At 35.7% G+C, this 109,977-nt stretch overlaps 5 protein-coding genes and 1 non-coding gene across 7 annotated transcripts; 4 read left to right on the top strand and 2 right to left on the bottom strand.

Moving 5' to 3' along the window:
- Positions 1–8,636: 8,636 nt before the first annotated feature.
- On the top strand, positions 8,637–48,767 carry LOC141400716 (solute carrier family 22 member 13-like). The gene is made up of 5 exons (XM_073980160.1): positions 8,637–8,720; positions 8,876–9,317; positions 32,469–32,914; positions 46,631–46,823; positions 46,888–48,767. Exons 2-5 carry the CDS (start codon positions 8,950–8,952, stop codon positions 47,822–47,824), a joined length of 1,944 nt encoding a protein of 647 aa, XP_073836261.1. The 5' UTR covers positions 8,637–8,720; positions 8,876–8,949; the 3' UTR covers positions 47,825–48,767.
- Positions 48,768–57,070: 8,303 nt separating this feature from the next.
- On the top strand, positions 57,071–65,055 carry QC (Glutaminyl cyclase). The gene is made up of 6 exons (XM_073981730.1): positions 57,071–57,585; positions 57,665–57,771; positions 63,679–63,964; positions 64,031–64,162; positions 64,225–64,432; positions 64,494–65,055. The coding sequence occupies exons 1-6, from the start codon at positions 57,508–57,510 to the stop codon at positions 64,667–64,669; spliced, it is 987 nt and encodes a 328-aa protein (XP_073837831.1). The 5' UTR covers positions 57,071–57,507; the 3' UTR covers positions 64,670–65,055.
- Positions 65,056–71,346: 6,291 nt separating this feature from the next.
- LOC141404276 (ribosome biogenesis regulatory protein homolog) lies at positions 71,347–72,861 on the bottom strand. Its single transcript, XM_073987708.1, has 4 exons — positions 72,595–72,861; positions 72,275–72,527; positions 71,724–72,217; positions 71,347–71,656 (listed from the first exon to the last, which is right to left on the bottom strand). The coding sequence occupies exons 1-4, from the start codon at positions 72,741–72,743 to the stop codon at positions 71,512–71,514; spliced, it is 1,041 nt and encodes a 346-aa protein (XP_073843809.1). The 5' UTR covers positions 72,744–72,861; the 3' UTR covers positions 71,347–71,511.
- Positions 72,862–79,850: 6,989 nt separating this feature from the next.
- Positions 79,851–81,157, top strand: RpL28 (ribosomal protein L28). 2 transcript variants are annotated; one of them, XM_073979865.1, is made up of 4 exons: positions 79,851–79,904; positions 80,275–80,374; positions 80,593–80,835; positions 81,023–81,157. In XM_073979865.1, exons 2-4 carry the CDS (start codon positions 80,282–80,284, stop codon positions 81,098–81,100), a joined length of 414 nt encoding a protein of 137 aa, XP_073835966.1. In that variant the 5' UTR covers positions 79,851–79,904; positions 80,275–80,281; the 3' UTR covers positions 81,101–81,157. The 2 variants fall into 2 exon arrangements, with proteins under 2 accessions (XP_073835966.1, XP_073835967.1); XM_073979866.1 differs by having other exon boundaries at positions 79,875–80,053.
- LOC141404437 (small nucleolar RNA CD11) lies at positions 80,120–80,195 on the top strand. The gene has a single exon (XR_012413036.1). It is a non-coding gene; the product is annotated as a small nucleolar RNA CD11 (small nucleolar RNA).
- Positions 81,158–104,107: 22,950 nt separating the features above from the next.
- FoxL1 (Forkhead box L1) lies at positions 104,108–109,743 on the bottom strand. The gene is made up of 3 exons (XM_073983071.1): positions 109,259–109,743; positions 104,762–105,017; positions 104,108–104,668 (listed from the first exon to the last, which is right to left on the bottom strand). Exons 1-3 carry the CDS (start codon positions 109,609–109,611, stop codon positions 104,135–104,137), a joined length of 1,143 nt encoding a protein of 380 aa, XP_073839172.1. The 5' UTR covers positions 109,612–109,743; the 3' UTR covers positions 104,108–104,134.
- Between the last annotated feature and the right edge of the window lie 234 nt (positions 109,744–109,977).

The following is a 109,977-nucleotide window of genomic DNA, read 5'->3' as shown; positions in this document are numbered from 1 at the left end:
TTGACCATGTCCGTCTGTCCGTCCGTCCGTCCGTCTGTCTGTCTGTTGAAATCAAGATACAGCTCGCAATTTAAAAGATAGAGAGTCAAAATTTGGTACAGAAGTTTTTATTACTTGCAGGATGGTTGGTATTGAAAATGGGATATATCGGTCCACGTTTTGATATAGCCCCCATAGAACGGTACCTCCCGATTTTCGGTATTTTTAAGGTTTTAGCTTCATTATCCTACCAAAATGGCTGAAATTTGGTACGTAGTCTTCTTTAGGGGTATAAAACTTTCCCCCAGAATTTTGTCGGTATCGGTCCGCACCTTCATATAGCCCCCATAGAACGGTACCTCCCGATTTTCGGTATTTTTAAGGTTTTAGCTTCATTATCCTACCAAAATGGCTGAAATTTGGTACGTAGGCTTCTTTACGGGTATAAAACTTTCCCCCAGAATTTTGTCGGAATCGGTCCACACCTTCATATAGCCCCCATAGAACGGTACCTCCCGATTTTCGGTATTTTTAAGGTTTTAGCTTCATTATCCTACCAAAATGGCTGAAATTTGGTACGTAGTCTTCTTTAGGGGTATAAAACTTTCCCTTAGAATTTTGTCGGTATCGGTCCACACCTTCATATAGCCACCATAGAACGGTACCTCCCGATTTTCGGTATTTTTAAGGTTTTAGCTTAATTATCCTACCAAAATGGCTGAAATTTGGTACGCAGTCTTCTTTAGGTGTACAAAACTATTCCCCAGAATTTCGTCGGTATCTATCCACACCTACATATAGCTCCCATAGAACGGTACCTCCCGATTTTCGGTATTTTGAAGGTTTTAGCTACATTATCACACCGAAATGGCTGAAATTTGGTACTTAGTCTACGTTGGTGGTATAAAACTTTCCCCCGGAACTTTGTCGGTATCGGTCCATGCCTTCATATAGCCTCCATAGAACGGTACCTCCCGATTTTCGGTATTTTGAACGTTGTGACCTGAATATTCCACCGAAATGTCTGAAACTTGGTATTTAGACTTCGTTGGGGGTACTCAAACTTCCCCTTTACATTTGTCGGTATCGGTACACGCCTATATATAGCCCCCATGGAAAGGTATCTCCCGATTTTTCGTATTTTGAAGGTTGTGTCTTTAATATTCCACATAAAATGGCTGAAATTTGGTATTTAGTCTTCAATGTGAGATAAAACTGTTCACCAGAAATATGTCTGCCAGGTCCACGCTTTCATATTGCCCCATTTCTGACTACAATTCGTCGGTATAGGTCCACGTTTCGATATAGCCCCCATATAACGGTACATCCCGATTTTCGTAACACTGAAGAGTGTGACGTCAATATCCAACCGAAATGGCTGAAATTCGTTATTTCGTCTTCCAAGAGTTATAAAATATTCCAGAAGAGTATTATCAGTATAGGTCCATGTCTTCCTATATCCATATAGAAGCGTACTTCTCGATTCTCTTACCGAAATATAGGAAATTTGGTATTTAGTGTTCTTTGAGCCTAAAAACTTTCCGTCAGAAATTTGTCGGTATAGATCGACGTTTTTAAATAGCCCCCATAGAATGGTGCCTCACATTGTTTTACCGGAATTGCTGAAATTTAGTATTAAGTCTTCTTCATACACGAAAGGAAACTAATTATTCCATTTTACTTCAATACAACTTGTGGTGGAGGGTATAACAAGTTCGGCCGGGCCGAACTTAACGCCATTCTTACATGTTTTTATTTGGGATGTTGACTTCCATTTATTTTTTCAAACTTAATCCCATAGTCGTTTTAATTTTTTATTAAAACAACTTTAATTTATTAGTGGGAAAAATTTTGCGCTGTTTACCTACCCCTTGGTAGGCAGGAAAGACTATAGTTTCGGATCTCGCCACAGATCCTCATCACCAATTTTTTCCCACTAATAAAGTTGTTTTAATATATATATATATATATATATATATATACCCAGCGAAAAGTTTGCCTCCAAAGAGGCAGTTAAATGATATGTACAAGTGATTTGGAAGTGCATCAAATTATGCATTTTCACTCATGATTTTTACAAGGGAGTGACCCCGGAAAGAGGCACTCCATTGCACCGCATTTTAACTGACCCTTTGGCATTGCATTTTAACTGAACCTATGGCACCGCATTTTAACTGAACCTTTGGCACCGCATTTTAACTGACCCTTTGGCATTGCATTTTAACTGACCCTTTGGAGTAGAATAGGAGGCAGTCCAGAGCACGTGGTTTGAATAACAAAATAAAATGCATTCATTCATTCAAAAATATTAATAACTTTATTAAATTAACACAAATTATGAAAATTCTCTATCGAATTCAATCGCAAACATGTGTGTTTCCTCCGCTTTTCATTTAATCCAAACTTAAGTGCTTTTGCTTCATCTGCTAAATGGGTTTGATATTGTCTTCCCATCACCAGTTAAGATTTTGATATGTACTCCAACAGCACTCCATTGGGAAATTTTCTTCTCGTGAGATACCGGAAAAATGTTCACAAATTAAATATTATTTAGTTTGTATTAACAAATGTTTGGAAACGTTAACACGATTATCTCTTTTTGGAAATGTATTCCGCTGCCTGTAGAGATGAACAAACTGATTTATGTACATGTAGGGATCTCTAACAACTGCTAATAAAATGTAGTGAACGGAGTGCCTTTTTCACGAATCCGTTTGCACGGCATCCGGATGCTGTTAAATTGTGAGGAATTGGAGTGCCTTTTTCACGACTCCGTTGAACTGCCTCCGGATGTTGTTAAAATGTGACAAATGGATGTGATTGTTTGGATTGCATCCAAATGCGGTTAAAATGTGAGGAATGGAGTGCCTTTTTCACGACTCCGTTTGAACTGCATAAAAACATGCCGTGAAAGAACTAGTCTACATTGCACTACTTCCAATTTATTTTGCTGGGTATATATATATATATTTTTTTTTTTTTCAAAATAGTCTTGCTTAATCCCATTGTTGTTGTTGGAAAAAGTTTGGCATTGTTCGACAAGGGGTAAGGCAGGGAAGATTTTAAAATAAAAGACGAACTTTTTCGATTAACTAAACATAGGTTTCCAGTCCAAATAATGATACTGCAAGTGCTATCATAGGTCGTGGATTCAAAACTCCGACAGCTAATTAATTTTCCTTAGAGGCAGTTTACACTATCTATCAATGTCATATGACACGAAATAAAAACATTCCATATCTACCCATGGAGACAATGTGGAGACGTAATTTTATTATATTTTTGTTGGGGTGGATGCACAGAATAAATGGCGTAAGCAAAATCTCCAATATTCCACATATTAGTGAATATTTAAAGATGGAAAATTTCATGTCATATGACATTTACATATAGTGTAGACTACCCCTTAGTTAAGTACCTTTCCTCACTCTTCTCTGCCAAAAGCAATATTTTATTTGAAGTCAGTTTGTCTGGGCGTTGGTTTCCTCCATTTGTCTCCAGTCAACACTCATTCATTTAATAATTTCATTGTACCATGTTGACTTGTATTTCGTTTTTAATTGTAATGTTTTAAAACATTTTCTTGTAAATGTAGAAAACGATAAGTGTAACAAATAGATAAATATTTTTACACACATTTTTTTATAAACACATATGAATATGACTGCGCCAAAGTAGAAATAAATATATTTACGAAATTTAGAAATTTTCTATTTCAGTTTTGAAACTAAGGTTGCTAAACAATTAAGTGGAAATAAGTCTAAAATGTTAAGAGAAAAGTTTTCAGTGAGAAGTTCTAATGAAGATTTTAAGAACGAGTATTATCTTCAAATTATGAAATATTACATGAAAGATTCACTATTGCTGATTTAATGTTTAATATTTTGGTATCTGTAAGATTTTTTCTTTCCAGTGACGTCAAAGAATAGCACACACCCCTTTTTTGTAATTCAGTATTGAATTGTAGTCATGATTTTATTTAATGAAGATGTTTTTTCAATTTAACAACAGTTAATAAATACACATAACCATACATACATCAAAACAAAAGCTAACACTAGGTTACAGCAAAAAAAATTTGGAACCCTATACTTTGGAAAGATGTTTTATATTCAAAGATTTGTTAAAAGGAAACATATTCATTCATATAACTGTATTTATTCAGTGTATTGAATGTGTTTTTATTTATTACTGACGTTTTTAATTAAATTCATTTGTGCATTATTAACCTCCTTAAGCAAATTTATTTTTATTTTTTTTTTCGACAATATATTTGAATTAAAATGTAATTCAAAAAGTAGATGAATTCTGTAACTCGTTTTCGTCAAAATTAAAATTCAATTTGTAATTAATTGTTTCGTAAATTACTGATTAGAATTAAGTAGACACTTTTAACTCCTATGAGAAGCATAGGGCCACAACAAAGTTATTAAATCTATTTCTATCTAATGCTATTCTTTTGATTTCATTCCATGTAATACCGCTTCTTTCAACATCTTTTTCAATTTGTCGCCTCCAGGTGTGTGCTGGGCGTCCTCTTCTTCTGCTTCCCCGCGGATTCCATTCAATGGCTTGTTTCGTTATATCACTGGGATCCTTCCGCAGTGTATGCCCTATCCGCTTCCGTTCCATGATATTCATATAGATTGGTGTTTGATTCGTCAGCTCCCATAGCCTGTTATTTGATATTGTGTTGGGACAGTAAATTCTTAACAAGCGTCGTAGGCAGCGATTGCTGAAGCTTTGTAGTCGCTGTATGAGTGATATTGTGTTGGGACAGTAAATTCTTAACAAGCGTCGTAGGCAGCGATTGCTGAAGCTTTGTAGTCGCTGTATGAGATGAGCGTCCGCGTTCCATGTTTCGCATCCATATAGAAGGACTGAGGTTACGTTTGAGTTAAAAATGCGTACCTTGGTTCGAATTGAAATAGATGAAGATGTCCAAATGTTTATTTGACCAAAAGCTTGCTGTGCCTTCTTTATACGGCTCTTGATATCGTTGGGTTTACGCTCCATATCATCGTACGTGTGAGCGAGTAGACAGATGTCGTCAGCATAGTCAAGGTCTTGCAGAAATCCATGCAGGCCCCACGTAATTCCCCTTTGGTTTTGGATTGCTTCTTTCATGACAACATGTTGAATAGCATTGGGGATAATATGCAGCCTTGTCTTACTCCTACTTTGATAAAGACGTCATCACTAAGAACTCCCTCGTGCAGTATACAACAGCATGCTTGGTGTTATAGGCATTTGATAAGCTCAATTATTTTCTCGGGGAACCCTTTGCACCGCATTGCAGTCCATATTGCGTCATGCCGTAATTTATCAAAAGCTTTCTGAAAGTCGATAAATATAATATATAGTGGAGAACGATATTCGACGCTTTGTTCGACTATTACGCGAAGGCTGTTGATGTGATCCACACATGATTTGTGGGGACGAAATCCAGCTTGCTCTGCTCGACACAGCTCAGGGTATGCTTTGTTGATCCTATGGTTTATAATGCAGCTTATAACCTTATTGATGGTGCACAATATAGTTATGCCTCGCCAATTTGTGCATCTAGACAAATCTCCCTTTTTGGGAGCTTTATTATAACGCTTTCTTTTATTTCCCCGTCTAGAGTACCGTTTTCCCAGAAGTTTGCGATGATAGGGTACAGGAGATTTGCGCTGACTAGAGGGTCAACGTTCATCAGATCTGCAGCTATATTATCAACTCCAGCAGCTTTGTTGTTTTTTAATGCATTTATAGCGTGAACTACCTCGTTTATGGAGGGGATGTCGGTTTCCATGTTTTGGTTCTCACTGTGTGATTCGCAGTTACATTGGAGTTCGGTATCATTGGCCGTATCGTTTGATAACAGTTCACTGTAGAAGCTTTTCCAGACAGCGATTTGTTTGTTTTTTGCCGTGATCAGGGTACCATCATTATCCCTGATAGGTTTGACAGCTGTGAAAGGTCGGTTTGATAAAAGCTTTGTGGCTTTGTATAAGTCACGTTTGCGATTTGTTTCACTTGCTCGCTGGGCTTCCGTTGCAATAGAATCGATGCGTTTCTGTTTATCTGTTGTATTCATTTTGTTTTCTCAATCTTTGCATTCCTCGTTTTTGCAACATTTATCGATTCTTTAGCAAGTATTCTGTCTTCTATTCTAGTCCAAGTTTCATCTGAAATCCAGGGCTTCCTTTTACGGTTGGCATATCCCATGTTGTTCTTGGCTGATGTTAGATATAGATCTCTGATGTTGTTGAGGGCATCTCTTAATGGGTTTGCAAATGCGGTTGCAACTTCCCTGATTTTTAGACGTTCAATATCGAATTTCCGTGAATGCTTGTCGTCGTTCTTTATTGAAGCTATTTCTAAACGGACGGTTGCAATAAGAAGATGATGATCAATTTCTACATCCGCTCCCCTTTTGTTTCTTACGTCGAGTAAAGATCCTCTCCATTTCCTGCTTATCAAAATATGATCGATTTTGTTTTCCGTGTGGTAGTCCGGTAATATCCAAGTTAATTTATGTATTATTTTATGCGGAAAGAGCGTACCTCCAATCAGAAGATTGTGCGTAGAACCTGTTTCTGCAAGAAGTTTACCATTCTCAGTTAAACGTCCGACTCCATGGGTACCCATTACATTTTGGAGATTGGTGTTGTCTCCGCCAACTTGGGCATTGAAATCTCCCATAAGCATAACTATATCGCTACGCCGTATATTTGTCAGTACTGAATTTAAGCTGTTATAAAATTCTTCTTTTGCGCATAGCGCATAGCATTGTATTATAGTCATGTTTGTGGCCTTCGTCCTGAACCGAGCTTCAATAATGCGATCTGTATGAGGCTTCCAATCTAACATCGCTTTTTGTGCATACCTGGATAATAGGAGGCCAACAACTTGGCCTTTCGGTCTTCCCGAGAATAAAAGTGTGAAGTTATTGTTTGTTGGGAATTCACCTTGCTCTGGCCAACGTGTTTCTGCTAGGCCCAAAATTTCTATTTTGTATAATGAACATTCTTTACACACCTGATTTAGCCTTGATGATTCCAATAGCGTCCTGATATTCCATGTTCCAATTCGTATCATTGATTTCATGCCAAAAGTCGTCATCTGATTGATCAATTGATTTCTGTTTCTTGTTGTGGTTTCATTAATCATAGTGGTTTAAGATGAGCAGCAGATTAGGCTGCCGCATCCGATTCTGTTGCCAGGGCTGCTGATTAAAGCATACAGACATGCTGTGTATGCAGTGACTTACTACCGTAAGTCATGATGCACGCCGTTGACCAATATTGATTCCTCCGCCGTCTGCAACTTACATTAACCTTTATACCACTGATTATGATGTGATAAGCCTAATGAAGTGGTTTGTTACGAAGTATTCTCTCCGGGCTGTTTGGTCCGCGGAAGGTATTTGATTTCCCTCCTACCACCCATGACTGGGAAGCGTTCGCCATCCGCCAACTGCGACGCGTTCTCTAGGGGTTACAGCCTCCCCCGAGAATGAAAAAAAATGTGTATATGGAACTTATTTTCGTCAATTTGCTCGTTTGACGCTTTTATCATTAAAATGTACTGGAACTTACATATATGTATTTTCTTTGAAACAACTAATAATAAGCTATGTTCTTGAATTTGAGGATTTAAATACACAATGGTACAATTCCGCCGATTCCAGCCCGAATTAATAATAATGGAATCACTATTAATTCTCAATTATTATTGATAAATTGTATTGACTTCAAAATAGAAGATAAATATCCGTAGGAAAGAAAGATTGCAAACATATAAATTATTGTTTATACGACTCGTTGTTTATTGCAGAAAATAGTTTTGTGGATCAGTAGTGGAATTCTGTAACTCAGTTTTTGAGTTACCGACAAAAATCGGAAAATTTAAAATGCTTATAATTTCGATAATTAACGAACATTTTCGCAAACTTAACAACCGAAATAAAGTTGCCGTTAACCCCTACAGATAGCAACAGTGTTTTCAGTTTTTATTGATACTTTTCATTCATAATTTTGCATTTTAATTTTACCGATATTTGTCTGTAACTCTAAAAATGAGTTACAGAATTCCATTACATATGTTATATAAAAGTAAGTAAAAATAAATTAATTACTGCCTAAAAGGTATTTGAACTTAACGACCATGAAATGAAACATCTATAACGGTCCCTAACGAAGGCTTAACAATAAAAAGACTTTGTGAAATTAAATGCAAAGTTATATTTATCTTAATTGTTTGTTGATAATTCTTTTTCAAAACAAAAGACAAATACCATGCAGTTTTAATTTCTTTGGAGATTGCCGAGTAGCCGTGCATAATTGTCCACGCCTTAAAAGCTATTTCAGTTTTTTCTTTCATATGTCAAAATTAGACTAGATATTGAGCTGTAAACTAGCAATAATTATGTATGACTAACCGGTTATTTCTTGCTTTAACTTGTTGTACTCCTAAGAAGAAAGAAAAAAACGACGACGTTTGCTTCAAAGTAAATGTTCTTAACCAAGTCTTGGTTTGGAAATGCATCATTGATCGGTTGAGCATTTGGCAGGCGACAGACGTTTTTTGTATACTTCGGCTCTAAATTCAAAAAGTCTTGAAACACGAAGAAAAACTATAAAATCGTTCGTCGGACTGTGTGCCTGTTCAGTCTAATGTGTTTTTGAACGGTGTAAAGAGCCAGTACCTGAGCTCTTAACGTACTGGTGTTTGTGTCGCGTATTTTATTAGTCAGTGTTAGTGCTAAGATTTTCTTTAACGAATATTCGAATGCATATTTAAACCACATTAAACCGCAATTACAAACATAAGAACATAAATTAAAGTGGAAACTCAAAAAAAGAAAAACAAATAGTTAATTAACGTTGCAATTATTATTGTCAATTTTTAGTATTAGTTGTTACGAAAAAAAAAAAACAAAAAAGAAACACACACAAACAAATATTAAAACAAATAGTGGAAAACATGACTGTTAACAATAATGAGGGTCGTCGTGCATCGGCGAAGGATGATACAAATGGGTTTGTTAATGTTTCATTTACTCACGACGAAAGACCGGGTGAAACTGTGATTCGACGAAAAAGTGGCAACTCCAATTCCTTACAATTGGACAATGGAACAACAAATACAACCATTGCTGCTCCAATTGATTTTGATGATATTTTACCAATGATTGGTGAATTTGGTAAATATCAGAAAATCCTCTTCATTTGCATGATACCATTTGCCTTCTTTGTGGCCTTTATATATTTTTCGCAAATATTTTTAACCCTGATACCGGAACAACATTGGTGTAGTGTACCTGAATTGGAGAGCATACCATTGGAAGAAAGGTAAATTTAAAAACGTTTTTGTTTCAAGTTTTATGGAGTACAAAAAATAAAAATGTTATGTGTATTGAGGTGTGCGAATAAGATTTAAAGTTCCATTAAGTTTAAATGATTAATAGTGCTTTAATACAATAAAACATTTGACAACAACAAATTACATTACTATATACAAATGTATGTATGTACTATGTATATCGAATTTTAAAAATGAAAGGCAACCAAAATTGAATAGGGAGTTATGTTTCCGTAACAGAATGCATATTAAATCAATATACCGCCACTAATATAATGTTGTTATGTATGAAACCTCCAGACCGTTACAAAATGTACTATGTCAATTAATGTGCGTATGTGACTGTAACAAATATTATGTAAAATTTCTATGCCAATTTTATATTAGGAGATGCCAGGATAGGTTTTGATATATAAAATATAATTTAAAAAAAATTAAGTTTCAGTGTTTTATTTAGAAATGCACTTAAAACTAGGAAATAATTTGTCGCTAAGCCTCAATAAATATATTCTTTCTCATGATGGAATCTCTCAAATAAAACGCTTGCCGTTTAATTTTGGCACCTTTTTTAATTTAAATGCATGGGTTTTATTTGAGAGATTCCATCATGAGTTATATAAAGGCTATACCAAAACCTGGACCTATGTCAACAATTTTTGGTGGAGAAGTTTCTGTACCATTGGGGACTGTAAATGCCAAGTTACAACCAATTCGACCTCAAAATAAAGATAAAATCCTCATAATACTTGAAATCGGGTGGTACCGCTATAAGGGGGCTATACCAAAACCTGGAAATATGTCCACAATTTTTGGTGGGGGAATGTCTGTATCATTGGAAATGTTAAATGACAGTTAATTCGGGCAAAAATGAAAATAAAATCCTCAAAATACCTGAAATCGGGTGGTACCGCTATATGGGGGCTGTATGAAAATTTGGGCCCATATTCATGTATTGTCATCCAAATCTGAAAAGTGTGCAAAGTTTCAGTTCGATTGGTCAACTGCAACTGTGTTAAAAATGAGTTACCAGATTTGAACTAAACGGACCAAAGTAAGTTAAATAAAACACTGTAAAAAGAAAACACAAATTACGACCAAAACAGACTTATATTTTTGTAATCTGAAGAATATTGCAGAATCGTATATATTTGTATACCCTCCTAGAGGGTATAACAAACTATGTCAGACCCTATGAAGTATATAACTATGTCCATCCGTTTGTTGAAATCATGATAAATCTCGCAATATTTAAGATAGAGCTTTTTAATTTGGAACAGAAGTTTTAATTAATCTTAGGACGCTTGGTATTGAAAAAGGGCTCTATCGGTCCACGTTCTGATATACATAGTCCTCATACAACGGTACCTCCAGATTATCGGTATTTTGAAGTTTTGATTCATATCATCATACCACACTTGTTGAAATTTGATATTTAATCTTCGTTGGGGCTACAAAACTCTCCTCCAGATATTTGTCAGTGCTGGTCATAGAACGATAGCACCCGATTTTGAAAAGACTGAAATTAGGTATTTTTATTCGATATGGTATAAAACATTCCTATAGCCTAGAGTTGACAAACTATCGATAGTCCGACTATCGTTTTGAACGCTGTCGTAAAGCTTTGTCTACAATGAACTCTAAACTATTTTTTTAAAATTTTTAACAAATTTTAATTATTCGCGACAGATGTGTTTTTGTGGCCGATGTAAACTTTGTTTTACGTCAGTAATCAAAACGACAGCCGGACTATCGATAGTTTGCCAGCATTCATATAGCCCCCATAAAAGAGGTATTTCAGGTTCTCGTGTTGGGATGTACTACGAAAGTGGGATTTTTTTTAGTTTCACATACAATTTTTCAACGTGTGTACGTGAAATGGTACTGAATTGGCAGCGGGGGTACTTCGGTACTTTTTATAGTGAAATGGTACTGAAAAAAGTACTATTGTACTGAATTTTCCTGAACTCAACTATCAAAACACAAAGAAGAATGAGTAAGAAGAAACAAATAACAACAAGAATCACATGGTGTACATCAGTGGTGCTCAGAATAGTAGAATGGTGAACATCATTGGTGATCACTTCCTTACCAATGGTGTACATCATTGGTGATCACTTCCTTACGGTAGCGTAAAAACAAACCAAACGTATTCTCTCTTTATTTCTCATTTGCCATTGCTTACTAATGGGGAGAGTGTCTTACCACTACTAATACACGAACTATTCTGAGCACCCCTGGTGTACATATACAAAAAAATATCAAAGAATAGAGGAACTCTGACAAACAAAACTCACCAAAATTGTTTATTTTCACCGAACACCGAGAGAAGAGAATAAAATTTTCGAAAAAAAGAGAATAATATTGTCAAGCAGACAAAAACTATTGTTGGATATGACAAAAACAATTGTTGTAATTAACAAAAACGATTGTTGGAGTCACAATACTACATACGGAATCTAACAATATCTTTACGAGTACAATACACATTTTGCTATTCGAATATTGTTGGATCAATCATATTTTTTCTCTGCGTACATTGAATAAATTGTGCCCAATTAGGTCCAAATTGTGCGTACCGTTATATCTTTTCCAAACTTAGATTATGTTTGATGACAGTACATCATCGGTTCATCATTGGCCTTATAGTACGTTTAGATTTACGGAACCCACTGGATTTCAAATGCCATGAGGTGAATGTGGTTCTTAAGATGCATTGATACAAATGCTATGTAAATGATATTACTATTGGCATATAAAAAAATCTTGACAAAAATATGTTTTTAAACAATCGTCACATTATTCGAATGATTTATAGCACTTTATTTCTGTGAGAAAAAAACTGTTTTTATTTGTAGAATTGACATTTTTGGAAACTAGTAAACAAGCATCAGTCGGCTTTGTACTACAATATACCCTCCACCTGTGTTCTTCTTTCCCAAAAAAAATGTATGTATTTAGGGGGGTTTCAAAATTTTGGGCGTATGTATTAACTTGCCTACAAAAATATGGATTTGGATTAAAGCTCCAAAGTTTTGCGAGGGAGGTACCTAAAGGAATGGACCGACATAGTCCATTTTGGAAATGGGTCTTATTTTGGTAGACCATCCTCTCGATAGATATCGCGCCTACCATTTATTTCAGCTGGTTACCATATAATTTAGACTTTTGGACCAATATATCAGGAAACATGGACTTGCCCATGTTAAACATATTATCGGTGTAACCAGGGACGCTACGAGTACGATCTGTAAAAATTTCCAAAGGATCCTCGAACAGACCCTTAACCGCACATAAACAAAAATGTTGAACTTGATGATCACTCTCACCAAATGTGAAACATTAAGTGTAGTAGTTTGTGATGACAATTTCTCTGATATTCTTTTTCATTTACATAAGAAAAATAACACAAAATGTTGAACATTTGTGTGGGTGCTACTTCAAGCAGTGCATCGATAGGGCCCATTTTTGAACATAAACTAAGTTTGGACACAATATTTCAAGATCCAATGTTTGGATCAAATCGGTTGATCCGTTCATGAGATATCGAGCGTACCATTTTGGGGAATATTTTCGAACTTTTGTTGTGGAGGTATCGGAAGAAGAGGACCTATAAGCACCACCTTCGAATTTTATCTAATATTCGAAGAAATATTACAATATACAAAGTCTGGACCAACACAGTGTTTGGTTGGAGTTTTGTCGTGCGCACCAGCCACTACAATTGCTGGCCATAGGGGTTTGTTACAACTTTTATTTTCTCACTAACTATGGACTTGCCACTCAAAAAACTTGTACCATCGTAATAGGGGCATTGAGTGCAACCTGTTGCAAGAAAAATCAAAACTATTCGAGAGGAGGTCCTAAACAGAATTTCTCCGAAATTTTGTGTGGGAGGTACTCGAAGTAGTTGACATATTTAGTCCACACGCAGAGAAAAAAATATGATTGATCCAACAATATTCGAAGAGCAAAATATGTATTGTAAAGATATTGTTAGATTCCGCATGTAGTATTGTGAGTCAAAAATCGTTTTTGTTAATTACAACAATTGTTTTTGTCATATCCAACAATAGTTGTTGTCATATCCAACAATAGTTTTTGTCTGCTTGACAATAATATTCTCTTTTCTTCGACAATTTTATTCTCTCCTCTCGGTATTCGATGTCGTGGCGAAAAAAAAAACAGTTTTGGTGAGTTTTGTTTGTATGAGTTTCTCTTATCTTTGTTCTTTTTTTGTGTATGTACAATGCTCATAATATTATACGTGACCTGGGTTTTTTTTTTTTTTTGACCTTTATACCAAAGTTATGTGGAAAGTGTATACGAGAATTATATACGATCAAATCAAAAATGTCAGTAACAGGTTTTCTGTTCTGACAATAGTTTTTGTAAAAATTCTAGATTATGATAGTTCCTATCATAGGTATTGTCAATGATTATTACAATATTGAGGAATTTCGAAAGCTTTTTTTGTTTTGAATGTTTGGAGCAAACGATGGTATTTTTGGATTTGCAATTGCAATGCTTGAACAAAACAAATTAATTGTTGGAACAAAAATAGAGATTGTTCTCCCAACAAAAGCGAAAAATATTTTATTTCTGCGTGCATATGAACCAAATCGGTTACTGCCTTCGAGAGTTGTGGGGGAGGTACCCAAGATAGTGGACCGACTTGGCTCATCTTAGAACTTGAGTTAAGTTAGCCCAAAATATTACGACTACCAAATTTTGGAACGAATTGGTTTATGCATTGGAGAGTTATCGTGCGCTGCACCCACTACACGTGGTTATTTAATGGGTTTTACAACGGTTTTCGGGCCACTTTCTCAGACTTCCCTCTGAAAAAAAATCAGGGCAGCGAATACAAGTTGTTACAACAAAAATCAAAACTATTCAAGAGGAGGTTTTAAATTGCACTTTTCCAAAATTTCCAAATTGTGGGAGGTACCCGAAGAAGTAGACCAATATCCATATTCGAACACGATCTATGTCTGGTAAAAATATTATGATGTGCATAGTATGGAACAAATCGGTTAATTTTTGCGAAAACAATTGAACCTTTTTTGGGGAAGCCACCAGAGGAAATGGAGAATATGGCCCATTTTCGAACTTGAACTAAGTTTGGACAAAATGTTACGAAAGCCAAATATAGAACCAAATAGGTTAATCCATCCGAGAGTTATCGTGCTCTCCAGCCAGCCAGACGGACAGGCAGACATTGCTAAATCGACTCCAAGTTGTTTGAAACGGATTTCGTCCAGTGTATATATACACCCTCGTTAGCATAAATGCTGAGGGTATAAAAATGTATTAATAGCATCTGCCATAGTCTTTTTGGCATTGCCGCTGCGATTTTCATCTGGATCGTTGTCTACAAATATGTAGATCGATTGCTTTGGTTATAAGTTGCATAGCTTCTGATATTTGAGTGACCTTTAAACCTCTTTTTTCTACGGTAGTATTATTAGACTCAGGTGACATGACATGTTTTTTAAAACGCAACTCGAAACAAAATCTATTATTTTGTGTAAAGTTTTTGTTACCAAAAATGAGTTCACATATACATACATACATATAACCATACGACGATACAACAAAGCCATACAACTATAAACAAGTCCACTAAAATTTGCTTGCCAACATTAGGTGGTACCAAATTTTAATGTATTATGATTTTTTAGATTGAGGAAAAACATACTCATGTCCTTTTTATTATAATAATAACCACAAACATCCCATACGGGACAAGGGAGACTTCTCTCATATCAATGACTGCACCCCGATTCATATTTAGCTCAATGATATGGGACCTACTGTTTACCGTCGAGTCCGAACGGCGTGTCTTAAGACACCACTTTGGATAGAAGTTTTACATGGCTGAAATACTCAGTAAATGTCGCCAAAATTTTGATGTTGACTGACTGGGGAATCGAACCTACGACCTTCAGCATGCAAGGCGGGTGTGCATACCATTGCACTGCCACCCAATCCTTTTTATTAGATTTTCTTTTTAATGCGGCCCATACACTGTGGGCATGCAGGACAGCATTTGTGATAGTATTAGTAAATTTTGAAGTTTTTGTCAATGTATGTGTGAGTATTTTTAGCAGAATTGAAATCAAAATAAAAACAGTTTTTGAAAATAACAAATATTGTTTGTGACGAAATTAAATTTTTTTAAATACTTCAACTAAAAGTCGTGTTTTGGAGGAAAATTGATCATTTTTGGAATATGGATTGAAGGAATGCTACACAATATTCAATCACACACGTACACAAGGGGTTCATCGGCAGCAGCAGTTTGGCAGTAAATGTATGGGCCGCATAAGACCTTTTTCTGTATACTGGAAATTTACTACGTGTAAACTAATATCAAAAATGAAAGTTAATTTCCAATTTCGAAAATAAGATTTACGGCGGTGATTGATTCAACAAGATTGACATATTATCTGATTCACATTTGATTTCTGTAATATAATGCAGACATTGTTGTCATTAATTAAACAATTGAATGCAAACAAGAGTGACAGATTCTAATTTAAAAAAGACTTATTATTTTACTTTCATTGTTGCTATTAATTTGTAATTCAATTTACTTTTAATACAAGCAATTACTGCTTAATTACTTTTTAAAAAAATCAATAAAATGTGATTTTATTGTTGTGTATTTTGTATTAATCCATAATACATACATATGTATATGGTGGAGTTCTATACATTTAAACAATCGCAATTTCTTTAAAAACACTGGCAAAAAGTAGCATCAAAATTGACATATAATTTGCTTGTTCCTTTACTTTTGACGAGTGACAAAAGTAGTGAAGGTTGTGAACGTGTAAAACTTGAAGATTCTTTTATCTAAAGGAACAGTGTCAATATCTAACAAAACTAGAAAAACAAAATGTTGCCAAAGCTAAGTATTCCTTATTGTATAGAATTTTTATTTATTAAAAATGCCACTTCGATTACCAATTAACCATTAACTTATTTCAATAATTATACGCTTACTATTATAATTATTAATGATTCGCGAAGATTAAACCAACACCATCTAAAATTATTATTAATTTGTCGTCAATTGAAATTCCATCAGAGACTTGTACAAATTCAGATGAAAGTTCAACAATAAACAATTAATTTTTTGTAGTATATGTAATACAAATTAAATTTGTATTATGGGATTCTCCTATTTTTTTTTAGATTATTACAGGTTCTGGAAAATAAAACTCGTTGGTAATTACACATGTAGGAGTTCGGATTTGATCATTTAAATTTAATTAAAGGTTAGTTTGTATTTTAAATCACATTGGAGCGATAAGAGACAAAACAAGTAAAAAATATCAGTCGGCTTTGCCGACAGAGGTGTATCCTCAGCCTGTGTGAATTGAAACACATTTTTCCCAAAAACGTTTGTATTTAGGGGATCTTCAGAATTTTGGGCGCATGAACTTGCCGGCAATGATATGGATTAGGATAAAATCTCAAAAGTTTTGCGCGGGAGATCTAAAGGAAGGTGCCGACATAGTCCATTTTGGAAGTGTGTCTTATTTTGAGAGTCATTCCTCTCGATAGGACCATTGTTGCAAGAAAAATCAAAACGATTCGAGAGGAGGTCCTCACCTGCACTTTTCCGAAATTTGGTGTGGGAGGTATCCGATGAACTTGACATATATAGCCGATATTCTAACCTGATTTATGTCTCGAAGAAATATTACGATGTGCAAAGTATGGACCAAATCCTTTAGCCCCTTCGGGAGTTATCGTGTGCATAATTTTTGCGAAAAAAATTGAACTTTTGTGGGGGAGGTACACGAGGGAGTGGGCCGATATGGCCTGGAATACCTTTGAACGCAGCGGGCTGTCGAAGGCTGCTTTATAATCGACAAAAAGGTGGTAGGTGTCGATCTGCATCTCTTAGGTTTTCTCCAGGATTTGCCGCAGAGTAAATATCTGGTCAATGGTGGACTTGCCAGGTCTAAAGCCGCATTGGTATGGTCCAATTATCTCGTTTTAGTCGTTCGCACAATATCCCTGACACGATCTTGTAGGCAATAGGGAGTAGACTTATGCCCCTATAGTTATAACATACAGTCTTATCTCCTTATTTGTGGACGGGGCACAGGATACTCAGGTTCCAATCGTCGGGTACTCGTTCTTCCAGCCAGATGGTGCTAACTAGCTTATGAATACACCTTATCAGCGTGTCGCCTCCGGTTTTGAACAGCTCGGCTGGAAGGCCATCGGCTCCTGCTGCCTTATTATTCTTCAGCCGATTTATTGCTGACTTTACCTCATCTTGGCTGGGCGGTATACATTCAATACCATCTTCTGGGATTGGGTCAGTGGTATCTTCGTCGTCTTCGCTGCTATGGGATACCAACAGTTTTGACAAATGTTCTTTCCATATCCTGAGCACACTATCTGTATCAGTTATCAAATTATCCTGCTCTACAGGAGGATATGCCTGTACCAAAGCCATCAGTTTGATGCTTGACTCTTTGATAGAATTTTCGCACTTCATTCAGGTTCCTGTACATCTCGATTTTTCACACTCCCACTTTTCCATCTCCCTTTTTTCCTACGGAAAAGACGTTTCTCCTCTCTCCTTTTCTCCCGATATCTCTCTCGTGCGCTACGCATGGTGTAGGCCATATTCTGCCATTTCGTTATCGGGATGAGGAATGCTTTGATTAAGCAATTGGGCTAGTTGAGTGGAATATGCCGTGGCTATCTGTTGTGATTGCAGCTTACCGATGTCTAACTTTCGTGTTGTGTCTGTTCGTACATTGTTTGCTACGTTTAACCGGGTGCGTACCTTTGCTGCAACAAGGTAGTGGTCCGAGTCTATGTTTGCTCCTCGGAACGAACGCACATCCAACACGCTCGATGAATGTCTTCCATCTATCACAACGTGATCAATTTGATTCCTTGTTTTCTGATCTGGAGACAGCCAGGTGGTCTTATGGATGTCGAGATGTTGAAATCTGGTGCTGCTAACTACCATGTTTTTTGCCGCTGCGAAGTCTATCAGCCTCATAGCATTGTCAGATGTTTCACTGTGGAGACTGAATTTCCAACTGTTGGGCCAAAGATATTTTCCTTTACAATTTTTGGCATTAAATTCGCCTAGAATAATTTTAATGTCATGGGCAGGACAATGGTCATATGTTTCTTCTAAGCGCTCATAAAATATATCTTTGGTCTGTTCGTCCTTGTCTTCAGTGGGAGCATGAGCGCAAATATTTTGCTTTAATTCGAATTATAGCAAGTCTTTCATTCACTGGTGTGAAGCAGAGACCAGGTGTTTTAACCTCCGACCAACTACAAATCCGCAACCAAATTCATGCTTTATGTCATGGCAGCTATAATACAGCGTGTCACCTTTAGGTGTTGTTGTGACGCCTTTCCCATTCCATCGTATTTCCTGTATGGCAGTAATGTCGGCCTTGTACTTTTTAAGTACATCTGCCAATGCGTAATCTACGCCTTCTCTATAAAGAGTGCGAATATTCCAGGTGCAGATTCGCAGATCATGGTCCTTAAAACGTTTGCAGGGGTCGTTAACTTTTGAGGGATTTGTTTTTCTTCTCTTTTGTTTTTTCATAGTAGGCTTCTTTTTCTAGGGGAAGGCTACTAAAACTGGGCCCAATCCCGTTCATAAGGGTGAACGCGCGTCACATTTTAGCTCACTACCTTTAACGGGTGTTAAAGGCAGCAACGAAGAAATAGAACAGTTCTACAACGACTTGGAAAAATTGTTGAAAATGACAAAACCGCACGACATCACAATAACCCAAGGGGATTTTAATGCCAAAGTCGGGCAAGAAGTAACAGCTGAAGTTACAGGCAAATTCGGACTGGGAAAACGGAATGAAAGAGGAGAAAAATTGATTCAGTTTTGCCAAGAATATAAATACAAAATCACCAACACATTATTTTGTCTTCACCCTAGGCGACTTTATACGTGGAAATCACCTCAGGATAATAATGGCAACATAGTAAGAAACCAAATAGACTACATTTTTATAAATAAGAGGTACTGTGTCAAAATGTTCTACCTACCCTGGTGCTGATGTCCCCTCAGACCATAACCTTTTAATGTGCAATTTAAGAATTAAACTTGCTACCACTCGCAAGAAAAAGCCGGAACCAAGAATCAATATTGAAAAACTGAATGACCCATTAACGAAACAAACGATAAAGGAACAATTAAATGCCGATCTCATTGAAAAAAATGCAACAATATGTAATGTTGAAAACCTATGGAACCAAGTGAAAAAATCCATAAAAGATGTCACAAAAAATATAATTGGAACCAACATGCGCAAAAAAGAAGATCCATGAATAACGGATGAAATTCGAGCACTTCGGAAAGAAAGAAGTAAACACAAAAATGTAAACTATGAAAGATATTGGGAGATAAACCAAGAAATTAAAATCGCAACACGTGCTGCAAAAAATGAGCAAATAAATAAGCAATGTCAGGAAATTGAACGACTGAAAATACTTCATGACGACTTCAATCTCCACAAAAAATTAAAAGCTACATCTGGTATTTATCCAAGAGATCGTCAACATTTATCTACAATGATAATAAAGTTGCAATTTATGAAACTGCAGAAAAGAAAAAAACTATGGGAAGAATATGTTAAGCAATTATTTATCGATCACCAACGAACATCCTTATCCAACTCAGGGGATGAAATTAATTTTACAGGGACACCCATTACTGAGAATGAATTACAACTAGCTATTATGTCAATGAAAGATAAAAAGGCAATGAGTCCAGACGAAATACCTGCCGAGGTACTTAAGTTAATAGACAGAAATAACACCAAGCTTCTTTTAAAACTATTCAACAATATATATAAAACAGGACAATATCCCCAAGATTGGCTCAAATCAACATTTATCACAATACCCAAGAAAAATAATGCGAAGACCTGCAGCGAATATAGACTAATAAGTCTAATGAGCCACGCTCTTAAAATATTTTTGAAAAAAATACATAGACGAATCTATCCGATCTGCGAAGCACACATGGGACAAACACAATTTGGATTCAAGGAAGGCATGGGGACACGAGAATCGTTACTAGCTGTACAAGTATTAATACAAAATTGTCGAGAGGTACAAAAAGATGTATTTTTATGTTTCGTAGACTACGAAAAAGCGTTCGATACGGTAAATCATGATAAATTGATAGAGATCCTACTTTCAATCGGATGGAAGACAGTGACATAAACTGCATTAAAAACCTATACTGGAAACAGATAGCAAACATTCCAGTAGATAATGAATTAACTGAAGATGTTCCAATTTCAAGAGGCGTAAGACAAGGCTGCATATTGTCCCCTCTTTTATTTAACATATATTCCGAGAAAATATTCGAAGAATCTATACGTTGAAAGAATATTGGTATCCAACTAAACAACACCTTAATAAATAACATACGCTATGTCGATGACACCGTATTAGTAGCAAGCAGCATAGCTGGACTACAAAAATTAATAGACGCAGTAACACAAAATAGCGAAATATACGGATTAAAAATCAACGTTAAGAAAACAAAATATATGGTAGTAAGCAGGAATCATGCCGACAATAATACGCCACTAAAGATAAATAACGATGAAATAGAGCGAGTGACAACCTACAAATACCTCGGAATTCAAATCTACGATAAATGGGACATATCCAGAGAAATTAAATGCCGAATAGAAATGGCAAGAAGCAATTTTTTCAAACATAACAAAGTTTTACTTAGCCACGGCATAAGTCTTACTACAAAAATACGATTTGTAAAATGTTACATATGGTCCGTTTTATTGTACTCTGCGGAAACATGGACTTTGAAAGCTGTAGATGAAAAAAAGACTGAACTCGTTTGAAATATGGATATATCGTCGAACCGAGCGCATTACAAACGACGAAGTGTTAGAACGCATGCAAGTCGAACGCCAATTAATAAAAATTATAAAAACACAAACAACCGCATACCTTGGTCACATTATGAGGCATGAAAAATATAAGCTTCTGCAAACAATTATCCAAACAAAAATCGATGGGAGAAGACCGAGAGGGCGACGGGAAACATCATGGCTCAAAAACATTCAAGACTGGACTGGACACCATAATGAAAGAACTCTTCTGAATGCCGCCAAAAACAGAAACTTATATATAAATTAATAAACTGACTTGTTAAATATACCAAATTATCATTATGTAATTGTATGATCGCTAAAACCCAAATACGGAATGGCAAATAAAGAAGAAGAAGAAAAGGCAGCTACCCCAAGTGACACCACGGGGAGGTCAGTGTCCACTTGAGATGAAAGAGGGACCAAGATAAATCCTATACTTTGCCATGTAAAAGCCGGTCAGGACTGTTCCTTGGTATCTTTCATCTCCTTAAACTAAGTTTGACAAAATATTACGAAAGCCAAATTTTGGAACAAATCGGTTAATCCGTTAGGGCGTTATCGTGCCCTACAGCCAGACAGACGGACGGACATTGCTAAATCGACTCCAAATTGTCTGAAACGGATTTCGTCCAAATATACTTGGGGTCTTAATCCATTATTACGATGAGGCATATATTGCCCGTAAGAAAGTGTATATACCCTAGTTAACATAAATGCTGAGGGTATAAAAGCCGAACTCGTTCATAGAAGAGAAAGTATTTTCCGAAAGAAATAGCCCCAGAAATAATTATATGGTATACCCAGGATTATCTTAAAACTTATATTTAAAGACTACTACCCACATGTTATTAATTTACGGTGGTAGTGGTTATTGTGCTTGTTCATATCTATGACTGCCGACTTTGCGTGTCTTATATACAAATTAATTTTTCTTTGGAAATAATTACATGGTACAGGGGAAACTTTTAAAGTCATAACAAAGCGCCTGGACAGAATTATTGACATAAAGTGTATTTAGGATTAAGTACAATAATGAAACATGCAATTTAGGAACAATTGGAATAGTTCCCATTGTTACCTTCTTACAATTTTAAATCAGATCTATCCAGCAGAACCAAATACTTTCAATATAAATGATAAAACACATCCCCCAAAAGGAGATTGTAAACTATGTACCTAACGACTACAATTTGGGTCTGGACCAAATTAGTGATCAAAAGAAAAAACCTTATGTATTCAAACAATATACTCTTTTTACTGTTGAAAAAAAGAAACGACAAAAAAAATTAAAAATGGTAAACAATACGAAAACTTGCAATGCTTGCGTTTTTTTTTTTTAAATTGTCTGTTAGTTATCTATAATTTAAGGCTGAAAAGTCTGCATATTGTCCGATTACACAACCGTTTTTATGTTACTTATTTGGCCCTGACCCAAATTATAGCCATCAGACAGATTATAAATTTCTTATTTGGATGTATTACACAATTTATATTGAACGTATTTATTTCTGTTAATTAGTTTCAATTAAAATTTTTGTAATTTACAAAAGTCTTTGTCAAACCTTGCTGTTTAACAAAATTTTCGGCCTATATGCCAATTGTCATCATGCAATGGTATGTATGCACACCCGCATTAAACGCAGAAGGTCTTCGGTTCGTTTCCCAGGCCAAGCAACATCAATTATCACGGAGTGCCTTAACCAAATTTAAATGGAAGGTGCTTACACCTGGAAAGTTTTTGCAGATTCTGAAAATACAATGCTCATAGATGAGAAATATCAAGAAACAAAAAAAAAATCGCCGGTGGGATTTTCAAATAAATCGCGATTAAGTTCACATTTTTAGGGGTTCTTTAGGTTTTCACGAATTTGCTTGGAAACCGCGAGGCCTATGTAAATGGGCTTAAAAATAATGTTGTAGCTGTGAGAATTCTCCACAAGATTGACCTTTATTATATTTTCTTACGTTTTACCGTTTTTGAGATACAGAAGTTCAAATTGAGATAATGCACTGACTGTATCGCCTCCAATATCATGTTCAGTGCGCCTTAACTAACTTTTGATGAAAACCGCTTACACATGGAAAGATTTCGCGGATTCTAAAACAGCATTGTTCATAGATGAGAAAAATAAAAGAAACAGAAAAAATCGCTGGAGGGATTTTTTAATAAATCTCGATCAAATTTCACAATTTTAGGGATTTTTTAGATTTTCACGATTTTGCTTGGAAACCGCAAGTCGTATCGAAATGAGTCTAAAGAAAATGTTGTAGCTGTGAAAATTCTCTAGAAGACTGACCTTTTGGTTTTTTTTGTAGGTTTTACCATTTTTGAGATATAGAGGTTCAGTTCAAATTTTTAGGTTTTTATCTTAAGTCTTCAAGATTTTGCTTGGAAGCCGCAAGTCATACCAAAATGGGACTAAAAAAATGCTGATGCTGTGAAAATTATCTACAAGTCTGGATGATTTATATTTTCCTAGGTTGTACTATTTTCAAGATATATAAGTTTAATTTGGGAATTTGCAGTAATGACATTGTTTTATAAGGAGACTATACAGTCAGTGTATTGTCTCAATTTGAACTTCTATATCTCAAAAACGATAAACTCTACGAAAATGTCATAAAAGTCAATCTTGTGGAAAATTTTCACAACATTCTCTTTAAGCCCATTTACATAGGACTCGCGGTTTCCAAGCAAAATAGTGAAACCCTAAAGAACCCCTAAAATGAGAACTTAAATCTCAATTCAGCCATGCAAAACTTCTCTACAAGTGATGTCTTAGGACATGCCGTTCGGACTCGGCGATAAACTGTAGGTCCCATATCATTGAGCTAAAATGAATCGGGGTGAACTCATTGATATGAGAGAAGTCTCCCTTGTCCCATCTGGGATGTTTGTGGAACATTTATAGGTTCATATCTTCATATAGCCCCCATATAACGGTAACTCACGATATGGCCTCAATATCCCACCAAAATGGCTGAAATTTTGTCCTTAGTTCTCTTTGGGAACAAAAATTGTTACCCCAGAAATTTAACAGTATAGGTTCACGTTTTGATATAGCCCCCTTAGAACATTTTCGGTATTTTTAATGTTTAATGTAATTGTTCCCAAACATCCCAAATGGGACAAGGAAGACTTCTCTCATTTAATTTTGAATGTTTAAGCGACACTATTTTACCGAAATACCTGAAATTTGTTATATGGTCTTCGTTGGGACCAATAAACTTTCCCCTAGAAATAGGTTCACGTTTTGATATAGCCCCCTTACAACAGTGCATTCCGATTTTCGGTATTTTGAATGTTTAAGCCAAATTTTCTCACCGAAATGGGTGAACTTTGGTCTTCTTTGGGGCTGAACAAACTGTCCACCGGAAGTGTATCAGTATAGATTCACGTATTGATATAGCCCACATATAACAGTACCTTCCGATTTAAGATATTTTTAAATTTGCTATTTAGTCTTCTTTTAATCTTCTCGCGGAAATTTGTCCGTATAGGTCACGATTTGAAATTGGTCCACAGAACGGTAGCTCCCGATGTTCGGTATTTTTGAAGGTTTTTTATATAAAATTCTGTCTGTTGTCTTTGTTGGGTATATTAAGCATTCCTGCAAAGAATTAGGTCTACATTTTGATGTAACCTCATAGAATTATCTACCGTTATATTGATGATTAAAATTATTGAAATTTACCATATAGTATTCGTTATCCATGCCTACAGAGAATTGTGGATATAGACGAACGTTTTAATAAAACTTTCATTAATGAGGTGGTGTGGGTTCACAGAAATAGATAGAAAACGTCCGTCATCAATATAGGTTAATATTTTGGTATATACCCAGGTACCTATTGATTTAAAATATTTTTAGTTTGTGCACGCATTGTCCAAATGGAATGACTGTTATATAGTATTTCCGATTCAGAATGGGTAGAAAACATCGATGTCTCATTGGTATTAATCCTTGTTTAAAAGAAAGTGATATACTCCAGTTAGCATATTCCACTTCCCCTAGGATAAAGCCTTGACGTGGCAGAATTTAATACTTTCATAAACGAAAGGAAACTATTTGTTCCATTTTACTTCAATACAACTCATCGTGGAGGGTAGAAACAGTTTAAGTTTAACATCGTTCTTACTTGTTTTAGAATGTAATTGATCGGGCGTTTTTTGAACGGAGTTGTTATAACCGAAACTTTTATAATAACTGTAAATAACTCCACATTGAGCCCGTTTAGTATGCCAAGGAATATTGAAACATATATTCTTGTTCAGTAAATTTTACAGATCACATTTTGCAATACTTAATAAACCAATAATAAATTAATAATTAAATTCTTATATCGGAAGTTCACACTAAAGCTATTTATAGAGAAACAGTTTCTCTCACAATTAAAAAACGAAACCTATTAATTTTTATATAAATAGGCACTACATACTATCTGTTGTAAATATGAACATACACTTTACAATAAGAATTCCGAATGTATAATCACCACGTTTGCGTACTTTTTTCATTGTTTTATTGATGGCCACATTGGCGGCGGTGATTTTGTTCAGTTTAACTTTTTTCGAAAACGAATGTTTTTGTAATAACCTTGATTAATGGCTAAAAGCAATGCCCACAATATGCTATTGTTTAGATCGTGGCTAGATTTTAATTTTATGATGAAGAATAACAACAACAACAATATACCACAAAATTAAACTTAACAAAATGTTAACAACATGTATTGTTTAAACATAACATAATTGTATTATTATGGTACGGTTAGAATTATATACAGAAGAATTATTATTGTTGTTAATCTAAAATGTTTTGCTTCCACCTGGCGTTTTCTGAATGCCTATTAAATAATACATATTTTGTTCTGAATTTTAATCTGCAAAGCTAAAGATCGCATTTGAGCTCCTTAAAAAATAAGGAAATATTGAAAGCCTACATCGCTATATTTGTTTGATTTGGCCTTGCAATTTGTATCGCCTCAGCGCCTTGACATTTCAAATCCAAGTTTATAACCTCCACCTACTTATTTTTTAATATCCTATCTAAGAACAAAGTTACTTGTCTCCGTTGTTAAAAAATTACAACTTGTCCGTTATGCTTCAACTGCAGACTGTGGCTTAACACGCTTACATCACATGCATACAGTTTCTACAGTGACAGTTTGGAATTTTTATAGGCGATTATAATTTATTTATTGTTGTTTAATTAAACCCAAACTAACCAAAAAAATTAAACTGCATTAAATCAATGTTTTAGATTTAACCAGTATTAGCAACAATTATTACATTTAAACCACCGTCCACAGTGGCAACTAGTTAATGCCTTAAAATAGTAAATCAAATCTTCAACGATATCAGCAAGACCTTGCCAAGAAATGTGTTTGACAGAGAACTTCATGCAATAATGCCAATAGTTTAGTCGTCATGCATACAATGCATACATAGATATATACACACATCCGAGTATAAATACAATTTAAAATTTTATAAGTAGAAATAATAAAACCGATGATAATATGAACCGGTTCAACAGATCTATTTTTTAGTTCGGATGTAGTGTGGGGCAGATAGAAATTATGTTGTTGTAACAGTGTTTGTTATTATGTTTGTATGTTCGTTCTTCTGTTCAATCTGGCTCTGGGTCTATCTCCAGTTCCAGGAAAGTGGCTGCTTCGATGGGATGTAACCACAGATCACTGGAGTTAGATGAGTAGGTTTGGCTGGGCAGTTGAAAAGGTGTTTTGTGTCGTGCGGGCCCATGCCAAATACTGGGCAGATGTCTTGCACGGCGCGGTCGATATCCGCCCAATAAGAATTTATGCGACTGCAATATCCCGAGCGTAGTTGAGCCAAAACTACTCTAGTTTGTTGTGGCAGCTGACGCTCCTTGGCTGCAATAGATGGGGGATGTATTTCGAGGACTTTATTCACACTATAATTGCTTAAGGCCTTGACAACTGCATCCGTGTGAATACTATTTAAACCTGCTTGATATGCTTGTTGATCTAGGGGTTCTCTCCTGTATCGTTGGACCTCTCCCTCTAGAGCATGGATATCCTTCCTGATCTGCCTTAGTGCAATGGTGGGCAAATTGCGAGAGACTCATGTATTTTTTACACTTTTGTGTATGAGGCCGTGCATTTCTGCCCAACAGTGTTAGTGTGTCAGGCCTACCCACTAGATGGTGATTGGGATGGCTCACACGGTAACATCCAAGCAGGTACTGCAACGAAAGCATCTCATTGCGTTGCTTTACTGGAAGAATCTTTGCCTCCTCATGTAGATGGTCCACTGAAGATTTGGTCCACTGTTGCTGTTCTCAGGGCGGCATTCTGGCAAGTTTGAATCTTTTTCCAATTCGTATCACATAATCTGGGGGACCAGACTGGCGCCACATAGCTTACCACAGACCGAACTTGCACCCCAAGTGCTGCCGGCTAGGGAATTGAGGACCTTGTTCCTACTTTTCAGTTTGTCGCAGATAGATGTGGCGTGCGCGCACGACGTGAAAGTAGTGCCGAATGTGACCCCTAAAATTTTGGGGCAGTTTGTGGTCGGAATTCTGCTACCGTTGACCACGACATTCAATTCTCTTCCAAACTGCGCTGTCCATGTGGTGAACAGAGTGGCTGTTGATTTTGTGGCAGAAATCTGCATATTCCTCGAATGGAAAAAGGTGGTAAGATCGGTTAAATAGTTGTTCAGTCTCTCACAGATGTCATCAGGATAGGTACCCGACGCCAGGATCGTGCAATCATCCGCATACGTTACGATCCCGATGCCGTCTGGAGGGGGCGGAATACAGGAGAGGTAGAGGTTAAACAGTTCCGGAGATATCACCAGAACTTGGGGAACTCCCTGTTTCACTCTACAGGGTTTGGACTTCTTGTTTAAACATATAATTGACTATCCAACGTTTCAAGCTTGGCCGGAGGGTTGTCTGCTCAATGTCCTCAAACAGCGTGGAATGCCTGACTGTATCAAAGGCTTTTGATAAGTCAAGCGCCACCATCACTGTTCTATCGCACGGCCGTCTCTGGTTGAGTCCTTGACAAATATGTGTGGTAGTGGCGTGCAACGCAGTTGTCGTGCTGTGCTGCTTACGGAATCCATGCTGATGATCGTCAACTTGATAGCTATTTCTAATACTGGGGAGGACTAAGCCCTCAAGGGTCTTTGCTACGGGCGACAAAAGCGAAATCGGTCTATACGATTCACTTTTGCTGGCATCCTTGCCGGGCTTCCGTAGTGGGACCACCTTGCCCATTTTCTAGACTTCGGGAACAATGAGGGTGGATAGCGACAAGTTGAGAACTTTTGTGAGATACTCCACTCCCGGCTCATCCAGCTGCTTCAGCATTACCATGGAGATTTCATCAGGGCCCAACGCTTTGGATGATTTAGCGTTCCTGATGGCATTGGCAACATCATCCATTGTAAACTGTGGTGGTTCCTCCTCTGCAGGAAGAGATCTGATGCGACGTAAAACTCTTCTCTTCGCCCTTTCACTCTCGGGGTTCTCGACAAACTGTCGAATAAAATAACTTGCGCACCTCTTCGGGTCAGTCAATGTAACGTCGCCAAACGTGACTGAGGTCCTATCTTCCCTTCTTCCACGGTTCGAGAGTGACTTAACCGTTGCCCACAATTCACCTATACCGGCTCCAATGTTGCAACTCTTCAGATGATTTAACCACTTGTTCCGCTTATGCTCGCAGACCAGCCTGTTAACTTCCAGTGTCAGCTCCCTGACTCTGGGGTCATTGGGATTGGTTTGGCGAAGCTCATCACGCTCATTTGCTAATCCCGTCGCCTCTGCTGGGAAGTTTGGTCTTACTTCGGGTATTCGACCAGCAGGGATATGGCGAGCGGCTGCAGCAGTGATGAACGGAACGTCATTTCCGCTACCCGAACATCAGAAGGATTGGGCAGTTCTCTGAAGTAGTTATTGGTGAACTCTCCGAAACCCGGCCAATCAGCTTTCTTATTATTGACGAATGTGCGGCGTTCAGAGGTAATGAAATCGGGTGGTCTGCTAATGGAGACAAATATGGAGAGATGGTCTGGTCCAAGGGAAATGACGGGTTGCCAAGTAACGTCATTTGTCAGACCAGTTGACTCGATGGTTAAGTCTGGCGAGCTGTGACACTCTCCTCTAATTCTGGTAGGGGCGTCCTCATTGACCGTGCAAAACGTAGAGCTGTCAATCTGCTCAGCCAGCGCTGTACCTCTCTGGTCGTTCCGAGGGCCGAATGCCACATCTCATGATGCGCATTAAAGTACCCCAGGACCAGACGATTATGACCTTCCAAAAGCGGGCTAATGTTAGGCACGTAACCTGAGATACAGTTATTTCTCGGCGGGATGTAAACGTTCAGCAACTCTATCTCGGCAGTTCCACACCTGACTGCTAAACCCATACATTCCATGTACGCAAATATACTTTTTAAGGACATGTATGCGACCATTGAGATTGTTTGCGGTAGGTTGTGTTCGAGATTCCTATTACAACAATGCATTTTTGACACCAAATCCATATTTCCTGAGATAATGGGATATAAGCACAAAAATCTTGCCTCCAACTTAAAATGACTGAAGATTAAAATGACGAATTGAGTATCCAATTTGACCGAAACTTTGCACATCGAGTCAATGTTAAACATTTTCGCAAAACTTCAGTTTAATGTGTTCGACTACCGTATTGAATTTTTTTTAACGAAAGTACTCCTGTTTACAGCGTTATAATGTTCGTGGGCAAGTCCATGTTTACCGGCATAATGGGCCATAGCTTCAAAAATTCTACAATTATCAAAATGACTAGTTAACAAAAATGAATAGTAGGCGCTATAAGGAGTGACTGGCATTGGTTCAACATTTTGCAGTATACACACAATGCAATGGTGTGACCTCCTTTTTAGCATCCCAACGATTTGGATCTGCACCTCGATCCAATAGGAATTTAGCAATAGACTTCTCCCAAGTTTAAATTAAATTAGCAGAGAGACTATATCGGACAGCTACTTCCGGAACATTCCGCTTTTGTGTAGTTTATCAGACATTCGAGAATTGTTTTGAAATCTTTATCGAATCTTGAACAGGGACTATCCTGTTCTTCGTGGACAAGTCCATATTTCTTGACGTAATGACCCAAGAGCTCAAAAAACCTACAGTAGTCAACTAAAAGGAATGATTGATAGTCATTATATATAATTATTTATATCCGCTTCCCAAATGGACTAAGTTGGTCCGTTCCTTGAGGTACATGTTCCGCAAATTATCTACACTAGGGTTATGGTTTTTTTACAAACTCGTATCCCTGTATCATATTTTGATGAGTTTTTACGTAAGATTAGATAAAATCTCAATTATAAGGTGATTCTATAAAAAAGCTCACGCACAAAGTCACTTCAAATTTTTGTATGTCCCGGTCTACATTCAGGCGTTCTTAGATCGAGTTCCGCAATACAGCAATTTCATAAAATTACTTTAGTATGGAACTCGATCTAAGAACGCCTAATTTCATTAAATTATATCATTGAAATCGCTTTAGTGTGGACCGGGACTATGCTACCTGTCTATAAATAAAAGTCTCAATTTACACAGGTTGAGGGTATGTATATCTCTGTCGTCAAATCCGAGTGATTTTTTTGCTTGTTTTGATGAGACGCAGCAACCAAAACCTATAGCTTACAAAATTATGCGGAACGAACGACAAAAACGGGGATGAGGGATTTTACTTTCAACTCTGTACAGTACAGATCTACCTCGCTTAAGATAATCTCTAGTGACCAATAAATGAAATTTATGTGGGTAGCAGTGAAATGTGTAACAGTCGGATTAAAGTTGATTATTGGGTACCTAACACCTATGAATAGCTATACCTTCTATTACATGCCACGAACAGTTCTCTCTTGGGAATAAATAAAGTCTGGCGCTAGGAGACGCTACGCTTTGACAGAGCATAAAGATTGTAATGTTGATATCGTATAATTGATGACGTGGGGAGAGGTCAGGCATCTACATATCTAAGTTAGTCCAGTTATATTACTAGAAGAACAAGAAAATATACACAGTTTAATCTACAATTATACTCACCAAATATGCATTTTTGGAATCAAAATCTTAAAAACATGTATGAAAGTGTTTTAATTCGGTTTATTCGATGGACTGCTGAAACGAAATTTTCCCTGAACAAAAATATCGTTTGAAACGTTCAACGGATTATTTATGTATCTGCGCAAGTCACTGCTATTTGCGATAAGACCATAAGGTCCTCAAGTCGCAGTGGGCAGTGGACGCAGACAAAGAAACTGACATTGACATGTTACTAATCCATGATTCTTAAAGCTTGTTACGAGATTTTATAGCGACGTCTTCTTTCTTTTCAATCTAAGCATAGCCAAATATACTCCTCTAATCAAATGTTAAATATCCGTCCGGGAACTGGTGAATGAAATCAAATTGTGTACAAAGCATAAACTTAAATACCACTTATCCTAGCATAGCAACAAAAAGTTTTTTACTGACCACAACTTTCATAACCATTTGTGCTAAACTCATAATCCGGATTATAAGAATAAATTGATTTTTTTATATATCTAATAAAAATGCTTAAAATAATGTTTTAAACATTAGTGTTACAACTCTAATTCTATCTAAGATTATTTATTGTCTTGGCAGAATGCTGCTGCTGTGCCAACAGACAGACACACAGGTAAGGTGCACAAATGTGGATTGTTGAGTTAATGAATGATTGTCGGTATGGAGAGTTGAGTTGGTGATTGTTTCAAAAGTAGTATGTACACCATATATATATACACGTACATAGAACTGAAAATACAATTAAATATTTGTACATTCATACATATAGATTATTATTATTAACTAAACTCTTTTATATCAAGGACATGTTATTGACCGAAGCTAATTATTTTGAGAAATCAAATCTTTGAAATTGAAGTTGTTTGTCTATTATCTATCAAATATGAATGTGAACAAGAGTCTTGGGTGGCAAATTAAAAATTAAAATAATTGCGACTTTACGTTCAACCAACACCAACGACTTTCTTGGTGTGTATTAATGGATTTTTGAATTTTTATGGGAACAAATGGCATTTCCTATTTGTAAAGAATTCAATTTGAACATAAAACATACATATGAACATTTATTTTTCATGCAATTTTAATAAAGATTTTTTTGTATTTTTTAGATTGGCTCTTTCCATACCGCGCATGGACAATGGAGATTACCACAATTGTTTTATGTATAATGTCAACTATACGGATCTACTAGCTAAGGGTATTCGAAAAGCTGATCCAACATGGCCAAGGGTTGCTTGTATGCATGGTTGGTCCTACAACTTTACCGAAATTCCCTATACAACAGTGGCCACTGAAGAGAATTGGGTGTGCGAAAATGACACCTTACCCACATATGCTCAGTCGATTTTCTTTCTTGGTGCCATCGTTGGCGGTCTCTTGTTTGGTTGGATTGCTGATAAATTTGGACGAATTCCATCATTGATTGGCTGTAATCTGGTTGGATTTGCAGCAGGCATAGCAACGGCATTCGTTTCTAATTTTTGGCAATTTGCCGTTATGCGATTTTTTGTGGGATTTGCCTTCGACAACTGTTTTACCATGATTTATATTTTAGGTAAGAACAACAAATACATTTTGTACTGTAATTTGAATACGATTCGATTTCAAATTCGTTCGAAGTACTACAAAACTTCTGTTTTTACAGTGTTTTATTTAACTTGCTTCGGTGTGTGTTTAGTTCAAATCTGGTAACTCATTTTTAACACGGTTGCAGTGGACCAATCGAACTAAAACTTTGCACACTTTTCAGATTTGGATGACAATACACGAATATGAAATCAAAACCAATATTGGTCCAATTTAACACTGTTTTACAGTGTTTTATCTAATTTGCTTTTCAAATCTGGTAACTAATTTTTGACACAGTTGCAGTTGACCTATCGAACTTAAAATTTGCACACATTTCAGATTTGGATGACAATACATGAATATGAAATCAAAACCGATATTGGTCCATTCTTACAGTGTTTTTACGGTGTCTAACTTAACCCCCTTTTCAAATATGGTAACTGATTTTTAAGACGGTTGCAGTTGACCAATCGAAGTAAAACTTTGCACACTTTTTAGATTTAGATGACAATACGTGAATATGAAACCGAAATCAATATGGGTCCGTTTTTCCTATAGCCCCCATATAACGGTACCACCCGATTTCCGGTATTTTGCTTTTCAAATCTGGTAACTCATTTTTCACACAGTTGCAGTTGACCAGTCGAACTAAAACTTTGCAAACTTTTCAGATTTGGATGACAATACATGAATATGAAATCAAAACTAATATTGGTCCATTTTTACAGTGTTGCACAGTGCTGAATTTTACATGCTTTTCAAATCTGGTAACTCAATTTTAACACAGTTGCAGTTGACCAATCGAATTAAATTTTGCACACATTTCAGATTTGAATGACAATACATGAATATGAAATCAAAACCAATATTGGTCCATTTTAGTCCGGTCAAAATAGACATGCGTATAAGGGGGAAATAGCAAAAATTCCCACAAAGCTGAATTTTGGTGGAGAGCTAGGGTTGGTCATTAGAAGCAACGTCCTAGAAGTCCCCATCGATCCCATGTGTGCAAAACAAGTTATTAGGGGTCAAAGGTCATTTTTGGAGGCATTATTCAGTTTTTTTAGTTTTTCTCAAAAACGGTAATACTTAGCAAAAGCCCGCTAAAGTAAAAGTTGTAGATTCAATAATTGTCTACAAGATTGGTCTTTACGATTCTTAAAAAAGACTTACCATTTTCGAGATATCTCGATCTAAAGGTCAAATAAAAAATTAGCCGCGTAAGTACATTATGAGGCGAACCGGTTAAAGTAACGACACTATGTGTTAGATACTTCCGTAAGCTTTCAAACGATATCCACTTTGCAGTAATCGGTTCAGTAGAACCGGTTCTAACCCGGTTTTTAAATTTGGCCCTTCGGGTCTAATAACCGGCGAACCGGATCCGCAACCGTTGAAAATTATACATTTCCGTAATCAGCGCAACAAACCCTACCTTCGGACAAAACTTGAAAAAAAATCGGAGAGTTTTCGTTGCGGTCGTTCCCGTTGAGCTTTCGATTATACATGTGGGTTAAATGGGCTATTTTTGCATAAAATTACTCTAACATTGAATAACTCTACTAAACACACTCCGATTTTGTTGGAATTTTTTTTAGAAGATAGCTATAATTTCGCTCTTCAAGAAAATATATTTTTTTTGGCGGGACAGACCCGATTACTTCGCTTATTTTAGCCGGTTCGTCTGAATATGTGCACATTTCCCTCATAAGTGCATAAAAATCATGTGTTTTTTAGAACAGCTATATCTCAAGAATGGTTCCTTCTAAGAAAAAATTTATAAGGGTCAAACTTGTAGATAATTTTTCTGTCTACAATATTTACTTTAGTCACTTTCTGATTCGATCAACCGTTTTCAAAAAATAAATCCGAAAACCTAAAAACCCTTAAATTTTGACCTTTGACCCCGAATAATTTTTTTTGCACACATGGGATCGATGGGGACTTTTAGGACGTTGCTTCTAATGGCAAACCCTAGCTCTCCACCAAAATTCAGCTTTGTGGGAATTTTTGCTATTTCAATGTCTATTTTGACCGGACTATTTTTACAGTGTTTTATTTAAATTGCATTTCAAATCTGTTAACTCAATTTTGACACGGTTGCAGTTGACCAATCGGACTAAAACTGTGCACACTTTTCAGATTTGGATGACAATACATGAATATAAAATTAAAACAAAGATTGGTCCATTTTACAGTGTTTTAACGGTGTTTTATTTAACTTGCATTTCAAATCTGGTAACTCAATTTTGACACAGTTGCAGTTGAGCAATAGAACTGAAACGTTGCACACTTTTCAGATTTTGAGGACAATACATGAATGTGAAACTAAATCCAATATGTGTCGATGTTTTCCTATAGCCCCCATATAGCGGTACCACCCGATTTAGTTCAAATTTAGTAACTCATTTTTAACGCAGTTGCAGTTGACCAATCGAACTGAAACTTTGCACACTTTTCAGATTTGGAAGACAATACATAAATATGGGCCCAATTTTTCCTACAGCCTCCATATAGCGGTACCACCCGATTTCAGATATTTTGAGGATTTTATCTTCATTTTTGCCCGAATTAGCTGTCATTTGGCATTTGGGATTTCCAATGATACAGGCATTTCCCCACCAAAAATTGTGAACATGGGTCCAGGTTATGGTATAGCCCCCATATAGCGGTATTGTCTGATTTCAAGTGTTTTAAGGATTTTATCTTCATTTTTAGGCCGAATTGACTGTAACTTGGCATTTGGAGTTCCCAATGGTACAGAAACTTCCCCATAAAAAATTATGGACATAAGTCCTGGTTTTGGTATAGCCTTTATATAAAGGTACTACACGATTTCAGGCATTTTAAAGTTTTTATCTAAATTTACGGCCAAAATTGACTACAATTTTGTTCTCAGTGGTCAAAAAATGTATTTACTAAAAAGTTAAAAATAAAAAATAGTTTAAAAAAAATAAGTTTCAGTGTTTTATTTAGAAATGCACTTAAAACTAGAAAATAATTTGTCGCTTAGCCTCAATAAATATATTCTTTCTCATGATGGAATCTCTCAAATAAAACGCTTGCCGTTCAATATTGTCACAATTTTTAATTCAAATGCAAGCGTTTTATTTGAGAGATTCCATCATGAGAAAGAATATATTTATTGAGGCTAAGCGACAAATTATTTTCTAGTTTTAAGTGCATTTCTAAATAAAACACTGAAACTTATTTTTTTAAATTATTTTTTATTTAAAAATATTTGATTAATTTTTGTTTTCAATTAAACAAAAATGTTCTACAGTAATAGGTAGTAGTTCGAACGAATTTGAAAAACATTCCAATAGTTGTGCATTAAGATTTTATGACAGCGTTAAAGTTCTGCTTTTAAATAACAAATTTAAACCCTCTACTATCACCCATCCGAACTACATTTCTGTATGGTATATGTCTTACTTTCGGCCAGTAGGGGACATCATTACGATCTGACCTTTAATTCGTTTTAGTTTTGAACGTAAAGCTTTAGCTAGCAGAAGGACTGGTCTTAGTAGAGGTAATCCCCTTACACACTCATCTCTACTTAGAGGTTTAAAAGTGTGGGATCCCTGTATATACTAGGCTGTAACTATCTTACCTGATCACGTACATTAGCATAATTAGAATCAACGGAAAGTTCAAGAGTTACTCTTCTAAATAAAGGGTGACCCATTTAGAGGTTCCTACTTTCTTTAAAGAAAAACAAGTGAGAAAAGGCTATAGTCGGTACGGGGCCGACTATGTGATACCCTACACCACTACCTCTGTGCATAATCTTTTCACTCGAAAACATTTCTTTTAGGGAGATACGAAAGTTTTCTCCTATCTAACTTTTATACTAAATGCCTTAAGGCGAACTGAACCAAAATAATTAATATTTAATTTTATATTTGACTACTATCGACATCACCAACATCAATAGGCTTCTATCTCTGTGAGAAAATTTCGTGATGATCCGATCAAAATTCCGACCTGTAGTGTGTTTGCAGAAAAAGTAGAAAAAGGGATGTATTACCGACTATTGCGATATCTCTATTATTTGACCACCTACGCCAACCTACTTTGCATAATTTTAAAGATGCGTTTTTCTACTTTCTTATTCAGACTTTGCTTTTAGAAGGTCCCCAACCAAAGGTGTGATATTCGTCATTATTATTAAAATCGCAAAAATGAAAAGTTGGGTTCTATTAGCGTCTATTGCGATGTCTTCGTTATTTGACCACCTACGAAAACCTACGTTACATCGTTGTAAAGGTGATATTTTCTACTTTCCTTGCCAAGTTTTGCCTTTTTTACACCCCTTATAGACGCTGAGATATTTGCTTTGGAATAAAATGTAGACTTTTACTCCAAATAAATTTTTTGCTCATTCCGACGACTAAATATTATCCGATCATCACCAAAATCAATAGGCTTCTTGTGAGACCCCCATTAACCCTCAAAATTTGCGACCTGTAGCGTGATTTCCAAAAAAAAATGGCAAAATGGGTTGTATTACCGACTATTGCGATACCTCCGTTAGTGGTCACCTACGCCGACCTAGTTCGCATCATTATAAAGATGAGATCTTCTACTTTTATTGTAAGGATTTGCTTTTGGAAAGTCTCCAACCAAAACTGTGATATTCGTCATTATAATTAAAATCGCAAAAATGGAAAGTTGGGTTTTATTTGCGACTATTGTGATATCATCGTTGTTTGATCACCTACGAGAACCTACTTCACATCATTAGAAGGGTGATATTTTCTTCTTTCATTGTCAGGTTTTGCTTTTGGTATTCCCCTTATGGATGCTGAGATATTTGCTTTGGAAAAAAACTTTGACATTTTCTCCAAATAAGTTTTTTGCCCATTCCGACCCCTAAATATTATCCGACCATCACCAAAATCAATAGGCTTCTTCCCCTCCGGGACCCCCATCAACATCCAAAATTTCGATCCGATCCGACCTGTAGCGTGATTACAAGGTTTAGATGGACAGACGGGCGGACACACATAGCCAGATCGACTCAGCTCGTCGAGACATTCATTTTGGTATATATAAGTATGGGTCTACGACCAGTGATGCCAGATTTGCCGATTTATCGGCATTTTGCCGATTTTTAGTCCAAAAAAATAGAAATGCCGATTTGCCGATTTTTACCCCTAAAATGCCGATTTTTAGTTAAGGCAACTTGTTCACATAAAATTTCCATTTTGTATGAAAATTGTGCTTGCTAGAACTAATTTGGTACAATAACGAAGGCAACTATATCGTCAAAAGTAGTTTGATTAATAATAATAATAATAATAATAATTGTTTAACATTTTATAAAAACAGTTTGAATTTTCTTGATTACCATAACGTGTACTTCAGTATATACGTCAAGGAAATTGTTCAAAAAACCAAATTGTCGAAAAGTGGGTTAGTGGAAATAATTAAAAACTGCACAAACTTTTACATTGAACTTTGTGGTCAGATTTTGAAGCGGTTTAATTTTGAAAATAAATTTAAGTGCCTAGCTTCAATAAATCAAAGTTTTATATTAAATGGCACACAAGATTCATTTTTCGACATTATAAAGGAATACGAATGCTTTATAAACATAAACGAAAAGCAAGAATCACGCGAACTTTCACGTTTAAATTTCAAAAATTTGTTTAAAGATAAAAACGTAGAGTTGCTAGAATTTTGGAAAAAAATGTGTGAATTAGAATTTTGGAAAAAAATGTGTGAATTCTGAATCATTATTTCCTATTTTGTCCAAATTTATTAAACATGTTTTAGTCTTGCCACATTCTTCAGCAAATGTGGAAAGAGCTTCTAGTCAAGTACATTTAAATAAAAACATGTGCCGAGATCGATAAGTTAGGGACTCGATGGAAGGAATTCTCTTTACTAAAGACTACTTAAAATTAAATAAGTCTAACCCCCATTATTACAAGTCTTCTTTTGTTATAGTTTGGATTTACCGAAAAGATTTATAACGTTCCGGTTAACTTAAAGTTAAAAGTGATGATGGAATTTCAGGGAGGAGCTTCTTGTCATTAACTTTCAATGTGAAAATTATATGTTTAATGCCTCCAAGTTAGTTTATTTTGCATTTTCAAATCCATCAGATAGTAAAAGAACACATGTAATAATGGCCCTAATTGTTATAATGTTGTCATTAAAAAATGATTTGTTACAAAACTTTAATTCAAATATTTATTACATAAATTTAATTTAATTGTAAACCAACATTTCAAAATTCCAATACAACTAGTAAGAAAATGTCAGTCGGCTTTGCTGACAGAGGTATACACTCAGCCTATGTGAATTGAAACTTTCTTCTACGGACAGATCGAATGTTTTTAAGGTCTTTTCAGAATTATGTGGCCATTTTTAGACATTTTAACTTGCCGAAAAATGTGGATTAAAATTTAAATTCAAAAGTGTTGTGGAGGTGTTACTTAAAGGAATGGACCTACATAGTCCATTAGGGAAGTGGATTTTATTTTGAGAGTTATATCTTTTCGATAGATATCGCGCCCACTAGTCATTTCAGTGGGTCATCGTTTAACTTTTGGAATCGGTTGATCAGTTCGAGAATTATCGTGCTCTACAGCCACTACATTTGGTGCCATAGGGGTGTTTACACCTCTCGGGCTATATTCTCAAGAAGTATGGACATGCCCCTGAAAAAGCTTTTACCGTCGTAATGGAGGCAGCGTATTCAATTTGTTTCAACCAAAATCGAAGTGATTCGAGAGCAGGGGCTAGATTCTTGTTCTATGAAAAATTGAAATGAAAAATATTTCCTTTATAATTTTTGCATTTGACAGTTTTCTCCTTTGTAAAAGTTTTCATTTTACATTTTCATAGAAACGGAATTGGGCCTCAGGTCTTAAAGAAAACTTGACGAAATTTAGTGTGGGAGGTACCCGAAGGAATAGACAAATAGAGTCCATATTCGTACCTAATCTATATCTTGTAGACATATTAGGATGTGTAAAGTACTAAATCGACTAAATCAGTCACTCCTTTCAAGAGTTATCGCGCGTACAATTTTTCCGAACATTTTTGGACTTTTGTGTGGGAGGTTCCCGAAGAAGTGGACCGATTGAGTACGTATTGGAACCACATCTAAGTCTGGTAGACATTTCACGATGTGTAAAGTATGGACCAAATAGGTTACTCCCTTCAAGAGTGATCGTACGCACAAATTTTCCGAACATTTTCGAACTTTTGTGGGAGAGTCAGCCAGACAGACAGACGGGCGGACATTGCTAAATCGACACAAATTGTCTGAAACACATTTCGTCCAAACATACTTGGGGTCCAAAACCATTATTTCGATGAGGTACCTTTTGCCCGTATGAAAGTTTATATACCCTCGTTAGCATAAATGCTGAGACAATATTTTTATACGTTTTGTTTAGCTTGACTGAATTGAAAATATATTGATTTCATATATACATACACGTACTTATAAATATATACTACATATACATATGGTAAAACCATTTATATTCATACATATTTTGAATTATTGCCTTGGGTTATGAATTGTTAATTGTTTTGTTGCACTTAAAATGTTATTTTTTTACTTATGCTTATTAAATATAGCAATAATTTGAGCTGAAAAAACGTTATTTAATTTGCCGATTTTTTGCCGATTTTGAAAAATTTCTGCCGATTTTGCCGATTTTGGTACCCGAAAAGTGCCGATTTTCGACCAAACTTATCTGGCATCCCTGTCTACGACCATTATTTCGATGCGTTACAAACTTTTTGGCCAAAACCAACTTATAATACCCTCCCCACATATGTAGTGGTGTAGGGTATAAAAAAACATAAAAATCGAATTGACTGGGGAATGTTTATTATCATTTGAAAGAACATTCGATGACATTGATTTTTTGCAGATTATGTCTAACAAATATTGGCCGAGGCAACGTTTCAGAAGGTCCATCCGTTGAGTCCAATTTTCAATGACTCGTTCAAGCTTTTCTACTGGTAACTGGCAAATGGCACGTCTGATGTTTTCCCCCAAGACCGACCGGATTCGAGGCGGCTTTATCCGTATACAATTTTGACTTTACATATTCTCTCTGGAAAAAGTCTAACAGTCTATGAGACGATCTTAGTGGCCAATCGACTGGTTCTCACTGAAGTGTTCTTTTAATAAACACATTGATTGATGCGATGTCTGGGAAGTGGCGCCGTTTTGTTGAAACCAAATGTCGCCGAGATTACGAGCTTCAATTTCAGACATCAAATAGTCGGTTATCACGGCGCAATAACGGTCGCCATTGACAATGTAGTCCTAACCGGCATCATTTTGAAGAAATCGGGTCCGACGATTCTAGCGACCCACAAACCGTTATTTTTTCTGGATGAAATGGCAGCTCCTGAATCTCTTTAACCCTTTCGGTGCTTCTGTTTTGTTTTTGATGTGAAAAATATATTTTTCCAATGCAGCACGTATGCATATAAAAGGCCAGGATGTCTTCTTATAGAAGGGCAGGAGGTCTTCTTATACAAGAGCAGGAGGTCGACTCATGGAAGAGCAGAACGTCTTCTTATAGAAGAGTAGCACGTTTGCATATATCAAGACACGAGGTCTTCTTATACAAGAGCAGGACGTCTTCTCATAGAATAGCAGGACGTTTGCATATAGAAGAGCAGGAGGTCGTCTCATAGAAGAGCAGGACGACTTCTCATAGAAGATCAGGAAGTCTTCTCATAGAGGAGCATAGTGTCGTCTAATAGAAAAGCAGGAGTTCATCTCATAGAAGAGCAGGAGACCTTCTTATGAAAAACAGATGGTCTTCTCATAGAAGAGCTGGAGCCCTTCTTATAAAAAAGCGTAAGGTCTTCTCATTGAAAACCAGGAGGTCTACTTATAGAAGACATGAAGGTTTTTTTTGTAGAAGATCTGGAGGTCTACTTTTAGAACAATATCTGGAGGTCTTCTTTTAGAACATTGAAAGCTTCTTATAGAAGACCAGGGTCTTCTTATAGAATACCTAGGGTCTTCTTATGGAAGATTTGAGGCCTTCTTATGGAAGATCTGATGCCTTCTTTTAGAAAAACTGGAGGACTTCTTATACAAGATCTGGATGTCTTCTTATAGCAGATCTGAAGGACTTCTTATAGAACACCTGAATGTCTTCCTATAGAAGGACTTGTGGAAGACCTGGTGGTCATCTAATAGAAGATCTGGAGGACTTATTTTAGAAAATCTGCAGGAAGACCAGGAGTCCTTATAGCAGGACGTCTTCTCATAGAATAGCAGAAGGTCCTCTCATATAAAGGCAGCACGTTTGCATATAAAAGGCCAGGATGTCTTCTTATAGAAGGGCAGGAGGTCTTCTTATACAAGAGCAGGAGGTCGACTCATGGAAGAACAGAACGTCTTCTTATAGAATACCAGGACGTTTGCATATAGAAGAGCAGGAGGTCGTCTCATAGAAGAGCAGGACGTCTTCTGATAGAAGATCAGGACGTCTTCTCATAGATAGAGATGGACAGTGGGTAAATACCCAATGGGTAAATACCCGGTAAATTGGGTAAATACCCATTTGTGGGTATTTATTTGGGTACTTACTATATTGAATCGCTAATACAACATCTTAGACCCTAATTCTGGGTTTAGGCTATGAAATCGATTCAAAATGGATAGTTTTACAATACTTTAAACAAGTGGGTAAATACTTGATTAAATACCCGAGTATTTACCCAAGTGTTGGGTAAAAACTCATTAACTGCCGAACCACTTGACGTAGGCTGACAAAATTTGGCTCAAATCTTACTTATGTCAAGAGAACTTCTGGTACTGAACATGGGGTCTCTGGGTCCATGTTTTGATATAGCCCCCATATAACCGTACCTCCCGATTTAAGGTATTTTTCATCTATTAGCCACATTTTACAACCAAATTGGCTGTAATTTGGCACAGTGAGACCTCACGGAGTAGAAAATATCCTTGCAGAAATTTGTCAACATAGGTCCACGTTTTCTAATAGCCCCCATATAAGGGTACCCCGATTTCGAGTATTTACCCAAATTTTGGGTAAAAACTCTTTAACTGCCGAACCACTTGACGTAGGCTGACAAAACTTGGCATACATCTTTCTTGTGTCAAAATAACTTCTGGTACTGAACATGGGGTCTCTAGGACCATGTTTTGATATAGCCCCCATATAACCGTACCTCCCGATTTAAGGTATTTTTCATCTATTAGCCACATTTTACAACCAAATTGGCTGTAATTTGGCACTGTGAGTCCTCAATGAGTATAAAATATCCTTGCAAACATTTGTCAACGTAGGTCCACGCTTTCTTATAGCCCCCATATATGGGTACCCCGATTTCAAGTATTTACCCAAATATTGGGTAAAAACTCTTTATCTGCCGAACCATTGGCGTAGGCTCACAAAATTTGGCTAAAAACTTTCTTATATCAATAGTATTAAAGGTATTGAAAATGGAGTCCCTGGGTCCACTTTTTGATATAACCGTACCTCCCGATTTCAGAAACCCATATTGGGGCTGCAAGAAAACGTGGACCTACGTCGACAATTTTTTGCAAGGATATTTTATACATATTGGGAACTCACTGTACCAAATTACAGTCAGTATGATTGTAAAATGTGGCTAATAGTTAAAAATACCTTAAATCGGGAGGTACGGCTATATGGGGGCTATATCAAAACATGGACCCAGGGACTCCATTTTCAATACCTTTATTACTATTGATATAAGAAAGTTTTGAGCCAAATTTTGTCAGCCAACGTCAACTGGTTCGACAGTTAATGCGTTTTTACCCACTTTTGGGTAAATACCCGAAATCGGGGTACCCTTATATTGGGGCTACAGGAAAAAGTGGACCTACGTTGACAAATATGTGCAAGGATATATTATACTCCTTGAGGACTCACTGTGCCAAATTACAGCCAATTTGGTTGTAAAATGTGGCTAATAGATGAAAAAACCTTAAATCGGGAGGTACGGCTATATGGGGGCTATATCAAAACATGGACCCAGGGACTCCATTTTCAATACCTTTATTACTATTGATATAAGAAAGTTTTGAGCCAAATTTTGTCAGCCAACGTCAAGGAGTTCGACAGTTAATGAGTTTTTACCCACTTTTGGGTAAATACTCGAAATCGGGGTACCCTTATATGGGGCCTATTAGAAAACGTGGACCTATATTGACAAATTTTTACAAGGATATTTTCTACTCCTTGAGGACTCACTGTGCCAAATTAGGCCAATTTAGTTGTAAAATGTGGCTAGTAGATGAAAAATACCTTAAATCGGGAGGTACGGCTATATGGGGGCTATATCAAAACATGGACCCAGAGACCCCATGTTCAGTACCAGAAGTTCTGTTGACATAAGAAAGATTTAAGCCAAATTTTGTCAGCCTACGTCAAGTGTTTCGGCAGTTAATGAGTTTTTACCCAACACTTGGGTAAATACTCGGGTATTTACCCAAGTATTTACCCACTAGTTTAAAGTATTGTAAAACTATCCATTTTGAAACGAATTTACACCCTAAACCCAGGAATAGGGTGTAAAATGTTGTATTTGCCATTCAATATAGTAAATACCCAAATAAATACCCACAAATGGGTATTTACCCGGTATTTACCCACCGTGTGGGTATTTACCGGGTAAATACGCAGTAAATACCATCTCTACTCATAGAGGAGCATAGTGTCCTCTCATAGAAGGGCAGGTGGCCTTCTTATAGAAGAGCTGGGGGATCTTTTTATAGAAAAGCAGGAGCTCATCTCATAGAAGAGCAGGAGACCTTCTTTAAAAAAAAAACAGATGGTCTTCTCATAGAAGAGCTGGAGCCCTTCTTATAAAAAAGCATAAGGTCTTCTCATTGGAAACCAGGAGGTCTACTTATAGAAGACATGAAGATTTTTTTTATAGAAGATCTGGAGATCTACTTTTAGAAGAATATCTGGAGGTCTTCTTTTAGATCATTGAAAGCTTCTTATAGAAGACCAGGGTCTTCTTATAGAATACCTAGAGTCTTCTTATGAAAGATTTGAGGCCTTCTTATGAAAGATCTGAGGCCTTCTTTTAGAAAAACTGGAGGACTTCTTGTACAAGATCTGGATGTCTTCTTATAGCAGATCTGAAGGACTTCTTATAGAACACCTGAATGTCTTCCTATAGAAGGGCTGGATGGCATCTTGTAGAAGACCTGGTGGTCATCTACTAGAATATCTGGAGGACTTATTTTAGAAAATCTGCAGGAATTGTTATACATGATCTGGAGTTTTCTTATGGTAGATCTAGAGGTCTTCTTATGGTAGATCTGACGGTCTTCGTATAGAAGACCTGGAAGTTAACTTATACAAGATCTAGAGGTCTTCTTATAGAAAATCTAGGGGTTTTACTATAGAAGATTTCGGAGTCAAACAAAGTGAAACATTTCCGTTGGGAAAAATCTATGCCATATGGCATAGTATGAAATATAAAAAATCTGGCAGGTCTATTGAACTATTTTTCGGATCATTTTTTCGTTTTAATTATTAAGGCAATGATCACTACTAAATTAATTACAAAAAGTTAACAAAAAAGTAATTTTTGTTAATAAAATATATAAAATTATAAGATGGTATTTGCATGCAAATTTTAAATCGAACGAGGAGCGCTCGCTCTTTGAGACATAACAATGTACAGGGTCCACCAATCAAAATTTTTTGTCCATTTATTTTTAGATAACACTTCAGGGAAAATTACAAAATTATTAAAAAATGGTAACCATAGGTATTTTGCCTTAAAACGGGCATAGAATCACCCAAAGGGTTAAGGTGCTCTTCTTCCCAAATGTGGCAGTTTTGCTTCATTACATACATACCTATAAATCCAGAAATGTGTCTCATCACTGAACAAAATTAGGATCAAAACACACTCCCCACATAACTCGAATTTTCGTAATAAAGTTGAACGATTTGTTAACGTTGTAGAGGTGTAAGTTTTTCCATGATAAAATGTCAAACAGTATTAAACAAAAATAACATGAACACGTGACACGACTCAAGCGTCATCTGTCAAAAAAAAGCTGTTGAAAAAAGTACCTCGTGTTGGATCACCCATTACAACTTACGAGATTGGATGAATAAAGGAAGATACAGTCCAAGAGTAAAGATATAGTAGTTATACTAAAAATTTTACCAATTTCCAAACCTTACTTCAAATTTCGTGTCGATCAAACCATCATCTTAAATGTTTTACGGTCAGCACCAAAAACTAATAGTTTCTATTCTGGTGGTAACCCGACCTTCATACAAAATTTCGTACCAATTTGTCCATAATTGCGGCCTGGAGTTTGATTACATATTTTAAGGGACGGACATACATTTTAAAATCGCTTGATCTAGTCGAGATATGAATTTTGATATACCACATGCGGGGGGGATTCTACGGCGAATATTTCATGGTGTTACATGCATTTTCGGAAAACAGACTAATAATGCCCTTTCCACATCGTGGTATAAGGTATAAAAAATGTTCTTTTACTTTTGGTGTCCGGATAAGAACCGGTAGATAATACATGAGTTAAATTTCAGACTTCAATTTTTCTACAGCCTAATAAAGTAACTCGCATAGTAGATGTGGCAAATCACAATTTCATAGAACCATTCAAATAAATTACATGTGATTCATAATGTACTTTACCCTCACTTTCTTACAGTTTTGGAGTATGTGGGACCACGTTATCGTACTTTTGTGGCCAACATGTCCATAGCAATATTCTTTACCATGGCTGCATGCATGTTACCCTGGATTGCATACTACTTAGCCGATTGGAGATTATTGGCAGTTGTTACTTCTGCTCCCCTACTGCTGGCTGTTTTAACGCCATTGATAGTACCCGAATCGGCAAGGTTTGTATTTCTTACGAGTAAAATAAATAATGAAATTTAACTAATATTTTCCGTTTTCTTTCAGATGGTTAGTTTCCCAGGGAAAAGTTTCCCAGGCTATATCCATTTTAAAGAAAGTGGAAAAAGTCAATGGCAAACACATTTCTCCAGAGACATATCAAAATTTCAGCGACAGTTGCGCGAAGTTACGTCAAGAAGAATCCACTAATCATTCATATTCAATACTGGATTTATTCAAGACGCCTCGTCTTAGACGTACCACTATTTTACTGATTATCATTTGGATGGCAATTTCATTGGTGTTTGATGGACATGTGCGTAATGTGGGCTCATTGGGATTGGATATATTCTTCACATTTACTGTGGCCAGTTTTACAGAATTTCCTGCAGACACATTGTTAACCTTAACATTGGATCGCTTTGGTCGTAGATGGCTGGCATGCGGAAGTATGGTATTGAGCGGGATATTCAGTCTGCTAGCAACAATTGCACCAGTTGGAGTTTATTCAGCAAGTTTAGCCATAGTTGGACGTTTCTTTGTAAATATATCCTACAATATTGGTCTACAATATGCAGCAGAAATTCTACCCACTGTGGTCCGAGCTCAGGGTGTGGCATTTATACATATAATGGGTTATGTGGCTTCAATAATTGCCCCATTTGTTGTCTACCTCACGTACATCTCACCTATGTTACCTCTGATCATTTTGGGTATCTTAGGCATTGCTGGTGGTCTTTTATCGCTGCTTTTACCAGAAACCTTAGACCATGATCTACCTCAAACTTTGAGTGACGGTGAAGAATTTGGACGTGGCCAAAGTATATTTGATTTCCCTTGTTTGGCAAAGAAAATTAATGAATCCGATGACCTTGAAGTAAGAAGTCCACACTTTGTACGCTCAACACAAAGTGGTGCCTCCCTGAGAGCTTCAACGGGTGGTGAATTAAGATCTAGTATATTACAGCGTTCTGTACGATCTCGTTACACATCAAAATTGTAAATTAAAATGTGAATAGGAAAGGAATTAATTAATGACAACATTCTCCGCATAGCGGAGCAAGGTTATGATTTACGATGACCAATAAACATAAATAGTAATTAAATCTACATACATATGGACGTTGCTGCGGATAACGGATTAATATGAAACACCTGGCGACAATAGGAAGCTAAACGCGCCAATGCATCTATCTATCGATCGATAAGTGAATGAATTCATTGACGCTTATACACATCATATTAGTGTCAACTAATTGCATTTTTACAATAAATTTACAACGCTGACTACTACACGCATTTGCGATAAGCTTTTAAGAGCTTTTAAAATGAGTGATACAATATTTTTAGTTACACATAGAATAGCATGGAAGGTATATTGTGATTCGGGTAGAATCAATTTCATCAATAAGGTATTACATTGGTTATGACTAAAGCATACGTTCTAATTGATTAACTCAATTTTAATTAATTAACTCAATGATGACAAAGATTATACAACAACAAAATCATTACTCTCTATATAGTAAGAAGCTTTATATTATAAAATTTCGAATTTTCTATCAAGCGTCTGCATGCAAAATTCAAGTTATACCTAAAGGAATTTAAGAGTGGCGTTTGTGGTAGGACTAAATTCGAACATTTATGTGTAGTTAAAAGACATTTATTATGTTCTTATATAACGATATTTATTAATTGTACCTGTACCATCTATCCTATATATCGACCGATATGTACCGCATAGATAAAAAAGAATGACCATTGAGCTAAACACAATTTAAACTCTGGTAAACTCTGTACAATTGTGATATTAGTATTATTTTTATTTTAACCTATGTTAATAAGTATTCTCGAAATAAACATTAAGATAATTTTAATAAATTGAATTATTTGTATTTAGTAGAATCTAACATTAAAATAATAAAAAATATTTGAAATATACAAAAGCAGTTTGATAATCTTTATAAATAAACATCAAATGTCTTTCGTTGGTAATGGCATCAGTTGAGAACGGCTGGACCGATTTGGATAATTCTTTCTGTAAAATGTGCGCCATAACCCGACTTAGGTTTTTATTTAATTTTTTAATCTTTTCTACAAAAGCTACTAAACTGATTTTTCTGAAATTGTCAGGGAATGTACAGCGATGTCCCCCGGTGAAAATAGGCTACATATTTCGTTGAACTTCGGAATGGGCGGGGTACTTACCCTATACCCTATTTCTTTAAAAATGCTATTTTTAAAATAATTACGAATGTACCGGTTTGGAAATTCATTCACTAGACAATTGTGGTTTTGCTGCAAATTTTCCGCCCTTACCTAAGGGGGTGGAGTATCTCCCATATGACATATTTAAAAACGCTATATCTTTATCATATCGGGCCTAAAGATCCGACTACGCCTCCTTTTTTAAAATATGTTATATCTCCAAAACTACTCAACCGATTTCTATGATTTGCAGCAAAAGCTCAATGTTTGCCGTTGTTATGTATATTTTATGAGTTTCGGAGGAGGTGGGGTACCTTCCCACACCTTTCTTTTAAACGCTATATGTATATGCCAAACGTATGATTATATCGGTTTCAGCATTGATTTTGGAAGACAATGGGGTTGTGTCTCCGATCCAAAGGTACATATATTGAGCCAAAATCCCGGACCACTTTTTTAAATATGTTATATCGTGAAAACTGATGACCACGCCTACTCTTTTCAATATATTATTTCTCCAAAACTATCGAACCTAATTTCATGAAATTTTAAGAGAATGTTCAGGAATGTCCTGTGGTCAAAAATGCTATATATTTGTAGACGAATTTCGGGGGCCTATCGTTTTATAATCGATATATTTGCTAAACTCATGAGTGCATCGGCTCGCAAATTAATTTTCGAGACAACGGTGGTTGCGCCTCCGTTCTTTCTTGGTGCACGAAGTAAAGTATAAAGTCCATAAAAAGTTGTCATAAAAACTCAATACGACGGTTGGACGTTTCTTTGTAAATATATCCTACAATATTGGTCTACAATATGCAGCAGAAATTCTACCCACTGTGGTCCGAGCTCAGGGTGTGGCATTTATACATATAATGGGTTATGTAGCTTCAATAATTGCCCCATTTGTTGTCTACCTCACGTACATCTCACCCATGTTACCCCTGATCATTTTGGGTATCTTAGGCATTGCTGGTGGTCTTTTATCGCTGCTTTTACCAGAAACCTTAGACCATGATCTACCTCAAACCTTGAGTGACGGTGAAGAATTTGGACGTGGCCAAAGTATATTTGATTTCCCTTGTTTGGCAAAGAAAATTAATGAATCCGATGACCTTGAAGTAAGAAGTCCACACTTTGTACGCTCAACACAAAGTGGTGCCTCCCTGAGAGCTTCAACGGGTGGTGAATTAAGATCTAGTATATTACAACGTTCTGTACGATCTCGTTACACATCAAAATTATAAATTAAAATGTGAATAGGAAAGGAATTAATGACAACATTCTCCGCATAGCGAAGCAAGGTTATGATTTACGGTGACCAATAAACATAAATAGTAATTAAATCTACATACATATGGACGTTGCTGCGAATAACGGATTAATATGAAACACCTGGCGACAATAGGAAGCTAAACGCGCCAATGCATCTATCTATCGATCGATAAGTGAATGAATGCATTGACGCATATACACATATTAGTGTCAACTAATTGCATTTTTACAATAAATTTACAACGCTGACTACTGCACGCATTTGCGATAAGCTTTTAAGAGTATGTTATACTCTTAAAATGAGTGATACAATATTTTTAGTTACACATAGAATACCATGGAAGGTATATTGTGATTCGGGTAGAATCAATTTCATCAATAAGGTATTACTTTGGTTATGACTAAAGCATACGTTCTAATTGATTAACTCAATTTTAATTAATTAACTCAATGATGACAAAGATTATACAACAACAAAAAATCATTACTCTCTACATAGTTAGAAGCTTTATATTATAAAATTTCGAATTTTCTATCAAGCGTCTGCATGCAAAATTCAAGTTATACCTAAAGGAATTTAAGGTGCCGTTTGTGGTACCACTAAATTCGAACATTTATGTGTAGTTAAAAGACATTTATTATGTTCTTATATAACGATATTTATTAATTGTACCTGTACCATCTATCCTATATATCGACCGATATGTACCGCATAGATAAAAAAGAATGACCATTGAGCTAAACACAATTTAAACTCTGGTAAACTCTGTACAATTGTGATATTAGTATTATTTTTATTTTAACCTATGTTAATAAGTATTCTCGAAATAAACATTAAGGTAATTTTAATAAATTGAATTATTTGTATTTAGTAGAATCTAACATTAAAATAATAAAAAATATTTGAAATATACAAAAGCAGTTTGATAATCTTTATAAATAAAAATCAAATGTCTTTCGTTGGTAATGGCATCAGTTGAGAACGGCTGGACCGATTTGGATAATTCTTTCTGTAAAATGTGCGCCATAACCCGACTTAGGTTTTTATTTAATTTTTCTTTTCTACAAAAGCTACTAAACTGATTTTCCTGAAATTGTCAGGGAATGTACAGCGATGTCCCCCGGTGAAAATAGGCTACATATTTCGTTGAACTTCGGAATGGGCGGGGTACTTACCCTATACCCTATTTCTTTAAAAATGCTATTTTTACAATAATTACGAATGTACCGGTTTGGAAATTCATTCACTAGACAAATGTGGTTTTGCTGCAAATTTTCCGCCCTTACCTAAGGGGGTGGAGTATCTCCCATATGCCATATTTAAAAACGCCATATCTTTATCATATCGGGGCCTAAAGATCCGACTACGCCTCCTTTTTTTTAAAATATGTTATATCTCCAAAACTACTCAACCGATTTCTATGAAATTTGCAGCAAAAGCTTAAAGTTTGCCGTTGTTATGTATATTTTATGAATTTCGGAGGAGGTGGGGTACCTTCCCCACACCTTTCTTTTAAACGCTATATGTATATGCCAAACTTATGATTATATCGGTTTCAGCATTGATTTTGGAAGACAATGGGGTTGTGTCTCCGATCCAAAGGTACATATATGGAGCCAAAATCCCGGACCACTTTTTTAAATATGTTATATCTTGAAAACTGATGACCACGCCTACTCTTTTCAATATATTATTTCTCCAAAACTATCGAACCTAATTTCATGAAATTTTAAGAGAATGTTCAGGAATGTCCTGTGGTCAAAAATGCTATAAATTTGTAGACGAATTTCGGGGCCTATCGTTTTATAATCGCTATATTTGCTAAACTCATGAGTGCATCGGCTCGCAAATTAATTTTCGAGACAACGGTGGTTGCGCCTCCGTTCTTTCTTGGTGCACGAAGTAAAGTATAAAGTCCATAAAAAGTTGTCATAAAAACTCAATACGACGGGCCAGCAACGCGGACCTGGGTATGTTAGTCTATATAATAAAAATCAAATGTCGTTCGTTGGTAATAACATCAGTTGAGAACGGCTGGATCGATTTGGCTAATTATTTTTTGAAATGTTCGTCATAACCCAACTTAGGTTTTTATGCAAAGAAAATTTTACCACGCCCACTTTTTCATTTTTCAATTTTAATATTTTCTACAAAAGCTACTGAACTGATTTTTCTGAAATTGTCATGGAATGTAGAGGGATAACCCCCGGTGAAAATGGGCTACAAATTTAGTTTCGGAGGGGGCGGGTACTTCCCCAATACCCTATTTTTAAAAATGCTATATTTAAAACAATTACGAATGTATCGGTTTGGAAATGACTTTGCGAGACAAATGTGGTTGTGTCTCCGACCTTACCTTCTTATTTAGGACCTAAAGACTTGACCACGCCCACTTTTAATATATGTTACATCTACAAAACTACTGAACCGTTTTCCTGGAATTTTTAGGGAATGTACAGGGATGGCCCGCGGTGAATATAGGATGCATATTTTCTTGAATTTCGAAGGTGACGGGGTACTTCGCTCCTACATGAATATGGGTTCTCTTTTACGGTATTGCCATATTGAAATGCCTAAATGCCCTTTAAATTCAGTTTGATTTTATGCATTAAAAATGTGGATAATGCACGAATTAATTTGAATTAAGGCAGTTAATGCAAATTAACGCTGCCGTATGTCTAGGGTATTACCGATTAATGTACAATGTAGTACTTCTTTGGGGCCTAAAGACTCGACTAAAGACTCGACGCCTTTTTTTTAATATTATATCTCCAATACTACTGAACCGGTTTCAATCTAATTTGCAGCAGAAACTCAATGTTTGCCGTTGTTATGTATATTTTATGAATTTCGGAGGAGGTGGGGTACCTTCCCTATGTCTTTTGTTAAATGCTATATGTATAAGCCAAACTTATGATTATTTAGGTTTCAGCATACATTTTTGGAGGCAATTGGGTTGTGTGTAACCTAGGTATATATTTGGAGCCAAAATACCGGTCCACGCCAACTGTTTTAAATATGTTTTAACTTGAAGACTGATGACAACTCCCACTCTTTTCAATACATTATTTTTCCAAAACTACTGAACATAGTTTCATGAAATTTTCAGTAATTTCCCGTGGTCCAAAATGCAATATATTTGTAGACGAATTTCGGGAGCCTATTGTTTTATAATCGCTATATTTGCTAAGCTTATGAGTGCATCGGCTTGCAAATTAATTTTCGAGACAACTGTGGCTGCGCCCCCGATCAGGAAAAACGATATATTTACAAATTTCTTTAAATGGTGAGATTCAACGGTCCATCAGCCATGAAAAACTAAAACTTATACATAAGTCTCAATAAGCGGGAGAATTCGACTTAACCATTTTTTTGTTAACTTTTATAATTAGATCGTTTTAGTATAAAGACAGGGGACATGGACGAGAATAAATCCTAAACAGCATCATTGGGCTATAAAATCCGACCGTCCGTAAGAGAAATGAAAGGTTACAGACAAAATCTGTTCGAAAATTTAAAATCTGTTCGTAAATTTAAAATCCTCGGTTTGACAATGGCCCGAAGAAGTGATGTACAAAATATCTATTTTTGAATTGTCAAGCATAAAGTCCATAAAAAGTTGTCATTAAAACTCACTACGACGGGTCAGCAACGCGGACCGGGGCTTGCTAGTTTTTTTTTTTATAAAATCAGGATTAAAATATGACCGCAGAATTCAAAAATTTAGACCGAAAATTAAATTTGGATATTTTTTCTCACAATGGCCAATTTCGCCAGCTAAATACTATCCGATCATTTTTCAAAACTATTGGCATTTTCCTTGGCCAAATATCTTATATGTCAGTATTAAAATATAGCTGCGAACTCGTGATTATGGTTACACTATACACATTTAAAACTCCGAATGCCTGGGTACATAAGCCGCTCTGCTTTCTTGCTTAATTCATGGTAAATGACTAAAGACCAAGTTCGACCTAATTGAAATGCGGTTCTGACATTTCATTATTCCTTTACTAGAAATGAATTAAGTAAGAAAGCCGAGCGGCTTATGTACCCAGGCTTTGAGATCCCTGTATATACCCAGCAACAAATTTTGGAAGTCGTGCATGTGGAGTTATGATTTCACTACAACCTTCGAGTTATGAAAAATGCACTCCGTTGGATACAATTTACATGCACTTGCTTAATGATCCCTAGAAAACAAACCAGTTTGTTAATCCCTACCCGCCGCTGGCGAATTATTTTTTCCAAAAACGAAAAAGAGCGCAAAAATTTCTAAGAATTGTTTATAAAATAAAGAATTAAAAACATAAGTTGCGAACATTTTTGCAGTAATTCACGAGACGGAAATTTTTATTGGAGTGGAGTTGGAGTCCATGCCGAAAGCTGAACTAGTGATGGGAAGGCAACATAAAAAACCTTTAGAATGATGAAGCAAAATCAGATGTGCTTGGATTAAATGGAGAACGGAGGAAGTTAAGGTGAGAACACAATGAGAAATTCATGCTTATCCAAGACTGAATTTGTGTAAAAGAATAAAGAAATCCAAAATCGCATTTGAATTAGGTAGTACCTGGTCTTTTTTCATTTACATGAAATTGAGCGTGAAGCAAGCAAGAAAAGTCATTGTGTTTTTACCTTTAGCTCAATTGCGATTGAATTTAATGGAAACTTATTTTAATTTGTGTTTATATAATAAAGTTACAAAATCGGATAAAAATTTTGTTTTTGGTCCATATTTCACGATCACCACCAAAAAACTAATAGTGACAATTGACCCATATTCGCAGCCTGGAGTTTGATTACTATTATTAATGGATGGACGGACATATATCTCAAATTCGCTTATCTCGTCGAGATATGAACTTTGGTATGCCACATAGAGGGTATACGACGAATATTTCGCGGTGTTACATGCAAAACAAACTTATAATACCATTTCCACCTTGTGGATTTTCTCAAACTGCTTCACGATAGTGCAAAACTCGGAACTGATTTATCAGAAAGAAGATCGGGTACTATAGAACTTAAAATGATTAATTTCAGTCGAATGTATTAGAAAATGTTGTGTAAGACCTGCAAAGAAAACGTAAAATCTATAGGAAGGTGAACATCTTCAAAACGGATATGATTCAAACCGTTACTTCGGTTATATTTGAAAAAAGTTTTTGAGGGCACATTATCAATATCTGATGATACTTTTTTTAAATAATCTTTACACAAAATCTTAAACATGAGATATGTTCTTTACTTCCAAGAATCCTCATGATTTTTTGTTTTACTCTCAGTTAAATGAGAGTGAGTTTCGTAGTTTACCCCAAAATTAGTCCCAACTTGTACCAATTGTTGCTGGAAAACGTCTGTTAACGCAAAAAGTCAGAAGTTATTTTTGCTTCCTTTGGTTCCTTCATTGGCTGACAAATTGTTCTGTTTTGGCAAGTCAGCTGATTGCTTGCTGGGAAGGTTTCTGTGTACTTTTTACAATTTTCTAGCAGAAGAGAATAAAAACTTCATACTCTCTGAGCTGGGAAAGTAACTAGACCGACCTAATATAAAGATCAAAACATATGTATACATGAGTTTACGAAATCCAGTGGATTTTAATGGAGTTGGGCAATCTACTTCCACGTTCACTGTCCTAGTTCCAAAACGTATGCGTTACGTCATACAGACTAACGTGTGATATTACGTATACGTAGTTTTTCATACAAATGATGTGGACGATTTGAACGAGGTAATTCGAATAATTTCAGTTATGATTCGAAACATTCTATTTGTAATTGAGAATTCAAATGTATTTCGAATTATTTCATTTGTAATTTGTCGATTCCAATTAAAATTCGAATTATTTCATTTATAATTTGAATGTTTTCTTTTGTTAATCGAATTATTTCATTTGTAATTCGATTTTTTTTCATTTGGAATTCGAAACATTCCATTTGTAATTCGAAATTTTCTATTCCTATTTTTTTATTTGAAATTCGAATTATTTCATTTGGAAATTTAAATATTCCGTTTGTAATTCGAAATATTCCATTTGAAATTCGAAAGAAAAAATTACAAAATGTTTAATTAATTTCTCATGGGAGTCGAGCTTAACGATCGAAGCTTTTTTGCAAGTGAAAAAGGAAAGCAGAAGATTCGAACCCACACAATGCGTTTTTTAGAGTGATGAGCTTTTTTCCTATTGAACCTACATGGCTTCAACGACTAACGCTTTTTAGCACAGCCTTCCGAAGTTATGAGTTTGTCTCTGAATGCCAACACGCCGTTATAACACTTTCCATATGTTTTTCATGATCTTCACTCTAATTGGCAAAATTTTCAAATAAACAAAAATTATTTTTATGTATACGCAATCCACTGGATTTGTGATTAGGATTATTTGTCTTATAGTACGTTTATATATAACCGGATTTAACAAACCCACTGGGTGTCAAATGTTAATTCCATTGCTTATATTTCAAATAAATCCTCATAAAGAAGGTTAACCCTGCAAAAGGCTATGTTTATATTGGCCTAATGCGCAGTGTCATAATAAACATAACCGTTACTCATCCGAAATTACAATTATTGTTATATATTGTTTTTAATTTTTTTAGAATACAGCAACTTATTTTCTCCCATTGTTGTACATACTACGTCATTAATAAGCTTCAACACTCTTACCAACTAACCAGCTAGTGAGTCTCTCCCAAAATAGATAGGTGAGAATAATAATGCAAAGCTCGAATTGACAACGTGATTGAAAATAAAAACACAAATACTATCGGTGAGTGAGTGAATGCTTCACGGCAAATGGTTGTCGATATTTTAATACTCACTTACTATGTATTGCTCAGCGTGTAGTTTGCTTGTTTCATTTGAGAAAGCCCTTGAAAAGCTTGGGTAGATTTACACACACGACTGCATCCAATAATTGGTTTGTGGATGCTTGGCGAGTGTTTTGTTGGCCTCCGGTTCATTCAGTCGCTTGTTTTCAGCCTGCTCTGCATAACATATTCCGTCTCAAAGACAAACATAACAACTTCAAACTTCAGTTAAAACAAATCCAGTGGATAGTGTTGTGTCATAGTATTGAAATATATACAATTATTAAATATTGTTGACTCGTTACGGACTACGGACGTCCGTCCCACTCGATTCTGTTCCGTATTTTTATAAATATTTGTGAATCATTTGTTTCACAAATAGTGCCAAATATGAAAGTGTTGCTGGTTTTATTTGTTTTGGGTTGTGTTTTCCTGTTACAAGTCAACGGACAATTACAAGTGCAACAGGTTGGTCGACTGGTTTCGAGCAATAAGTTTGCCCGAATGTTTCATTTTTTAATTTGGCTTTTGTTTATTTTATGTTTAGGTATTTCCCGATGATAACGCTCATTTCAATAAAACCTTGACAAATATTTTGCAACCACGAGTTGTGGGTTCAACCGGTCACACAAATGTTCGCAACTTCATTGTAAGGTAAATATAAACAAGACTTTAGTATGTTTATTTGAACACTTGACATATGAACTGTTAGAAAATATGTTGCTCTGTGTTCAAATTTCTCATGAATTTATTATAATTATGTTTTACTTCTATTATGATTAATACCTAATTATGGAACATCGATAATTTCTTTTTGGTTTCTAAGAAAAATTTAAACAAAATGTCAAGAAATTATAATAACAAAGATACCATTAAACGAATAACATGACGTATTCTAAATTCGTATCTTATCATAACCTGAGATGAATATAAATTACCTATGTATGCTTTGTTCTTTTAGTGCATATCATGACTATCAAGTAGACATTTATATTGCAATTTGCATTGCCAATAAACGAAAAAGATTGTCGTTGAATGATATGTATTGATGCAAGCAAAACTAAAATGTTTCCTCTTTAGCATCATATTTATGGAGTATTGGTGTTTTAAATCGTATGAAAATTTCGGATTTTATTTAATTGCAATAAGTTATAGTAGGTGTGTATTTTATATAATAATCTTTTCAAATACATACATATGTTCCCACAACATCCCCGAAGGGACAAGGGAGACTTCTCTCATATCAATGAGTGCACGTCGATTCATATTGGCTCAATGATATGGGACCTACTTTTTATTGCCGAGTCCGAACGGCGTTTCTTACGACACCACTTGAAGAGAAGTTTTTCATGGCTTAAATACTCAGGAAATGTCGCCAGCATTACTGAGGGAGAATTTTGCTACCGTTGAAAATTTGATGTTACTTGGCCTGGGATTCGAACCGCAGACCTTCTGAGTGCAAATATTGTTCAAAATTAAAAGAGTTTGTACTAAATCAATCATTGTACTCATAGTATTATACCGTTAACACTTAACATTAGGCGATAGGTCGGTCGGTGGTAAGCTATGCGGAGCCATTGTGGTCCGGAAAAATATTCAAACCTGTCAGAATGCCGCCCTGGAAACTGCAACAGGGTGCCTCCCATGTCCTCAGTGCATAGTAGTCCCACTTGTATGGAAAGCAGTGCAAAAAAATAGTTATAATCGAGCTACTTACTTAGCTGGTCCATTACAGAACATTTGTTCCATAGACCGAACTAAGAAAAGATCTCCAATTCTCTCTTTTTCGTGCTTCGCTTTTTGGAATACCGCGCCTTGTCATCTCTTCATCCACATATTTGCGCCATCTACTCTTTGGTCTGCCAATTCTGCGTGCACCGCCATGTGGCTCGAATTTATACGCCTTTTTAGCGGGTTCATCATCGCTCATTCTTATTATATGACCTAGCCAACGCAATCGCTGCATCTCGATACGTTTATCTATACTGATGTCGTTGTATAGCTGATACAGCTCGTGGTTTATGCGCCGATTGGCCCGTAGATATTTCGAAGAATTTTTCTCTCAAGCACACCAAGCACTGCCTTATCTGCTTGCGCAAGTACCCAGGCTTCGGAACCATACATCAGCACGGGTAGTATCAGTGTTTTGTAAAGCGTTATTTTTGTTTGACGAGTTGTGGCTTTGTTTTTAAGGTGCCAAAGAAGCATCTGTTGGCCAATTCAATTCTTCTTTTTATTTCACAACTGATGTCGTTTGTTGTGTTTACGGCGGTGCCGAGGTAGACGAAGCTTTTTACTACCTCAAAATTATAGGAACCAACTTCAACAGTTGGTCTGATCTCAATGGACGCATTGCGCGTCGACACCATCAGCTTGGTCTTCTCGCCGTTTACCGGCAGACCCACTTTAGCAGATTCTCCTTCGACCTTCATAAAGGTATCGGTTACTTCTTTTACTGGTCGTCCTATGATGTCTATATTATCAGCATAAGCAAGTAACATGTGGCTATTGGTGTAGATTGTGCCACTTCTTTTGACGTTTGCCTCTCGTATAACCTTTTCTAGCAGGATGTTGAAAATATCACACGAAAGGCTGTCTCCTTGCCTGAAACCTCTGTTGTTGCAAAACTCTTCGGAGAGGTTCATTCCTATTTTAAGTGAAGATCTTGTGTCAGTTAAAGTCATTTTACAAAGCCGAATGAGCTTTGCGGGGATACCAAATTCAGACATTGCTTGGAATACCTTTGAACGTAGCGGGCTGTCGAAGGCTGCTTTATAATCGACAAAAAGGTGGTAGGTGTCGATCTGCATCTCTTGGGTCTTCTCCAGGATTTGCCGCAGGGTAAATATCTTGTCAATGGTGGACTTGCCAAGTCTAAAGCCGCATTGGTATGGTCCAATTTTTTTCGTTGACCATGGGCTTTATACGTTCGCACAATATCCCTGACGCTATCTTGTAGGCGATAGGGAGAAGACTTAAGCCCCCATAGTTGGAGCATAAAGTTTTATATCCTTTCTTATGGACGGGACACAGGATAATCAGGTTCCAATCGTCGGGTGCGCGTTCTTCCTGCCAGATGGAGCTAACTAGCTGATACATACACCTTATCAGCGTGTCACCTCCGGTTTTAAACGGCTCGGCTGGTAGGACATCAGCTCCTGCTGCCTTGTTATTCTTCAGCCGGTTTATTGCTGTCTTTACCTCATCTTGGCCGGGTGGTATACATTCAATACCATCTTCTGAGATTGGATCTGTGGTATCTTCGTCGACTTCGCTACTATTGGATACCAACAGTTTGGAAAAATGCTCTTTCCATATCCTTAGCACACTAGCTGTATCAGTTACCAGATTACCTTGCTGGTCTCTACAGGAGGATGTGCCAGTTCCAAGCCATCAGTTTGATGTTTCACTCTTTGGTACAATTTTCGCACTTCATTCTGTCTCCTGTTCATCGTTTTCACACTTCCGCTTTTCCACCTCTCTCATTTTCCTGCGGAAAAGACGTTTCTCCTCTCTCCTTTTCTCCCGATACCTCTCTCGTGCGCTACGCGTTGCTACTGATTGTAAAGTAGCCCTATATGCCGCATTTTTCTCTTCGGTAGCAGCACGACACTCCTGGTCATACCATGGATTCCTTGGTGGAGGACTCTGGTATCCAAATACTGATTTTGCGGCTGTTTGCATGGAGTGGGCAATGTTTTGACATTGTTCTGATATGTTATCGGGACGAGGAGTGCTTTGATTAAGCAGTTGGGCCAGTTGAGTGGAATATGCTGTGGCTATCTGTTGTGATTGCAGCTTAACGATGTCCAACTTCCGTGTTGTATCTGTTCGCACTTTGTTTGCTACGTTTAATCTGGTACGTACCTTTGCTGCAACAAGGTAGTGGTCCGAGTCTATGATTGGATCGTACATCCAACACGCTTGATGCATGTCTTCCATCTATCACAACGTGATCAATTTGATTTTTTGTTCTTTGATCTGGCGACAGCCAGGTGCCCTTATGAATATCGAGATGCTTAGATCTGGTACTGTTTCTTGCAGCTGCAAAGTCTATCAGCCTCATACCATTGTCAGATGTTTCACTGTGGAGACTGAATTTCCCGACTGTTGGGCCAAAGATATTCTCCTTTCCAATTTTGGCATTAAAATCACCTAGCATAATTTTAATGTAATGGGCAGGGCAACGGTCATAAGTTTCTTTCTTGTCTTCGGTGGGAGCATGAGCTCAAATAAACCTGATGTTGAAGAATTTTGCTTTTAATCGAATTGTAGCGAGTCTTTCATTCACTGGGGTGAAGCTGGAGACCAGATGTTTTAACCTCCGACCAACTACAAATCCGCAAACAAACTCATGCTTTGTGTCATGGCAGCTATAATACAGTGCGTCACCTTAAGGTGTTCTTGTGACGCCTTTCCTGTTCCATCGTATTTCCTGAATGGCAATATGGCCTTGTACTTTTCAAGTACATCTGCCAATGCGTAAACTGCACCTTCTCTATAAAGAGTGCGAACATTCCAGGTGCAGATTCGCAGATCATGGTCCTTAAAACGTTTGCGGGGGTCGTCAACTTTTGAGGGATTTGTTTTTCTTTTCTTTCGTTTTTTCATAGTAGGCTGTTTTTTCTAGGGAAGGGTTACTAACCCGACGCCCAAACCCAAGTTAAAGGCAGTTCCCCAGGTGACACCACGGGAAGGTCAGTGTCCACTTGAGATGAAAGAGGGACCAAGATAAATCCTGGGCTTTGCCATGTTAAAGTCGGTCAGGACCGTTCCTTGGTATCTTCCATCCCCTACGTCACCCTTATAATCGAGCTACCGCCTCAAAATTTAAATCAAAGGTTTATAACTAGCCAAAAAATAGAAATTTTAGTGGATTTAAGTCCACATTGTGGTATAGCCCCCATATATGTAAATGTACCGCCTGATTTTTTGTATTATGACCATATTCACTAAATTTTAAAACCGATTTTGCTGTTATTTTGCATTTTGAGTTCTGAGTGAACAAAATACCTCCTTGCACAAAATGTTCAATATAGGTCCACATTTAGGATAAAGGTAGCGCCCAATTTGCGTTATTTTAACGATTTTAGCCAAATTTTAAAACGTTTTAAGCTGTAATTTTGCATTTTGAGTTCTGAGTGAACGATATACCACCTTCCAAGAAATGTTCAATATATATAGGTCCAAGTTTAGGTATAGCTCACATATAAACGTACCTCCCAATTTTTGGAATTTTGACGATTTTACAGGTGCGGTATAAGGGGTATAACTTACCGGGTGTCGGATGGGGGTAGCTGGAATTTTTTATCGTAAACTAGAGACTTTCACCTGTATATTTTATCTGCGTTAATAACACGTATTTTTCACGTTTTGAAACACGTAGCTTCGCAGTTGTTAGATACAACGGCGCACAGTGTCACGACCGTGGTCAAAAATGGTAAAAACTAAATACTTTGTTGAACAAATTTATTGATGGGGAGTGATAGAAAACATATTAATTAAGAAGAATCTGAATTTTGGTACTGATACGTGAAGTAGTTTTTGCTATATGAGGATTTAAATCCGACAATTTTATGGGGGCTATATGAAGGCTTGAGCTTATGCAGACAAATTTCAAGGTGAAGGTATAATGCCCCCAACGAAGACTAAATACCAAATTTCAGCAATTTCGGTGTAATAATGAGGCTAAAATGTTCAAAATACCGACAATCGGGATGTACCGTTGTATGGGGGCTATATCAAAACGTGGACCTAAGCCCACAATTCTCTGTTGGAATGTTTGATACCTCTGCCGAAGACTAACCACAAAATTTGAATACTTTCGGTTGGTCATTGTGTCTAACATATTAAAAATACCGAAATTCGGGAGGTACGGTTCTATGGGGGCTATAACAAAACGTGGACCGACCAACCCAATTTTTTGTCCTGAAGATTGTAAGTCAATAATAGGTACGTGTACCAAAATGGATGCACCTACGACAACTCCTTCTATTTTTGGCCACAGTTAATATGAACTCGCGACATTGTGCGGCGTTAAGAAACATAATCAGGTTAATCATGAATATTTCCCTCGGAATTTTCCGCACGGAAAATAATTTAAAAAGGTGAACTTATTTAAAAACCATTATGGTAAAACGTGGAAAACTACTAGAATCTCCTAATTATGGAGTATTCTTGTCTAACCGACAAAACTATTCCCTTTTTGGACGTAAATAGGGAAATAAAAAATTTTGAAATTCGGGAACAACTTCCTCACGGAAATTTTTTTCATGATTGCCATGAATAATTCGCAGATTTTCAGTCATTTGTAAAGCAACTGACGATACGGAAGTCAGTCAGCCATACATAAGTAGTCAGCAACAATTTTAGTATATGCCTCTTATTAACTAACAACCTCACATTTTGTATCGAAACAATGTGAAACGGTTTTATGAAATTTAGAAAATTCCCTGTAATTTGGCATTACGGATTGAAATCATTACACAAAACACTTTCATAACGCCGAGTACACTCATTAAAATAAACATTATCCTATTTAATTATAATTTTTATTTCCAGAGAACTAAATTCATTGGGTTTTACAACTGAAATCGATTCGTTCTCTCAAAAAGTTCCAATATTTGGGAATGTAACATTTTCCAATATTGTTGGTGTCATCAATCCCGATGCCAATGACTTTTTGGCCTTATCCTGTCATTATGATAGTAAATATTTTCCAAAAGATCCCAATTTTGTTGGAGCTACAGACTCGGCGGTGCCATGTGCCATAATGCTTAACACTGCGAAAACATTGCAGTCATATTTGGAGCAACAATTTAAAAATCGCAAAGATTTGGGTTTAATGGTTAGTAACGATGTGGGTGTAAATCTGTTATTGAATTGTATGCTCTTTACGCTATTCTATTCATAGCTAATATTCTTTGATGGTGAAGAGGCATTCCGTGAATGGAGCAATGATGACTCAGTCTATGGTTCAAGACATTTGGCTAAGAAGTTTTCCAATACTAAGTTGAAAAGCAATATCAGACATATTGATCGCATTGTAAGTCCGTATTTAATGTTCTTGTTTCTTTTTAATATTTTGCAATATTTTTGTATTTCCAGGAAGTTTTGGTTCTTTTGGATTTACTTGGTGCACCCAATCCTAAATTTTATAGCTTTTATGACAACACCGATGGTTTACATCGCAGTATTCATGACATAGAAAGGCAATTGGCCAAGGAGAAAAAGTTAGAAGGCAATAACTTCATGTTTATGAACCGTCCAGCCCAAGGATTCGTTGACGATGATCACCGACCATTTTTACAACAAAGTAAGCACAGCGAGTACCTAATGTTTATTTCAATATACTCAAATATTCGTCCTTTTTTCAGATGTACCCATTTTGCATATTATTCCAACTCCATTCCCCAATGTTTGGCATACCTCAAATGACAATGCCGCTAATCTACACTGGCCTACTATGCGCAATTTCAATAAAATATTCAGAACATTTGTTTATGAATATTTGCAACGACATAGAGAACGAATCAATTTGAGATATTTCTAAAGTAAATAAGCTGTTTACAAAAATATATGTATGTATGTACAGTAATATTATGTCAACTTTATCTAAATTTGCAATACATTCGTTGTAATGAAACTTTGTCTGCACATTCAAGCATTAAGAAAGAAGCAGTAAGATTGGAGTATGCAGTTAATTTATTATTTTTTCAATAGTAAACTTTTTAAGTAAATATTTAGACATATGTATAAGCGTCTTATGATCACTTATTAAAAATCACATATCTTTGATGTACATAACTGTTCCGTTCCAGAACCTGCAAGAAGCTAATACGTTTTACTACGATAAACATTTGTCCTTTATGTTATCCAAAAACATAAATGTGTATGTATACATACAGTGCCCGAAATAAAGATAGGTTCACATCCAAATTGCTACATTTTCATAATTCAGATGACTTTTATTGGAATTTATAATTTTTGTTATGGAGTAAGACACTCCGCATGATCTCAATATACGAAGTCTTTGGTTTTGCTACACAATAAAAATCAGTAAATTTTTTTTCATATTTTTGGTGCGAAGTAATGATAGGTTGAGGACCATTTTGGGATATTTGTACTTATAAATTCGAGGAAACTTTTTACAACCTGTTCCAGAACAGCAATAAGCTACTACTTTTTACTACGATAAAAATGTTTCCTTTATGTTATCGAAAAAAAATAGTAAAAATTAATAGATTCTTAAGTATAGTACACATTGACAAGCAAAATTGACAGTCATCGAGGTCTATTTCGTGAATAACAAAAAGCCTAACTGAAAAATTTCTTTTGTAATATCTAAATAATACCGTATATATTGTATTTAAAAGGTTTTTCGCTAAACAAAAGTTGTTATTTGCCGGAAAATTGTCCTAAAAGTACGTTGGCTGTCATTTTTGATTGATAGTGTGTACTCCCCATAATATGGAGGGTATAATTAAATTTGTCATTCCGTTTTTAACACATCGAAATATTCATCGGAAACCCTATAAAGTATATATATTCTTGATCAGGGTAAAATTCTAAGTCGATATAACCATGTCCGTATGTCCGACCGTCCTTCTGTTGAAATCAAGATACAGCTCGCAATTTTTAAGATAGAGCTTTGTAATTTGATATAGAAGTTTCTATTACTCCTAGGATGTTTGGTATTGCAAATGGGCTAATCGGTCCACGTTTTGATATAGCCCCCATAGAAAGGTATTTTGAAGGTTTTAGCTTCATTATCAAACCGAAATTGCTGAAATTTGGTACTTAGTCTTCATTTGGGGTATAAAACTTTCCATATGAAATTGGTCGTAATAGGTCCACGCCTTCATATAAACCCCATAGAATGGCACCTCCAGATTTCCGGTATTTTAAAGGTTTTGGCCTCAATATTCCTCCGAAATGGCTGAAATTTGGTATTAAGTCTTCATTTGGGGTATAACACTTTCCATATGAAATTTTTCGTAATAGGTCCACGCCTTCATATAGCCCTCATAGAACGGTACCTCCCAATTTTCGGTATTTTGAATGTTAGTCACATTATTGAAACGAAATTGCTGGAATTTGGTATTTAGTCTTCTTCATAAACGAAAGGAATTTAAATGGAGGGTATAATAAGTTCGGCCGGGCCGAAATTAACGCTTTCAACCCTTTTTCAAAAAACACATTTTTAGCGTGGAAGAGGTGGAGGAAAAGTACTAAATGGTACTAAATTTGGTACAATTTGGATTTCAGTGATAGGATACATTTGGAATCGTGAAATTCGGAATTAAAAGTGATGTTGGAGTAACGGTAGAGGTAGTTTTGGAAATTCGTACTTTGGATACGAATAGTACTAAATGGTAACAAATTTGGATTTGAGTTATCGGATGTATCTGGAATCCTGAAATTCGGAATTAAGCTTATTGTTTGAACATAGCACTGAGGTAGTTTTGAAAATTTGTACTTATGAGTACGAAATGGTACCAAATCTGGTACAATTTGGATTTGGGTGAACGGATATAGCTGGAATCCCGAGATTCGGAATAAGGATTACTGTTGGTGTTTGGTATTGATGAAGTTTTTGAATTTTTTAATTATGGGTACGAAAAGTACTAAATTGTACCAAATTTGGTACAATTTTAATTTGTGTGATCGGATACATTTGGAATCCTGAAATTCGGAATTACGATTACTGTTGGAGTGTTGATAGAGGTATGTTTGGAAATTCGTACTTTGGATACGAAAAGTACTAAATGGTACCACATTTGGTAGAATTTGGATTACGGTGATCTGATGCAACAATAAGGATTTGGTAGTCTTAGGGGTACGAAGATGGTTTAATGCATTGTACAATTTTGTATTACGAATAGACCTGGATTCGTGAGATTTAGAATTAAGATTACTGTTGTTATTTAAGATTACTGTCAGATTTAGGAAATATGTTCCATAAATACACGAATTCTTCTAGGATTTGGTACAATTTGTTATTGTGTAAAGGGAATTTTGAAATATTAGGAGGAGGTTCGTATTTATATCTAAAGTAATAAATAGCTGGAAATGAGGATCGCGGTTGGTGGGTTAAGTTGTCTTGACGCTGAGTACCCCAATTAAAATATCTCAACAATTATGACTGGCTCTTGATGTGTAGGCGTGAGGAAAATCGAACCTATGTGGTAGGAATAGTACTTACATGAAAATAAATATCAATTAAAATAGGTATTAGTACAAAATTTGTTCCATGTTCACCGTTCTATATTATATATTTTTATTTGTTTTGTATATCCATTCCGCAAACGAAGTAGCGGGTACTTTGCTAGTTAATACAATATTTACATTGCAAATATTGACAATAGGCCTGTTCGATAACTTCGCAAGTAAAAAGTACTTGCAAGTACTTGCAACTACAGTCGAACCTCGGATAATCGATTTTCCCGGATAATGGAGTAACACTTTTTTCATATATTTTTAATCAAAACATATGCATTCATGCAAATTTGTATAAATATGAGCAATTATGAATTTAATGTGGTGTTTAAAAAATTGAAAATGTTTTAAAATAATTAGTTTTTGAATTGTTTTTGTCCATTGAAAATTGGTCGAATGAATTTTAATCCCGGATCATAAGCATATTCGCAATTAATCGGTTTTAAATGTCCGAAAATTCTGTGTGTTTCCTTTCCCGGATAATGGAGGTTTACGGATAATCGAGGTTCGACAGTACTTCTTATTTCTCGTTCACTGAACTAGTTTGTTATCGAAAACGGTTTTGTAAAAGTTTGTACAAATTTGCTCACTTTTGTTCATAAGTCTTTAAAAATGTATTAAATGCCCATAATTTTTGCCTATAGTGCATGCTTTGGTTCACTAATTGTTTGTTTCGTCGTATGAAATAACTCCTTGTCTGATATATTTCCGCATCTCACAGTACTTATAAATAATATCCCAATTTCAAGCTAAAAAATAAAAAATACCTATTCCCTGCAAACCATTGGAAGATTTTTGGTCGATTTTTCAACAATAGCGGAACATAACACAACTTCGTGGAAAGATCGCCGAGAAGCATAACAGGTAATTTGTCGTAGCGATTGATTATAAACGATAATTTTTGAGAATCGCCTACTAATGACAAATTACTCGCATGGGTGAATATTATATAAAAATTCGCTAAAAGATCGCCGGAAGAAAAATCTGGTCGAAAAATCGTCCAACAATCTTCCAATGGTTTGCAGGGATGCTTTATTACACTGTGCAACATTTTTAAGGTGATCTTGTGCAAACAATTTGAACTGAGGATTTTTTGAAAGTACAGACCCAAACGATAAGAAACCCTAGTTGGGTGTTGTTGTGTCAGATCCAGCTCGGATTTTATGGCCCCAACCATGATTAGTTAAATATTGAGTTTTTAAAGAAATTCGGGGCTATATCTCTGAAACCAATGCGAATCTTCGTCTGACCTCTGAAGCAAATTTGTAGATAAGGACAAGAAAAAAATATTTGGAGAAATAATGAACTCGAAAAACTACATTTATTGCCTCTAATTTCAAAATATATGCAAAAATTCCACAATTTTTATACATTTCTCACCGTATCTCCAAAACCGTTAATTTTTTTCTGAATATTTTCTATTGGAAAAATATTCCCTGGAATGTAATACACAACTCTTCAGAACATGTCATTGTTGTAATATGCCTCTATGCCGTTGTTTTCAGCACATTTTTCAACGACGATTTAATAAAAATGTCAATAATGTAGTGAAATCCGAAATGCGAGAATAAGCTGTTGGTGTGAACTGTTTTTGAAATACGTGTTGTAAAAGATATGATGCAAAATACCGCTGAAACAACATAAAGCAAGCATTTTAGAGTTTCAGAATGTTCTAAAGAATTGTTGAGAACTTTATTTGGAAGATTTTTACAAAAGGTTACTTGGTTCAACTCCCAATAGTTTAGCCGATACTGACTAGAATTTCTGCAATTATGTAAAATTTTCTATCATAGCGATTATGAATCTTCACGTAGGGAGCTACTCACAAGTGAGTTGCAGTTCACTTTCACCTGCTCGAGCTATTATGATTGAGCAGGGAGGAGCACAAAAAGTGAACAAGGGTTGACAAGTCGGAAAATGGAAAATAATGGCGCGACTTGTGAACCCTTGAAATAATAATTTGTGTTGCCATACCGTCATTTTTTGCACAAATAACTTTGAGATTAATTAATTCTTATTTTTTGTATAAAAAATAAATAAATTTTCAAATTAATAAACATTTCTAGCAAGAAAAATGTCGGTTATTAACAATCCACTGTAAAAGAACATGGATATTGGTAAAAGAAAATACAACATTAAAACAACATGGCAACATCTGTAACAGCTGTTCTTTTGTTTTGGCAGATATGTGAAAATTGTTTATTTACACTGAAGAATTCGTGAAATTTATTGGAAAATCGTAAAAAAGTGAACAAATGTCGTTTAAAAACGTCATTAAATGGCTACAATAAGTAAATGTTTAATGTTGCATTTTGGGTGATAACAGAAATGGCAAATTCTGAGGAATACCAAGGAAATGATCCAAATCGTGTACATTACTCTCTCTGAGGAATACCAAGGAAAAGATCCAAATCGTGTACATTACTCTCTCTAGGAATAACAATTGCAGACATGGGTTGATCCTGATTGGGTCCTTGTATAGTTGTGAGCCGCTTTATGCAGAATGTACCTTTTTGATCTGTCCATACCTGAAAACTCGATTTAGGCCTTCCTTCACTGATACATACCACGGGCAACGTTTTAGTTACAGTACTTGCTCGGGCATTACCGTGAGATGGGGATGGCTCTCACGGTAATGCCCGAGCAAGTACTGTAACTAAAACGTTGGGTGGGTTGGCCCGACACACTAGGTCCATCAAGAATGATCTTCACGTTCTAGAGAGGGAAGCCCAACCATACTGGATAGAGTCCCATGCTCAACAAGCATTTCAAGTAGTTTTGAATAGCTTTCACATAGTCGCAGGTTCTAATGTAAACAAATATAGTGTGAATAAAGTCCACAACAAACCAGAGTAGTTTTTGCTCAACTATACTTGGGATATTGCAGTCGTCTAAATTCTTAGGCAAATATTGATAGCACCATGCACAGCACTCTGCGTCTTTTAATGGTGCGATGCCAAACCTAGTCATATAACTCCAGTGGATAGTTACATGCCATTCTTGGAACTGAAGGTAGACCCAATTTTGTACCAAATTCTGAAAGAATTCAGAGATTCAGACCGAATTCGTAAAGAACTCTGAAAAAATGTTAGCGGTCAATGTCCTAAGCTTTAAAAAACAAGAACATTCGTTTTATGCAACTATAAACATTATGGTAGACATTTATAATAATGATATTTCTTTCTTTTTATAAGAATAAAAACAAAAACGCCCATTTGTTTTTAAATTTTTAAGTTGACCTCAAGCCAAATTAAAACCAAAGAAAATAGCGTCCAAAGGTCAACAATAACCTCACAACATAAAAAATCTCTTATTATTTTTTGTTACTTTCAACCTAAAATACAATTAATTATCATTACAGATACAAAATATTCGTATTTTTTAAAATAAATGTTCACACTTAAATTTTTTTGTTCAACTCACTTTGATTTCGGTAGTGAGAAATTTCAGCAGAAATTCGCCTCTTTTTCTCACTTTTTTTACATTTGTAATAGCTAATTTTTTCACGAACGTGAGTTTTGCTCACCCTCTTGTTGTTTATAATAAGGGAACAGTGAGAACATAACATCACTCACGGCGATATGATGTTTATAATAGGGGAGGAGGCGAGAAAGAGAAAACTCACGGTGAGAGGCCGTTCATAATTGGGCTGTATATCTTATAGATTTTGATGCCCTAGATGGAGTTTATCTTATGTGTTCTTTTTTAAAAAGATAAGTTCTACTAGTTTAGGGCTACAATATTACTGAAGACAGCAAGGCCAAATTCCTATTCGTTTCTGAGATAAAGGCCTGATAAATGCAAAAAAGTGTAGATTTAGCCCGGTTTAGATGAGACCATAAAATCCGAACTGAATCTGACAGGACAAAACCCTACTAGGGTTTTTGTAGTCTAAATATGTACTTTCAAAAAATGCACACTAGAAGTTGTTTGCATTTTAAGTGTTGCATAGTGTTATATGCACCCTACCGTATGGTATACGTAAAAAATCCGAATAAAAAGATTGTAATGTACAATTTGTTTTTTTATTAAAGTGGGAGTTATACATTATTTTTCATAATAGCCGTAAAAATATATTTTTCATTTTTGTGAATTAAAACTAAGGTGTGAACAGAAAAATTTATATTTTTCCTTAACTTAGAATTGTGTTAAAGCTGAAGTCGCAGATGTCTATCTTTATCTTCTCTTGCGACCGATGGCAGGCTTTTTGCCCGGCGCTCTTTGTCCTCTACCACCTTTAGGTTTCTTACCTACAGCTTTGCGACTACCCTTGCCCTTTTTACCCTTCTTGCCTTTGCCCTGTTCTGGATTTTCTTCACGCCTGTAAAGTAGATGCAGAATTATAGTAAAATTAAAATTTTCCTGAGTAAATTCTTCTTTCAACTCACTCTAAACGTTCATCACGTTTCTGCAGTGAAATTGCCTTTTCAATATCTATTTTCGGTTTTTTGTTCAAAACACTTTTAATGAGATCCAAGTTGGCTTCTTTTTCGGGTGTGTCAGTAACATGCGAAGCCTTGCGTTTGGATCCAGGTATTAATTCCTTTACACCAATACCACGGGCCTCCTTCTCTTTAGGTAACTTATTTTGGAATTTACCAACAGAGGCTGTTGACGATTTTGCTACAGTTACAGCTGTCAGTAACTGACCAGATGTGGCAGCTTCTGCACCCAAATAACCACTTCGTGGTACTTCTTCTTTTCTGGCTCTCACAATATTCTTCATACGCTGAATTTCATTCTTGGCCACCTTTTCATTACGCAAATCAACCTTTTTCTGGAACATATCTTCCATTGGATCAACATTTTGTGGTACCTCCAAAACCCAATCCTTCTGTTTTTCGGCTTCAGCACGTCTATAGCCATATGTGGGGACCCATTTCTAATGAGAAACAAATGTTAGTAAACAATTTAAATGGGTTCTTAATAGTACACTCACATCCAGAGTTTCATCGTAGACCTTCTTCTCCTTATTCTTCTTTGTAATACCCTTCTCCTTGGCGAATTTCTCCCATTTTGTCATAGGTTTAGGTCCTGGAATCTTTCTTAGGCGTGGCAGTACTGTAAGGGGATCTGGCAATTTGGCTACGATGCATTCATCAACGCGCTCGGTAGGTAATTCCCAAATACTGTTTATCAAAAGTTGAGTATTATCACGGGTCAAATTCAGCAAATAATTTTCTCTGTTCTCCCTGGAAATAAATGTCAATCGTTGAGAGTTTTTATAAATTTTCTACAAAATGTAAATCCAATACTCACTTCATTTCATTTTCATCCAAATCATTGGGATCTGTAATTAGCATCGTACCCACATCCAATTCACATTCCAAATGCTTCTCGACTGTAATGGGCTTGTACTTTTCCAACTCCCTCTGTTGTTTTTCCAAAACTTCCTTCACAATATCCATTTTGTTGGATATTTTATTAAAATTCAGTTGTAAAAGGACGATAAAGGATTAAATGACCGAATTGGTTGATGTTGATGTTTTGCACGTGTCGTGTTGCGGACTATGAAGCCGCTAATGAATATAGCTACGCCGTTTTCCATATGTTTATTTGTTATCATTTTGTAGTTATCAACAAGAGGGTATCATTCCGAAGTGATTTGAAAAACATTTCAAAGACATAAATAAAGGGTGTTTTTTAAGTCGAATAGAACTTGAAATTGTAAAAAATAACACAAAAAATTAAATTGTAATCAAAATTTTTTTTATTCGAAAGATCAATACGTGACATTAACCCCCTGTTTTTGTAAAAAAAAATTATTGTTCTCACCCGAATTGTCAAATTTTGTAAAGCGATTTACTCGCCTTAGCGCAAATGTGGAACGCTGATTTTTGAATGAGGAATTCTTAGCTATATATAGAACGTGCCTACGAAGAATTAGGTCTGTATGTCATCTAGGGGCTGAGCTATGGATGCCCAAAGTATTACGAATATAGACGAACGATCACAAAATTGTTACAAAAACAGGGGGTAACATTTGAAAATGATTTCGGGCATATGGGCACCGCGGCTGTTCTTGACGATGTGCATTCTGGTCGTCCAATTTTTGGCTACTTTTTCGAGCACTGCTGGCCGTATGTCACGAATAACACGAACAATGCTGTCCTCCAAGGCATCAATTGTTGCTGGTTTATCAGCATAAACCAGTGACTTCACGTAGCCCCACAGGAAATAATCGAGAGGCGTCAAATCGCACGACCTTGGAGGCCAATTGACAGGTCCACTTCTCGAAATCAACTTATCGCCAAATTTTGATTTCAATAAGTCGATGGTTGCGTTCGCCGTATGGCACGTAGCGCCATCCTGTTGAAACCACATCTCCTCCGGATCAATGTCATCCATATTTTCAAACAAAAAATCATTGATCATGGTGCGGTAACGATCTCCATTGACCGTAACGCGAGCTCCGGCCTCAGTTTTGAAGAAATAAGGTCCGATGATGCCACCAGCATGAAAACCGCACCATACGGTGCATTTTTCTGGATGTAATGGAGTCTGTAGGGTCTCTTGTGGATTGGTCTCACTCCATATGCGACAATTTTGCTTATTAACAAACCCATTAAGCCAAAAATGCGCCTCATCGCTGAACGCCATACAAATGACGAAGTCGTCTATAAGTTGCGCGAATCGACGACTGATTTTCAAAGTAAATTTGGATGATTTCGTAGCGTTGTTCAAGCGTGAGTCTATTCATGATGATTTGTCAGAGTATACTGAAACAAATAAAAAAAAAATAGTTTCATCAAAATTTAATTTTTTGTGTTACTTTTTACAATTTAAAGTTCTATCTAGCTTTACTTTACTTTAAAAAATGGTAACAGTGGCAAAAAATTGTAAAAGTGGTGAACTGGTCTCATATAAATTAGCTCTGTTCCAGAACTAAAAAGTTTTTACAATTTTTACCACTTTTACACATTTTGCCATGATACAATGATACAAGGTAATCTCATTTCAAAAAACCGTCCTTGAGCTGTCACATACAACCCTGTGTCGAAACAGTATACATAAATGTTGTTTTTGTAAGTGTCAATAACAATTTGTTTACGTTTTATTTATATTTTGAACAAAACTGAATAAACTGTAACGATTGCGAAAATAAATAAGTCAAGCGAAATATTTGGTCGTATTTCGGGAGAAATTGTGTTAAGTTTTTATCTTCCATCTTTAATTGGTCAATTGAGGACGTTTCTGCGGCTGCAAAATTAAATATTTTCATAAGCTCGGAAGGAATTGCCAAGAAAAATGAGAAACGGTATGAAAATTCGCTAAAATAAAAGCTCAATGTAAAAGCAGATCGACATTTCGTTTTTCAGTTTTTGAATACTCACGACACGAAATGAAATTGTGGAATACAACATTAAACTGTTTTTATGTTGTTATTTTCGTTAATGAAGAGTTCAGCCAACGCCATCAAGGTCAGTTTTCCGTATATTCGGAAAATAATAGGCAAATCAAGGAAGACCACATTTACTTGCCAGCAGTGCTCAAGTAACCCATTCGCCCTGATGTCAACGATATGTAACAAACGTCAACCTTATGTTTCAGCGAACAAGCCGGTAAGTAATTGTGCCAAAGTGATGATTAATGGATTTATATTGAATGTGCGCTGCTTGTTACAGGTCCCGAAACCCTGCTGAATAATGGTGCGGGTGCTTTCGTTAGGATGTGCGGTGGAGGTAGCGTGTTCGTCCCTACAAAAACTTATCGCCATTGTAAACCGGCTCCGCTACGCTTTGGTCTTGCAATTGCTGCTATTGGCGTCCCAGCCCAGTCCAATCTAAAGGATTAACCAGCCGAACGAAGATAAAAACACCACCTACTTTTAGATAATTCTGTTCTGGGAATGGCTTTTTAATTTTGAAACTACCGCATTTCCCGACGTACACCTCTCATGCCTTCTGTAACATTCCCGGCTTTGAAACTATGGGTCTGTCGAACTTTTACATGCAAGAAGATGTTGGCTTATCGTCCCTTTATCACCACAGGTAGTGCTTTCGGTCATAATTCCAACGGTGTATAACTTTTGTTCCGAGATATATGCCTAGAAACTCCAACTTATACTTAGACAATGCATATTGTATATTGCTGTGTTCGGGGGAGAAGCCATACCTGTAATAACAAAATTTGTAACGATTCCAATTTAGTAAAAACGTTTAACTTAAGTTCTTGTTAGGGGGTTTTCGGAACCTTCGAGGCCTATATGTCGCGAAGTATACATTTTGTACACCGTTGGAATCAGGGCCAAAAGGACTACCTATCGTAAAAATGTCGAATTGTTCCGCCAGGTACACCTAGAGGGAAGAAGTTCCAAGATCTTTCGTCGTCTCAATCCACTGTCCAATGTTCGTCTACTCATCAACACGAATCCCTATATTGAGTTTTTATTACTTTGTAACGTGGTAACTTAAGTCAAGAAATAATATACCCCCTACATCAGTTGTGGCCAAGGATGCTGTCGCTTTGGTTGGTTTTTCCACACTGAATACGAAGTCAAAAAAAGACAACAAAAGATATTTTTATTTGATTTGTTATTTTTATTTCCATTTGTAAAAATCTTGATCATTCAACTTAGGTCCAACGAGAAATTAATAAAAATTAATTTTAAAAATGTTTATGCGTTTTTATTGGGATAGCTGGATATCTGTTTCTATATTAAAGAATGATACAACCTTCCTCAACCCAAGATGGATAGCACCGATTTGTCTCGCCTTCTTAAATCTGCAAGATGCTCCCTGGCCCACGCAAGAAGGTCTTCCGTCGTGGCCGTAATTTTATACGTTTGTGTGGTAGGCATTATAACAGCGGGCCTAATTTTTCCATTGATAGACCTAATGAACATACACAAAATACATTTATAGCGTTGTAATAAAGGCTACTAAAAACTTTAGTGCGAGATATGTATGAAGGAGTGGCCCTAAACATTGTGTCATTTTGGGGTTGTTCATTGAGAAAACGGAAACGTCCTCTCATTAATTAAGCCTTTAACTTATCCTCAAAAGCGCTTAAAGCCTCGGCACATACGGTCCGTTGTGAGTCGTCATTTGTCAAAAACAACAACCACATGAAAAATGTATAAGCAAGATGCGAAATTTGTTATTGAAATTTGCATTTGGTTGTTGTAACGCAACACTCAACGAACCGTATTTGATCAAGCCTTGAGGCCAGCAGTAGATGTGGAATGTGTTTCTTCGTCACTCATAGAGTCTTTGGCTGCTTCGAGTAAAGTTGCTCCTTTTGTTGCTGTTTTTCCTCTTCCGATTCCATGGGCATAGAAGGTGGTGTGAGTGGACTCTTCCACCAGTAGGTAGTTGCTTCACTTCTGGCATGTATCAGTCTGGACGAACGAATAATCGACTAGAAAATTTTGAATTGAAAATTTTGAAATAATACAATTGGGTTAGATATTGAAAATGTAAACATAACTGACATATGTATATTTTAACATATACATACAAAGTTTGTCAAAATCATTTTGTCAATGAAGGGACGGCAAAGGGATACAACTCTGTGAGCTGTGAGCGTGAGGTTACCTTGTATCATTGTATCATGACATTTTGCGTTCCCGTACACAAAATTTATATGAAAATCGTTTACGACTTTTACGACTTTTGCCACTTTATAAAGTACGGGAACAGGCCAATTGTATGCTTGCTTTGCAGGTTAAAAATTGTAAGAAATGGTAACCTCTATAGTTTAATAGCAAAATTGAACTGCATTATGCACTATGTCCAATCTTACAGTTCTATGTCTTTGAACATTTAAGATCATGGCACAATTACCAGGTAGTGGTATCACACCAGCTGTTCGAATATGAAGTGTAAAATCCCTTTAGAAAAAAATTTTTTTGTTGTAATTTCCCCAACAACATAAAGAACATTTTTACGAAACCATTACCTTGGTAATTGTGCCATGTTTAAGATGAAGAAAAGGTTTACCCTGCACATGGCACAATCGGACTAGCAAGGTTTCTTGAAACCAATTTCGTTAGTCCCGGTCCACACTAGCGTGAATTTCATTAAAAAAATTCATGAAATAAGGCGTTCTTAAATCGAATTCCCCACTACAGCAATTTAATAATTCTACTCTACTATGGAAATCGATCTAGAGAAGCAAAAAATTTGCTCGGTCTTCTTTATTCTTTTATTTTTATTTTGTCAGAAATGAAGCAGGAAATGCTCTGTTCCTTTACGTACCTGAGGTTACCATTTCTTACCATTTTTAACCTGCAAAGCGTTCCTTTACTTTAAAAAGCACGCAATTTATATGAGAGCAGTTCACCACTTTTACCATTTTTTGCCACTGTTACCATTTTTAAAAGTAAAGGAACAGACCAAAAGCAAGGCAATCAGGCGAGGCAGCTTATGTACCCAGGCCTTAAAGGTGAGCTGTCAGTGAAAAAATGATGGACATCTGGGAGACTGCCGACAAATGCATGTAAGTGTTATGCGTACTTTACACGCTATGTTTTTTACATATGAGTTGTCACTTCTCCCATACAAAATATATATGCAAAGTGACAGCTCATATGTAAAAAACATATCGTGTAAAGTACCCATTAGTAAATGCCAGAACAGAATCAATCGTCGCTTGCTTTGCTGGCTTCCCCAAATGTCAAATTATAAAGGAATGCCAGAGCCTTTTCGCAAATCCGCCTGCGTTCTCCTTAAGGAGGCTCTGGCATTCCTTTATAATTTAACATTTGGGAAGCAAGCAAAGCAAACGACGATTGATTCTGTTTCACTATGTCGAAAGAAAATGATTGCGAACGAAAAACCCCTAAACTTTGGTTTTCATGACAATATTAGCTCTGTTCCTTTACGTGCAAGAATCTTCAAGTTTTACCACTTTTTACTCGAAAAGCGTTCCTTTACTTCAGACACCACACAATTCATATGGGAGCAGTTTACAACTTTTACCACTTTTGCCGGTTTTACCATTTTAAAAAGTAAAGGAACAGACCAATTGACTTTGTGTTTGCTTTGAAACAACTACAATATTTAAAAATCATACACGAGTTAATTGTTTTTTCTTTCGTTTTCATTTTCGTTCGACATAGTGAAACAGTCTGTAAATCAGAGTTGTATTTGCAGACAGTCTTGTGTAAACGGCTAGTTAGGAACACTTTACCCGGCGTGTGCAAATGACAGTATTGGCCAGACGATAGTAAAAATACCATGGTACAATTACAAAGGTAGATGCCAAAGCCCAGCTGATCGAATCTAAAACGTCAAAAAACTAGGAATTCGCCACGAAAAATCAAAACAAAAAACCATATGATTTGGTAAGTAAGAGATAGCATGTGTTCACTTTATAGACAAACACAAGCGATAAAAAGAGACAACAAGAGACCATTTGGCGAAAATTTTGACAGTTTACATTACAAAAAAAGTTGCTTTGTTGTAGCAATTCGCCGATGCATCTACCTTTGTAATTGTACCATGAAAAATACAAACCTTTTTTATTATTTTTGTTGTAATTTCCCCAACAACATAAAGAAAGTTTTGACATAACATATTCAAAATTTTACGATGCCACTACCTGGGTAATTGTGCCATGATTTTTAAATATATATATATAACGAAATCGGAACAAAATTCGGACGATACGTCCGTGGTTGACATAATTTCGGAACGAAATGTCGGAGCGACAGAAAAAAGAAAATCCTGAAGAAAATCCTTGGGAAATTCAGAATGGAAATTTTGTTCCGATATTCGTTACGATTTTGTACAGTTCAGATTTTGTACAGATTTCGTTCCGATTTCGATTTTTACACATTTATATGAAAATCGTTTACGACTTTGTGCTGTTTTACATTTAGACTATTTCTCTTACGATTTTTTGTCTCCTCTTTGTGGTGGTTATTCTTGCTAGGCATAGTTGCAAAACATAGAGAAATTGAAACAAAATTTAGTTTTGCAATGAATTTTGTGCATAAAAAATCATTTAAAGCATAAAATGATTATTTTTTATAAGAATTTTAAAATTTTTATAACATATTTTTATAAATACCTTCTTTTTACATTAAGAATTTTTAACAAAATGTACACTTGGTACCATGTTGCAAAAAAATGCAACCCTGTGTGTGAAATTTACGAAGATGAGCAAAGAGGAGACAAAAAATCGTAAGACAAATCGTTTAAATGTAAAACAGCACTTTTACAGCTTTTACGACTTTTACCACTTTATAGAGTACGGGAACAGGCCACTTGTATTTTTATTATGTCAGAAATTAAGCAGGAAATCAAGGCGAGCAGGCGAGGAAGCGTATGTACTCAGCCTTTATTCTTTTATCAGAAATGACGCCCAACTTTACTGAAACGCTGGAAGTATTTTCTTTATAATTGTTCTATTTCATTTCATAATTGAATATGAAAACAAAAAATTTGATTATTACATTTCTGTTTATTGCCAATTCAAAAATACAACTCGGTGCCTTACATTCTGAACACTTCCCATTCGATTTTGAAGTTTTTGTCAACTGCAACCAACTTCATTCAATAGCTTTATTGCTTCCGCCATGATGTTTCCTTTTTCTTTTCTGTCATCGCAGTGCCCGACAAAAGGTGAGAATTTTATTTACTCCAGTGAATTTGTTGAGTTAACACGTGTAAAATTTTGTCGATACCAACGAAATTAAACCAACACCCACTTAGTATTTATATAAGAACTAAATACTGAACCATGCTGCTGCAAAACAACGATAAATCTCATGGTAAATATAACGAACAAATTCTACACGTGCTAACTTCAATGAAAATAATAGAGAAAAAAGTTTATTAAATTTCTCCATGATGAATTGAAAGGCAGAAGAGTTCTTGAAGACTATATTCATCACCCAAGACTGACATGGAAATTTAATAAAATTGCTTATTTGTTTTACAATCCGTAGTTGAAGAATCAATATTAATTTTCGGTTTTTTGTTTCTTTTGTAGACTTGAGATGGCCACTTCGTCGCACCTTAACTGGTTGATCGTCCGCAACAACAATGCCTTCTTGTTGAAGAAGCGTGATATCAAGAAACCATTCAGCACTGTAAGTATTGTTGATGTCTACTTTTGGATGGAAGTTATGGGGAATGTTGCAGCTGTTGTCAATGATGCTTTTTGAATTCACAATGATATTTGAATTACCACATGATAGAAACCCTTCTCAAACCTGAGCACAAATGCAACATTTCCAAACACTCCTCTATTATTACCTCCCCTATGTTTAGTTGCTTGATTATAACGTTTTGTTTTCCCTCATTGCAGGAGCCCAACAACTTGACCAATGTCAGTTCTTACCGCTACAGTGGCATCGTGCACAAGAAGACCCTCGGTGTTGTACCAGCCGCCGACAAAAAGGGCTTCACCGTTGTTATGAAGAAGGGCAAATATGCCCAACGTCCCGCCAAGAGCACTGTCAAAGTGACCATGAAGGCTGGTCCCAGAAGGTCTTTGAAGAAGTTGAGAAATCTTTTGACCGACAACAAATACCGCAAGGACTTGACTCAAGTAAGTATACGAAAAATGGCTGCCAAAATGCCTTAAACTTAGTCATGATGATTTATTTTTATTACCAACCAAGATCGCTGAACAGCTGTGATTAACATTTTTTTACTGATGGAAACTCCAAAACGATCTTTGCAATTAGTTTGTTTCAGACAAACCAAATAATCACATTTTTCTTTTTCGTTTGCAGGCTGCTTTGCGTCGTGCCTCCGCTGTGATGCGCTCCCAAAAGGCTCCTCAAGTCAAGAAAGCCAAGAAACCAGAATAAGTGTTAGGCTTTTAAAGAACCTTTTTTAAAATATAGACAAACAAATCCAACAACAAATTCATTGAACTGTGTGTTTATTTAATATGATAATAGTTTTGTAAAATATGAGAAGGTATTAAATGGGAACGCCTGATAATATTACATCTTATGAGAATTATCAATTTTAAAACAGCTGGAATTCATATCGTGCTAGTTGAGGGCATGGCAGAGGGCCACTACATGTAACAAATTTTTGGTTTATATCTGTTTTAGCTTCCGTTGGGAACTTTCGAAACTTCAGATGACCATACTTCGGGAATATATCGTTGAAATCAGTACAAAAAATACTACCTGTGGCAACGACAGATAAAACGGAAGTTTCAAACTGTGGAATCCAAATTTTATTTGGACGATGATCCTTATCCTAAAAAAGAGTCGGTGGATCTTCTTGTCTTGGACAATGCCTGCCTGCGAATGGCATGCTAAATTTGAGTAAACAATTCGGATAGATACTTTAAATAATTCGGATAGATGATTTGTTTCCCTTCAGTTTACAAATCTAATTATTTTATTACACTTCCAAAGTCAGATACAAACATTTCGATTTGTCAAGTAGGGTGTATGAATAGAGACGATCGAGGAAAAGGGCAATATTTCTTACACAGCCCAATTATGAACGGCCTCTCACCGTGAGTTTTCTCTTTCTCGCCTCCTCCCCTATTATAAACATCATATCGCCGTGAGTGATGTTATGTTCTCACTGTTCCCTTATTATAAACAACAAGAGGGTGAGCAAAACTCACGTTCGTGAAAAAATTAGCTATTACAAATGTAAAAAAAGTGAGAAAAAGAGGCAAATTTCTGCTGAAATTTCTCACTACCGAAATCAAAGTGAGTTGAACAAAAAAATTTAAGTGTGAACATTTATTTTAAAAAATACGAATATTTTGTATCTGTAATGATAATTAATTGTATTTTAGGTTGAAAGTAACAAAAAATAAGGAACAACTTTACTTTACCCTGAAACCTCGGATTTTTTTGGAAAAAAATATTTCGATAGATCTTGTCTTCCTGATTACGGCAATATATATTTTTCGGCTGGGACGCACCCGGTTATCCGGTTATTTGATCCGTAAGTTTGAATAAAAAACCCACCCGTAGAACCGGTTATGGGTATCATATGAAAGCTTATGGAAATGCATATCGAATGGTATACGGGTTTATACCCGTCATAAAAACCCGTTTTTAAAACCGGTTATTTTATAAAAATGTTAAATCGTTAAAAATAACCAAGTTTTTCCTGTATTTTAAAGTTTTCCTAGACAGACGGCCTTCGGCCGGGGCTTAAGATTTTCTTCCCTGGGGTATGTCCAAAAACCGGCTACGCAATCCAAAGTTTTCCTACATCCAAGTTTTTCCTATATTTTAAAGTTTTTCTAGACTGCCGGCCTTTGGCCGGGGCATAAGATTTTCACCCCTGGGGTATGTCCAAAAACCGGCTACGCGATCCAAAGTTTTCCTACATCCAAGTTTTTCCTATATTTTAAAGTTTTTCTAGACTGCCGGCCTTCGGCCGGGGCTTAAGATTTTCACCCCTGGGTATGTCCAAAAACCGGCTACGCGATCCAAAGTTTTCCTACATCCAAGTTTTTCCTATATTTTAAAGTTTTTCTAGACTGCCGGCCTTCGGCCGGGGCTTAAGATTTCCACCCCTGGGGTATGTCCAAAAACCGGCTACGCGATCCAAAGTTTTCCTACATCCAAGTTTTTCCTATATTTTAAGAATTTTCTGGGCAGCCGGCTTTCGGCCGGGGCTTAAGATTTTCACCTCTGGTGTATGCCCAAAAACCGGCTACGCGATCCAAAATTTTACTAAATTAATTTTATTTCATTACATTAGGGGTGTCTTTTTACTTACTAAATGTTGCTGAAACATTTTTTTCAGCAACTTTTCCTTTACACAACTGTCAAAATTTGCAACATTAGTAATAATTATTACTAATTATCACGTAAAAAGACACAGCTATTAACATGGCATTCTATTGTAAAAATTTAGATTTGTATAGAAAGAATAATGTAAATAGTTGAAGACCAATATCTCCGGCTCCATATATGGTACCGCTGCGAATAGTATCGCGTTGGAAAGGTTACAGTGCAGGCTACAAACTATGTGATGTACTTCATAATCGGTTATTTTTAATGTTTTTAAATTTTTCTATAAAACAACCGGTTTTTTGGATATATCTGTCGAACCGATTAAATGAAGGGTATAAACCCGTATACCATTCGATAGGCATTTTCATAAGCTTTCATATGATATCCATGTCAAGTATATCGGTTCAAAATAACCGGTTATACGGTGGGTTTTTAATTCAAATTTACGGATCAAATAACCGGGTACGTCCCAGCCGAAAAATATATATTGCCGTAATCAGGAAGACAAGATCTATCTATAACAAAAATTTCAGCGTTATCCGAGCCTTAAGGGTAAAGTAAAGTTAAGCCAAAAATAATAAGAGATTTTTTATGTTGTGAGGTTATTGTTGACCTTTGGACGCTATTTTCTTTGGTTTTAATTTGGCTTGAGGTCAACTTAAAAATTTAAAAACAAATGGGCGTTTTTGTTTTTATTCTTATAAAGAGAAAGAAATATCATTATTATAAATTTCTACCATAATGTTTATAGTTGCATAAAACGAATGTTCTTGTTTTTTAAAGCTTAGGACATTGACCGCTAACATTTTTTCAGAGTTCTTTACGAATTCGATCTGAATCTCTGAATTCTTTCAGAATTTGGTACAAAATTGGGTCTACCTTCAGTTCCAAGAATGGCATGTAACTATCCACTGGAGTTATATGACTAGGTTTGGCATCGCACCATTAAAAGACGCAGAGTGCTGTGCATGGTGCTATCAATATTTGCCTAAGAATTTAGACGACTGCAATATCCCAAGTATAGTTGAGCAAAAACTACTCTGGTTTGTTGTGGACTTTATTCACACTATATTTGTTTACATTAGAACCTGCGACTATGTGAAAGCTATTCAAAACTACTTGAAATGCTTGTTGAGCAAGGGATTCTATCCAGTATGGTTGGGCTTCCCTCTCTAGAACGTGAAGATCATTCTTGATGGACCTAGTGTGTCGGGCCAACCCACCCAACGTTTTAGTTACAGTACTTGCTCGGGCATTACCGTGAGAGCCATCCCTATCTCACGGTAATGCCCGAGCAAGTACTGTAACTAAAACGTTGCCCGTGGTATGTATCAGTGAAGGAAGGCCTAAATCGAGTTTTCAGGTATGGACAGATCAAAAAGGTACATTCTGCATCCCTATCTCACGGTAATGCCCGAGCAAGTACTGTAACTAAAACGTTGCCCGTGGTATGTATCAGTGAAGGAAGGCCTAAATCGAGTTTTCAGGTATGGACAGATCAAAAAGGTACATTCTGCATCCCTATCTCACGGTAATGCCCGAGCAAGTACTGTAACTAAAACGTTGCCCGTGGTATGTATCAGTGAAGGAAGGCCTAAATCGAGTTTTTAGGTATGGACAGATCAAAAAGGTACATTCTGCATAAAGCGGCTCACAACTATACAAGGACCCAATCAGGAGCAACCCATGTCTGCAATTGTTATTCCTAGAGAGAGTAATGTAGACGATTTGGATCTTTTGGGGTCGCAGTCTTGGAAAGAATGGGAGATGGTGCTAAACACAACTTCCACTTCATTTCCTTGGTATTCCTCAGAATTTGCCATTTCTGTTATCACCCAAAATGCAACATTAAACATTTACTTATTGTAGCCATTTAATGACGTTTTTAAACGACATTTGTTCACTTTTTTACGATTTTCCAATAAATTTCACGAATTCTTCAGTGTAAATAAACAATTTTCACATATCTGCCAAAACAAAAGAACAGCTGTTACTGATGTTGCCATGTTGTTTTAATGTTGTATTTTCTTTTACCAATATCCATGTTCTTTTACAGTGGATTGTTAATAACCGACATTTTTCTTGCTAGAAATGTTTATTAATTTGAAAATTTATTTATTTTTTATACAAAAAATAAGAATTAATTAATCTCAAAGTTATTTGTGCAAAAAATGACGGTATGGCAACACAAATTATTATTTCAAGGGTTCACAAGTCGCGCCATTATTTTCCATTTTCCGACTTGTCAACCCTTGTTCACTTTTTGTGCTCCTCCCTGCTCAATCATAATAGCTCGAGCAGGTGAAAGTGAACTGCAACTCACTTGTGAGTAGCTCCCTACGTGAAGATTCATAATCGCTATGACAGTGATCCACCAAGTTTGAAAATATTAAAAATAGATTGTCGGTCGGACAGACACACTGCCTGTTTCACTATGTCGAACGAAACTGAAAAGGATAGAAAAACAACTAAACTCGTGTATGATTTTGAAGTTTTGTAGTTTTAAAGCAAACACAAAATCAATATTGCCATGAAAATCAAATCGGTTTTCATTTAAAGTTAGTAAAGGGCACCGTACATGCAATTTTTTTATAAGGAGGCAATGCAGTCAGTGCATTATCCCAATTCGAACTTCTTTACATCAAAAATGGTAAAACCTAGGAAAAAATCATAAAGGTCAATATTGTTGAGAATTTTCACTGCTACAACAATTTCCTTAGTCCCATTACGATAGGACCTGCGGTTTCCAAGCAAAACCGTGAAAGTCTAAAAAGACACTAAAATTTGAACTTTCATCACGATTTATTTGAAAATCCCTTCGGCGATTTTATTTTGTTTTTGATTTTTCTCATCTATAAACATTGTAGCTTCAAAATCCGCAAAAACTTCCCTTTCATTTAAAGTTATTTAAGGCGCACCGAGTTTAGTGAAGGAGTTTTGCGAGCACTAAGAACTTCAAATGTCGGTGTTACGACAACGTATTTTGGCGAACATAACTGTCATTACATTTGATGTGTTTCATTATACCCTATAAGTTGGCTTTGGCCAAAAAGATTGTAACGCATCGAAATAATGGTCGTAGATATATATACCAAAATATATATACCATATATATACCAAAATGAACGTCTCGACAAGCTGAGTCGATCTGGCTATGTGTGTGTCCGTCCGTCCGCCTGTCCATCTAAACCTTGTAATCACGCTACAGGTCGCAATTTTAATCCGATCGTCACCAAATTTTGTGTGTTGATGAAGGTCCCGGAGGGGATGAAGCATATTGACTTTGGTGATGGTCGGATAATATTCAGAGGTCGGAATGCGCAAAAAACTTATTTAGAGAAAAAGACAACATTTTATTTCAAAGCGAATATCTCCGCTTCTATATGAGGTATATCAAAAGCAAAACCTGACAATGAAAGTAGAGAATATCACCTTTCTAACGTCAAACAACGAAGATATCGCAATAGCCGCTAATAGAACCCAACTTTTCATTTTTGCGATTTTAATAATAATGACGAATATCACAGCTTAGGTTGGTGACCTTCCAAAAACAAAGTCTGACTTTAAAAGTAGAAAATCCCATCTTTACAATGATGCTAAGTATGTTGGCGTAGGTGGCCAAATAACGGAGATATCGCAATAGCCGGTAATACATCCCATTTTTCCATTTTTTTGTAATCACGCTACAGGTCGCAATTTTGATCTGATCGTCACAAAATTTTGGGTGTTAATGGGGGTCCCACAGAGGAAAAAACCTATTGATTTTGGTAATGGTCGGATATTATACATGGGTCGGAATGTGAAAACAACTTATTTGGAGAAAAGGCCAACGTTTTATTTCAAAGCGAATATCTCTCTTCTGTAAGGTGTAGTATATTGAAAGCAAAACCTGGCAAGGAAAGTAGAAAATATCACCTTTACAACGATGTGAAGTAGGTTGTCATAGGTGGTCAAACAACAGAGATATCGCAATAGTCGGTAATGCATCCATTTTTCCATTTTTTGTGCAATCACACTACAGGTCGGAATTTTTGATCGGATCCTCACGAAATGTTGGTGGTTGATGGGAAAGAAGCCTGTTGATGGTTGGCGTACATCCCACTTTTCCATTTTTATACCCTCAGCATTTATGCTAAAGAGGGTATATACACTTTCATACGGGCAAAATGTGCCTCATCGAAATAATGGACCCCAAGTATGTTTGGACGAAATGTGTTTCAGACAATTTGGAGTCGATTGAGCAATGTCCGTCCGTCTGTCTGTCTGGGGGGGGCGCGCTATAACTCTCGAACGGATGAACCGATTTGGTTCAAATTTTGGCTTTCGTAATATTTTGCTCAAACTTAGTTTAAGTTCGAAGATGGGCTATATCGGTCGACTCCTTCCGGTACCTCCCACACAAAAGTTCGAAAAAGGTCGGGAAATTTGTGCGCACGATAACTTTTGAAGGGAGTAACCGATTTGGTCCATACTTTGCACATCATGAAATGTGTACCAGGCTTAGATAAGGTTTTAATATGGACTCAATGGGTCCACTCCTTCGGGTACCTCCCACACAAAATTTCGGAAAAGTTCAGTTTAGGGCCATCTCTCGAATCGCTTTGATTTTTGTTTTAGCAACTTGTATTCACTGCCCCCCATACGAGGGTACAAATTTTATTTGGGGCAAGTCCATACTTCCTGAGAAAATAGCATGAAAGTTGCTAAAAAACCCATATGACACCGTGTGAGGTGGTTGGAGCGCAAGATAACTCTAGAACGGATCTGCCGATTCGGTCCAACATTTGCCTTAGTAATATTTTGTCCAAACATAGTTTAAGTTCGAAGATAAGCCATATCGGTCCACTCCTTCAGGTACCTCCCCCACAAAAGTTCAAAAATGTTGGGAAAAATTGTTCGTACGGTAACTCTTAAAACGAGTGGCCGAATTGGTCCATACTTTACACATCCTAATATATCTACCAGATATAGATCAGGTTCATATATGGACTATATATGTCCACTCCATCCGGTACTTCCCACACAAAATTTCGGATAAGTTCACTTTAAGACCTGATATCGAATCACTTTGATTTTTGTTGAACCAACTTGCATTCGCTGCCTCAATTACGATGGTAAACGTTTTTTAGGGGCAAGTCCATACTTCTTGAGCCACAATATGTTGTGGCTGGAGATCCACTTCCATAACGGTCAATGTCGATCCATTCCTTTTAGTTTCTCCTCCGCCAAGCTTTTGATCTTTAATCCTAATCAACATTTTTTTCGGTTCAAACGCCCTTAATACATACGTATTTTAGAAAAAAATTGTTTCAATATATACAGGCTGAGGGTATATCTCTGTCGGCAAAGCCGACTGATACTTTTTTACTTGTTTTATTTATTTATTTGGTGTACTACATAACAACAACAACTGAGTGCTATAAATCACGGTGCTCTTGAACCAAATTTAAATGGAAGGTTCTTACATCTGGGAAGTTTTTGCAGATTCTGAAACTACAATCTTCATAGATGAGAAAAAACAAAAAATTGCCGGAGCGCGATTTTTTAATAAATCGCGATCAAAATTCACTTTTTTAGGTTTTCACGATTTTGCTTGGAAACCGCAAGTCATATCGAAATGGGACTGAAGAAAATGTTGTAGCAGTGAAAATTCTGTACAAGATTGGCTGATTGATCTTTTCCTAGGTTACACTGTGCAACACTGAAAATGCAAACAACTTCTAGTATGGATTTTTTGAAACTACATATTTAGAAAAAAACCCTAGTTGGGTTTTGTCCTGTCAGATCCAGTTCGGATTTTATGGCCTCATCTAAACCGGGCTAAATCTACACTTTTTTGCATTTATCAGGCCTTTATCTCAAAAATGAATAGGAATTTGGCCTTGCTGTCTTTAGCCATATTGTAGCCCTAAACTAGTAGAACTTGTCTTTTGAAGAAACCACATAAGAAAAACTCCATCTAGGGCATCAAAATCTATAAAATATAGAAAATTTTACATAATTGCTGAAATTCTGGTCAGTATCGGCTAAACTATTGGGAGTTGAACCACGTAACCTTTTGCAAAAATCTTCCAAATAAAGTTCTCAACAATTCTTTAGAACATTCTGAAACTCTAAAATGCTTACTTCAAGTTGTTTCAGTGGTATTTTCTATCATATCTTTTACAACACGTATTTCAAACAAAGTTCACACCAACAGTTTATTCTCGCATTTCGGATTTCACTACATTATTGACATTTTTATTAAATCGTCGTTGAAAAATATACTGAAAACAAGGTGATAGAGGCATTATACAACAATGACATTTTCTGAAGAGTTGTGTATTACATTCCAGGGAATATTTTTCCAAAAGAAAATATTCCGAAAAAATTAACGGTTTTGGAGATACGGTGCGAAATGTATAAAAATTGTGGTATTTTTGCATATATTTTGAAATTTGAGGCAATAAATGTAGTTTTTTTAAGTTCATTATTTCTCCAAATATTGTATCCTTGTCCTTATCTACAAATTTGCTTCAGAGGTCAGAAGAAGATTAGCATTGGTTTCAGAGATATAACCCCGAATTTCTTTAAAAACTCAATATTTAACCATGTTTAGATGGGGCCATAAAATCCGAGCTGGATCTGACAGAACAAAACCCAACTAGGGTTTCTTGTCGTTTGGGTCTGTACTTTCAAAAAATCCTCAGTTCGAATTGTTTGCACAAGATCACCTTAAAAATGTTGCACAGTGTTATACCATTTTTAGATATAGAGGTTTAGATCAAACTTTCAGAAAATGTGAAAATGTTCTACAATATTGCAGTCATGACATTGTTTTATAAGGAGGCGATAAAGTCAATCCATTACCCTAATTTGAACTTCAATATCTCAATAACGGTAAAAACTACAAAGATATCATAAAGGTCAATCTTATAGAGCATTTTCACAGCTACAACATTTGCTGTGATCCCATTTCAATAGGACTTGCGCTTTCCAAGCAAAATCGTGAAAATCTAAAGTACCCTTAAAAATATCAACTTGAATCGTGATTTGCTTAAAAAGGGCTCCGGCGATTTTATTTATTTTCCTCATATATGAACATTATAGTTTCAGAATCCGCAAAAACTTCCGAGGTGTAAGCACCTTCCATTTAAATTTGGTTCAAGAGCACCGTGAACTGAGAGTGTGTGTTATTGATTTTACAAAACGTATATGGATATAATATAGGGTAGATGGGGTAAACGTAATCAATAGGTTGAAAAGGAATGGAGACAATAAATAGAGTTTAATACGAAAAAGAGTGAAAACGATATTCAGAAATATTTTTTAGGTCCAAAACAAGACCTAAACCGCACTGAAAATTTACAAGCAAATATGGGTTAAAGGAAATAACAAAATGATAAATCATCTGTGGTATCTTATTCCTGAACTTGTTGGCCTGGCATTGTTTGATCTTATAGTGCAAAACACCATAAGAGCCTTATTGTTCAAGAGATTAAACATTAACTCCGAATTTCTTGAAAACGATCCTGCAACTTGGCCACAGAACATCAATTAAACAACTTGAAAGTTGTGAACGACATAGCAGAGCAAAGAGGCGAGTTCATCACCAAGTAGTCATCTGTACCCAGATGGTTCCAAAACCACATAATCTGCCTGTCTGCGTACTCGATAATTTGTAATAATTATTACTAATGTTTCAGATTTTGACAATTGTATAAAGGAAAAGTTGCTGAAAAAATTGTCTCAGCAACATTTAGCAAGTAAAAAGACACACATACTATGGTCTGTTCCAGTACTGCAAGATTCTACAAATGTTTACTATTTTTTCCGATAAAATAAAGGAAAACATGTTATCGTAGTAAAAAATAGTAGCTTTTGCAGGTTCTGGAACAGAGCACATATGTCAGTCCCTTGAATAAATTTAAATAAAAACAAAATGTATAAGACATTTGTTTTCATTCCCAAAAATTGGTAATATAGTAAGAAAAATGGGGTTTTTTCACAATAGACTCCACTTTCGCCTCAAGGCTTTTTTTGGGAATTCAGTAGTACTTACGTCACCAAATATCCAAAAAAATGAGATTTTCACAACTTCGAGGCCCCAGTGGCACGTGTTAACATATTCCAGTTGTGCTCAAACTTTGACAGTCTTAAAATCTGACCAAACTCAATTTCTTTCACCCTAAATGCGAACGACAATTTACAAAGGAGTTCTAAAATATGTAGGCACTTCCAGTAGTGAGAAGCATTTTCGGATATCCCGAGTGGAAATTTCATAATCAGGATTGATATACTTTTACTGAAAGTACTTCGTTTTCAATATAGAGTGAATATGCATCGATATTCCAATACAATCTTTCTGTATTCCCAAGTTTTAAAGGGGGGTTCCATGGTAGAATAAAGTAAAGGTAGGCCACAGTTCACAGCTGATTACAATTTTTTTCTTTTTATGGCCTAATCTGTCAAAAGCAGGGTTGACATTTTGTACTGTTTTTGTCATTATGCAATAATAAAGGTAGATGTATCGCTGAATTGTTTCAACAAAAAACTTCTGCTGTAACACTATATCTTAAAATTGAAAACAAGGACAAAAAATGTGTATTCGCGTGGCAAAATAAAATTGTTGATTTTTTTAGCAAAACCTACGAATGAAAGTTTTATCAAATATTGATATTAATTTAAATTTGTTCCAAAAGTACGGGAATGTAAAAATTAAAATTTTTGTAAAAATTCTGCTGACATTTATCTGCAACTCGGATGCCAGCAATCACGATGTCAGATTAGCCAAACTTGTCAAGTAGAAAATAAGTGAATGACATTCTTTCACTGTCATAAGTTTGGGAAGAACTTTTGCTATTTTTGGAACACCTTACCAACAAGAATATTCTGGAACGTAGCTAAAGAAATGTTTTTACACTATAGCTCTGTTCCAGAACTAAAAAGTTTTTACAATTTTTACCACTTTTACACATTTTGTGTTCCCGTACACAAAATTTATATGAAAATCGTTTACGACTTTTACAACTTTTACGACTTTTACCACTTTATAAAGTACGGGAACAGGCCATTTGTGGCACTTTTAACATATAAAAAGTGAAGCTATCCCGTATTACAAAAACATATGGAACTTAGAGCCATATGTTTTTGTAATACGGGATAGCTATGCAGGTACATCTACCATTATTATTGTACCATGCCATTTGACGTTTTAAGCCAAGGCTGCAGGGCGGCATTTCTCAGTGATTTTCATACCTGGCCTACCTCTCCTTTATTGTACCATAGGGGGTTCTATTCAAATGAGACAAATTTTTTACTTCAATTTTTGACTTTATATTGTTTTCCTTGTATAATTCTTATACAAATTGGATTTGAATGCAAATTAATGACTAAATTTACTCCAAACACATGAAGCAAAATATAATAAAACTTAAAAACTTCATATCTTGTATAATTCGGAAAAAATGAAGGTTGAAATTTTGCAGGGGGTTCTATTCAAGTGAGCGGCAGTGTATGTTGCCTATATTTGGAGGAACCTATGGTAGAGAAGCTTTGTGACAACTGGGAAGGGCAAATGACAAATTACATCTAGTTCGGTTAAAAACTGTAGCTAAAACCCTCAAAACACGAAAATTCGGGAGGTTCCACTATATAGGGCTTATAACAAAACGTGGACCTATGTTGACAGTTTTTGATGGAGAAGTTTTGTGAGTTTTTGATGGAGAAGTTTTGTGACCAGTGGGAATCTCAAATGTCAAATTACTGGTAGTTCGGTAAAAAAATGTAGGACAAATTCTAGCTAGTTCGGTTAAAAATTGTAGCTAAAATCCTCAAAATGTCGAAAGTCAGAAGGCACCGTTACATCGGGCAATACAGAAACGTGGTACCTGCCAATGGCAAAAGACACTCGGGCTGACTTCTAAACGTCATAAAACTGCATTGTTTCAGTTATTGCACATGCTTTGTAAAAGTACTTTAATATACACACCGTTGCAAAATCTACGAAATGCATCAGTTTTCTTCCTGATGTATATTTTGTGTGTATTCTGGGTTTCAAGTGCGCATCAGTGATGTTTTGGATTGCAATACTTCGCAGTACTTCTGTATCACAGCGATATGGAATATGATGCTTTAGACATTTACAGACATTATCAAAGCAACTGAGTCAGTCTAGATGCAACATTATACAACTAGAGTGATTACAACAAACGGACGATGCTACATCGACTTAGATTTTATCCTGATCAAGAATATATGTATCTACTGTATAGCGTCGCAAATGATTATTTCAATGCGTTAGAAACGGGAAAAAATTAATATTTATACCCTATAACTATGGTGGAGGGCATAAAAAACTAAACACTCATAAACGTTTCATGCGACATCTGTTAGGATAAGAAAATGAAAGCTTACGGTGTGTATGTTTTATGTTTCTTTTTACTTACAAATTTGAGCGATGTCTGTGTTGTGGTTCATATATTCGCTACGTTGGGCAAATAGTCGTCATCGTAACGTATACAAAAGCGAACATGCGTAACATGTTTTGTTGATTTTGTCACAGATGTCAGCAGGAGGATAATTTTGTAATTGAATTTTTCGCAAAATGTTTTAAAAAAGCAATGCCGACTAATTTTTAAAGCATTATGTGATAAAAAACGTACAATTTTTTAGAAGAGGTATTTGTTCAGCTTTTTATTGATTGCCTTGTTCTAGGACCTGAAAGAATCTACTATTTTTAAATTTTTTTGACAAACTTAAACGCATTTTACACTTGCATTTAAAACATATGTTATGGGAATTTACTTAATTGACAGCTCATGTGACGGATGTTTTATAAAACATGTAAGGGGTACTTTACACGGTATTTCCTTTACATATGAGTTGTCACTTCTGCCATACAAAATGTATATGCAAAGTGACAACTCATATATAAAAAAAACATATAGTGTAAAGTACCCATTAGATATAAAAACCGCTTTATAAAGGACTAAATGTTAAATCATTTAAAAATAGTTGGCTTTTGTATGTTCTGGAATAGAGCAATAATATGTCACGGTGCTCTTGAACCAACTTTAAATGTAAGGAGCTTACACCTGGGAAGTTTTTGCGGATTCTGAAACTACAATGTTCACAGATGAGAAAAATCAAAAAAAAAAAAAATCGATCAAAGTTCACATTTCATTCATTTCATTTAGATTTCTTTAGGTTTTCACGATTTTGCTTGGAAACCGCAAGTCCTATCGAAATAGGATTAGAGAAAATTTTCTCAACCAAAATTGACCTTTACGATATTTTCGTAAGTTTTACCATTTTTGAGATATAGAAGTTTAAACTGGGACAATGCACAGACTGTATCTACCGCCTTTTTATAAAGAAATGTCATGTACGGTGTGCCTTAACTAACTGTAAATGAAAACCTCTTACACCTGAGATTCTGAAACAGCAATGTTCATAGGTGAGAAAAATCCAAAAATAAGAAAAAAATAGCTTGAGGGATTTTTAAATAAATCGCGGTCAAAGTTCGCATTTTTAGGTTTATTAATGTTTTCGATTTTGCTTGGGAACCGCATGTCCTATTGAAATGGGACTGAAGAAAATGTTGTAGCTGTAAAAATTCTCTATAAGATTGACCTATATGATATTTTTTCACTTGAAAACTCCCATCAAAGCTCAAATCATTTGTTAGTATATATATACTTAAAAAAGAGTTCAGTAATGATGTCTGACACACTGACTGATAACACTGTGCGACAAAACAAAAAAAATGACGAGGAAAATCGAGTAGATTATGAAAGAAGAGCTAAAAATATGAGACACATGTATCGGCGTTTTCAAAGTTTACGTCGGAAAGTAACCAAAATAGGTGTGGCAAGTTCCGCCCATTTTTAACTTTTTCGATATATTCGAGTTAAGATATCTTTGAATCCTTGCCTTTCAGGTATATAGTGTCTTTGGCAACTTTACAGAGGAGTACGTGGGCAATATTTTTGTTAAAAATTTTAACCCTCATGCGGTTCATCAAAGGGGTCTTTTTTCTCCTTTTTTCAAAAATCTTTCAAAAACTCCTTAAAAATGTGATTGTATCATATCCAAATATTCTACAAAATTGTTCGCCATAAAATTTTACTATAGGTCTCAGAATACACCAAATCTGTAACTCTTGTCTAATCGCCAGGAATCTCTAAAAATGAAAAACACGTTTTAGGGTTAAAGTCGGACTTCATCTGAGTTTATTCAAAATTGTCCCACAAAACATAATTTTAGAGAGATTATGTCAGAGACAAAAATATTCTTCGTCAAATTTCACTATGGGTCACCAAAGAAATGAAATGTCTATTTACATTTTATAGCATGAAAATATCAGTATCAATTTTGCTGAAAAGCATAAAAATATTGCCCATTTTTTTTATGACAAATTTTTCTTTTTTTTGTGTTTATGACCTTAGTATTATGTATTCAATAATAGTGGTTTCCACTGTGCTGATTAGGTGATGTGGTCCAAAAAACTACAATGATGGGACTAACTCCTACTTTGGTGGCATTTACGGAATAAACCTTAGAAATTGACATAAATGACTATATCGTAACTGGGTTCGTTATGGTCATTCATGATACATCTTTTTACGTCAAATGCTAGTGTTAATTCCGTAAATGTCACCAAAGTAGGAGTTAGTCCCATCATTGTAGTTTTGGGCAGGTCCAATGTGGGTTTTTTATATTCCAAATATATGTATATGCACCACAAATATTTCAAAAGCATTATGAATGGAACGTACAACATCTTCTGTATGAATTCACAACGAAAAACCATCAATATGATATTTACAGTATCCAATCACAACGACAATCTGTATGAAAATTGGGAAATATGGCCCTAAAATATACACTCCACGTCAGTAGAATAGAACACCTAAATTTATGTTAATGTTAGCTTATTTATCCCGAAGCGAATGAATCTACGTTTTTAATCTTGTAGGGATTTAAAGCCTATGATGTTCCGTATCAAACACAGATAAAATTATGTTTCTAGCTTTTCGCGAAATGATTTTCTGATCATTTTTCCGATAGTACTATGAAAAATAGGCATTTATTTTCGGTCATCAGGATAGAACAGTCATTTTATTTTCGCGAATTGTGGAGATATTAACGCCGAATTTTCTTTCAGTCGATAAAGCGGGGCTTTCTAATCATTTTTCACCAACAAAACCATATAAATAATTCCGCGGACGCCGAAATAACAGCGTAAACGGGTTTAAATTGAAAGATAATAGAAACATCTCGGATAATCAATAAGAGTCGCGCAGTTATGTCATATTTCTTCACAATAAGATAGAATATGACACAGACAACCTCGACGGATACAATCGAGTGCTTCGGATGCTGAAAAGATGGAACATTTTCAAAATAAGTATGAAAAACGTCAACATTTCTTATAAAAACCTTGATTTTTTATTCAATAAAATGATTTTCAGCGAACAAGTCTGCCGTTTAAAGGTTTAGACATGTGCTCCACATTTAGAGGAACATAATCTGATATGAAAACATCCGCTATACTATTCTACTGACATGGAGTGTATATATCAAAAACAAGTGCTGCTAAGAATGTTATATGCTATGGTTACAGATTTCTTTTATTCAGAGACCCATAATGAAATTTCATTTGGAACATTTCTTTCTTTAACAATATTCCCAAAAAGTAAAGGAATTTGGTAGATTTTGATCCAGTATGGAATTATGTAAAATTAACAGTCCAAAATTAAAACAATTAATTTCATCCTAATATATATAAATTTGTAATCTAATTTTTTTTATACATAGATATACAAATTATTTTGAAACTCATAGTGAAATTTTGTTTAGAATTTTTCATCCTTTGACACTTTTCACCTATAACCAAGTTTCATATTACTTCCATGTACCAACTCGAAAAAAGAAGGAAACATTTTTCATCACAAAAAAAAAAGGAAATATTTTCATGTTTTTTCAGCAAAATTGATACTGATATTTTCATGCTATAAAATGTAAATAGACATCTCATTTCTTTGTTGACCCATAGTGAAATTTGACGAAGAATATTTTTGTCTCTGACATCATCTCTCTAAAATTATGTTTTGTGGGACAATTTTGAATAAACTCAGATGAAGTCCGACTTTAACCCTAAAACGTGTTTTTTATTTGTAGAGATTCCTGGCGATTAGACAAGAGTTACAGATTTGGTGTATTCTGGGACCTATAGTAAAATTTTATGGCGAACAATTTGGATTTGATACAATCACATTTTTAAGGAGTTTTTGAACGATTTTTTAAAAAAGGACAAAAAAGACCCCTTTGATGAACCGCATGAGGGTTAAAATTTTTAACAAAAATATTGCCCATATACTCCTCTTTAAAGTTGCCAAAGACACTATATACCTTAAATGCAAAGATATCGTAACTCGAATATTTCGAAAAAATTAAAAATGGGCGGAATTTGCCCCGCCTATTTTGGTTACTTTCCGACGTAAACTTTTAAAACGCCGATACACGTGTCTCATATTTTTAGCTCTACTTTCATAATCTACTCGATTTTTCTCATCATTTTGAAAAAAATTGAATTTTGTTGCACAGTGTAATATATGCCCAGAATAAACGGATAAGCTAGAATCTTGAAATTTTGGGCGATGGTCAATCTTGGTCCGAATGTGTCAGATAAGGCTGGGTTTTTAGAAATTCAAACCAGAAGGGTACGAAAAGCTCTAAAAGGCACTAAATATGGTACCATTTGTATTTGGCGAACCGGTAAGGAACGGTGTTCAAAAATTCGAACTACAAGTGTACGAAAAGTACTAAAATGTTCTAAATTTGGTACCATTTGGTATTGTCTGATACCATGTTCATACCAGCATTTGTATCACGTTGTTCGCTCTCATAATTATGTACACGAATTAACCCGTTCATACGACATGGTACACAATTCATAGCAACATGATTCATACTTTCATACTTTTTATTTACTGATTTTAAAGAATGTTTCAGCCAAAAGACGAGTAAAATTAATTGATATGAACTGAAAAAATATTTGTCCTTCTTTCAGATGTCTATTTGACATTAAATTATATTATTTTCATTCATGTTTCTATTTTTTTTCACAATTTTGGAGTTTTCAGAACATTTTTTTATTTTTCTATTTTTAAAATTAACGAGAGAGAGACCTGCCAAAATAACTTTTTGGTATACAGACTTTCTGGCAGGCATTTGATTTTTGTTTCTAAATTTGTATGCGAATTTAAAAGGATGCACAAGAAATGCAACTGCAATGAAAGAGAAGACAAAATTTGATATGATTTGAAAGTATACTAGTCGTTAAACCGTTTACTTTTCATTACTATTTTGCGGTTTTTCTAAAAATGTTTGTGTTTTTAATTAATTTATTTCGATAATTCTCTCATTTGTTAGAGATGGGACATATTTTATCGTCGTTCTGAGAGTAATTTAAATTGAACAACGCACAGTGCGAAATATGAGCACTTTAGCGGAACTTTACTAATAACTTTTAAAGGAAAAGGTGTAGGTTCCTAAAATTTTGCAGAAATGTTTCTTATATTAGTGGACAGTGTGGGACTCAAATTGGGCCAAATAGACCCGCGGTTTCCTGTAGCGGCCATGTAACGGTGGCTGCCGTTTTTACGTTTTACATTCATTTTTCAATCGATTTTGATGCAAATTGGTATATTGAGTTTTCAGCGGATAGAAAACTTATATACAAAATATTTTCAATATAGTTTCGCGTTTTGGAATAGCCCCACATGCCGAGTTCCCTCATATTGGGTATTTTAAAGGTTAAAGACAAAAATTGCAGCCGATTTTGATGCAAATGTAAATTTTAAGATGTTAGCGAATAAAAAACCTCCTCACGCAAAAGCTGTCAACATAGGTCCACTTCTGGGTGAAGCCCCACAACCCTACACATCTATTAAAGTGTAAAATGTCAATATTTTTTGTTTTCATTTGTATCTATAATGTTTATTGGTCCATTCAGCAGGTCTGTACCATTAATTTTGTTAATAATGTCTCTCAGATCAAGTTCAGGTCTGCACTGCATTACAATTTTTAACGTACTTTGGTATTTGTACCGCAGCATCTAAAAATGTTGCACTATATGTAAATCACCAACATTTAGAGGTCAAAACTATGAAAAATTTCGAGAGGTTTCTTAATTTTACAGAAATTATCACTGTTAGAATTAGTGAGTCCATTTCTTCAAAACACAGTCAACAATGGCGTTCATTGTCGCGTTTACCTTTCACTTTTGGAAAATGCAACTAAATGAAATTCCCGAAGTCTTTTTAGAAAATCTTGAATATCTCCAAAGACCGCGCGATACCGCACCAGTTTTATAGCTTTGCGAACAGAGGAGAATCCAATCATTCAGATTATACATATCTTAACACGTGAATGTACGTAATTCACTTTTGAAATGACCACGGAAAATAAAAAATTACAATTTTGAAAACTTCAAAAAATCACTTCTTTCCGACTAAAATTGCACGAAAACAATAGGGGTTTTTTGCATTTTTTTTAAAGTGTAAAATATCATAATTATTTTGTAAAATGCTAAGAAAAATAAATCATGGCATACTGACTTACCATTTGTCCGCGCCACTCCATTTTTTTAATGAATCAAAAACACATTTCTTACAAAAAAAATATATTAAACAAAATTGCAACTTTAAGTGCATTTTTTAGTCGTTTCGTGGAGTAAATCGGCAAACTGAGTATGGACCATTTGCAGTGGAGTACTTAGCTAACGAATTCAATAAAAGTTTAATTAATTTCATTTCTTTGAAAATCCCTTAAAGTTCCACTAAACTTCCCAAATTTCGCACTGTGCAACGTACAAAAATCGTTGTTCGTTCTCAAAATTTTGTATGGAAAATGAAGTAAATATCACATAATTTGGGCTCGAACATCGAATATAGAGCGAATTACAAGGAGAGCGAGCAAGGCATGAACGGATAGAGCTAGAAGCTTAAAGTTTTGAATGAGAATCAAGGTTGAGAAGTTGGGTTGATAAAAGAAGATGATTTTGGAAAAGTTTACTCATTTGTACTAAAAGTACTGAATGGTACTAAATTTGGTACAATTTGACTTTGGCGGATAAAGTTGGAATCCTGAAATTTGGAATTAGGATCACTGTAGGAACGTAGGATTGACATATGGAGGAAGTTTTGGAAATTCGTACTTATGTGCACGAGAAGTACTAAATGGTACGAAATTTGGTACAATAGAAATTTGTGTGAACGGATAGAGCTGGAATCCTAAAATTTGAAATTGAGATTACAGTTGGAGTCTAGGAATAGGGAAGGTTTGGAGATTCATACATATGTCTATGAAAAGTTGGACGGATAAAGCTGGATTCACAAAATTTGGAATTGAGATTATTGGTGGAGTGTTCGATTGAGGTAGTTTTGGAACTTTGTAGTTATAGGTACGAAAAGAATAAATGGTACTAAATTTAGTACAATTTGGATTTGGATGAACGGATAGAGCTTGATTCCTCAAATTTGGACTTAGGGTCACTGATGAAGAGTAAAAAGATGTACCAAAGGGTTTTTAGAAGCTATGAGTGTACCAAAAGTACTAAATGGTACTAAATTTAGTACAATTTGGATTTGGGTGAACCGATAGAGCTGGAATACTGAAATGTCGAATTGAGATTTCTGTTGGAATGTAGGATTGAGGTAGTTTTGGATATTCGTACTTATGGGAACGAAAAGTTCTAAGTGGTACTAAATTTGGTAATATGTATTTGCGTGAACGGATAGAGCTGGAATCCTGAAATTGGAATTAAGGTTACTGTTGGACTGTAGAATTGAGGTAGTTTGAGAAAATCGTAGTTATGGGTATGGAAAGCACTAAATGGTACTAAATTTGGTACAACTTGGATTTGGGTGAACGAATAGAGCTGGAATTCTGAAATTTTGAATTAAGGTTACTGTTGGAGTGTGGAATTGCGGAATTTTTTAGAAATTCGTTGTTATGGGTACGAAAAGTACTAAATTTGGTACAATTTGGATTTGAGTGAATGTATAGAGTTGGACTCCTGAAATTTGGAACTAACATTACTCTTGGGCTGTAGATTTCAGAATGTTTTGAAAATTAGTACTTGAGGATACGAACAGTACTAAATTTGGTACAATTTAGATATGAGTGAACAGATAGAGCTGGAGCCCTGAAATTTGGAATTACGATTACTGTGTATGACTGAGGGAGTTGTGAAAACTCATACTTATGGGTACGGAAAGTACTAAATTTGGTAGAATTTTAATTTTTGTAAATGGATAGAGTTGGAATTATATATATATATATAATTATTCCACAAACATGGGACCTACAGTTTATCGCCGAGTCCGAACGGCGTGTCTAAAACACCACTTCTGTAGAGAAGTTTTACATGGCTGAAATACTCAGGAAATGTCGCCAACATTACTGAGGGGTATTTTGCCACAGTTGAAATGTGTTTTGATGTTGCCTGGCCGAGGAATCGAACCCACAACCTTATGTGTGCAAGGCGGTTGTGCATACCATTGCACCACGGTGGCACCCACGAACGAATTCATATATGTCACAAAAATGCTCCACTAAAAATTGTTGACATAGCGCTCATTTACTGAAAGAGTGACACATCTCAAAAAAATCCAGGTTCGAGAAAAATGCGTTTTAAATTGGCTATTCAACTTTGACTTCCCAACTTAAAAAGAATATTACGTAAAAAAATAAAATAACTACTTGGACGATCTGCTGTAAAGAACTAGACAGATATCAGTGCTAAATTTCTGTGCAAGATCAATCATGATTTCAAGTGTTTTTGAGCTTCATAAACTCAAAAAACTTGTTCCTTGAATTATTCCAAACCCGTAGTAAATAAGCTGTAGGTCGTTGATTTTTTTAGAGGATTGAGCATAAGAGTGAAATGGGCGATATCGTCGGTGTCATGCTTAAGTGTTCCTTACGCCGTTTTGACTTTTTGAGTTATAGGTGGTTTCTATGGTTTTCGCATGTACTCTTTCAGAATTTTTGATTCGCCTTTTCATATCTGCTCTAGTTTCCGAGATATCTACCTTTGGACGAGGAAGCAAAAGTTTTTTCCAGGTACAAAATTAGTATTTAAATAACCTACAAGTTTAAAAACACATTTAAAAAATCAGAATTTTAATTCTCGATTTAGAAGTTTTGAATTTATTGAGACAAAGATGCCAAACTTGTTTGTCAATTTGTTCCATGTGATATATCTTCCATAACTTTTATGTTCCAACAGATATTCCTTTAAATTTTTGCAAAGACATTCTATATAATGTTATTAATAACACTGTGCAACATTTTTGAGCTAATCGCGTGCAAACAACTTCTGTCCGGAATTTTATGAAAGTAGAGGACCAATAGGCAAAAACCATATTTGGGTTTTGTTTTCTTAGATCGGGTTCGGTTTTTATGGCCTCATCTAAACATGGTTAAAATCGAATTTTTAAAACAAATCGTGGCTGTATCTCTGAAACCAATACGAATCTTGTTTTGACATCTGCAGCAAACTTGTAGATAAGAGCAAGGGGAAAATATTTGGAGGAATAGTGAACTCGAAAAACTGCATTTACTGCCTCACATTTTATAATATATCTAAAAATTCTATAATTTGTGTATATTTCTCAGCGTATCTCCGAAAATGTTAAATTCTTCTTAATGTTACCTTTCGGGAAAAGATTCTCTGGAATGTAATACACAACTCTTCAGAACATTATATTGTTGTAAAATGACTCTATCGCCTTGTTTATAGCAAATTTTTCAACAACAATTTGGTAAATATTTCAATAATTCATTGAAATCCCCAACATGAGAATAAACAGCCTGTGTGAACATTGTTTGAAATAAGTTTTGCAAAAGGTATGTTATGAAAAAATACCCCTTAAACAACGTGAAATAACCATTTTAGAGTTTCAGAATGTTCTGAAGAATTGATGGTCACATTATTTGGAAAATTTTTAGAATGGTTACTTGTTAAAACAGTTTAGTTGTTACTGACCAGAATTTCAGAAATGATGTAAACTTTTCAATATATTAACGAGTTTGATGCGCTAGATGCATCTTTTCCTAGTTCATCTGTTATTAGTTCGGCGATAAAGGTCCGATCACTGGAAAAAAGTCTCATTTTAGGCCGGTTTAGATGAGGCCATAAAATCTAAACCCGATCTAAGAACACAAAACCGAATTAAGGTTTTTGTAGTCTCAATATGTACTTTCAGAAAATGCCCATTAGAAGTTGTTTGCATTTCCAGTGTTGCACAGTGTAATTCAAGTAAAAAATGTAAATATTTTCTTAAATCGTCTCCACGCAGTTGTGACGAAAACATTGCGATTATCTCAAAACGGGAAAATGAAGAGTAGGAAGATGTACCAATGGCGTATGGAACACTTAAGCATGACACCGACGATATGTATGTTTAAGAGATCGCTATCGCAAATGCTGCAGAACTGCATTTTTTGTATGGATAACCTTGGCAATTAAACAATGCGGCTGCTGGTTTTACTCCCACCTTTTCTTTTCTCTCTCGTATGATACGCTATCGGGGCGAGGAGTATTTTTTATGATGTAATTGGCTAAGTTTAGTAGAATATGCTGAATCTGTTTCTTGTGAATACAGCTTTATGTTGTCCAGTTTGCACATTATGTCGGTTCATAATTTATTCGTTAGTCGGATGGGACGAAGCCTTCTTGCAAAAACATAGTGAAACGTCCAAATCACAACATGACATATGTATGTAGTTGCATTCTTTTGACATTTACGTTTATTCTGCTTCCGTCTTATGAATTTGACAAACATTTACTTGACAAATTTGTTTAGTGAAAATAGTCATTTAATACAGCAACTTTTATATTTTTCCATAATAAAATAAAAACAACACACACATTTCAAAATAACATTTTTTTTTAATATTTAATTTTACAACTTAATTTACAAAAAACTATTTCTCGCTGAAAATAATAACATTAAAATCTAATCGTTAAATATTGTCTTAATATCACAAATTTTGAAATACATATAGAGAGTTACATATGTAAAACAATTGACGTCCATTATTTGTCCTCCTCCACATGTTTTACTTTCAGTCTTTTCGAATAATATTCTCAATACTAAAGGCGGTTGGACTCTTATTGTTTGTCGTACTTAGCAGATCGGGTGTCGGAGATTTTTCTTTTTTGATTTTTGTCATGGAGGAACATGTGGGTGTAAATGCACTGGGCGATTGCGTCAACATACGATGATCACTGGAACAGCTACTATTCGACAGGGCATCGCCGGAGAAATCTAAAGATTCCACATCGGCATATGAGGTCGATGAACCAGTGTGTGATGCAGGTGCTGCAGGAACTTTACATGTTTGTGAACTGGAGTTATAATTCGGGTTGGGATATTCCTCTGACATTTGTTGTGATGGTGAATTATTTGCCGAAGAAGAATTGGCCATTGCAGGATTGCCAAATAGGATATTAAAGGGGGCAATGGAGGCCAAATATTGACGATGCATTTCTGTTATACGATCCGTGTAGTTCAAACATAAATTCGAGGAATTTATGTTGAACATTGATTCCATGTTGCCAGACGTTTGATCACACAAATTTCCCTGTTGTTCGGAGGCCTAGACAATAAAATATTAATGTTTGTTATTAAGTTATTTATTTGAGTAAATATGTATGATTTTGTATACTTTGAAAAGAGTTTTTTTACCCACCTTAAAGCTTTCGCCCAGTAATGTTCCGGTTTTCAAACACTGCCTCTGTCTTCTTGTTCTACGCCTTCTGTAGTTTCCCTGTTCGAACATATCACTTGCCGACGCATCCAACATCCAATAGCTGCCCTTACCGGCGCTATCATTATCATCGATGGTGTTTTTATCGCGTGCAACTTTAACGAAACAATCATTCAGCGAGAGATTGTGTCGTATAGAATTTTGCCAGCCCTGTTTATTTTCTCGATAATAAGGAAATCTGTAAAGAAGCGAATATTATTATTACAGATCAGTAATTAATATATTTGGGAAATTAATTTAAACAAGTAAAAAAGTGTCAGTCGTCGGATTTGAAGACAGAGATAAACCTTCTGCCAGTGCGTATTGAGACTTTTATGTACGGACTTTTATCTGCCGACAAAAAAAATAAAAACGTTTGGGACAGATATTTTTTTAACAATTGCGGATTTTTGTCAGGTAGGTATCGGAAGGAGTTGTCCGAATAGTCTATCTCCAACTTGATTTCAAAACGGTCCTCAAAGAGATCTTAAACTGCTTATGGTCAAACATGTTGAACTTTTGTGAAGGAGATACCCGAAGGTTTTGTCCGATATAGAGCAATTCGTAAATTTATTTTATTAGAGCTCAAGAAGGATTAACTTGCTTCAAAAATGTATAGCATTTTGATGTACTTGTGCGAAAATTTTGAAATTTCGTGTGGAAGATACACAACGGATTGCACCAATATAGTCCATATTCAAACCTAATGTATGTCTGGATGATGATATAATTATAATGTCCAAAATGTTCGCTCTCATAAGATTGATATTTTTGATTTTTATTTCATGTTATAACGTTTTTTGCTTCTCCTGTAAACTTATGGTTTTTTTGAGCTTCGTCTTCGGGTATTTTAGTTGAGGATATACCCTCTTTAGCATAATGACCATCATACTTTCAGGGCAATCTATATAAATAAAAATCAAATGTCGTTCGTTGGTAATGGAATCAGTTGAGAACGGCTGGACCGATTTGGATAATACTTTTTGTGAAATGTTCGCCGTAACCCCACTTAGGTTTTTATGCAAAGAAAATTTGACTGAAATTGTCAGGAAATGTACAGCGATGCCCCCCGGTGAAAATAGGCTACATATTTTGTTGAATTTCAGAAATATGCTACATCTACAAAACTACTGAACCGATTTTACTGAAATTTTCAGGGAATGTATAGGGATAGCCTCCGAAACAGGCAACATATTTTATTGAATTCCAGAGGGGGCGCGGTACCTCCATTATGTGATATTAAAAAACGCTATATTTGCAAATATTACGAATGTATCGATTTAAAATTTACGAATTAATCTACAATCCAGGTACTTCTTTGGGGCCCAAAGACCCGACCACGCCTGCTTATTTTAAATATGTTATATCTCCAATACTACTGAACCAATTTCCATGAAATTTGCAGCAAAAGCTCAAGGTTTGCCGTTGTTATGTATATTTTATGAATTTCGGAGGAGGTGGGGTACCTTCCCCACGCCTTTCTTTTAAACGCTATATGTATAAACCAAACCTATGATGAAATCAGTTTCAGCATAAATTTTTTAAATATGTTATATATTGAAAACTAATGAACACGCCCACTCTTTTCAACACATTTTTTTGAAAACTACTGGAAAAAATGGCCTTTATTTACAGACAAATTTTCGGGGCTTATTGTTCAATAATCGCTATATTTGCTTGCAAATTAATTTTCGAGACAACGGTGGTAGAGCCTCCGACCAAGAAAAACCATATATTTACAAATTTCCTTAAATAATGAGGTTCAACGGTCCATCAGCCATGAAAAACTAAAACACACAAGTCTCAATATGCAGGAGAATTCGACTTAACCATTCTTTTAATTTTTATAATTAGATCGCTTTAGTAAAAAGACAGGGGACATGGACGATAATAAATCCTAAACAGCATCAATGGGCGAAAAATTTCGACAAAGTCAGTATGAGAATAGAAAGGTTGCAGACAAAATCTGTAGATACATTTAAAATTCCCATCGGTTTGACAATGGACCGAAGAAGTGAGGTAGAAAATACCAATTTTTGAATTGTCAAGCTTAAAGTCCATAAAAAGTTTTCATTAAAACTCATTACGACGGGCCAGCAACGCGGATCGGGGTCTGCTAGTTTGTTCCCTTTCCCCAATTTCACATTTTTTTATTTCCGTATCTATGTCCAAAAAGGGAGTATTTTTGTTGATTAGGCGAGAATATTCCATAAGTATGTGATCTAGTAGTTTTTCACGTTTTTAAATATTATTATTTAAATTGAAGACACGTGTCTCGCCGTTTTTCCCTATCTCATCAACTTTCGCGGTTATAGGCCTCCATAGGTTTGAGGCTTTGATGTTAAAAGGGGTCATTTTTCAAGACTATATCTTCCAAACCGTTAGGAGTTTTGAATTTATCTCAGAGGCAAAGTTGTAGATCTTGTCTTAAGGAACAAAAGTTGTGAACACATCAAACTTCATCTGCAAGGTCAAAATCGCCAAGGTCAAATTTCTTTTAAATTTCTTTCTTTTTCTCGGGTTTTGGTCTGCAGCTATCAAACCGAAGCAAACAACCAACTACAAAAATGTACCTAAGATCCCAATAAACATCTTTCTAGAATATACGATCTCTGTATAGACGGTGCTTAAAGGACAAAATAACAAAGCAAATGGGATTTTTATCCTGTTTTATCTGCTTCTGGTCCACAGATACTAAACCGGTCAATATTCAAGAAAACAACCAACTGCAATAATGTAGCAAAGACATCAATGAACAACTTTCTGGAATATGCAAAATGTCTATGAACGGTTCTTAAAGGTGAAAATAGCAAAACAACTTTTCAAAATATCAAATTTTTATACTTTTTCCCCGGCTCTGGGCCAAAGACACACAACCGCCCAAAAATTAAGGATACAATTAACTACAAAAATGTACCTAAGATTTCAATAAACAACTTTCAAGAACATATGAAGATTCTAGGAACGATTCTTCAAGCTCAAAATTCGATTATTTTAGATAATTCTTTCCTGTTCAGGTCCGTAAATACCAAACCTTTCAAATTTACTTGAGTTTTTAACAGTTTGTTATTCCCAAACCTGAGCAGGGGGAATGTTAAAAATAATTTAATTGTTCTTGAATTTCAGCCCTGAGAATCATTCCTATAATCCTCATATGTTCTAAAAAAGTTGTTTACTGAAATCTTAGGTACACTTCTGTAGTTGACGGTATCCCTAATTTTTGGGCGGTTGGGTATCTTTCTCTTTTAACTCACGACATATAACCTCAAATATGCATAAGCGTTATCCAAAATTTGCACCATCAGATAGAAGTACGCCGCAGTGGCCATTTGACATATATTTTGTTCCGGACGGAGGTATTGCGCCGAGATTCCACAGCCACAGCAATGAACTGTTAACATTTTCTCAGCGATTGGACAATAAACTTTAGAGCAAATTACTAAGGAAATAAAGATCGCTCAGGGGGTACGGCTTAACGTTAACCGATCGCTATAAAAATTAATTATTACGGTTATTGCGTTCTCTATGCCGAATACTACGTACGAAAATATATTCGAAATTAAAGTTTGGAAACTTTGTTTTTGTAATAATCTCTAATAGAAATGGAATTAATCTATCGACGATGTAAAATTATTTCGATAATTTATATGGTATAACTCGAAAAGTGCGTTTTTTGAGTTAGTAACCTTTTTAATTTTTTTCTACGACATCTAAAATGTTAATGTCGATACCTCAAATTTTCATGTCGATACCACTGTGGTGCAATAGTATGCACGCCCGCCTTGCTCGCTGAAGGTCGTGGGTTCGATTCCCCGGCCAGGCACCATCAAACATTTTTCATCGGTGGCAAAGTACCCCTCAGTAATGTTGGCGACATTTCCTGAGTATTTCAGCCATGTAAAACTTCTCTACAAAGTGGTATCTTAAGACACACCGTTCGGACTCGGCGATAAACAGTAGCTCCCATATCATTGAGCTAATATGAATCGGGGTGTACTCATTGATATTAGACAAGTCTCCCTTGTCCCTTCAGGGATGTTTGTGGAACAATTATTACTTCTAAAACTCAAAGAGTTGCAGCTTATTTTCTACGAGTTAAAAATAAATCAACAAAAAGATTTTTCTAAGTTTATGAAGCACTAAAACACTTTAAATCATGCTTGATCTTGTACAGAAATTTAGAGCTGATCGTCCAAGTAGTTATTTTATTTTTTGTGTAATCATCTTTTTAAGTTGGGAAGTCAAATTTTAATCGTCAACATTGAGTAAGTGAGCGATTTGTACTATATAAAAAAGTTCTAGGATTAAACTTGGCTGCGTTTTGGCTTTTGTTCGCATGGAAGCAGAATTATTTGTTTTGCACAGCTTAGATCGTTACTTTGAATCTTTAGAAACTGTATCCTTAAAAGAAACAAAAATTCACAATATTATTGCACTTACTTGTCCATTATAAATTTGTATATTCCACTTAATGTCAAGCGTTGATTTGGCGCACTACTTATGGCCATAGCGATTAAAGCTATGTACGAAAATGGTGGCTTTTCAGGACGATGGGAATTTTGTAAAAATGACCACGGGTAAGACCACATATTGTTTTGCATCACTAATGGGTGCATGTTCGAGTAGAAATACGGACTGGGTGATACCGACGGCGAAGAGTTATTATCCGATAACATGGCCGGCAGTGGTGGGCCATGCGTAAGACTGGAATCTATGAAATCGGGACGTGGTAATAATGGAGCCGCACTAGCCGTTAAAGGTGATAAATTAAGGTAATATGGTGAGGGTAACATGTTGATACTTTTTTTTTATTTTTTTTTCAGTTACTTTGTTTTTAAACACTTTTCATGGACACTTTTTATATATACTTTTTTAAATTTTTTAATTTTCTATATTTTGTAGTTTAAGTTTTTATTTTATTTATTGTATTTCCACTTATTTAACATATAATTATTTTATTGTAAATTTACAAAATAAAAAAATCGTCTTTGGATTATTTTTTCCGCAAGTTTTTCCGATTTGATGTCTTGGCTCGCCCACGGCTAAATGAAAAACCATTCCAAATATCCGTTTTGTTTCAGATAGTCAAATTTTTGTTTCACTCTGTCAATTATGTGGGTGCATTTGTGTGCGTGTGTGTTGTGTTGATCATGAGATAG

This window comes from Musca autumnalis, unplaced genomic scaffold (genome assembly GCF_047663935.1).
Source record: "Musca autumnalis isolate F117 unplaced genomic scaffold, ASM4766393v1 scaffold_4, whole genome shotgun sequence".
Classification (NCBI taxonomy): domain Eukaryota; kingdom Metazoa; phylum Arthropoda; class Insecta; order Diptera; family Muscidae; genus Musca; species Musca autumnalis.
Note: the sequence above shows the minus strand (reverse complement) of the source record. Positions and strands in the feature narration are given on the sequence as shown.

What these genes read in the sequence shown, in the direction of transcription:
- LOC141400716 (XM_073980160.1), top strand. Translation starts at nt 8,950, where the DNA reads ATGACTGTTAACAATAATGAGGGTCGTCGTGCATCGGCGAAGGATGAT. An exon ending in TACCATGATTTATATTTTAG is followed by an intron (nt 32,915 to 46,630) that starts GTAAGAACAACA and finishes ACTTTCTTACAG; the next exon opens with TTTTGGAGTATGTGGGACCA. An exon ending in ATAGTACCCGAATCGGCAAG is followed by an intron (nt 46,824 to 46,887) that starts GTTTGTATTTCT and finishes GTTTTCTTTCAG; the next exon opens with ATGGTTAGTTTCCCAGGGAA.
- QC (XM_073981730.1), top strand. Translation starts at nt 57,508, where the DNA reads ATGAAAGTGTTGCTGGTTTTATTTGTTTTGGGTTGTGTTTTCCTGTTA. An exon ending in GTTCGCAACTTCATTGTAAG is followed by an intron (nt 57,772 to 63,678) that starts GTAAATATAAAC and finishes TTTTATTTCCAG; the next exon opens with AGAACTAAATTCATTGGGTT. An exon ending in TCAGACATATTGATCGCATT is followed by an intron (nt 64,163 to 64,224) that starts GTAAGTCCGTAT and finishes TTGTATTTCCAG; the next exon opens with GAAGTTTTGGTTCTTTTGGA.
- LOC141404276 (XM_073987708.1), bottom strand. Translation starts at nt 72,743, where the DNA reads ATGGATATTGTGAAGGAAGTTTTGGAAAAACAACAGAGGGAGTTGGAA. An exon ending in TTGGATGAAAATGAAATGAA is followed by an intron (nt 72,528 to 72,594) that starts GTGAGTATTGGA and finishes ATTTATTTCCAG; the next exon opens with GGAGAACAGAGAAAATTATT. An exon ending in AAACGTGATGAACGTTTAGA is followed by an intron (nt 71,657 to 71,723) that starts GTGAGTTGAAAG and finishes TCTACTTTACAG; the next exon opens with GCGTGAAGAAAATCCAGAAC.
- FoxL1 (XM_073983071.1), bottom strand. Translation starts at nt 109,611, where the DNA reads ATGTTACCCTCACCATATTACCTTAATTTATCACCTTTAACGGCTAGT. An exon ending in TACAAATTTATAATGGACAA is followed by an intron (nt 105,018 to 109,258) that starts GTAAGTGCAATA and finishes GCTTCTTTACAG; the next exon opens with ATTTCCTTATTATCGAGAAA. An exon ending in TACTGGGCGAAAGCTTTAAG is followed by an intron (nt 104,669 to 104,761) that starts GTGGGTAAAAAA and finishes TTTATTGTCTAG; the next exon opens with GCCTCCGAACAACAGGGAAA.
- RpL28 (XM_073979865.1), top strand. Translation starts at nt 80,282, where the DNA reads ATGGCCACTTCGTCGCACCTTAACTGGTTGATCGTCCGCAACAACAAT. An exon ending in TCAAGAAACCATTCAGCACT is followed by an intron (nt 80,375 to 80,592) that starts GTAAGTATTGTT and finishes CCCTCATTGCAG; the next exon opens with GAGCCCAACAACTTGACCAA. An exon ending in ACCGCAAGGACTTGACTCAA is followed by an intron (nt 80,836 to 81,022) that starts GTAAGTATACGA and finishes TTTCGTTTGCAG; the next exon opens with GCTGCTTTGCGTCGTGCCTC.